Source organism: Lipophrys pholis (assembly GCF_963383615.2).
Source record: "Lipophrys pholis genome assembly, chromosome: 9".
Taxonomy (NCBI): Eukaryota; Metazoa; Chordata; class Actinopteri; order Blenniiformes; family Blenniidae; genus Lipophrys; species Lipophrys pholis.
Genome location: NC_137639.1, coordinates 20,772,791 through 20,906,135, shown reverse-complemented (window position 1 = coordinate 20,906,135; position 133,345 = coordinate 20,772,791). Strand labels below are relative to the sequence as shown.

The following is a 133,345-nucleotide window of genomic DNA, read 5'->3' as shown; positions in this document are numbered from 1 at the left end:
GTCCCCCCTTTGACCCCTAAAGCCAGGGATCCCAGAGAAAAGATGGGGCACGTGATTTGATGTGATGTCAGACAGGAGAAGAGAGAGGCTGAAAAAATCATCTAAATGTCTCCCAGCTGAGAGTAAATCAGAGGACAGAGTCCAAGTTGCTGCTCAGTCGGCTAAAGCTTTTATCCCTGCTGCTCGGAAAAATGTTTTATATATTTAATATATTTTATGCAGAACAATAGTCGAAACGTTAAAAATATCAAGGCAGTATCTCGGTTCAAATATTTAAAGGTTGATAGAGTCTATATCTCACCTGTCATTAATGTTGAAGAAATTATTTACATATAACCTTCTGTTCTGTTCAAAGTCTTCCCTGGCTGGACAGTGTGTATCATGAGGCACTAATATTCAGACTAATAATCAGACAATTCAGATTCAAACTTCATCCTGGATTTGTAAGTTTTCTCTGAATAATTCGTTGGTACATCACGATCCATAAAGCCATTTCAGTTATGTTTTTTTGTTTGATTTATCGTCTCATTTGGACCTGAAAACAAAGACAATATGATTTTCTATTGGAAAACAGATTCATGGGATGGAAAGTTTTCAAGTTTGTGACACCAAAATTAAAGAATGATGAAAAAAATAATCTCTTTGAAAAAGGTTTAAAGCATTGTGTATATGTTAGTGTCTCTGTGGAAAGTGTTAATGTTTAAGGCAGCTCATTTTATTTTAAGAGCCACACACATCACCGTTTTGTCTCAAAGTTACAGGCCTAATAATATGGCGGGATAATGATCTATACAGAACAGCAGCTGCAATTTTCCCCCTTTGCTTTAGTGCAAGGCAGCAAGTGTTCATTATGAAAAACTTGACATTCATTTAAATATCTTCTTACAAAACAAGTGCAGTTTGACCATTCTGTCAGCCGTTACTTTCAATGAAACATTAATGTAGGCAGCAGGGTGACTTCACAAAGTCCTCCTAATGGACTTCCTGGTGGGCCGGTTTCAACCTGCAGGCCATATATGGTCCCGGGTTTAAAGCATCCAATTGTTGGTTTGTTATTTTTATAATTGATGTGCTGTGCCGTCTGTCTTTACAAGGCAACAAAAGGCTTAATATTATTTTTTTTACTTTTTTAATGAGACATAAAGACCACCTACTTCATTGAATGTTGGTCTGTTATTAGAATTTGCGAGAACAATAACAGTGAGACACAGCAAAACCTTCCGACCTTTGAGTCGCTGCGTTTGAGGAATTTCCCTCGTCATTGCAGCAGTGCAGATATTTGCACTGGACTGTGTATCGGTATGTGTGTGTGTGTGTGTGTGTGTGTGTGTGTGTGTGTGTGTGTGTGTGTGTGTGTGTGTGTGTGTGTGTGTGTGTGTGTGTGTGTGTGTGTGTGTGTGTGTGTGTGTGTGTGTGTGTGTGTGTGTGTGTGTGTGTGTTCAACACGTGTCTCCCGTATCAATAGGTTAATAGCCGAGATGTCAGTTTCAGTGACTGGCTGATTAGTTGTGTGTTCACTAATCCACACTGGGGCGGGGAACTATTGGCTTTCCCATTGATTTTAGCGTGGTGAGTAGGCAGAAGATAGAGAGAGGGGAGATCTATTGATTGACCCCAAATTAGCCCCCCTACCACCACCCACCAACCCGTTCTGCCGTTCCTGCAGTCAGGCGCAGCTCCCTCATTGGGCACGCGTGCTGACAAACATCCAGAATGATTGGCCGCTCCGACGGGGAGCAAAAAGTCTCCTTTTTTCTTTTTATGTCGTTGATTTGGAAGTGCCAGTTGTTTGTGATTCAGGCTGTCACTTGATTGGCTGTCTGGTGAGGATGAGTGCTGCACTGTACTATGTCAGACAATCGGGAGCAGCTGGTTTGGAAGCCTTTGATGAACCAAATAGCGCCACTTCCAGAGGGAGAGTATTACGTCTGTGTTTCTGATCGCAGACCATGACCTTATTTGTAGCCCTCAGCTCTGTTACATGTTTCTTTTTCTTCTGGAACAAATAGCAGCAATATTCATACAAAAGGACTGGATGGAGGAAAAAAAAAATCCAACCGTGCCCTGTTATCCAAATCCTTCAACTTTTTCTTCTCTCCTCTGTTGTCCTTCATGACTGTCAACTGGCCACATCATATTCCTCCTTTTTACTGTTCTTTATCTTCATTTCTGTCCCTCACTCCCTGCCTCTGTCCGCCCTTCCCTGCGATCACTCTTTTCTTGGTCTAAGCTTTGAGCTTTCTCTCCCGAGCCTTCCCTTCCCATATATCACTCCATCTCATTCCTCTGTGTCTCCCTCTGATATTCCTCTTTAGGCCTCTTTCCCTCCGTCACTTTCTCCCTTCTCCCCCCTGTGTCTATGTAAGCAAGAGGAGGTTGTTAAACATTTTTCTTCCCGCTTAATTGTTTTGACTGGGCCGATTGGCATCCCGATTAGGCCCATTGATTTCCTGGCGCTAAGTGCATTGATTTTTAAATTTCTTATTGATCCCCGCTCTAAATCTCCGGCACACTCACTCACACAGTCTCACCGTGCGCTGGGGCAGAGATGGAGGAAAGAGTCTGGAGTAGAAGAGGAGAGGAAAGGGGAAAATGAGAGCAGAGATTGGTGTTAGGTAAATACACCGACCGCTGACAGTGTAGTGAATTAACAGTGAGAGAAGAAGAGCAGGAGGTGAGCGTAAAAAGCAGTTACGAGCCGTGAGGGGAGGTCGAAGGAGAAAGCTTTGCCACACAGTGTCTGGATGGACTTGCAGCACAGAAACATTCTGAATAAATTCACACTTAAACTGTTTGTTTTTTTGAGGGGGGGGGTTAAACATCAGACCAAATCTGCAGCTTGTTAGGAGGATTATAAACCTATTTATCTCCTGCACTGCTGCCTGTATTGCCAGCCAAAAAAAATCTGTGAACGCAGAGTGAATCAATAATGTTGTAATTATAACAAGCATCAGGAACCACTGGCTGCAAGTTGCCAGCCTGGTAGCTGTCTGGATGGAACATGTTCATCTGTGAAGAATGAGTCACTTTATGGGTGAACAGAGGTTCATGAGGGATAGACAGATATTGGAAATGTCAGAGATGGAATGGAGTGTTTTGTCTTTGCCTTGCTATTTCACATGGTCTGCAGAGCCTACTGGAGACGTGTGTGTGTTATTTCTGGCTTATGACTGTGTTAGGTTTTAGAGGCCCGCTGGACTCCGAATCTTACATGCCCACTGGTGTTTCTCTGAAGGTGGTGGACCTAATTGGCTGTATCCGTGTGTGTGTGTGTGTGTGTGTGTGTGTGTGTGTGTGTGTGTGTGTGTGTGCGCGCGCGCGCCTCCGCGAGATGAGCTGTATGTGAAAGAAACTGAGTTGTTTCAATGCGCACAGAAGCATGTTTGTTTTTACATTTGTTTGTATATTTGTGTGTGTGCGCGTGCGTGCGCGCGTGCCTGCGTGTGTGTGTCTCTGCTCACATGCAATCGGATGTGTGTACGTGTGTGTTTCAGCAGAGTTGTAAGTGAACAAAAGTTAGAGTTGTTTCACTGCGGTAGCACACGTGTGTTTTTACATCAGTTTGGATATTTGTGTGTACCCGTGTTACTGTGTGTTTGACCTTTTCTTGGCTTAAGTGTTGAGGCTCAAATTCAGACATTCACTTGATAGCATTCTTTTTTATATGGCTTTTGTATTAGACCAAATTGTGCTAACCTTTTCTGAAGTCATTTGCTGCTTTTCTCTCTCAGTGTACAGTGAGTGAGTGCCTTGCACAACATACAATATATGGACCATATGTAGCATCACTGTGTTGCAATTACAATTTACTCTCTGTAGATCCACTTAAGATAAGTGCTTTCAAATGGCAAGCAAGAAAAAGCAACTATTGTCAGCAACAGCGAGAGAGAAAAAACTTCAATGCCGTTGTCCGAGATGATGTAATGCTCCTTTGCAGTGGCATTAAACATATGATGTCTTAAAGAGTATGCTTTAATAACTGCAATATTACGACGGAGGCGAAGCTGCCAAGGACAGTGATTATGCTGGCTCTGAGAGGGGAGACTATTTTGCTTAAGCTTTTCGGTGTTTACATTTTTCTGAATGCAGTTTACATCAGCACAAAATTTGAAATAACACATTTCAGATTTGAGCCAGGCGCGTGTTAGCCAGACAATGACAGATGTGACAAAAAGGGTTTAAAATGCATACCCTGGGCAGAGCAGCTGTTTGCTTTGTAGTGATGGGGCCTGTGTTTGCCCTGATGATAGGGATAGGGATTGCCTGAAAACACACACACAAACGCACATGGCGTGCAGACACACACACACACACACACACACACACACACACACACACACACACACACACACACACACACACACACACACACACACACACACACGCACACACACACGCACACAGGAGCTGGTTAACAACACATTTCTAAAATAAGAAGATGTATCTTTGCTCATTTCAGTACACTCACACATGCAGGTGCAGACAATACGGCTCGACCGGCCTGATGGTCACTCTCTCTGACTGCTTTTGTAGATGAGGACCAGTAACCTGCGGACTCAGCACACACACACATCAAATACGCAGACATGTCCCTCCCAGCTCATGCCCATATACACATTTATGATCAAGACAAGCACACACACACACACACACACACACACACACACACACACACACACACACACACACACACACACACACACACACACACACACACACTTGTGCACTCACACACCCACACAGTGTCCTTGGGATTACACACACACACACACACACACACACACACGCACGCACGCACGCACGCACGCACGCACGCACGCACGCACGCACGCACGCACGCACGCACGCACGCACGCACGCACGCACGCACACACACACACGCACACACACACACACACACACACACACACACACACACACACACACACACACACACACACACGCACGCACACACACACTTTGTCCAAAGCACACTCAAAACATAACCTTGACCTGTCGTACTCTCGGTCCGCACTCTCATACATACTTCATCTGTTCACTGTGGGATGTCACACCACCTGAGATACACATATTGATCACATGGGCGTCACAGTATCAATTCAAGTTTTGATAAAAAAAAAAAAAAAAAAAATGTAAACAAATTCACTACAACTTTCAATTTACTTTGTCAAGTAGTTGATATTTAATTAAACATTTCAAACATGCTGGAGTATTTGTATGATTCAGTTGATCATACATTGACTTCATTAGGCAGACCTCGTCTTCTTTGTTGATCCCGCCAGAAAGATAATTGTCAATTTTCATATTTATTACTGGTTTTAATGGATGGTGTTGTGTTTTGATAGTGTGATTTATGTTTAATTGGATTTTTAATATCCTGCTCTTCTTGTGTTATGGCAAAAATAGGCAATTTTAGAGCAGACCAAAGCAATCTCAATTAACAATAAAATGATAGGTTTGTACATCATGAAGTGACCGCTGAGTGTTCTATCATGTGTGAGTTTATGAAATTGTTTTGTTTCACCTATATAGAAAAAGTCTTTAACTCTAATGCTCTTCATGAAATTGAGAAAAGTAAAAGAATATGCACATTTGAGAACTTTGAAGTTTCTTCTTCTCCTCACAGAAAATTAAAAGATGATCATGTAATTATCAAAGCTTTTGCTGGTTAAATTCAGCTTTAATAAACAAACTGATGAGTAAACCAACCACTGCAGCTCTGCTAATGGCACTCAGATGTATTTTTCCTAAACTGGAACCTGAGCTCATCATGCTCATCCAAATGTGTCTCTAAAATTAGAGCCGATTCAGGCCTACCCAGTGATGAATTTCACTGTCAAAGACAAATTCGAAATAAATCTCTCGCCATGGACTTCCAGCGTGTGTCGCACTCTGATAATTTCCACAATATCCTCTGCAACCCCCAGGGGCAGATTTTTTTTCCTGCTATTTCTCCTTCCATCCTCTCCTGTTTGTTTCTATCCCTGTAAAATGCTGGTTGCTTTACTGAAATACTGCAGTGCTTTATCTGCCCTCTTTTTCCTTCCTTTACTCCCCTCTCACTCTTTTTCCTCCCATCTCTGCCACCACCCCCCCGCTCCATCCCACCTTTAGTTGTTGTTGTTGTTGAAGATGGTGTTGGGGGGGTGAGGGTGGGTGTATGGGTGAGGCAAAGAGGGGAGGGGTGGTAGTAGAAGCAGCCGAGACCCAATGACGTGGGTGCGACATGTAACCGTGGCGCAGGAGAGGAAATCAATACATGAAAGGATGAGGAGCACTGGGGTGGATTACCGTCTGGGGCCCTGGCTACTGGAGGGATGGAGGGAGATGGAGGGGGTGTAGATGAGGCCTGGGGGGGTGAGGGGGGGGGGGGGGGGGGGGGTGAAGCGTGTATGTGTGCGTGGAGAAGGAGGGGTGTGGAGGGCGAGAGGCCAGATTGTCCAGTCCCCTCTCTCCTGCATCCCCTCCCCTGAACCAAGCGCTGTTTGAATCTTGACCCCTCCCATCAACCCTCCCTTGGCTTCTAAACACTGCTCAGCACCGGTAGGCTGCCATAGGTGAACCTCCACACACCCGCACTCACATACACACATTCGAGTGCAGTGGACTCTATAATATTGAGTGAATACATAGATGGTTACGGCCACTGTGTGCCAATGCTGCCGATAACCCTACACTATCTGTATGGGGAATAATCGCCTGATATTACCAGTGTAAATTAAAGAGCCCCAGAGAGTCTCCGCGTATCTGTGTGTGCTCGTGTGTGTGTGCTCGTGTGTGTGTGTGTCGTGTGTGTGTCGTGTGTGTGTGTGTGTGTGTGTGTGTGTGTGTGTGTGTGTGTGTGTGTGTGTGTGTGTGTGTGTGTGTGTGTGTGTGTGTGTGTGTGTGTGTGTGTGTGTGTGTGTGTGTGTGTGTGTGTGTGTGTGTGTGTGTGTGTGGTGTGCACGTGTTTATGTGTCTGCATGGCGAGTTTAGCGGGATGTAAGTCTTCAGCAGGGTGCATCCACAGCACTACCACAGACCCAGATAATAAATATCTATAATAAATATCATTATTATTGGGCCAATCTCCCCCAATAACGGAGCCTCAGTGAAAGATGGCACGAGGGACCAAGCTGGATATTGGCAATATATCAGCATTGATTATTGAGAGTGCTGACAGAGAGAGGGGGGCAAAGTTAATAAAAACTAATAAAAAGACAAAGAATACAGAAAGAACAAGGGCTTTAGCTGGATCAGCTGCTTGTTCGCTAAAGAAAAGAGAGATGAGAAAGTCGAGGTTCTGCTAGGAGTCAAAGGATGGAGATAGTGGTGTACAGTCATGGTTTCAGCACGTCTTGGGTGTATTTTATGCCTCGACATGTGTATCTGTGTGTGAGTGTGTTACTGAATTTAAGTTTTATCATTCTTGCTGTGCAAGGGGAACTTTTCTTTTTTGTGCGACTCCGAATCGGCATTGACATCTACATACACACACTTGTGCAAACTTGCACAGCTCAGTCTTTCTTCTCCCGTGTGTGTGTGTGTGTGTGTGTGTGTGTGTGTGTGTGTGTGTGTGTGTGTGTGTGTGTGTGTGTGTGTGTGTGTGTGTGTGTGTGTGTGTGTGTGTGTGTGTGTGTGTGTGTACTTGGATTGATTGACTCTTGGTGGGATCTGAACTCGGCAGTTGGGATCCAAAGCCTGCACAACCTTATGCCTTCCCACACACTGGCACTAACCAAGATGCACAAACAATACTTAGCCACCCACTCACCCCTACACACAAACACACATACACACTCTGACAAAGACACCAACAAACAAACCTCATAAAAGACCATGCATCATATCCATATTATCTTGACAAATCTATACATCATGTCACAGCATGCCTTCATGTGAATATTGCATTTTGCTGCCTGTTACCGGTGTGTGTGTACGGCGAGAGGATATGAGAAGAGTGGTTTTGCGCCTCTTGCTGCCGGGCTGAGACGGGACGGGGCGACAGTGAGAGAGCGTTGTCCATTCTAATAGGCCCTTGTTAGGCCGCTGACAGAGCCAGCATCGCCACTGTTGGCTGCTATTGATTCCCGACCAACGCCTTTATTGATGAGTGAGAATTTAATTCAACTAGCTCGTTTGTCAACATGACATCACTATTTAACTACAACCATGACATGGAAGCGAACACCCGCGGATGAGCTGGGTCACTGGCGCACACACACACACACACACACACACAGACACACACACAGAAATAGTATGAACACACATTTGCGAGAGTGATAATCACACTTTGTTTTTGGGTGAGAACTGAATTTGGCCTTTTCTTGGTCATCTGCAACACCTGCAATAAAAACCATGTACACTATTCAAACACAGTGTTTTCAACCAGTCAAATCAATCATTCAAAATGAATAACAGGCAATTACCAAGAGTGCAATAAACAATATGGCTAATGGATGGCCGGTGTTATGACTAATGTGTAGCCTAAGGATACTGCTGGCTCTTTCTGATTGGATAAATATTTCATGCCACATGCTGACCTACAGCATATGACATAAAAAACATGTTGCAGTGAGAAATTGAACAAATTGCTTCCTATGAATATATTTGTTTGTAACTAGTGAAGGAAAGGAAGATCAGTTTAAAAACACCTATTATCAGGGTAATCCTTTCTTTTTGAGCAAATTAAGGAAAAGTTTACAAGATTAAAGTATTCAAGTGCAACATTAAAGAGAAGTAAACTATCAGAATATGAATCATGGATCTACATTATTGTTTTGGATATTTTATTTACAAACTGCTGCATTAACACTTTCTGTTTTCTGTTAAAATATAATTTTGGAAATGCTGCTTGTAAGAAATACCAAACAAAACAAAGTGCAATATTATCTTTTTCACTTGTATTTTCTGAATTTATTAAGGGGAATAATTGGATGATGCGCTCATAACGAAACAGCTGGTAATGTACAGGATTCCTATACAATTAGACTGATAACCGAGAAGCATTTTTGCATTTCTAAGAATTTCAGAAAGTTCCAACTCTTTAATAAAGTGAAAAGTTGATATTTTAGCATTGACAAATAAATGTTTTCTTCATAAATTTGGTAGGTAAAATGTACCAGTGCCGCTCATATGTACGGTGTGAAATACAGTCTGAAAAATAATAAATAAAAAAAAAGTCATACAAATTGTCTAATAAATAACATTGAAAAATTGTCTAATAACTAGTATAAATTCTACAAATAATACACAAAAGTCATCCATAATCCCTGAACATCGCTGCTGGTATCCAGTATCCAATATTACATCCATTACAGTATTTTTCTCTGGAAAAAATAGAGGCAAAACAAGGCAGAAAGAGACAATTTTGGAGAAGCATTTTTCAATACAGCAGGGTGAAGATACAGCCTAGAAAACAATGCAACCAGCTATATATCTCTGTATGGATTGGAAGGCTTGATAGGGAGGGAGGTGGACAATCAGGACCATAGTCCCCCAATGAGAGCGGTCCAGCGGGGGTTATTGGTTGGAGCGGCCCCCCAGGGTTGCTCTCTCTCTCCCTCTTTTTCTTTCCCTCTTTGGGCTTGTGGGCCTGATCAGGTCCCCGGGGACTGAAACTGTAGAGACGAACTCGCTGCAGGGGCCCTATAGGCACCAAGCCAGAAACACACTGGGGGGGGGGGGTCTGCTGAATTTAGGTGGTCAACCTCAGAGAGACAGACCCACAAACAGATGGACAGATTATAAGAGATGGGTGTCATGAGCAGGTATCACTGCCTTTGTAGTCTGTATATCACTTGTCAAAGACTGAAAACCTTTGTTGAACATGACGAGGGAAAATATATTTAATGAGGAGAAAAATCAGGATTCAGCACCTGTGTGCATTTGTGTTGGGGAAAAAAGAACATTCAGAAAGAGAGATTAAGAGTTTGTTTCTCCCTTAAAAGTTTTTCGGTGTGCTGTAGGATGCAGAGATCTGAGCATCCGCTGCTTGTTTGTGAACACCTGAAATACATGCAGGTGTTTGGACAATGGTGTGTTTCTACATGTGAGAATTGGGAGCTGATCGTTCCTCCACGTTGTTTCTTTGTGGCCATGCCAGATGGGAGAGTTTGGTCGGAAGAGTGTGTGGAGGACAAACGGGTGGATGCTGTACGTGTGAGCATCCCCTCCTCCTCGTCCTCCTCACCTCCTCATCTTCCTCACCCCTCCAACACCATCTTATTTTCCCCTCCTTCAATCTTACACACCCTCCCTCCATCCCTCTCTTCCACAGACGCGCACAACCACACTACATTCTACAAGAAATAATTGCTTTTGTCTGGAAGGAGTGTAGGGAGGAGGGAAAGGGGGCGCGCATGGCTCCCTTTGTGGAGAGAAGGGGGGTCTTTGAAGGACAACTAGTCACTTCTCCCTTCTCTCCTTCTTCATCCTCTCCCCTTTCCTTACCTCACCTCCCTTCTCTTTCTCTTCCACTTCTCCACAGCCTCACTCTTTTCTCCTCTTCTCTCTTCCCCTTCCTCCTTTCTTTAAGCACCTTCTATGTCTTCACTCGTTTTCCTCCCTTCCCCTCCTCGCCCTCATTGGACCTGCGGATGTCATCTGTCATACGTGAAGCGGAGGGAGAAGGACAATAAAACCTGGATGTCTACTACAGAGGATGACACATTTTTCATAATTAAGAATATGCCAGTTTAGTGTGCAGCGCACATTTTTTTGACAATATGGCTGTCTATCCATGATTGAGTAAATGACAAGTCTGATGATGAGAGGGAAATAATTTATTGTATGAGCAATTTCCATTAAAACAGGCCTAATCACCCTCGGCGTTAAGTGTGGAGATATAAACAGTCCTCCGCGATGTGGGGCTCTGAGGCCCGACAGTAGCAAGAGCCCGTTCATTCCTATTGATTTGCCCGTATTGACTGCCATGTTTAAGGTATAGATTTTTCTATTTAAAAATCTATATCGACAATAATCTGGTGTGTAAGCGCCCAGTGTTGACTGATGCTAGCCTGTAATTGACAGCGTGTAACATGTCGGTACTGGGGAGGGAGAGGTCACAAGGCGAGGAGAGGCATGCTGGGGAGGCTGGCATGCGTGGCTGGGACAGAGGGAGCGGGATCTGGGAGCAGGAGGTAGAGAAGGACTGGAGAGGAGGAGGAGGGTGGTGATCACCTCTGTGATGCAGGAACTCATCTTCTGACAGCAAGGATTCTTCAAAAGAACAAAACAAACCTGTTTGTGCACAATTGGTCATGCAAATGTTGCATATGTCAAATTTAATTGATGCACTTACTTTAAAAAAAAAAAAATTTACAAGCTGTATTTTCAACGTGCACACCAGCTTCACATTTCTCATCCCTGGAACAGCAGTGGTCGCTCTTGTCTTCCTGTATCTATCTGAATAACCTAATGATCCTCCCTCTCCCGCTCAGGAGGGCTTATTAAAAGCAGCTCTGATGAGATAACTTAATTGTGTGCATACTGGGTATCCTGGTAGGTATTAGAGCTAAGCGCCTATAGGTATCCATGGATTCTCTTATCGGATCTCCATCCTTTCCCAAGGAGGCCGACAGTAATGCACTGATCACCATTGGCATCATTATAGCCGGTATTATTAAGAGGGGGGAAAAAAATCCAGAAATCAATACAGGATACCTTTTGCAGCGGTAGTGAAAACGAGGGAGCTGGGGGGTGGGTGGTTGGTCGGGTGGGAGGCAGGAGGGAGGGATTGAGGGATGGAGGGAGGTGCGGGGGTGGGGTGGTGATGTGTGAGTAGTAGCGGGTCCTCTCTCGCCTCAATGTTGCGGCCAGCCTAGTGGCAGATCGCTACAATCCTGGAGGGAGCCGGGTCGAATGAGCTATTGGGGTTCCCAAATAATAACGGGGGACAAACAGACAGACACAAAAAGACACACAGACGGATGGACGGAGATAGGCAAGTGTTCCGATAAAACGCGACACCACAGTCGGATTCTATAGCTGCGCTTTCCTATTTCCGTTGTTTTGTGGTTATTTTTTTTTTGTTATTATTATTTTGAAATATTTATTTATTTATTCCGAGCATTTATTTATTTATTTATCTATCGATTGATTGCGTTTTAATTACTGCCTTGTGACAGAGCGCGAGGGAGGAGGAGCGTCAGGGCCAAGCGCGCTCGTTGTGTTTGTGTGTGTGTGTGTGTGTGTGTGTGTGTCTGTGTGTGTGTGCGCGCGCGCGTTATCTGCGTGTGTGTATGTGCGCCTCCGCGAAGTCTCTCTCTCTCTCCCCCCTCTCTCACCCCCTTCCTCTCCTTGTTTATTTATTCGCCTTTAATGAAGCTGTTTAGAATAACGCGATCGGCAGCTTTCCGCGAGTGGATGAACGTCTTCTCCATGTAGCCTTCATGCAAAGCAACGAGGAGCCGGAGCGGCGTGCAGCTAGAGACCAAATACAATAGATCAAACCAAATACTACAGAACCCCCCCCCCCTCCCCCCTCCTCCTCCTCCTCCTCCTCCTCCCCTCCCCATAAAATACTTCGTAACTTCTGCAGGTCTTGTCTGTTTGCTATGTGTCATAGTTTTAAATTGCAAAGCGAAAACCAAAGCGAAGCCCGGCTGATGCTCCAGGAATAGGCAAGCGACTGTTCTCATGCCTTCTCACACCTTACAGGAAACATTACTTGGTTCAGGAGTGAGAGGATAAAATAAGCTCCCGGGCCTCTATGTTTACTCAAGGAGAGCGCTCCAGCGGTGCAGAGGAAAGCGGAGAGGTGCAGGTGCCTCCACCACAGACTGCTGTCCTCAGAAAGAGACCACAATAGGCCTGCAAACACAACTTTTTTTTTTTTTTTCTGGTAGCCTGCAGAGAAGTGAAGGTCCGATCTCCTCTCTATCCGTCTGTGTGTGTTCGTCTGGACTGTGAGCTTATACTGCTGCACTCAAGGGACCATCCTATATATGTTCTATGCACATTTACACCAAAACTGACGCCGGCCAACAGTCCACACGTGTAAATAAAAGTGCGCAGCTGGGGCTACATGTGCACACACCTAAACGGCGAATGTTGTGAGCTCTCCATACCAAATATTCCCAGCACACTGTCTACGAGAGAAGCGGACGAAGACGCCGAAGCTTCTTCAGCGGAGGACAGAGATCATTATACTTCTGTCACGTCAAAACAAGAAGCCGGAGGAAGATCATGTTTGTTCCCTTGCCGGTGCCGTTCGTGTTTCAGAGAACTGCCCCTGACCTCAACGCCTGGCGTCTCAAATCCCCTCTGGCTCTCCGCTCCAACTCCGGTAAGACATTTTTTCCTCCTCTCCCTGCTCACGTCTCCTCCTCCTGCTCCATCTCCGTGCATATCGGCCCGGCCGCGGCGCGCAGAGCCGCCCCTCCTCGCTCGGTGCCGAGGCGCAGGCAGCTGGCACACACACACACACACACTTACACACACACACACTCCCTCTGAAAGGTTTGGAGTCCTTCACACTTTGTTGAAATTTAAAGAAGCGTCTTTCCCCCCGCACTGGTGCGATCAGACTGATTAAAAAAAGAAGAAGAAAAAAAGATGATTGTAAAATGTCCGGATTTTTTGCTGTCCATACGTGGAAACGGTGCGACGCGCGTCCAGCGGCGTGCTGCTCAATGTCCACGCCGCCCGTGTGCTCCTTTCTCCGCGTATTTTGTCTCTCCTGCCGCCGTCCCCGTCCTTCCCCTCTCCTCCACTGCCTGCGCCTGAGCCTCAGCCTCCGACTCTCCCCAACTAGACTCTCGGCAGGCAGGGAATATTCATGCCAACTTATCGATCCTGCGGAGATCGATTCCTGGGCCGGTGGAAGCAGAGAGAGGGGGAGATAGAAGGAGAGAGTAGGAGCACGGAGGACTACGATTATTAGAGAGAAGGGAACAAACTGTGTTCCCTCTTATTTTATTTCGGGCTGTTTTGTGCTTTATTCACACACACAACTTGTCAGTGACTCGCTGCGCGCTCACCGAGCCTCTCCGCTTTTTGCGCATGCAGGTTACAGCTGACATGGCTCGCACCTTTGTGGAGCCCACTGTAAATAGACTTAGGGCGACTCCATCTCTCTGTCCCATTGCTTGCTCGGCTTCAGCACGGTTGAGCGAAGGAGCAGAAGGAGTGTGGAGATGGGGAGGGGGGAGGGCTGAAGCCGGGGCGCCGTCTGCGTTTCATCTGCGCTCAAGTGGAAGAAAAGGACGCATGGTGGGAGCAGCCAGACCGGCTTCCGCCTGACACGGACTGTGAGAGAGCTTCAGCTCAGTCTCCAATGTTTGTCAGGCGTGCAACAGCTGCTTGACTTACTTAGCAACTTCTTTGTGCACACTTTGGCTAAAGTGTGCATATTGGAAACCTTAATTTTGTTCCTTTATTTGCCACGCATTTTGAAAGTTTGTCACTCAACTAATCAACACACAATGTGTGTCATGGTTAAATGTGTGTGGCATGCACCTTGGCCGGTGGATGGGCTCTTAAAGGGCCAGCCTTACCACCCACCCCACTGCATAGCTCCCCTCTCATTTCCAGATCAGTTCAAGCCCATTTGATTTCAGAGCAGCTGAGCTTCACCCTTACTCCACATACTCAGTCAACAGTGCAGAATATCTGACAGTGAAGGGATAGGTGATAGAGGGGCAGAGGGAAAAAAGAGTGAGGGGAATGAAAGGGACCTGTTACCCGCCATATCTCTAGAGATGTACACAGAGAGGAAGAGGGAAGGGTTGTTGGAGGGAGGATGAGGCAAAGGAGCAGGGACTGGGGAGGAGGAGTTTTCGTGCTCCACACGTTGAAAAATGGTGAATGTCAGAATGAGATAAAAAAAAAATGTGGAAAGAGAGAGCAAGAGAGAGAGAGAGAAGCAAGTGAAAGTAGGAGCAGATGACAGAGTGAAAAACGAGGAGGGAGAGGAAAACCCAGTTTGAGCTCGAGAGGTGAGAGTAAACCATGGATGAGCCATTATGTTGCAGTGTCTCAGGCCAGGGCCAGCATCTGAATAAGCAGGCAAAGTGATGGGATGTGTACACCGGCTGCTGAATTCCTTAGATGGCAGGATAACGGTGATTCACAATGCTATGCTGATTTTATTCTTTTGATAACACAGTACAGGGTGCTGTCCTTTTCAGACTTTGAGGATTTGCCGCTAAAAGAGTGTGCAGGGTCAGCCGAGCATCTCAGGAACAAACCAGCGCTGCACTGTGTTTTCTTCAAGATTAAGACATCAGGAAACTTCAAAGATCAGTGTCACCTGAAAGTTTCTGGACAAAAACAGACCCACCACTGAGGTGTTTTTCAGTTACTTGATGTCTCGCATCAAGTTGTGCCCCTGAGTTCTTTTCTGCACTTTACCAGCTCTCGCTTGTAATTCATAAAAAACTTTTCATTACCAACGCACTGCCATGGATTTTGGGGGGTTTGTAGTGCTCCAGACTGAGATCTCCGTTAACTTGCCTCTTTGACTCCTGGCAGCTCCTTGACTCCTCTGCATTAAAGCTGCGTGCGAGGTCAAAGGTCAGAGCAGGAGTGTTTGACTCAGCCCCACCTGACCTGTCTGTGGCCCCTGTGTGTTCATTCTCTTTCATGTTACAACAGGCCTCGAGCGCTCATGCACAACCCCTGTGGGGGGGCACACACACACACACACATACACACACACACACACACACACACACACACACGTGCACTGTCATGAAACACACGTACCATCATATACGACGGCAGCATAAAGCGTGTTAGATCGTTTTCCACCTGGATAGCACGCTGCTCTAACTGATCCCGGTTTTGTTCTATTTTTAATGGCATTGTGTCTGTGAAGGTACAGGTCAGGGCTCGTGTGAACTCCTCGTGTGTGCGTGTAGTAAAGTGGTTTGTGAAGCCATCAGCATTAACTGGTGTATGAAAGTTTAATGGGACATAGAGGAGAAACCGCAGGTTTCCCACACAGTGCAGGACTTGATATGATATGATATGATGAGACATCAAGGAGACTGGAGACTACTTTTCTCTTTCTCCCTCTTTTCCCTCTTACTTTCTCTCTCTCTCTCTCACACACTTACACAGTCACCTACATTCACTTCATCTCAGCTATGCACCTTCTGTCACACACCATTAACCACCATCATCTACCATATACTGTCTAATGCAGGCTCTTTCATACACACGTACACTCACATTCAAACACACACACACACACACACACACACACACACACACACACACACACACACACACACACACACACACACACACACACACACACACACACCTCAGATTTCAGAGATCCTCATAAGGTGCTTTGTGCATGTCAGATAGAGGAAAATTTAACCATACAGTTATTGATATTTGTGGTCCGAATAACATTTCCGAGAGCTCATCTGGTCTTTTCATTTCTGTGCAATGTCTTCCAATAAAATGCTCTGTCTTATCCATTAATCAGCATGTCTTCAGCTCTACGTCTGTGCTTCTTGGCTACTTTTAGGGCATCGCGACATGCATACGGGCCACGAGAACATGATGTAAAACCATGCATGCGCTCACTCATTTGCTCTGTGTGTGTGTGTGTGTGTGTGTGTGTGTGTGTGTGTGTGTGTGCGCGCGCACAACCATGAACAACGTGCAAACTAGTGTGTGTAGGTATAGATCGGTTTGTGGAGGGGAACGTGCAAGTCGCAGTGTTAACATGATTGCAAATGACAAAATGTCAACCTGGGTTTGTTAGCAACATAATGGGGAATCAATAGACACGAGAAAGATGTCAATACTACATGCTTTATTGCATTAAGCTACCTCTCTCCTTCTCTGTGGCCCTCTCTCTCTCTCCTCTTCTTTCCCTTTCCCTCCCACTCTCTGCTCTGTCACTACTCTCTCTCTCTCTCTCTCTCTCTCTCTCTCTCTCTCTCTCTCTCTCTCTCTCTCTCCCCGTCTCCCTCTCTCCCTCTCTCCCTCTCTCCCTCTCCTCCCCTCTCTCTGTGGTAGTAGAATTAGATTGCAGTATATGAGGCAGCCAGAGGGTTCTGAATGCAGCAGGCTGATGGCACAATGCTTCAGGAGCTAATGGGCTATCTGTTCGTCTATTTACGTATATTAGGCTCACGTAGATGCCTACTACACAGTTTGGCAATGTAACGAGGACCAGGGGAGACGCACTTGTGACGTCTTACGTTTAATTGAAACATTTTTGCAATGGGACAAACATCGTCATCACAGGGAGTTACTAAAATTACTGATCAACATAAAAGTCCATTGAGTGGCTCTATAATTATGTCCTTCAGGTAACAGCTTTGTTTTAACATACGGTGTGTAGTATTGGGAATTCAGCGCTTCGTGTGGTTTTGGACTAATCCAAACAAATCCATCCTGTGATGATGACATTAGTAATGCTGTATTATATTATTTGTGTTCAGAGAGGGTTTTGAAAATTCCTTATAATCCTATTACCTTTTACTGGATTTTCACAGGTGTGCATACGTGTCAGTAGGTTGTATTTATATATAGAAAGCGGATGTGTTTGTGTACGCTGATGTGTGTGTGTGTGTGTGTGTGTGTGTGTGTGTGTGTGTGTGTGTGTTGGTGGGGACTAATGTAGTATTAATGCTGATGCGGTCCCACGGCTCATTAGCAGTAGTGAGTGGTATTGAGTTTCTCCTGGGGAACAGGAGAGCTGAGGACACACACATACAGTATATCCTCATCAACCTTTAGCATATTAATAACCACACACACACCCACACACACACACACTGATCGCAGCACATTTGTGCACACACTGTGTCACCTGACAATGACCTTTTCAAACTTGCATTTAAACATGCATATTCAGGCTCAGACACTGGGAGCCACATACACAGGAGAAAATTATACAAACATGTTGACTGAAAGACCTTCATTAGAAGCTTATGTAGTCCATCTATCTTTCTCGAATGTGTTCAGTAGATAGGCATCAGAATAAGGTCCATTGTTAAAAATGGGCGCAGCCACGCTCGTCTCATTGTTCTTGATGAATGTAAAAAATTGTTTATATAGATAATTCTTGTGGAGCGTGATATGATATTTTATTTTTTAATTACATTGCCATATCAAGGGTGGCAATGTTTCATATTAAAACCGTTCATCATCCCACATATCTATGAGAATTCCTCAGCTAATAAGGAGGACAGACCCAGCATTTTTTTCATACTGTAGTAGGAACAACACAAAGCCGACAGCAAAGCTGGAGACCAGCCCAAAGAGCACCAAACAGAAAAATGTGGTAGTAACGAGTCTCCGTTTCTTGCACAGTTTTCACGTTACCCTCACACACTTGTCCTTTTACTCAACAAATGAGAAGTACAGTCCGTGGACAGCTGCCTCTCCTATCACCTGGATGAGGCCTTGCCAAAGTTGTGTGAAAAGAGGTCAGAAGAGTTTTGTGCAAACACGCCTGAACAATTAGACGGTGCATTCTACAGATAAAGTGAATGTGATTACAGAAATGTTACATTTTACAAGCACTAATTGGCACTCGCACAAACACAGACTCACACCTGGAGGAATCAGTTTGTCCAGCTGGTCACTGCGTATCCTGAAATACAACCCACCATTAGTCCACACGGCCTGAGTGAGAAGGTCACTTAATCAGGCCAAGAGACCTTAATCACCCAGCAAACACACACAGCGATGGCTGGATGAAGTGTGTGTGCGTGGGCAGTTAATCAACACATCAGCAGGAAATAAAAACATACAAATCAGCTGGCCCCAACCTAGATATTGATTTATACTTCTTTCTGTGAGTCTCGTTGCCTCTCCTTATCTTTCCTCCAATAACACACACATGATGTTTATACAAAAAGCTCCACAACACTTGACCCCAGCACGGGGGGACATCTCCGTCTTGAGTGTGTGCAGTGGTGGCCTGGCGTTGATCAGGGCTGGAGTGGGCATCGCCGCATGTTGCCAATCACCCGCACCAAAGCAGGCCGCCAAGACAAGCTCTGGATCTCCTGCTGACTATATTGAACACTTGATTAACCGATTTCACATGATTTCTCACCCAAGACTGGCTGATTTATTCAAACATCCGGGTGAAGTGTCGGTGACAGGCTCCCCGCATTCCCCTGACCAGTGGGACAACACATTCATGCCTTCTCTGGTGGCAAAATATGCAGGATGTGTGCAGGCTATTTGCTGACAGCATTGTGCTCTCATTTACAGACCAACAATATGTTTTCACAAGCCGCTGTCGTTTTTTTGTTGTTCATTGCTGCAGGCTGTCACCTCTGCCACCCTGCTCATGTGCTAGTACATTTAGATAATAAAAAAGACCAATAAAAACCAGGGGTTTGATTGGGTGTCTCCCCTTAGCCCAGCGGAGCGGACAACTAAATCAGGGGTCCTTCTCTCCATTTCATTTAGCTGATAAGATTTATGGTAATGAAGGGGTCCTATTAACCTTTGGGGTTCCACTGCTGTCCTTCAGACTGAGGGTGGATGAGAGTGCTTACCGATCAGGTTTTGAGGCCGAGGCAGTCAACATATCTACTTTAAGCAATGTCACATCATGGCAAATGCATCCTCTGGAGTACAACACACACACACACACACACACACACACACACACACACACACACACACACACACACACACACACACACACACACACACACACACACACACACACACACACACACGCACACACACCAAAGTCTCTCTCTTCTTTAGCGAGTGGAATGCATGTTTAATCTCTGTTCTCTCTTTTTCTGCCTTTTCCCTTTTCTTCATCCCTCTATCCTCCCCGCACTCCATTGTTCTTTCTACAGCAGTATTTTCTTCTGAAATTAATCTGTTGTACTCCACCACCTCTTCTCCCTCTTGTCTTGTACAGTCTCTCTCACTCGGCCTTACTCTTAGAGGTACGTAGTCACAATCTTTTTCTCCTTGGCGCCAGGATACATAAACACAGCACAGTTACTATATATATATATATATATATATATATATATATATATATATATATATATATATATGTGTGTGTGTGTGTGTGTAAAACTTTCATTTGTAATGAGTTACTTCGTATTGGTTTTTCTTTCTACCTCCATCAACGCCAATTATAATAACTAGGTGTCTTTAAACATTATGGAGCAGAAATAAACGGGGGGTGACAGAGGGGTAAACCCCTCCTTCCTCTGTACATGGGCTGCACCCCTCCATCCCTTTGTCTGCTTGTAAAGGGGACAAGGGAGGAGGTTCAGAGCAGGGGGTGCCGAAGGACTGACTAAGTGACCTCTCTCTCCCCTCTCTTTTGACGCGCCCATGTTCTGTCCATTTTGTCGTGCACGTCCCTCTCCCTCCCTCCTCTTTCATACTCTTTAGTTCCCCCTTTTTTCAGCCTGGTTAAGTCGCCATGGCTGTTGGCCTCATATGTCCTGTTTTTTCTGCTCTCTCTCTCTCTCTCTCTCTCTCTCTCTCTCTCTCTCTCTCTCTTCCTCTGTTCTCACGTCTTTGGCAACAGCAGCCTGGTTGCCAAAGTGTCTGTAGGACGCATTAAGGCCCATAAAAGCCTAGTCTGCGGTCGCACTCTTAACCACCAGTCAGAGGTAGTGTACAAAAGTGACTTTAAATGAGTCTGTGATTACCCTAGAACATGAAGAGATACTGAAGTGGCCAAGAGAGTGTGAGACAAGGCCAGAGCGATGGATAGAGGGCAAGAAAAGCGCGGCTCTTTGGTGTTTCTTGAGTCTCCTAAGGAAAATTGAATAGAGATGAATATTTGTTTCTCCCACAGCTAAGAGCTAAAAAGCATATCTGAGTGGAACCACTGATGACAAGTTCTAATCCAAATTTCCTGGCGCCCTCCCCCTATGCCATAACCTGCTCATCCCTCCTCTCCCCGTCACCCCTCGTCCTAATTGGCCACATGCTGCCATGAGTGACAAGTGTAATCATCAGTCAAATTATGATGGGGGAATAAGGTGGAGGCGGGGGGGAGGTGGAGGAGGAGGAGGAAGAGAAGAACAGCAGAAGGTGGTGATGGGGGGGGGGGGGGGGGGGGGGGTTGAAAGGACATGCTTTGATCAGAGATAGAGAGGGGGTGCGTGGGCAAACAGACAGAACTACATGGAAACCTGCTGTCCACACACCTGCTGCTTCAGAGATGGGCAACATTAGCACCCTTAGACCTCTGTGTTTCACAAAAACATCACAGCCCCACTTTCAAGCCCCGTGTGGCCACAGTCAATGCAAAAGTGTTCATTGTCTGACTTTATATCACAAATAGTGTTACAGTTTACAGTTACAGTTACAGTTCAACTTGAATCTCCATCTTTGCCTTGTTTACAATTGCTACTCACAAGAGAACAATGAAATCACAGGGTGCAGTGTAGCTGCACACGGTTTAATTCCCTCTCAGACGCACCAGCCAGGTCCACGTTATATTTGGATACACTCTACCACTGAGAGCAGATGTTAGCTTTCCAGCCAGCTAATGAGGTTTACAGTAATTAGGAGTGCTGATGAAGCGCTTTGATTCCCCGGCTGTGGCGGCCCGCTCATTAGCGGCTAGCTAGCTAGCGCTGCAGCAGGCGCGCCAGTCACATCCTATTAGGCGGCTCAATGTACACTCTGAATTAAGAGCAGGAGATTAAGTGGAGATGAAAACTGTCTGCGTACACACACACACACACAAATACACGCACACACACACATACACACATGCACATATGCACATACGCATGCACATAAACACACACACATAAAAGTTTACACTGTTTTAAAAAAAAAAAACGGCAAGTAAATCCACATATACTCACTCTGATAATGAGCTTGTTAAAAAGAGTCTCATTCTTAAGCACAAAAAAAATAAAAAATTGAAACGGTACTAATTGGAGACACATTCAACATCCCTCAAACTTAGGTATGGGCCAAGAGGTTTTGTGAAATAAATCTAGATTGAAAGGTGGCTCCTGAAAAATAACAATGTTTTTGATTGCTGTTAGATGAAAGGACACATGCAACAAAGAGGAGAGAAAAACTATCAATTTTCTTTTTAGCATTAAGACGTGTGTGTGTGTGTGTGTGTGTGTGTGTGTGTGTGTGTGTGTGTGTGTGTGTGTGTGTGTGTGTGTGTGTGTGTGTGTGTGTGTGTGTGTGTGTGTGTGTGTGTGTGTGTGTGTGTGTGTGTGTGTGTGTGTGTGTGTAAGAAGCAGCCAGTGAACCATTTCCTTATGTTTCCTGCAAATTAACAAAGACGAAAAGACTACCTTGGAAATACTCCTACACAATTTCTTCCTTCTGGTCTTCTCACTATTCATCAATACTCTCTACATGCTCCTCTCTGCTCTCTCTCTCTCTCTCTCTCTCTCTCTCTCTCTCTCTCTCTCTCTCTCTCTCTCTCTGCTCCTCGTCTTTTGTGTGATGGAGTGATTATTGAGGACGTGGCTCCTGTGTTTAACACTGGTTGATGAAGTCTGCCTTTGTCTGTCTGCGCTAACCTGTCGCAACCGGGACACCGCTTATAGCAAAATCAATACACAGAGTAGAAGAGAGAGGCTGGGCGAGGGAGGTAGAGAAATGACTGGTGAGGGAGGGGAAGCGGTGGTGGTGTTTGAATGTAGATAAATGCAACGAGACAGACAAGTGAGAGCGAGAAGCAGGAAGTCATCAAAAAGAATTCGGAAAGAAGAAAAATGGAAGTGAATTTAAATACTCGAGTCCGTCGCTGCTGAAAGGCAGTGAGGGTGAATGATGGTGTTGCTTACAGCGTCTGTGTGTGTATTTATGCCCGTGTAAAACAGGGCATTTATATGTATATGTTTGTCTTGCTTGTGCGTGGCCTTGACCGAGGGACGAGTTGTATCGCCCGCTGTGTGTGTGTGTGTGTGTGTGTGTGTGTGTGTGAGAGAGAGAGAGCGAGAGAGAGAGAGCTTCATTTGCTTCCACTCCCTAGAGTGGAAGCCAGTGTGAAGAGAACAGGGGGAACAACAGAGGGACGAGGAGAAGGACAGAGCAGGAGAGAAGGATGAGATGGGGAGAAGGAGAGGTGTAGGGGGTGAGGAGGGAGGAAGAGGAGGGTATTGGGGGGGCAGTTGTGTGAGAGAGGCACAGCTGGGAAATGAGAAATGCATCCCCCCACCTATCCACCCACCCTCCCTCCTCGTACCACCACCTTACACTCACACATACGGCGCACACATACATGCACACACGATCCCCATCTCTTTATCCTCCCCTCAGGAAAGAGGGGTGGAGGTGGAGGTGGTGGTGGTGGTGTTGGCGAGGGTGAAGAGAAGGGAAGGGAGAGGCAGGGGGGATAGGAAGAGATGGAGAAGGGGACAGATAGGGGCATTAAAATTCATGGCTCTTTTTTTTTATTTTCCCTGCTGAAAATCAATAGTGTTTACTATGAATGAGTGGAACAGTGGACAACAGTGGTGCCGGGGGGACAGAGAGACAGAGGAGGAGGAGGAGGAAGAAGAAAAGGGAGCAGAGGAGGGAGAGGTAAAGAGGAGGAGGGGTGACTTTATTGCGATAGGCAGAAGCACCAGAGGCCAAGGTTAAAGACCGGCAGGGGCAGCGAGACAGAGCCAGATAGAAGCACAAAGTAAATTCAGTTGTCTTCTAAAACAGACTTACTGCCTTGTAAATGCATATTTATTGTTGGCTATCATAATAATGTAATGTAATGTAAATCTTCCATGCTGTAATATTCCCCCACAGTAACATCAATTGTTGGGCTGCCTTTGCTTTTCTGGTTTTCCATTCCTCACTTAGGATTGCTGTCCCGTTCATAAACTGTGTGTGTGTGTGTGTGTGCGTGCGTGTGTGTGTGTGTGTGTGTGTGTGTGTGTGTGTGTGTGTGTGTGTGTGTGTGTGTGTGTGTGTGTGTGTGTGTGTGTGTGTGTGTGTGTGTGTGTGTGTGTGTGTGTGTGTGTGTGTGTGTGTTAATTGGCAGCCTGAAAACACAACTGCCTTCGGTGGTTCAAACACACACACACACACACACACACACACACACACACACACACACACACACACACACACACACACACACACACACAAACTCCAGACCAGTTCACACTGAGTTGTTCAGCAACCCTGACCCTGTTTCCTGCTGCTGAAAGCCTAGAAGTTCAGGATGGCTTACCACTGTTTTGATTAAGCTCTGCCTCTGTGTCTCACACTACTTGATCAAAGAAGAAGCGCATTGTGTTTTTTTTCTTTTACTGGATGCATCCCCAGCATGTCTCTTTGCAATCAAAGCTTTTAAAACAGGCGTGTCATTATTTTTCTGTGGGCACAATTCAGTCAGTAAATGGACAGCAGCTCATTTACGATAGCCAAACTCTACTTCTACATTACAACAAACTTTTGTTGTCCAATTTCTTCCACAAAATAGCCATATTTGTCTTATGTGTATGTGTTTCTCTTTTTTTTACACGCACATCCTCCTCTCACCATGGAGCCTTTGGGTCGTTTCCTTCAGCCGGGTTGGATTGCACAATAGCGAGCAAGTGTGCTTGTGTCAATGTGGCTATCTTGTGCACATCCAGCCCCCTGTCACTGAGCACACGCTAGTGTGCTTTTGCATTGTTGTACGTGTGTGTGTGTGTGAGAGAGAGAGAGAGCGAGAGAGAGAGAGAGAGAGAGAGAGAGAGAGAGAGAGAGAGAGAGAGAGAGAGAGAGAGAGAGAGAGAGAGAGAGAGAGAGAGAGCCGTGCAGGGGGTGATATATATTCAGGCAGCTCATGCATTATGGAGGGTGCAGGTGAGATCGTCTAAATGTGAACTGCTGGTATGTGGAAGGTTCACGGCCAATCTCGCCAAAGCCTTTTGCATTAGCATAGCATCTCCATTTCAAATCGGCCTGTCAAAAAACAGCGGCATGTTTTATTTAGCAACAGATATTGATCACGTATTATGCATACATCCCAAATCTATATTGAATACCAAATCTCAGCCTTCGGTATGTATGTGGTGCTGCCTTGTAAATATGCTCCATGAAGATGAAAGTGTTTCTCATGCACATAAACTTAACCATGCCTTGGTAGTGATGCAAAATATATTTTTGTTGTTTTTGGAGCTGCTGTTATTTGGTGTGGTGATATTATGCAGTCATGTTGATCAGGCGTTGAAGCAGCAAGCAGAGAATTACTTATTTGACTGGTCAGAAGAGAAGACAGAGGCAGTCAGAGTGAATCTCCAAGAGTTGCTCTGTGTGTGTGTGTGTGTGTGTGTGTGTGTGTGTGTGTGTGTGTGTGTGTGTGTGTGTGTGTGTGTGTGTGTGTGTGTGTGTGTGTGTGTGTGTGTGTGTGTGTGTGTGTGACTGCGGTGACTCAACATTGTCCGTGGAGATGTGAGAGAGCTTGCCGAGGTCAGGATGGCACCGTGGGTCTTTCCTTTGGACGTGGGCATGTGTTTGTCTCTGCGACGCCTCAAAAGACCAAAGTGGATGTTGTGTGCTAACTTCAATCTCTCAATCCACTTACCGAGCTTCTAGCCTCTTGGCCAAAATGACCTCTGAGCACCCATATACATTAACAGACAGCATTTCACTACACCTGCTTCTCTTTGTCCATCAACATGTTTTTCCATCAATATTTCCACACGTGTTAAACTGGAGACCTGAGGCCATCGCTGCCTCTTTATCATGTGTCGGTTTTTACCATGGCGCTGCACTAAATCTCCCTTCTCTAAATGACTGGAGTGGATGAGAGGTCACAGTATATGGGGGAGGAGGACAATGCAGGCTTTAGCTGTGATGGAGCTTCCTTTTTCACCCTTTATTAGCAGAGGTGGCCCATTTGCTGAATGGGACCAAGGAAGGTGAACGCTGGTTGGACAGGAAAAGTCTTTTTTTTTTAAGACCATGTGACTTTCCCTGTTGTCTTATTGTGGTTATATTTAGTGTTTCATTAGCTGTCCATCGTCTTGTACCTCTTGAATTTTTTCAACTGTCTTGTCCACCACTCTCCTTCCCCCCCCCCCCCCCCCCCCCCCCCCCCCCACCCCCCCGACTCAGTACTCTGTTCCCTTAGCGACCGTTTCCACGGTGCCCATTCCCAAGGGCTGGAGGAGGGGTCCGGTGATGTCATGCATGCATAACTCTACACCTGTAATTCATATCCTGCTCTTCCTCGCTCTCTGTCATTGTCACTTTCTTGTTTCCATCTCGGTCACTTTTCTTTTCTTTAATTTCGTGCTTTTTATATTCATCGATAATAAATGTTTCTGTCCATTGTTCTTCTTTCTCCTCTTCCGGAACGGGGACGTCAAACATGCGACCCACAAGATGATCTATTCCAGCCCACCTGGCCAAGCCTACAAATTTCCATTTAACGTTGTAATAAAAGCAACGACTGTTGATAATGTTGGATACTAGTTGAGAGATTAGTGATGCAGCTATGAAAGTGTATTGTTAGCCAAGTAGCATGAGTATCTAAACGTTACAGCAGAACATCTTGTCTGAGCAGATCGACCTTCATCAGTGTGTGTTTGTTGTGACTGTGGCAGATTGGATTTCAGATCTTCAGCAAATTATGGCAAAAAGTATTGTAATTTTGGATGTAACGGAAGCCAGAAGAAATACGGAGAGCAAATTCGGAACATGGTTTTTGAAAATGTTCACTGTGCTTTGCTCCTGGGGATATTTTTTTTTTAAATAGCACAATGTTACATTTGCATTCGTTCTTTAATAACTTCTTTGTTTTGTAAAAAACAAATGCACGAAAATGAAAAATACAGAAATATTTTTCTTATATATTTTTGTGGTTTCACATGTTATGCTAACAGTTAGCAAATGGCTATAACACACATAATGTGCAATATAATTACTTTAAGAAAAAAAACATCCCTGTATTTGACCTCTTAAGAACATCATGTGTAATCAAAAAAATTACTACGTTTTTTGCCTATGAAATGTTTCAAAATACAGTTTGGTTGCCAACCATTCATCGTACATCACTTTAAAGCACAAATAATTGATTTGCAGGCAACCCTGTTTAGCAAAACAACTTAAAGATGAGAACCTAACATAGAAGATAACTACTGAAATGCACCACAATAGTTTTTTTTACTATTTTCAATGGTAAATCTTATTCCAGCATAAACAACAAAAACATTCATTTCTGCTCATCATTTTACAACCCGAGATATATAGCTTTCTATGCAAAGAAGTTAGATTTCAATGAAATCTAAAGAGGATACGAACCTGAAAAATTGCAAGGAATGGAGGTGAAGCACAGACTGGGACGTGTCCATCATAGTGAGGAATGAACAGCGCATGCGCACTTGGCCACTCTTACAAGAATCACTGCCACCTACTGTTTGGATAGTGCTTTAACATACTGATTGAATTGTTCCGTCGAGAATACAAAAAAAAATACATCATTTCATTTCCTCTGAACTTACTAGAGACAATAGAAAGAAATGTAACTCACACAAAGGCAGCCACACAAACAAGTTGTCTACCACCTGAATAAACTCCACTTTTGATTTACAATGTTTTTGTAAGTTTGCAGTGAGTGTTTTATTTTAACAATATGGAACAGTGACACTTATCTTTTCACTAGCCGTTAAGAGACAGACAGTTGAGCTGCCCTCTGTCCACAGTGTACATGACTCTCTACATCTGCTCCATGTTTAAAAGGTCATTTGTCAAACCTGACATTTTCTGCCCTTACCAAAGGTTTCCTCAATATCCAGCCTGGCTCCCCCTATTCAGAGTTTATGTTTTTTCATCTATTTGTTTGCTTGTGTATAAACCTTTTCTGACAATACGTTCCTCCTCGGTGTCAAAAAATATCAAGAGAGTGGGAGGCTGAATTCTATCATCTTGTAATGTTCAATAAACTAAGGTATGACAGATGTGGTCCCGTGTGTGTGTGTGTGTGTGTGTGTGTGTGTGTGTGTGTGTGTGTGTGTGTGTGTGTGTGTGTGTGTGTGTGTGTGTGTGTGTGTGTGTGTGTGCGCGCGTTGCCTGGGTAATGGGGCCAAGGATTCCAAGAAATGCAAGTTGCAATGGGAAGCATAGTGAGTTGGTCGACACACACTGATTAGGGATTAATTCATGTTCCTGTGTGTGTGTGTGTGTGTGTGTGTGCGTGTGTGTGTGTGTGTGTGTGTGTGTGTGTGAGTGTGTGTGTGTGTGTGTGTGTGTGTGTGTGTGTGTGCGTGCGCGCATATGCCAGCAGGATGTTTTTAGTCAGCACAGGTTGTCACTCTCTTGTTCCCCCCAGCGTGCCTTTTGTTCCACCCCTCTTCCACCATTTTGGTTTTTGTCCAGGACAAAAAGAGGCCCCACAGCAAGACCCCCTACCTGAACACTGACTCCCTCCTGACGTTTTTCAAAGCTCCCTCTACAGCACGCCCTCTCCCCCTTGCTTTATTCAAAACCGTTCTCTCATCACATCTTTTTTCTGCTTTTCAAATTAGAATTTTTGCCTAATTTGATCAAAATCTGGTTGTACATACTCTGAGAAATTATAAGGTGGATTAAAAAATCTAAAAGACAATAAAACTCATTTTCCTCAACATTGAAAAAGACATATTGACTTCACATATATAAGGAAACCTTGAATTTGAGTTCACTGATCTTAGATTAAACAATCCTTTTCATTACAGGAAGTATTTTTATGAGCATTTTTAAAGAACAAATTCGTCACTACAGACAGAAAAAAAGACAATGTCCAATAAAACATTGACTACATCAATGGCGTTACGGTTCCTAATGAAACCTGCACTTACATACACAGTCATACGGTTATACTGCACTACAATTCACTACACTTAATTTTACTGTCTTAACAATTGTGTCCCTGCCACATCCAACCTGTCAAAGAAGAGGAAGCACATCCAGAGCAGACTCTTGGTGTGAAGCAGGTATGCTGACCACGACACATTATATGACACCTGAAATCTCTTTGAACTATGTTACATCAGCATTAACAAAAGTAAACCTTTTAGTATGGTACATAAAGTTTTTTTTTATACTTTACATAATGCTTGTAATTTCACTGTGAATTCACACTTGCTTTCAGAAATGATCCATTCATTGCAGTTAAAGGAAACTGCTTCCAACACTTGTCACACTGTTTCTGGTTTGTTTGGATATCAATAGAACTATACTAGAGTTTGAACTGAACTGATGGTATGTCCTTTAATAATATCTCTCCACTTCTTGGGTCCTGTTCCACTTGCTTGGCAGTTTCAGGTTTTCACCAAAGTTCTGTATCAACACCACCCAAGTTCAGTTTTCCAGGTCAAACCAGCCAAAGTATGAACACAGAGTACAACCTCTACCTGTTGCCTTTGGCAAGAGAAACACCATCAGACTTCCAGATGGACGGGCTGTGGTCTCTCACCGTGTATTTAGTTAATGTCTTTCTCTGTCCTCTCTCTCTCTTCAGCTGTGTGCAGTGGTGATGCGAGGCCGCTGGATGGCTTGTTGAATGAACTCTGTGGTTGTGCTGACAAATCAATGATAAAGAGTAATGACATCAACAATGTAATGTATCTCCCTGTGCTTTCATTGACTCTCCCTGTCTCCCCCCTTCCAACTCCCCCTTAACGTTTATGCCACCTTGGGTCTTTGACTCCGCTTTGCACCATAAACGATGTTTCTATCTCTTAATGTTTCTCATTATATGTATCTTTTATCTCTTGTCGTTTGTTTCTCTTTGTTGGTCTGTCTATCCTCTGACTCCCTCTCCCTCCCTCCCTCTCCCCCTTTTCTCTCTCTCTCTCTCTCTCTCTCTCTCTCTCTCTCTCTCTCTCTCTCTCTCTCGCTCGCTCTCTCTCTCTATTGATCCAGTCATAGTTTTCTCAGTCTTCACAGTACTGGGCCGCTCTAATCAATACAGATAATTGTCTGCTCTCTCACGATGCCAAACATAGTCTCCCCTTCTCTCCTCTCTCCCTTTTTATCAATGAACCCCAGTCCTCCCTCACCCCTCCTCACCCGCCCAGCCCTCTCCCCCTCCAGACGGGGATTCCCCCTCCCCTAATGACGGGAGATAACCTGCTTTCTTTACCGATTTTCTACCACCCGCCCTCCCCCTCACGCACACACATCCCCGCCTTGCCCGCTACCTCCCTTTCCTCCCTTGTTCATCGATTACCGTGAGAGTCGGGGCCCGGCCAGCCCGCCCTACAGATGTAAACACACACGGCGCTCATGTTGTGGTTTAGTTGCCATTCAGCTGTTCCTCGTGTGTGGGCCGTTTGGTTAATCGGAGGGATCCACTTGTTTTGGCCCAGTTTACTGCAGCTCCCCGTGACTTTGACTTGTGATTGTCGGCACGGCCACATTCTGAATATATGCTTTCCCCCTGTGGTCTGCTATTGGTATAATCTGATCTCACAGTCCCCTGATTTCTCACATCAAGGCAGGTGAAGGTCACTATTCCTGTTCCATCTAAATTTGTCTGTTTCACTGTAAGCAAAGTTCCACCAACAGACCCGGCCGCCTCTATAGGGCTTTTATGAGCCAGTAAAAGTGCTTGAATGAGTGCCACGGCGGATCAGAGATTAGTGTAAGGACGGTGTACGATTTCTGCACAGACCCTCGCCATGTAGAGTTTGCATGTTCTCCCATTGCTTGTGTGAGTTTTCTTCAAGTTCTCACATTTTAATCACGCTACCTAAAGACATTCTTCTTCAAAAAGGAAATTGGTGACACTCAGTTTTCACAGTTTACAGTGAGTGCAAACATGACTGTCTCTCATTGTCAGTGCTATGGTGGACTGGTGGTGGCTTTAGCCCAATGTTAGCTATGGTGGGGTGCGGCCACCTGTTCTCCTAACCCAGCAAAGATGTGCATGGATGATGAATGGAAATAGAAAATTGTATACAGCATGTATCATGTGCACTATATTCTGCAAGTACAGTTTTGGGGTTTTTTTGTCACTATAATCCGAAATTTGTCCCAAGGGGCTTTATAATCTGTACATCATCAAAGATTACACACATAAGAACATTAGATAGAGAGACATTCAGCTTCTGTATATAGACAGCAACAGTAAACAGCAGCAAAATGTCATTATTTGTTTAAAAATAAAAAAGCATAAAATGATGGATCACATGATTTTAATACTCCATTATTTATCTGGCAGTCTAAATGTTATAATATTAGGTGATAAGTTAAAGAGTGTCAACAAAAACATGAAAGAGTGAAAACAGCAGTGAACAGGTGAATTCTCACCACAGGACCCAGTGCAGCATTCATATTCTGTCTCTACATATGAAATCCTGTGTGTTTAATAATGCATCCAGCCATCCTGCCAACAAGGCAGGTTATAGGCCTGCAGGTTATTGTACTGTGTGTGTGCGTGTGTGTGTGTATGTATGTGTGTGTGTGTATGTGTTTGTGTGTGCACGCTTGTGTGCATGTGCTTGTATCTGAATCTGTGCAGTTGCATACATGTGTGTCTATCTTCTCAAGAATCAGAAGTGTAGTATCCAGCACCAGTCTCTGATGTATACTCTATCACTGAACTCAATCTGGAGCTGCACATAAACCACACAAGCAATATCAATGACAATATATACAGTATATGTATCCAATGTTTACACAAATATGTCATACCTACTCACATCTGCTGCGCCTGATAGCTAAGGCTGAACAGTATTTCTGTCTGTTTGGTCTTTTCCGCTAGAGGTGTAAGTGAGATGGAGATGAAAAAGACAGAGACAGTTTCAATCATGATGTAGGCTGAAAATCAAGTGATTTGTTGTAATGTGGGAAAACAGAAGATAGCGAGTGCAAATCATTCGGATTTCAATTGTAAGGGTATACTGGAGTTTTATGAATATGTTTGTGCTTCCATGAGCTATGAGTTTGTGTGTGCGTCTGTATGTTTGTTTATGGGAAGACCAGTGTGTGTGTGTGTGTGTGTGTGTGTGTGTGTGTGTGTGTGTGTGTGTGTGTGTGTGTGTGTGTGTGTGTGTGTGTGTGTGTGTGTGTGTGTGTGTGTGTGTGTGTGTGTACATCTGAGACAGAGTGAGCCCCGAGGGCCAGGCTCCCGTTTACATGCGTGCGATCAGACTAAGCAGAGCTTAAAAGGCCAGCAGTGGAATAGAGAAAAGAGGGGCGGAGTGATACTGTCCTGGAGGTTTTGGTGGGTGAAGGGGGGCTGTGGGGACAGTCGAAGACGGGAGACAGCAGGGATCCTTCTCGCCCCATGGGAGTTGGACCTCGAACCCCTAACCTTCCTCAAGCCCTCTGGTCATGGACTTGAACCCTGTAACCCCCTGATAGACAATCTGTTCCTCTGCCCAGCCTCGCCACAGTCCTCTGCATGCCATTAAGGGATAAGCAGTCGGTCTGTGCGTGTGTGGACACCACCATGAGGGTGTCAAGTGTTTGGTCAGTTGACTTTGACGTGGGGTCTTGCCCCCTTTGTATTCAATGCTTGTCAAACTGAAGTAGTGAAGAAAGGAGTCCACGAGGTGATGTGTTAATTTCACCTTGCCAGTTTGAGCTTTGTGTGGTACCACCTTCAGCAGCAGCATTTTAATTTTTTTTTTATACTTTTTAATTCAGCATTGTTTAAAAATTTTATGGCACATGATCCATGTGGACCTTTTCCCACTGCTCAGTCTGTTTCTTGCAGTGTAGTGTCCCTGTAACGAGGACAGACACGGTGAGGTCTGCGCTTGCTCGGACCCAGCTCATTCTTTACCTGTCAACAAAATCATTCTCACCTCGGGAAAAAAAATGGAGATACAGTAGGGAGGAAAACGGGGGCAGGGTTGGAGTGGGGTGGGGGGGTTGAGGAAGAAAGAAAGAGAACAAAGCTGATGTATTCCTCTTTTTTGCAATACTTTGTTTCTCTATTTATTCCCTTGTTTGTGTTTGTGGGCTCAGCTTATCAGATCCAAGCCTCATTCATGGCCTCAGTCTGGGGAAGAAGCCAGACGCCTCTGTTTCTCTTCCATTCAATCTCTCCGTGTTTCTTCCTCTCCCGTTTTCCCGTGCTCTCCCTCTCCTAACCTTTGAGAGTAAGAGCCTTGAATTTGAATTTCAGAGCGAGCTGGCGAGCAAAGAGGAGGGTTTGGAAGGAGGGAAGTAGAGGGAGGGAGGAGGAGGTTGTGAGGAGTGAGAAGGGAGGGTGGTGATGGTGGAGGAGGGGGCTGTGGGGCTCTGGTCGTTGAGAAAGGGCCTGCTCAGTGCGTCCCTCGGCCTCCCCCCTCAGAGAGGCCCCGATCGATACAAACTCGGAGCAATAAAGCTTTCCCCCTGTCATCTCTGCAGAATACAAAGCAGAATAGAGAGAGGGAGAGAGAACGAGAGAGAGAGAGAGAGAGAGAGAGAGAGAGAGGTGAAAAGCTGTTCCGCTAGCCAGACCAATTTCCTAGCCCCCCTTCCCTTGTTCGCTTCACCACCACCTCCCCAACACACCATCACCATCACCACCACCTCTATCACCCCCCTTCCTTACCTCCTTCTTCTTTATCTATCACTCTTTCACCTCTTTCCCCTCATTGCACAATATATTCCCCCTGACTGTATCGCCAAACAGCTATCTCTCCATAATATATACAGCATGAATTAAGTATACAATAGATTCCCTGTTTCCCCAACTATGGCAGAGAAAGGTAGAAAGGCTGACATGAGGGAGGAAAAGTGGCAAAAAATGGTTCTATGTAATGGGAAGGAGCAGCTAGGGATTTGGATGGATGGAAAACAGGAAGGAAGAGATAGTTATTGTGGGGGATAAAGTGCGTGTGTGTGTGTGCGTGTGTGTGTGTGTGTGTGTGTGTGTGTGTGTGTGTGTGTGTGTGTGTGTGTGTGTGTGTGTGTGTGTGTGTGTGTGCGTGAAGGGAGGGGGGAGAGAATGGGGGCAAAGTAGAAGAACAGAGTGAGGGAGGGTGGGGGGAGTGGGATTGCACCCAGAGAAAGATGGATGTAGCGATACAGGTAGAAAGGAGGCGGAGGAATATTGATGAGGGGGGGTAGAGGAAGAGACAAAATGAGTGGGGATGGGTGAGGGAGTGAGCGAGCGAGGGAGAGAAAGAGGGAAGATAGAGAGGTGAAGGGGTCAAACAGCAATCCCTTGAATTGAGAGCCAATTACTATAATTGTAATCTGGATTCAAAGCATAGAGACACAGCAGTGACAGGCTCATGCAGGCAGTCGCCAGCGCACACAGCCACAATACAATATAGACCGTGTGTGTGTGTACGTGTGTGTACGTCTTTACGCTGTGTTGATTGCTCAGTGAAACTGCAGATGTGTATGCATTGTGTGTGTGTGTGTGTGTGTGTGTGTGTGTGTGTGTGTGTGTGTGTGTGTGTGTGTGTGTGTGTGTGTGTGTGTGTGTGTGTGTGTGTGTGTGTGTGTGTGTGTGTGTGTGTGTGTGTGTGTGTGTGTGTGTGTGTGTGTGTGTGTGTCCTGTCTCCATTCTCCTCCACTGAATGGCAGCGCAGGAGTCAGCCTGCCAATCAACTATTGTACTCTTGTCAATTTAATAATATTTCTGAGCGCTGACCTCCACGGCGCTACAGCCATTGCTTCATGTGGGTGTGTGTGAGTGTGAGTGTGTGTGTTTCTATATATTTCTCTGTCTCTCCTTCTTTCACCTCAGCCTAACCCCCCACCCCCGTCACCCCACCCACCCTTACCTCCCTCTCTGCCTCCCTCCCTCGGTCCCTGTCTCTTATTCTCTCCTTTATTAGAAGAAGATAGTGCGAATCCTTCATCTCTCCTCCACTAATTCTCTCTGTTATTGTCCCACCATTCAGCCCCCTGTCTCTCTGTACTCCTTCACTTGTGTCCTCCTTTCTTTTCTCACCGTGATCTATATTGCTTGGATGTTTTTTTTTCTTAAGCCATGCACAGGCCTCCATCCTGCTCTCCTGTTATGCTTTCTCATTCTCTCTATCACCTCACATCCCTATCTTTCCTCCTGTATTTTTCCCCTCAGACCTCATCCCTCCATCACCTTATCTCAACTTCCTCCCTCTTACCCTCTCTCTCTCTCCTTCTCAATCCGTCTCTTTTTCCACCCTGCTGCTGTCCCCTTTCCAGGCCAGCTCCTCCTGTCTCATTTTCATCATTGTCCCTTTTTTGCTTTTTCATCATCAGTGGCTCATTTTGTCAAGTCCATGCCCCCCCCCCCCATCATTCCCCGCCCTCCCTCGCACCATCCTTCCTTCCTTCCTCATCCCTCTCTCCCTCCCTCCACCCTATTCGTTCCCTGGGGAGGTCAGTAATAATGGTAGTGATGGAGTGAGAGAGGGAGGTGCGATTATTGTCTTGTCGGGAGTCAGAGGAATCGATCGGCCCAGAAATATGAGGCGCGAGAAAGAGCCGCTGTGTCAGATACAATAACCACCCGCTCCCGGGGGCTTACACACATACACTCACGCACACACACACACACACACATACAACATACAGGCACATACCCGTATTCGACACGAACATACACATTTATTTGGCTCGACGCAAGTGCAGACACTGACACGCACGCACACTTGTACCATCTTTCTTTTTCATTAACGCAATGCACACACATCCCTCTTCTTCTGTGGTGGAGGAGAGTGGCGAGGCTGCAGCCCAATCATCTGCATGCTTTGATCTGAGATAAAGCATAGAAGTAGATCTGTTGTGATTATTCTTCATGCACAGATAAAGGGCAGGGCGAGGAAAATCGCTCACACACCTTTCACTCACGTAGCTATAAACAGACATAAACACACACATATCACGCGCACGCCACACACACGCTCGCGCTGAGACCTTTCACTGCTGTTGCCTGGCAACGTGGCCGAGTGTCCAATCCGAGCAGAGAACAGTGGCCAGTGATGTCACAGCTGCTGCTGACCAGCAGGTCTGAGAGAGAGGAAGAGAGACAGAGGTGGAGGAGAGAAAGTTTGAATTGGTGAAGAGATAAGAAGGAAGGTTGTATAAAAGACAAAGTGGGATGATGATGATCACGATGATGAGAGGATTTGAAGGATGTCAGGTGCTCCAGGTGAAGAAGAGGCCGAGGTGAGGGAGGGGGCAGCGGAGCAGAAAAAAAGTACACCCCCCCCCAAAAAAAGAAAAAATGGTTTCCCTAAGTAAAATGCCTCCATCTGTAGTCTAATAGGGGGAAGCTGAAGGCTAATTCTATCAGAACAGCGTGCTTTGTCAGCGTGAGTGAGCAGTTTGCTGTAAAGTGGCCTCAGAGCTCCTTGAGCCGGTGATGAAGTCCGCCGGTCCCTCCCTGCAGACCCTTCAGTCTGTGCCAAAAGAAGAAGAAGTGGAAGACAAGAGGGTGAGAGGAGCGAAGATAAAGATTTTGAGCTTCAACCTTGGTAGCGCCGTGGGAGAGAACGGTGTCTGTCTAGACAAACCTGGCTCCCTATGGGCTGCAGGGATGATATAGAGAGGAGGGGAATGGTGTGAAAGAAGGATGGAGGGGCAGAGGGGCCAGAGGAAAAGGAGCAATTGAGAGGTATTAGGACAGGAGAGGAATAGGTGTTGTAAAGGTGTAGGCGGCTGAGATGGCGCCGGTCCCAAGGTAGCCAACAGTGAGAGTGTGTTTTAGCCCCTGCTGCTTCTCATACAAAACCTCAACCTCTGTAGTCTCAACACTTCTGGACCTACTGTTTATAATCCTGCTACTCCTCACGGGGCTGGACCTGCTCTCTCTCGCTCTCTCTCTCTCTCTCTCTCTCTCTCTCTCTCTCTCTCTCTCTCTCTCTCTCTCTCTCTCTCACACACACCTTTACACCGGACTGGATTTTAAATCTCGCACCTTGTATAATAGAGTCTTGCTGCTGGACTGCGTTGCAGGACTTGGTGGCTCCGTCACTGAGCCCTGCTCCGTCCCCGTCTATAAGAAGAGGAATATGATGGATTATATGAATTAGAGCCCGTGTGTGCTCCAGGCCTGAGGCTGCACTAGATATAGGAGGGCCGAGCCATAGAGGGATACTGAACAGGTTTGAAGACCTCAGAATTGTCCCTGCAATGACCCATTATACACACCGTCTCCTCCCACCTTCCTCACCCACAGCGTATTGTCCGTTCGCCAATCTTTTTATTCCTCTCCCGCAATCGCTCACCTTCATTTCTGTCACTCTTCCTCAGCTCCTTCATTCCCTTACTTTTTCGTTTTTTATTTTACTATTCCTCCGTTTCTCTTTTTCGCTCTCTTAGTAACCCCTCAGTCCTTCTCCCCTCCCTCCCTGCCTCTCCCTCCTTCTCTGACAGTGGAGTGATTGATGGCACTCTAGAGGCCTCAGCCTCCCCCATCCTCCTCCCTTGGGTCCCACTATCAGATTGTGTTCATGTATGTGTGTGTGTGTTTATTGTCTACAAACATAACTTCTAGTGGAGACCGCAACGCATACTTAACCTCTTATACATCTGATCAAAAGAATTCTCAGTAATTAATGAAACTTTATAATGTGATGTTGTTTGTTGAAAACAAAAGGACTTCTGTTATTTCTCACTTTTTGCCATATTCTCCTGGCCCAATATCATCTAAACAGCTTGAGTGACCTCCGTCGGGCAGGAAGGCTCCCCATGGCCGTGAACCGCACATCGAACACACACAGCCTCACCAGCCACCGACTGGGCCAGCTCAAACAGTTACGCCTTCTCACACGTTCGCGCACAAAGACACACACTCGGGTAGTTACGTGGTTAGATTGGAGTTTGAACAAAGGTCACGGCCAAAGCCAGGCTGCCCGGATGACCTCCGACCCAGAGCGCCGACCCCTCCCCCGATGTGCAGTCTGTCACTCTCCTCGGACAGGGCTGGCCAACCGGTTCGCCCATAAAAAGCGCTTCCACCAACCTGCTCACCCGGCCCCCTCCCCTGATTACTTACAGATAGACAAACAAATGTGCTGCTCATGCCCTAACGACGGCAGGAACATCAGCTCGTAAACAAGCCGGTGGGATCGAGGATTCATCTCAGGCCTCACGCCCATTTGAAGTCCAGCCCGCACTTAAAATGTTCGGCTGTGTGTTGAGGAGTTTGATAAGAAGTGGAAAGGCTGGTATTGTTATGTTCAATCAATCAATTTTTATTCCTATACCACTTTTCAGAAAATAAAATGTAGCTCAGACCGCTTCAAAGGAGAGAAAAACACACTAAGAGGAAAAATAATTTAAGATGTACACACCAGCACATTCATTGGTATTCACACACACACACACACACACACACACACACACACACACACACACACACACACACACACGAACATGAAGACTAAGTCACGTCTGAGGCAGTTGAAAAAATATAAAATATAAAGTGCATAAAATAGTAAGTGATGTGTGATAATGAGCCATATTATAATACAACTAATAAAATCAGCGATAGGGAGGGGAATAGCGTGTATTAAAATATACAAGCATATCGAGTTATATAGCGTAAAAGATGATGCTGTTAAGGATATAAATGGTTAATAATAGTTTATTAAATTGTGCTTAAGATGAAAATTGTGAATTCATCTGTGTAATATTGATCAAAATATGAATACATTAAACATAAATGTTTTCTCAATAACAGATTAGGCCTCTGGAGTGGTAATTATATTTCAGGCCAAACCATCAAGACAATAAAGACGTGCAGGATTTCTACATTTTCACTTGAAAATTTTCCAGAAAGGCAATTTAATTATCCTCTGGGTTTTTTTGCCAGATATTTTCCATTGCTCATCAGCAATACACAATAAATCACATCATCATTTCAACTAAAATTCCACTTATTATTAAACTGACTTCTGTATTTCTGAGCGTGCAGAAGAGCTGTTCACCCATCTGACGTGAGTTATCATGCTGATATTGTCCCCATGTCCTCTGTGTTTTGTAGGTGTTTGAGGAAAAGATTTATGAAACAACCTTTTGTATAACTAAAACAACTTTCTGTATAAGTGAGCGCCTCCAGTGCAGAGCTGTGTGCTGAGCGTGGATCCGGCTGTACATTGGGCTGTTGTAAATCACCACATAAAGTATTTATAAGGTTAAACTTGGGAACTCTGCTGCCGTTAGCTTTTGAATTAGTGAACTTGGACCAGGGGAGAAGGACAGGGAGGCAGGCAGGGGTGCAGTGAGTGGTCTGCCTTCATTTCTCTCTGCTGGATGGACCCTCAGTTCTTCATCAGGTTGAGAGAATCAAGAGTGCCACCTTGTGGTCTGTTCGCTTTACTGTCAGAGCAACTCAATGACACATTCAGACCTGCGAAAGGAGGCTTTTTCTTTTTTTCCTTCTTCTGCTTCTCTTTCCTCGGCATGATTCTTTGACTTCAGGGTTTCACTTGTTTATCTCTCAGGTTTTTTTTTTTTCAATTTTGATAATGTCTCACATGTGGCGTATGTTCCACTTTAAAGTCACATCTCCCCGTCACGTGTGTGGGTTCAGAGTGTGGGTTTTCTGTGGTGTGTGTCACAGTGTGCAGGCAGGCAGCCAGCCCACAGACTGGCGTGGTCAGTGGTACAGTGACTGAGTTTTTTCCTTCCGCTCGGCTTCAGATGGAGCTGCGGCCGAGGATGTCTCACATCTTCTCCTGGTGGTGCCGACCCCCTCCTCCTGACAGACCACCTATCTGCTGGGGAGAGCGACGAACCCACAGTCATGCATAAACACCGACACGACTGAGGAAGGATGATGAAACAGGCTACAAGAATTTGGTGTTCAGCTTAAGGAAGATATCTTAAGTTTAGAGAAGTTTTGCAAGTATGGCAGGCCTTGTGTGATATAGATCTTTAATGCCTTCTTTGGTCAGGGTGTAAAGCCGTCTATTTTCTGATTGCGTGCAAGTTAGGTTTGTGTGTGATTGTGTGTTTCCAGCCACACCATCACTTTCCGTCATCCCCCTCTCTTTCACCTCATCTATCTGCTCGATCTGTGAGCTCACTCACACTCTCCCACTCTCTAACATCTCATGTGTCCCCCTTTTCTTTTTTGTTTTCTCAGTGTTTTCTCTCTCTCTCCTCTGAACCTGGTTCCTACTCTTTTGAGGCTTACTTCCTGTGTTTGTTGCAGGATGTGGGGGAGTAGGTGGGGCTTGGAGGTGTGGACTGTCATGTGCACGAGAGAGAGAGAGACAGAGAGAGACAGACAGACAGAGAGAGAGAGAGTAATTCTCTCAACCATATGATTTAATACACTCCCCCTTTTGGTTAGTGAGCGGCAGAGTGAGGGAGAGTGAGAGTTTTTCTTTAGGTAGCACACACGCGCATACACATACACATACACATGCGCATACACACAATCTCTTCCACAGATATGACCAAGACAGCAGCAATAGCAGCAAAGGACTTCTCCAGTATGTGGTTGCCAGGTGAGTAACTGTCTGTGCAGCCCTCTCTCTTTGGTGGCCTTCATTTGCCAGGACCAATTAGGCTCGGTGTGTAGAAAGTCAGGCTGTGTGTGTGCGTGTGTGCGTGTGTGCGTGTGTTTGTGTGTGAGTGAGTGAGAAAGAACTGTGTCTGTGTTGTTGATTAATGCCACTGGGTCTAACAAGCTCAACTAATTAGAGCACATCAAAGGGTGAGGAACGAAGCTAAAGATGGAGAGGCATGATAGATGGATGGATGGATGGATGGATGGATGAGTGGACGCCTGTCGCAGGAAGAGGGAAAGGTCAGTGTCAGCCCCAGCCCAGAGCGTGCCTCTGTCTGAGCTTAACGTGATTAGTGAATACTTAAACAAGCTGCTTCAGGAAAACTGTGTATGGCTTTTCACAACATAATGTCACTTAACGCGTTGCTGAAGAAGTTTCTTCCCGTGTGTGTGTGTGTGTGTGTGTGTGTGTGTGTGTGTGTGTGTGTGTGTGTGTGTGTTCACATCATAACCTCGTTTTAAAAATGTTTTTTTTTATGCAATTTGCAGAACTCGCATTCGGAGATAACCGTTCGAAAAAAAAGGGGGGGAAATGTCTAAAATGATAGTGAGTATTTAGAATTAATATCTTGAAAAAGCAGAATAAAGTGACCTGGCCTGGTTTCGGTGGTCAGCTCCGCCCGGGAGAAGTGGTCGAAACGGCCTTGAATGATCGAGAATGACCTCTGTGAAAAGAGCACAGCCGGTGCTGAGTGACTCACAAATTACCAGAAGTCTTAATTCTTAAAAGTCAATTAACGCATACATCTAATCTTGCTGATGTGGTTTGATAATTTTAAAACTGACTCAGATCAATCACACCCTTTATGTGATTGTTAACATGATGTGGCCTCTGGTGAGTTTCTTTGACCAGAGTGACACATCCTGCTCTCGACCTGTGACAAATGATGCACACAGGATCACTATGTAAATAAATCAGACACTCATAATGGTGCAATAGTTTCAAATGATATCGGAAGAAATTATATAGCTAGAATAAAAAACAACTTATGCAACTTATTGGGTATTTTGTTTTTTAACTGTTTATTTATGCTGTTAACCCATGGAATTAAAATAATCATATTCCACAATGTGATTAAATTATTTTATTTCAGCATTTTGAAGTGTGAATATAAACCTTTATGTCTCATTCCTATCTGATAAAATCTGTTGATTAGAATTAAACTCACCAAAATGATAAATAATGGCATAAAAGACTGAAAAATTTGATTCTGGATTTCTGTAGGAAAGTGTCGACACACAATCTGGTTCCATATAATTCATTACGTGCACACAATAATTATAAACATCACATCCTAGAAACAGTGGGCCTATCTTTGAAAAGAGACACTAGTCTTCACAAGCTCAAGCACATTGTTTTTTCTTTTAAAATTCAAGGTGATGTTATCAGTCGAGTCCTCTGGCAGGAAGTCGTGCTTGACCAAAGAGGGAAAAACATAACAGTATCACAAATATCAGTATTGAGCTCAACTTTTTATTTGTGTTTTTATCATTGTCATTCAATTACTGTTATTGATGAGCAAGTTGCCAAAAGGGTGATTAGACAGAATTGAAAGAGAATAAAGGAGGAGTAATAAAGGTCGACGTTCGCCACACGGTGATAAGTCTTTTTGAGGGTCAGATCCTCTTTCAGTTGATGAGAGTGCATTAATATTAACGTGACACTGAAGCATCTTTCTCTTTTTCTAACAGGGACACAGATTTTGCTCTGTCTTTATTATCTGATCACAGTGGCATTTGTTTGATTTGTATTGTTTTAATGAATATTAGACAAGGATTTTCAATCAAAATTAGCTGCACAGATCATAATGAAGCTTCAAGCAAACCAATGTAACTTTCTCTTTTTTTGCGGGGGGGGGGGGGGGGGGGGGGGGGGCTCTCCTTTCTATTTAATGTTTTTCTTCATTTCCAAATTCTGCCTCCAGTTCTTTTTTAGATTTCTTGAGACAGATATTTGATTATAATCATTTTGTATGAAGAATGTATCACTTCATCCTCATGCATGTGCATTGTACGTGTTCAGTTTGATAGTTGACTCTTCATCATGTTGTTCTAATATCAGTAGCTTTACAGCTGTGCTTCATCTTTACATCCACAGTTGATGAATCTGTGTTCTTGACACCCCCTCCTCGGCGTCGGTTTTGTTCTCCTGAATGAGAAAGCCGGGTGAGAGGATGGCGCTGTTGGTTCTGGGTGGTTGCAGAAGAGTTTCATTGTTGGCCAAAAATACCCCGAGGAGAATAACAGATACAGTTCAGATGCAGGCAGTTGTCTTTGTCCTCTGTGTTGCATCTTATCTTCATGATGACACAGGATTATACTGCATTATATGTTGTAGGTTACGTACAGCCAGGGTGTTTCTCTCAGAGGAAACCCTAAACTTTGCTGTGAGGTAAGCAAGGAGCTGTCTGCGCTCTCTGCTTTTTTTAAAAAAAAAAAAATCATCATACCTGCAGGGAATTAGTTTGAAGGCCACCTGCACGAACAAAATGGTGAACCCTTTAATTTCACTGTATTTTTAGTCACAAGTTTACAGAGTCATGAACTGTAATACTGCTGAGTGTCATGTGAAATTAGCTGGGAGTTAGTGCGTGCAGCTGAGTGTCGGAAAAGAGAGGAACGTATGAAAAGACAGAGTGAAAGAGAGAGTGAGAGAGCAAGCTAATATTAATAGCTCCACTGACAGTAAGTGTTGGGTTTAGCACTCCGTGTTCAACCCGGTACAAGGGGAAGTCGGGAGGGGAAGTGAGAGAAAGACGCAGCATCTTGATATACTGTCCCACCACTGTATTACTGACCACATTATCCAGCATGCTACTGTCTGTAGGCCATTTTGAACCATGAATCAACACACACACACACACACACACACACACACACACACACACACACACACACACACACACACACACACACACACACACACACACACCTTCCCCGTATGTCCTGTAACTAGGCGGCATAGAAGCTGTAATAGGCGGCACTTTGTGAGCTTCACATTATGGCTGTTTTATGAGCTGCACAATCTTTTTATATGGTGGTTTGGGCTTCAGTAATGTCCACTCTGTAAGCTGAAGATCATAACATGGCTTCATGTTTCATTCATCTTATTGTGTGTTGCAGTATTTGTGGACGCAAAGAGGAAGATGTTATTTTAGCGTAGATTCAGTGGTTTTTCCGGCAACAATTGAGCAACACTGGACACATTGCTGGTTTCATTAATAGCTCCTGCATACAGCAGGTGCTACATGTGTAAAATCTGGAATTGCCCACGAATAAACTGTAATAATAGATTAACCAGATATTTGCATCCACTTCAGCTGTGACCAATATTAGCTTGTTGAGGGAAACCCTGCCGTGTGTGTGCGTGTGTGTGTGTGTGTGTGTGTGTGTGTGTGTGTGTGTGTGTGTGTGTGTGTGTGTGTGTGTGTGTGTGTGTGTGTGTGTGTGTGTGTGTGTGTGTGTGTGTGTGTGTGTGTGTGTGTGTGTGTGTGTGTGTGCAATCACTTCCCCCTTCCCCTAAAGACCTCGCGTGCATGTGTCAAAGTCCACCGTTGTCACTCTTCTCACATCTGCCTCACTGAAACTGGTGTGTGTGTGTGTGTGTGTGTGTGTGTGTGTGTGTGTGTGTGTGTGTGTGTACAGCTGATGAGATCAGTCATTGTAACGAGAGCACTCTTAATGATTTGGCATCAGGTCAGTGTTGGTCAGTGGAGCAGGTTTCTCATCTGCTCTATGTGTCACTACTGCCCCCCAATGGTGAACAACGTGCTTGACCATTTTTCTTATAGCATGAGAAGAAATTATTTATGTACTTTCTCATATTGCTTAAAACACAGAGATCCCCCACAGGAAGATTACAGTCTTTGATGACGCCTGTGCATGTGTTATCTGCAGAATGAGAAACTGCAGAAGAGAGAGAGGGGGAGAGAAAAAGTGAAAAAGGACTGCAAAAAAAGAGGGAGACAGAGTTTATTATGCAGGTGGCAGATATAATTAGTTGGTCGTTGGGCAGATTTGCATGTTTTCACAAAAGGGAAGTTGGTGTGTGCGTGCGTGCGTGCGTTTAGAAGAGAGGAAGAAGAAGAGAGGTAAAAAAGGTTTCAGACGAACACAGCAAAATGTTGTTTTGCTGGCTGTGGATTCAGACGAATAAACAAGCCTCTGTTGGATCATAATTGTTCCACTGGATGTCACATAGAGTTTCACTTACACATGCATTCATTTTCTCTCCTCCAACCACCATCTTTTCTTTCTTTTCTAAACTCACCGCTGCCAATATGCTGCTCTGTTTTTGGGATGAACAGCATTTAATCATACATTTCTTGCCTCATTTAATCCATTGCTGTTGCCCTGTGGGGGAAACGTCCCCACACAATATCAACCAGGAAGTGATGTGGTCTTGTAATGAATGACACATGAGGTGAGACATTTTTAGATGCTCCCACGTAAACACCTTGGGTTAAATTTAGAACAAGCAAACCTACTCTCATTGTAAACCACTGATTGGAAAGAATGAATGAATGTGGGCCGAACTCCTCTCATGAATGATTCAAAGCCATTGTTGTTGATGTACAGTGTGTGGGCCCAGTCTGTGACCTGAAAACCTTCAACCCTAACACATCCGAGGCCGACGCGCTGGCTGGCCATCCTCTTTCCCCGACTGTCATGGAGAATCTAATCAACCGCTTTGCAGACGTCTTGTTATTCTGCCTCCGTGAGCACTTTTACCATCTGACGTACGTTTACAAATCAGCGGCGCTGACTTGTTTGTCTTTGACTCTTCCTGTTTCAGATATCAGGATGTCAAAGCCAGTAGAGGTTGAGAAAGTTGGGGCTGACTCGCCGTTGGAGGGCACAGGTAAGCTATGGCGGCCAGTTGAAACGCACAGTGTCCACACACAGAGTGTGTTCTATGTTGTGCGTGGCATCGGAAATTACAGCTGTGAACTCATGTGCAGTGCTGAAGTGATTTATCAGTTTTTCCTTCGCCTCCCACACAGATTCAGAGCGGAATGGATCTGAATCAAATCACCAGGTAGGTACAAGTGACTCCTCTGATTGTTGCACTGATCTCCCACCTCTTTCACCCACACGCAGTAAATAATCCAACTAAAGAGACTTTTCTCAGGCTGTAAACATTTCCCCCCCATCTTCAGTCAACATTGGTTATCCAGAAAACAACGTCAGAACTCAGAGGTGACGTCCGCGTTCACAGACGAGCTCAATCTGTCACATGCTTTGACCTTTCCAGGAGCAGAATTTAAAAAGAAGACAGCAAATTTTTTATAAAAGTAATTGCTGATCACAATTTGTCCACATGGCAATGGTTCAACAGTAAGAATTGAGGTCATAATAACAAAAAAGGCACAAGAAGTATAGATGGTAGAAATATTATGAGCCGAAAGATTAAATCTGGAGAGGGTGGTTTTGTGAGAACTGGTTTGATAAGACTTTAAATGGTTCATTTTAGATTTAGGGAAAGTTTACAATAAATGTGATCATGATATCTATATTTATTTTCCGCAGGAGTTGTCGATAATTACACGTAGTCATGGAGCCAATGAAGTAAAAATAGCTGGACTCCCTGATTCTCTAACCTGAAGGTTTCTGGTTGGGAAACAGAGAGACACACAACTTCACCATTTAAGTTCATGTTTTTGAAGTATTGGATGAAAACAAGAGTACCCCCCCCCCCCCCCCCCCCCCCCCACACACACACACACACACACACACATACACACAGGGAGAACATGCCAAACCTCACACAGAAATGCCCCCGAGCTTCACTTTTTCACAGGTGAAAACTTTCACAATGAGGTGAGAGTGTTAACCACCACACAGTAAACCCGTCATGATAAAATACCTGTTACTATTTCCTCCAGTCTCAAACAAAAAACCAAACAAACACACACACACACACACACACACACACACACACACACACACACACACACACACACACACACACACACACACACACACACACACACACACACACACACACACACACACACACACACACCCAACTAAAAGAAGCAGAAAAATAAATTGTAAACTATATTAATAAACTGTTATAATTTCAAAGTATGTTAATGCCAACAAACTAACAATGGGCCCTGAAGTATATTCGCTTAATTTTCTATAGATGATCTTCAATAAAAGAGAGGATTTCTTGATTTCTCTCTCTCTCTCTCTCTAGTGTGTGTGGGCAGCCTGGGGCAACATGCGACTGCCTCGAAGAGGCGGGGTTTAATTGCGGTTTCACCAATCATTGATCGACACTATGACTGACTGACAATAAATTAAACCAATCAGCGTCATTCAATTTTTGGGGGCGACTTTTAAATCGCTCCTTGCTCGGTGATTGGCTTAAAGTCAGTTCTGGTTGGTTCTCGCGTGTTTTTACGAGACTTTGACATGAAGCTCACAAGCGGTGAGTCTGATTATTATTAACTCTGTCACATCTCTTCTAATTTAACGTTTGAAAGAAGAAATGTGTCTGAAAAGCTGCAGTTCAGGTTCAACTTTCTCCATCATTTTTAAATGCACACAAAGATAAATGTCTTTGGAATTTTGTACAGGTTTGTTCATGTTTATAAATGTTCGATATCTTCATAATAATTATTGACTGAAGAGTTTAAAAAAAGCACAGTTTATTTTGCAATCCAATTGTGCAAAATTAAGTTAACATGAGCTGAAAAGGAATAATAATGAAGAGCCCCACCTAAGAAATTCATCACTAGCCGCCACTGCTGATCCACAGCTGATTTAATAATATTCAGTTTATCAACAAATAAACAAATTCAATCTGTGTCGCTTCAACTGTCATTTCTGAGGTGTTTGTTTTCTTATCCTCTTCTTTTCCAGGCTCAGTCCATGAAAGTCAGTCCCTTTCCTCTGTCGCCAAACCTGGGCAGCAGCAAGGTGAGTCCCTGCCCGTGCATGCCCGTGCGTGCGCCTGCGCCTCTTGTTTGTGCATCCTTTGTGTCCCAACGTCACATACCAGGCCTCATTCACGGGATTTCTATGCACTGAATTGGCCTTTTGTCACGTTCGACGTTGAGGTTGAATATGTGTGTCCTCCATGTAAACGCAGCCAAGCCAGAAGTCAAATATGCATCTAATAGTATTTCCTAAACTTGGGAATTTTTTTCCTGATTTGCATAGCGCAGAGGATATGCAAATGAGTGAGCTGGAAGAAGGTTTTCTGCCAGTTTAAACATGCCTGGTGCCAGGAGGGGGGGGGAAAGGAAAAGAGATAAGACAAAACACACATATATCTCAGATCTAACTCACTTGTCTTAACAATATGACACAGGCAGCATAGACTACAGAGATTTCACATCATTTAGTGGGTGAAATTCAAACTATATATAAATCTAAATTCTTTAGCTATATTAGTATCCAGGTCACGTGACTTGGCTCAGTGTCTGCTATTGTTTAGTCAGCCTGAACAGATCTTACCATGGCCTTTGGTGGTGCCCAGCATGCTGATCAGGAGGTAAGAAATTATAGATCATTTACACATTTTCAATTAAAATTCTCTTAATAATCCAGAAAACTAACAACACCTTTAAATTGCTGACAACCTGTTTGGGTTGTTAAATAAAACAAAACTCTTAAATTGAGGTATGTTGACAATCAAAGAGGTAAAAATCTGGTTGTTTTTAATTCAATCAAATTTAAAATGGGATTTGAAAGTGGAGGAAATGTTGATATTCTCCTGGAAAAAAACAGATGCTACCATGAACTGGCACCAATGATGACAGTTGAACCTGAGAAGGAAGGAGAAAAACCCTGCAGAGCCTGAATGAGTTCATTGGAATCAGGCGAGTCACATCAGAGATGAAGCGCTGTTAATCCCACCTCAGCTGAGTGCCTCTGGCTCTTCATTTGCATACACTTTGTTCTTTACCAACTAGAAAGAGGATTTTACAGGTGAGATTGGTTTCGTGTTTGCTTTAACAATGTGTGTGTATTTAACACACATCATGCAAAGGAAAAGTCCCCCCTTGAGGTCCATCAGGTTACATATTGATCTTGAGTGTAGGGAAACTGGGTTTGGAATCCCAGTTGCACTATTAAGGTGATCGTGTGTAAAAACAAGTCTGCAAGTTACAGTGACTTTTTTCGACGATTCTCGTGAAAAGGACCGCCCAAAAAACCTAAACACTGTTTTCATATACTGCATGAAAAGTACAAATTATAATACAACCCAAAAAACAAAACTGTCTGTCTTGTTTCGTTGCAAATAAAGCAAACGGTGCAATTCAATTCTTTATGCAGTTCATTTCGCACTTCTTTCTGAAAGGTTAAACGTGGCTGTACTGGAGTCGTATAAACTGACAGTGACCCGCCTCTATTCCGCCCTCCAGGATTAACGCTGTAAATCAACAGCACAGGGAGCACAAGTGGGCTGGGAGGAATACATTATAACAAAGTTTAGCAACAGCTAAATCTGGTACAAAGCATCTTTTCTTTAAGATGAAAGTATTTATTACATGGTCCCTGACAAATAAACATCAAGTAAAGAGCTTTAGCTGGAACATGTACAAAAAAAAGGAGAAGAAAACATCATTTATATCAAACTGTTATACAATTATTTCCCATGAATTTAAATATCCCAAGTGTATTTTGTTACTCCATTTATTTTAGCCTAGAAACTGACTAGGCTCTTTGTTTTTGTGATTTGCTGTATTGTAAAAGACGAGCCCTCTGTATTTACTCTGTTTCAGAATAAGATGGAGGAGTGTGCTGACATGTCCCCGGCCCTCCCTCACTCTCACGGCCCGACTCCTTCCCAGACGGCTCTGCAACACACGCAGCTCATGCTGACCGGCTCCCAGCTCGCAGGGGTAAGAGCAACACACACCGACGTGCCCTTTGCTTTGCTTGTTCCTGCAATTCTTGTGCTGCTTTTTAACCACTTCCTGCTTGGTGTCCTCGCTGCAATTTTCTTAATACTCTTCTCCTCTTCATCCTGTCCCCTCCTCCTCCTCCTCCTCCTGCTTCGCCAGTTGACAGCCCTTTTGCCTGCACAGCAACAGTTATTGCTGCAGCAAGCTCAGGCGCAGCTTCTGGCTGCAGCTGTGCAGCAGTCCAGTGCAGCCCATGCAGCTCATGCTGCGCATGCAGCCGCCCAAGCCAATCAGCAAGCTCAGGCAGCTGCAGCAGCAAATCAGCAAGCCCAGCAGCAGCAGCAAGCGGGACAGCAGGCTCAGTCCCAGGGACAGGGGCAGAGCACACAGGAACAGACCACCCAAAGTGTCCCTGTCCCTCCTCCTCCGCCCCAGCTCACCCTCTCCCAGCCAATCCAGCTCACCGCCCAGGTACCGACTGCCAATCAAACCCCGAGAGCGGCTTGATTGAGGAACCGCTGTCCGTCCTTGGAACCCGTCCTTTTGCGCACGTTGCGTTCATTTAATGAGTCACAGTTTCCACCGTGTGTGAACGTACACGTTTTCCTTTTCTTTTTGTTTTTTTGCCATTTTTAATAGTTGCAAATTTTTTCCTCCTCCTTCTTCATGTTTTCTCCATCCAGTTGGCATATACAGATATACAGACGCATCTCAAACAAACTGATTATTATTAGAAAGTAAATTCCTTTGTCTATTTCTACACTTCGAAACTAAAAAGGTTTAAACTTTCTTTTAACATTTCAGCTGTGATAAATCTGGTTTCACTTAAAAAAAAAAAAAAAAGTGTAAATATCTTAGATTTTTTTTAACCTAATTGAAATTATAATAAGAGAGCCTGAAATGTTTATTGAAAAAAATATTGTCTTCTATTCACGATTTCCTGTGTGCATATACGACACAAGCCTTCTAGGAAACTTAAGAAAAACCCTGTTATTTCTCTGACCCGTCTGTTTTGTCTTGATTTTCCAGGACATTCAGCAGCTACTGCAGCTCCAGCAGCTGGTGTTGGTGCCCGGTCACCCGCTCCAGTCTCCTGCCCAGTTTCTCCTGCCACAGGCACAGCAGGGCCAGCAAGGTGGCCGCACATCCATTTTAACACGGAGAGAGAAAATCTTTTTTTTTTTTAAATATTCAAATCTGATACTATGCTGCTTTTTTTTTTTTACTTCTCAGGACTCCTATCGACACCAAATCTTTTATCGCTACCTCAGCAAAACCAGGGGAGCCTGCTCTCTGCTCCGACTCGAATGGGACTCCAGACTCAGGTAGGAGGAAACTGTGACGCATCAGTCAGTGGAAAAGAATATCTCGCCTTGTGCAGCGGCGATGAGAAAACACTTCTGTTTCTCAGTTTCTGTCTATAAATCTCACTTTCATTCTGCTCCTGTTGCACCTGCTGCAGCGAGATAAGTGTGCGGAGGTGAGCGGTGGCGGAGGGGTGACCACGGTCCCCTCGGGGGCCCCTCATCCGGAGGAGCCCAGCGACCTGGAGGAGCTGGAACAGTTCGCCCGCACTTTCAAACAAAGACGCATCAAACTGGGCTTCACACAGGTAGAAATTATATTCAGTAGTTTAGCTTAGTTATTGCCATATTTTATTTTTATTTTTTTTATTGCTTTAAAATCAATTAAAGTTCTTTCTTTTGTCTCGTCACAGAGCTCTTGGTGTGGCTGCATTTAATGTGCTTTCATTGGTGTGTCTCTTTTTGATCTAATCTCTCCACCAGGGTGATGTGGGCCTGGCCATGGGGAAACTGTACGGCAACGACTTCAGTCAGACCACCATCTCTCGCTTCGAAGCGCTCAACCTCAGCTTTAAAAACATGTGCAAGCTGAAGCCACTGCTGGAGAAGTGGCTCAACGATGCAGGTGGGCCAGGAAACAATATCCGACCTGTTTTGTGATTAAAAGAAATACAACTGACCAAAATTCTATAGATTTTCTATTCTCCTTAATCACATAGATTACCTGCTCGGTACTTCAACATGGGTGCCCTTGTGAACGTGTTTGAATGTCTCCCATAGAGACCATGTCCATCGACAGCACCCTGCCCAGCCCCAGCTCCCTGTCCTCTCCCTCCATGGGCTTCGACGGGGTTCCTGGTCGCCGCAGGAAGAAGAGAACCAGCATTGAAACGAATGTACGCGTGGCCCTGGAGCGCTCATTTTTGACGGTAAGAAAGTAATCTCACGGTCTGATCATGTTTACGTGTCGCTTTGGCTTATTGTACGTCTTATCCATTAAAAATAAGACCTATTTTGTGGCATTTTATTTTTTCAAAAGAAACAGCTGATTTTAATTAAGAATGGAAAGACAAATCTGAGGCAAATATTAATACCTGTCTCCATCTCCTCGTGGCTTTATTGGCAATATAATTTCACAAAAGAACGAATGTGTCTGAACAAAATTAAATAAAAGGAAAAGTCCATTTTAACAATAATTTAATTGAAATTGTGAAACTTCAACGTACTTTACATGTATTACAAATACATTTGAATATTTCAAGCCCTTTTTAAAATCATTTCATTGAGAAAATATCTCAGAATATTAGATGATTCCATAAAATATAATTTCTGTTCTTATTTTCTAACTGCACCTTTGAATGCGACAGGCTAAATTGTGCCATCTTAATTTGCGTCAATGAAATCTTCGTATTGTTTTTGTATTTCTGACTAAAATCCTCCATGTTGTATTTTGTTTTTCTCTCCCTTCCTGCAGAACCAGAAGCCTACCTCAGAGGAGATCCTGTTGATCGCAGAGCAGCTCAACATGGAGAAGGAGGTGATCCGGGTCTGGTTCTGCAACCGCCGGCAGAAAGAGAAGCGCATCAATCCCAGCAGTGCCACCCCTCCCCTGCCCAGCCAGCCCCCCACTGCCCCACCGACGCACAAAGCTCCCTGCTACAGCCCTCACATGGTGAGCACCGCGCCTCCCACACCTGTCAATCCTCACCGACACAAACACAAAACATTTCATTTTCTTTCATAACTGGCGAGCGACACATTGTTGTCAGTCGTTCAGATAATTTGAGCCTGCCGTTGTCGTTGTTCCCTCTGACAGATGTCCAGCCAGCTGTCACAGGCCGTGACCAGTCTCAGCAGCACAACGGTGACCACCATGTCCCCCATCTGCCCCCTGACCTCCAGCCTCACCTCCACCCACCCTTCTCTCAGCTCAACCCACCCCGCCCTCGGCTCCGCGGCCTCCCCGGCGACTCCTCCACCTCCTCCCCGTAGCACAGCCAGCCCAGCCACTCCCAGCCACAGCACACTCAACCTCACCGCAGGGTAAGATTGCAACTAAATCACTTTTTCTCCGCAGTTTAAAAACCTTCTTCCGGTGGCATCCAGCCATGCAGCCTCTTTCATATGCAACCATGACAATGAAAAGAAGCATGCAAAACATGTTTAACCTTCAATACGACACTGGCACAGCTCATAAACTTTGGCATACGTATGAAAACAAAAGTTTAAGTTTCTTCTTTTTTTTATTCCATTTCTTTTCATCCTTGTTACAAGAGGAAATGTCAAACTCTTAATAAGAGCAATTACTCTGCTTTGAAAGGGATTAGGATTGGGGTTAACAACATCTCCAATAAATCAATAAATGCGAAGGCGAAACATGACTTCAGATGGCCGCGGTCAGAGTCGACATTAATTCTCAGCAGTGAAAGGCACCGTGAAGGTGACGGCAGATGATGTGAGCTGTGTTTTAGTTGGTGTAAAATTGAGATTTGATTTAATTGTTTGTCAAATACTGAGTCCATTTGAAAGATTCTGTTAAAGTAGACATTTTGTCCGTCAGTTGTGTGTGAAGAATTGCACACAATATATGATACATCATGTCTGTGAGACTTTTCTTTTTTATATATATATATATCTTCTCGATCCCAACAGCCATTATTATTTTATAATGTCAAATTGATCTGGGAAATCCTGTATGTAACCACAAATTAATACAAATCAGAGGTGAATGGGGGCAGTTTGGTTATGCCCTCTATGAGGAACCATCCTCCTCACACTATCGACAACCTCTGATCTTATCTCTTAAGTAATAAAATAATAACACGCTTGAGTAAAACCTAGTTAATTTTCAAGCGTATACCCGATGCTTTCAGTAAGAAATGCTTGGGGTACTTTCTTGCCACAAATGGTGAGACACTGGTGCTCATTGGTAAATTGATTTTGATCACATGCATTTAAGTTTGTTCAAAGTATTGAAAACATTTTGGGAGTATTTTAATTTCAAGTTTGAACCATTTAAATGGCTACAGACCATCATGTGAGTATCAACTGAGACACACACACTTATTAACAATCATAACAAGAGTTATGGAATCATTAAGCTGTATTCACAGTTTCTTTGTCTTTATTGATCGCCACAGCAGGTATAAATTGAGTCCAGATATTCAACATGACCTCACACGCTGCCCTGCGCCACACTCCGTTCACCTGCAGTTTGTAGTTAAATGCTTTAAACTTGTACTCACACACACACACACACACACACACACACACACACACACACAAAATTATGTTCTGGCGTGCGGCTTGGCGGCACCGGCTCCTCCGTGCAGCAGTGCAATCTAACCCCCGTGTGTGTATGTGTGTGGTTCTTGTGTTCACAGCTTGTGGCGTATGGGTAAAAAGAACGGTGACGTGTCAAACTACATCACCGATTTTGCTGCAAACTTGAGGTGAATACGACTTTCCACGTTGCGCGCACGGGACATCTTTCAAGATTAAGCAAATGTGTTCATGTTGTCTACTCTTACACCGTAACTAATCTTTCGAGCAAGCTTTTATCTGTAACATTTTTCTTGATGAACTTCTTCTTTCCAACCTCTTGTTCAGGAGCGTGCAGCCAAACTGTCAGCGACCTGCTTCTCTTTTTTTTTTTTTTATAAGTGCAGGAATGGATTTACCCTCTGTCTGTCCTTGCTGCTAAACCTGCTTTTTTCCCCCCCCTCACCTTTTCCTCTTCTGCCCGTTTGTGGTCGTGTGTGTGTGTGTGTGTGTGCGTGCACGTGTGTGTCACAACAGGAACACTGTGATGGGAGTTAACACAGGGATGAACCAAGCCCTCCTCGGTAACAATCCCCTGGCCACAATCCAAGGTGTGTGCGCGAGAGCAGGAGACGCATTGAAAGGCAAATGGGTTTAGGAGAGAAAAGAGACGGCGAGCTCAGCCTCTGCACCGCCGATAAACAGAATATAATTTAGAGGTCAAGGCTAGGGTGCAGGTGTAATATTATTTCATTCCTAGAAAAATCACAGGGTCACAGACTACATTAAAACACCTCGAAAAGAGACACCCCACCCCACCCCCGCCCCATTTTACTGCACAGGCAATACAATTTTCTTTTCTTAAACACTTATAGAGGCATTTCTCTCACACACCCCCACACACACGCATAAATACTGAAACTCTGGCACATACTGCACATGGTACAGCCGCTCACACACCTTCCTACACAATGCAAGAATAGCACAAACACTTTCTTTCCTGCAGAAATGACCAACAAACAGTCCAGCCCAGTGTCCCCTCAGCAGAGGTCATTTTGAATCATCTCTGCGGGGAGAGGATGAGGTAGAAGAACAGAGATGATGTATTATATAGAAAGTGTGATGATGAGTAATCTGGTTAAACGTGACGGCTGAGCAGGCAGCCAGGGGTGTTTTTGCGAAGCAGCCGAGGTGTGGAGAGCAGAGGAGTGACTTCATTCTCACACTTTATCGTCCACATCCATGAATCCATGAATCCATCCCATCAAGTGTCTGCGTGTGAGTGACGTTGGTTCATGTGTGGGCCTGTGTTGTTGCTTTTGTTTGTGCGTATGTGCTGTCACACTCATCTTCAGCCTTTTCATCTCTTCATCGTTTGTCAAATCTGTTGAAGGAGAAACGTCACCAAAAACCTTTTAAGTGGGGGTGTGTGTGTCGGGGAGGGGGAGGGGGGGTTGCAGAATCAACCAAAGTTGCATTTTGGATTCACTGTTAAAACACTTAAAAACCAGGAGATGAATCATTGACAAGTCGGGGAAAAAAAGTGGCTTTGCAGATTATTATGCGCTGCAGCCAGCAGACGTGCTGCATTTCGAGCCACGGTGTACCAATTGCTTGTTTTTCCAAGAAAAATAGCCTCTTATCCTGTTGCTATTCAATCACTCACACAATTAGGCTGCATTCACATGTAGTTCGCCGTGTCTCAACGAAGAGCGGCAAGAAACCATAAAGAGAGAAGCGGCCAATCACACGCCTTGTTTCCATAACAACAGACCTCTCATGTCAGCTCACCTCTTGCAGCATCGATTAGATCTCTGAAGATATTGTTTATTTCTTACAAGACTTTATCGCTATTGAACTGAGGACTCGGTAAATGTGATTTGTGCATGTGGCACGTTGTTACTGCTGCCAACATGGCTTGTTTGAAAAAGGTGGCGACAATAACTCTCCCATCGACGGAGTTAAGACTCAGGATGGGTTCTGTAGTTTTGAAAGGAAATTATTAACTCCCGCAGATGAAGAAGCCAAACACAAAGTCGCTATATTCTTCTTCCTGTTTCGACTGCGCCCTTCAGGGATCGCCACAGGAGATCATCTGACTCTGTTTCAACCGTCTCCACGTTCGCTAGGAGCTCTTCCGCATCCTTAGTTGAACATATCCTGACCTCTCCATCCTCTGCCTCGACAGATTAAAATAGATTCACTAAAGCGATTCACTCAAAAAGCTGCTCACTTCAAAATGTCTGTGTCGTACTGGCTGGGTACACTCTTTTCTAGCACGCAATTAGAAGAAGAAGAAAAAAAGTATAATGAAACTTTGATTTTATCCAAACATGTATTTTTAGGAATACATGCATGTAAATGTTGTGAAGTTGAATTAAAATGATATAATGAGCCGAGCTGTGAAATCAACAGCGTGACAAGCCTGACGTCCCCATTCGGATAACTGACAAGCCTGCAACAATGTTGTTTGTGTCAATAGAGCCCAACAGCTGTTGTCAGCAGGATATATCGATGTGGAATATTTGAGGAAATTAGAATGTGCAACTCACCATGAGGATATATGTGCACATGCAAATTTTGAGTTACTTTTACTCTGGATATTTTGGGAGTTCTGCTTTGCTTGAATTTTGAAATAAAGTAGTCAAAGCCACATTAGAGTCTCAACGTCGCCGATTAAAATTGATGCTGATTCCACCTCAGAGATAAAATACTGAAACGCGTCCAATGTTTTACTTCATTTCAACTCAACTTTATTTATATAGCACCACATACAACAATCATTCAACGACACAACAAATCATTTACTTTTTAACCTTCTCGTCTTCCCTCCCTCTCTCTCTCTCTCTCTCACCCTCCCCTCAGCCCTAGCAGCCAGTGGTGGCCAGCTTCCTCTTTCAACTCTTGAGGGGGGCAGCAAAGTGATGCTGGGGGCCTCCGGGGGCCAAGGAGGAGGCCTCCACTCCTCCCTCTTCCTCAACCACCCCGCCCTCCTCCACATGGGCCAGAACCCCGGCGCTGGACTGATCAGCGCCGCCGTAGCCAAAGTCTCCCAGGCCTCACCCTTCCCCATGGCCAGCAGCCCCTGCTCCCCCTCTCCTTGCTCCAGCCCCGCCTCTTCCTGCTCCTCCAGCGAAATGGCACACAGCCCGCCATCTCTGAGCGGGGCCAAGATCGAGTGACCACGCCAAGGGCCAATCAGAGAGGAGGAAGGAGGAAGAAACGGAAACCTCGCCTTTCACACCAAAGCTATCTCTTTCTCTCTCTTGTGCTCTTCTTCCGTTATTTCTCTCGCAATGGCTCTCTCTCTCTTTCTCTCCCAGCCTTTCGATGCCAAAAATACACAGAATGAAAGAGGAGAGAGAGAGGGAGAGAAGTGAACGAGGGGCGAAGGGAGGAAAGGGGAAGATTGAAACCAAAAATCTTTATCTATCCAAACTGATGGAAAAGAGGCAACGTGGGACCTTTTTGTCAATAACATGATATCGACGTGGCATCTCTGCACTCTTTCTCTCTGAAGGAAAACAAACCAATGACTCTTTAACGCGGGAAGAGATGGAAGAGATGCAAGTCGAAGTGCATAAACCAAAAATTACAAAAGATGACTCTACTATATGACAAAGGAATGGCGGCAAGGACAACAAACTGAAGAGGAGGACTGTGCTTAAGCGTTCTTTTTTTATCATTGTTTCGAAAAAGCTGCGGGTCTGAAGGAAGTGGGGTGGATACGTTTAAACCAAAAATTTACCTGAGGAGGAGGCGAAAGAGGAATACACAAAGACAAAAAAAGAAAAAAAATGACAACCATACCAAAATCCCAAATACCAAAAACCAAAAATACGGAGAGAAAAGCTTTATTCAAAGGACGTGTAAATACTGAAGCTATCCAGGACCAGGACTCTACTGCTACACACACACACACACACACACACACACACACACTCACCCATCAACTACCAACCCATCCAGCCATCAATTCATTCCATCCTTGTCTATTCATGCATCTGCTGTCGGGTGTCATATTGCATATTTTTAAATAGTTTTTGTAAAGTATTACCTGTTTGAATGATTGTCAAAACTGCTGTAACTTCACATTTTTAGTCTCTTTACCTACCTCTGGTTTGAAGAGCATATAATAGTTATTAAATCCCTCTTTTGGCTTTTTGTTTTTCCCTTTTTTTACACTCTGAATATAGTTGTTTTTTTTCCCTTGTATTTATTAGTCATTATGCCTTCAGTTCTTATTTATTCTATCTGTGGTAGTGTTAGCTCTGGGGTTTGAATCATTCTCTTTGTTGTCATCTTTGTCATAAGTTTGTTCCATCGACATGCATAGTTTTAAGTGACTTTTCTGCAAAAACACCGATGACGAAGGTGGAGGGGGGAGGGGGGGGGGGGGGGGCGTGTCAGTCCTCACCAAGTGCCAGTAGATCTGAGACAGAGTTGGCACGCTGCAAGATGATTTCAAGGTGCGAGAGAATTTATTAAGACCAGCGTTTGACATTTTCTACTCCTAATCGGACCACTCTTTCCTCTCGAAGACGGCATGTACCACTGAGTCCGTGGCTAAATGAACATGCCCTGGAAAGTTGTCAGGAGTGTCTCCCACTTTGAAAGTATGAAATTTGGTCCTGATTGGAGATTATTAAGTAATTGTTAGAACTGAAGGCAACTCAAGTCAATAAAGCCAAGGTTAGTCACAGCTGCCTCTCATTTCTGCCTCGGGGATGAGCGGCGCCGCCCTGACACTTGTATGTCTAGACATGTTTACTCATGTTTGTTTCCATCCGTCGCATTTCACTGTCATTTTCCATCTCACTCTGCCATTAATTTGCAAATGGAAACCAAAGCATTCTCAAGGCCCGGGGCTCTTCTTCCAGACCCTTCGCCATGACATGAACAGAATAAAGAGGTAGTGAAGGCAGGAGAGGGGTAAAGACACGGGACGCTCCCACTGAAGGTCTCCCACCACCCCTCTCTGCCGTAACCACCTCCACCCTGGCCAGCCCCCACAAAACAACAAACCAACCAGCCCATGGGGGGAGCTTTATTTAGGGAACTGATCCTTTCCTCCGAACCCCCAGAGCGAAGGGTACACTGGGACACACTGTAGTGAAGGGAGCAGGCGTCACACTTTTTGTAAGAGGATACCAAAAAGAAACCCAAACCAAAAAGAAACACAACCCAAGGAACGACAGAAGCAAACCAAAAAGAACCCAAACCAAATGAGGCTGGAGGGAGGAGGGGAGGAAGACGGAGTGCAGGTGCTGTGAGAGGCGGTGAATCTCTGTCCGTGTGTTAGCTTTAGGGCTGCAGCAATGGCCCCACTCTGAAACTTGTAGCATGGATGAATAGACGAAGGACAGACGGTGAGTCCCCTCCTCTGCCTCTCTCCCCCTCTCTCCAGCTCAGCACGCTGGTCCTGGATGGAGCTTAACGCAAATGACCTCACTGAACTGAAATCTTATAAAAAAAAAAAAATCTGTTTTTATTTTTCTGTTGGTTGGTTCTGATTGTTTTATCTCTGCTGTGTCTCTTGATGCCGTTTTCTGTACTGTACTTTAGTGCTTATTACTTATTTGGAATAACGTACTCGCTTACTTACTACAAGAGCTCCTTATTTTTTTCGTAGTCGTGCTAGAGATTTTTATCAGGTGGTTGGAAAAAAATACTGTGAAAATTTAGCTTCCAGATTTTTATTAGATAAAGAAACAGACTGTCTTGGCAGAAGAAAAGAAAAAAAAAGACACTCACAAAAAGCCAAAAGCAAAACCTTGAAAATGCCAAACCAAATATTGAACCAAACCAAACACAGGAAGAGGAACGGCCTTCTCTGCAGGAGGGCAACGAGATCAGCTGGTGTCGGTTAGTCTGAGGCGTAACTCTGCGTTTTTCTGTCTAAGTGTCAACAAGAGGCCAAATGTTTGAGAAGAGAAAAAAAAAAAAAAGCCTCTTTAGCAAGTCTGACCCTCACAGATTGGCACTTTGAGCTCCAGAATAATACGCACCGTGAAGGCCTCAGTGAATCTGACGGGTTGATAGCTGGACGCATCCAAAGAACATTTGGTTTGATCCACACCAGACAAAAAAAAAAAAAAACCCAACAAAAAAAAGAAAACAGTCGACACGCGAGAATCGTCTCACAAACCAAACTTGAGATGTGGAGGGCTTGCACCTCAAAGGTGGAGCTCAGCCTCCACATCGACTCTTAGACGGAATGTATCTGTTAGTGCTTCTATAGATTTTGTAGAAAAAAGATCTATGTTCTACTGCTTACTTATCGCTAATGTATGAAAAAGAAAAAACTTACAAAAAGACTTTGAGAAAAAAAAAAGATCCTTAAAAAAAAAAACCATTGATGATAACTTGATTTTAGACCAAAAATTTTCACTATCTCTCTTTGGGCTTTTTATTTCTCCTCGTTAATCATGATTTAGACTTTTGATTGTACTATTTATTCAGGGTAGGGTTGATTTATTTGCTTGTTACCCTTTTTTTTCTTTTTTTTTTTTCTTGCTATTTATTTTTTTATTTATTTCTAGAGGTGCTTTTTTTTCATATTCAAGGATGTATTTGTGATGTTTTTGCCCCCCTGATGAAGTTCTTTTTCTACTTCTTTAAACCAAATACTACCAGAAATGGAACCACGGGTCCTGCCAGGACTTAATAGGCGAATAATGTCTGACTAATGGAGATCTCCTCCTCCTCCTCACTGAGGTGACTTTCCTCCTAAAGGGAAATGAAGGCTCGCAGTAGTTAGAGGCAGCACTGTGTGGACAAACACTTCATGATTCACAGGAGGAAAGCTGAGCTTATTTCCCCTTTGTGTCTCGTTGTAATTAGACCGAAGAAAGCCAAGCCAAAACTCCATTTCAGTGCAGATAACATAAACATTATTTGTGCCTGAGCATCAGCGTGAGGTGTGCTGCGAGGCACAGTGCTGCTTCTGTTCTCTGTGTTTTCTCCGCAGGGAGGAACGCACTGAAAGCTTTACAGCTACACAACCAAAAACACAAAAGAAGATCAACTGGGGCAAAGGCTAAAGCCTTTTTACATGACAGAGGAGGGGGGGAGGCAAAAGAGCAGGAGGGTGATCTCAAATTCCCAACTGTAAATTGCCCTCTAACTTTTTGTCTCTTATTTTTTTAATGTTTCTTTTTCTCTTTCCACTTTTCTGTAGGTTGGTTTTAATTCCTTCATCCAATGTAGGATGTGAAAGAGAGATAGTTCATCATATACCTCATATTCTTTGATGATAAACCAAATAGATGAATGCTTTAAAATGCGGGGTTCATGTGCGGCTCGGGGTGGGGTGGGTGCGTGTGGACCGTGTGTGCCTGTGTCGGCTGCGATCAGACACAGTGAGGTCAAAGGTCGAGGTCTTAATGGAGGTAAACACAGAGGGATCGATGTGGGAAGTCACAGATCATTGATTAGATTGTAGTTTGACTCCATTAGGTTCATATGGTGCCATTTGAAGTCAAAAGGTCTCACTGGTCCATGCTCCCATCCGCACACACATCCACACACCCCGTCCCACGGAAAACCACCCCCGCTGTCTGTGTTGAGCTTTGAACACAGCCCCTCCTCACATCCGACCCTCACTTGCAGCCTCCCTGTCAAACATGGACTGTGGGCTTAAAGCGGCTCTTTGGTACAAATCTGACATCAAATCTGGATCCTTTCTTTTTCTTTTCTTCTTCTTCTTTTCTGCTTAAAAAGACTTCAACGTTTGTGCCTCAGAGCAACTTTATCACCAAGGTCATCGAGCCCTCTTGTGCCTTTAGGTCTTTGTTGCCTGATGAGGGGGCATGTTGACCAACCGACGTCCGCGTTAGTCAGGCAGCGCCGCGGGGCGAGGGTGGCGAGGGCGGCGAGGAGAGGCTGATGCCGGGGTTGCTAGGTGACGCATCCAGACACTGTGTGTGTGTGTGTTGAGATAGTGGACACTGAAGGGAGAGGCGTGCACGCCGTCTTGTTTGCCTCTCTTCGTCTCTCACTCCGGAGGAAGTGGAAGTAGCGGACAAGTCTCCCGTGCAGGTCAGGCCCCGGGGGACCGGCTGTAATGTGCAGGTCTCGGTGGCGGGGATACCCCCTTAGTGAATGATACCAAAGTCAATGCCCCGCCACGGGACGCCGCGCGACACGCACGCTCCCTAAAGTCCTGATCTCCACCGGAGTCCTCGAAACTCTCCTCTCCTCCGGGTGACTCATGAAAGATTCACCGTGACCCTTTTTATACACCCAGAAACAGAATGTAGCTTTAAAGGAACCGTCCATCTCTGAGATAACGTTCACTTTCTCACAAACAGGTTCATATTTCGCCAAACATTAACTCAGCATTAAGACTGAACGCAACGTACACCAAAACACTCTGGAGGGAATTATTCCTGCACTACCTGCTCTTTCCAGACTGGTCACTCTGAGCCACCACTGTTTTATGTTAAACATGATTTACAAAACATGACATCACAGTCATTTGTGATTTCAAGCTCTTTTGTTTACAAGAACCTCTGAGCTCTTTGACTTTATGACAAGTAATGCAAATCTAACAACGCAAAGGCTCGACCTTAACTGTCTGTTGCCTGTTTAGTCACCTGAGAGCAAACTCAGTCAAATGAAGCGAAAAAGCCACGTCAACATTTGCGATGTGAAGTGAATGAGTTGTTGTTGTTGTTTTGAACTGAAAGAAGCAGCTCGTGAGCGAAAATGCAGTCAATGAGCGCGTGTCTTTCCAACCAACGAAATCATTTGAATCACCAGTGATTCATGAATTCCACGTGATTCAGCCAGAGCAAAATCTTCCCCTTCTGTTTCCAGTCTTAATGCTAAGCTAAGCTAAACTGTCTCACTTATTTTGACTCTCAGAGCGAACAAGTGAATTCCTCCGCTTTTAAAATCTCTATTTAAAATCACAGAAAGGAGGAGCTGAATCTGGATCTCTGGGTGAAAGCTTATTGGCGTAACAAGCAACAGCGACAGCACAGTTGCTGCTTCTTCCTCTGCCCACTCTCATCCACGCACACACACAAACACACTCAACTCTTCCTCTCCTTCATCCCTCTCTCCTCTCTCCTTCTTTCCTAAACAATACAGCTTTAGTCCAAAGGTTCTCCAGCAACACAGCAAAGTGAGTCAGATGTTAAAGAATAAAACCAAAGAGTTCGAACTTGACCTTCTCCTCAACACAAAGCCTCCACTGCACCACCCCTCTATCTCTTTATTCCCCCTCTTTCTTTCTCTCCGCTCTCCTCTGTCACCTAGTGAGCCGGTCTTTGAAGCATTAACCTCAGCTATCCAAAGGGAAATAATAATAATAATAATGATGATGATAATTAAGATGATGATGAAATGTATATTTTTAAGTATTTGTCATTGGAAAAATAATCTTAAGCCTCTCATAATTATGATGATCATGATGATGACGACGACAACGGTGATGATGATGATGATGATTGATGATGATGATAATGAAGTTTCTCTTGGTATCTTTGTAGCTGTTCTGATCCTTCTTAAGTTTGTGTCCTTTCTGCTCGTGCTGCCAGAGTACTGCTTAACTCCCATCACCCCCTCCCCTCCCCTCCCCTCCCCACCACCCCACCCCACGCCCTTCCTCCCCCACCCCACTTTTATTTTCATTTTTTATATTTGTTTCACCCCTGATGTGTGACCCTAACCTGCGTGACCTTTAACCCCTTCCATGTGCTGGTCTGTTTGTGAGAGAGAGAGAGAGAGAGAGAGAGAGAGAGAGAGAGAGAGAGAGAGAGAGCTGTAAAACAAAGAAGGGGGGGTCGTTCACTGTTGAATAAGGGAGGGCTGTTAGTTGTCCACCTGCCAGTGAGCCTGTGTGAACATGTGTGTGTCAATGTGTGTGCGTGTGCGTGTGTGGGTGGGTACATGAGAAGTGGGCCGGGCGTGGTGGACAAAAAGATTACCAGTTGTTTGGACAACAATGAAGCCAGATCGTTACCGTCAACTGCAACGCACCGTTTGCAAACTTCCTCCTACATGTAGCTTTAATTCCTCCCTGTCACAACAGTCAGCTCGTTTCCTCATTGTGTGTGTGTGTGTGTGTGTGTGTGTGTGTGTGTGTGTGTGTGTGTGTGTGTGTGTGTATACGTGTGCGTGTGTGTGCAGGTATGCTTGTCCTCCTGCTCCCTTTGTGTATTCCATCCCTGTGTGTCTACCCCCCCCCCCCCCCCCCCCATCCCATCCCTCTCTTCCCCTTGCTTTCCGTCTCCCACCCCCGCCTCTCGCCTCTTCTTCTCCCTTGTGGTAGCCAGTTAGCCTTTTAGTGTATTTATCTTGAAAACCAAAAAAAAAGAAGAAAAATAACTGCTTGTTCATTGTACAGTGTTGTTCATTTTAAGTCATTTTTGTAACTGAAAGTGTTTCATTCATCCAAATAAAAACAGGAGACAAAAACTGTACAGACGACCCCCGCCCCCTCCCCGCCGCCTCCTCTTGTGCCTTTTCTACCCAGCACTGACCTTTGACCTCCCGTTCAGGTTCCACCACAAGTTGCACTTGGTTTGGAGAGAACTCCTCACCCAAACAGGTAAACTTACACCAGCTTGTCATGTAGGTTTCTATCCAGAGGAGGGCGCTGTTGGATTTCATATGTATGGTGAATAGAGCGCAGATCCTCTGTGGTTGAAGCAGTTTTAACTCCTAACATAAAGGACCACGTGTTATCGGTCATCTCCATGATAATCACAATTTAGTTCTAAGAATTGATAGAAGTAGAAAAAGTACTGGAAATGGTTTTAAAGCAAATATTAGTTCAAATTAAGGCGTACTCAGTGATGACACTCTGTCTTTCAATCGAAAAGTAGATTACATGTGGTAAACTGTATTTGAAATTACATATTTTATACAAATAACTATTTAAAACAAAAGCGTGTGTAGTTTCACTTTCACTCCAAATACGTGTAACTACGAAATTTGTCTATGCAGTAATTCAGACATTTCTCTCCATGTGCAGGTTTAAATTCTGCTTGTGCTTTATGTGGACTTCTCTTGTTCCTCCATGTAAAAAGAAAAAAAGAGATAGAAAGGATTGTATCTAAATTACGCACTTCAAAGAAGAAGAGAAAAATGCTTTACACATCAGTTGAAACAAAATCTAAAAAGAATTTTTGCCAGTAAAACTTGAGAACCAAACACAGTGACAAATACAAAGTAGACAATGTGACAGTGCAACGGAAAATGAAAAAGATGTGCGTATCCTGAGTCTGGATGGATATCGGGGATGTAATTGATGGATGTTTCTCCAGACTTCTTGTTTTGATAAGAAAAGTTCTGTTGACTCAAGGAAGCAGCCTTTTTAGTTTACGTTCAAATGACACCGAATAGGATTTCATGGTTGATATCAAGCAAAGAAGAAGACCGGGGTTGGAGTTCAGGCCCTGGGTGTGTCCAGGTTGCATCTTCTCTCTGCTTCTGTTTCGTGTTTTCGAGTGGTTGCTTCTTCGCCCTCTGACAACCCAAATACAGGTATGTTGGTTTGATAGACAAGTCTAAAATGGTTGTACGTGTGAAGACGTGTCTTCTCTCTGTATATCAGTCCTGTGGTGATGGATGGATGGATGGATGGATGGATGGATGGATGAGAGCAGTGCACTGTGTGGAGTTGTTCATATTCAATTAGAGAACAAGCAGTGTGTGACTGTGGATCTTTCCTCTCAGACCTTTGCAGTGAGAAGAGCTCATTAGTGGAAGTGTGCAGAGTCTCATCCTGTGTCCCCACACCCTCAAGATAAGTTCTCACTCTGACGACTCGGTGGTGGATTGCAGACGAGAAGTCGTTCCATCTTCATCCCTCCATTGAGTTTCTCTCAGCTGAGTCAGGGGACATCTGCTAACTGATGAGCAGCGCTGCATATGTTTGACCTTCCCCCGTCCTCCTCCTTCCTCATCCACAAGTGCGTGTGATTGTCTCCTCATCTAACTGTTTTGTTGTTTCTCTCCACATTCTCCTCCTCCTCCTCCTCCTCCTCCTCCTCCTCCTCCTCCTCCTCCTCGCTGACTGCCTCTCCTCCGGTCTGTCTCCCTCCCTCCTGCTCCCCCCTGCTGTGTGGCACAGTAGGTGGATGATTAGGTAGGATGCTGGAGTGTGTAAGTGTGACAGCTTTCAGACACCCACCTCCGAGTTGAGTCACGGACGGCGGTGGTGAGCATGTGATCCTATCACCAGGGTGACTCGGGTAGATCTGCGTTGCTGTGTTGTCGCATTCGAGATGCAACATTTGTTCTTTTTTTTTTTTCTTTTTTTTTCCTCATAAAGTCTTTGTGATAAATGATAAATGGTCCTTCTATTGATGCCTCTTCAACACAAACTTGTTTCTGATCATTTACGTTTGTACCTGTTTATTTGCATGTTTTGTCATTTTCAGCTTCTATTAAATGATTTCATATGTGTTTCATTCATATTGTGTCTGCAAACACAGTTCTAAGTCTGTTTAAGGTATTTTTCAATATCTCTTGGTTAATTTTGTTTATTTAAGCTCTTTTTCTGTCATCTACAGTGGTTTTCTGCTTGTTGCGTCTCTTGTTGTCTTTCTGCATTGATTTGGAGTCATGTCGCGTCTCTGTGGTTATGTCAGGTTTCGTGTGAGGTAGTTCAACTCTCTCAGAGATCATATTGTTTGTTTTTAATCTCATTGTAGTCTTTTAAATATTTTTGTTTTGTGTGTCTTTGCAGTCATTGTGTCTCCAGAAGATTACTTTACTTGAGTTTATTTTTATGCATCTCGGCGGTAGTGATTGCTGTCATTGTTTATGGTTTGTTTTTCATTTTGTCTATCATTTAGATCATTTGCACATTTTTGTAGTTGTCTATCAGGACATTAAATTCAGTTTTTTGTTCGGGAGGTTTCTATTTTTTATATCTATTTGTGTTTTTCATCAGTTTTTTTGTCTTTTCAAAGACATGTTGTATCTCTTTGTGGGTTTTTGTGCCACATTCTGGTCATTAAAAGTCACTTTTAGAATATTTCATTTCTTTTTAAGTCATAAAATCTCTCTGAGTTTATCGTGTGGGCAGTTCATGATTGTTTCTGCTCATTTTGTGCCTCGTCAAGGTCATTTAGCATCTCTCTGTGGTTAATTTGTGTCATTTTGGAGTAATTTTGGGGCCTTTTTTTGTTGCTTTCTCATTGTGGTCATGTATGTCTAAAGTTTCATCCTGTCACTTTTCATTTTGTCCCTTTAGGATCATTCAGTGTCTCTTCTGTGTTATTTTGGAACTCTTGTGTTTATTTAGTGTCTCATTGTGATAGATTTCTTTTTCTATGTTGTCGATCACACTGTCATGTCAGAGCCCGTGGAGCTCACATCTTTAAATATCCATACATTTTCAAATTCTTCACATTTCAGCCTGAGATATTCTACTTCGTAGATTTATTTAGCGACTACGTCACGTCAGAAATGTTATTTACGTTTTCCTTCAGGCTGTGAGAGGATTTACAATAAACTTTTATGTTTTACGGACTTATTAATATTCGGGTCCATTTTAATCTGGAGCAGATGCTTTTTTTTTTCTTAGTTGTTTTATTTCAAAAGGTACAATAGTCAAAGAGACACTGTCCTTGAGGACAATAAGATATGAACTTAGATCCTTTAAGTACACTTGTTGCAGAGCTTTAAGCCACTTACTGTTTGCTCCTCGACTACATCTTTTAAGTAAAATGCGTCTTTTGTGTTGGGTTGTTTCCCTCTGAAAGCACTTTTCTTGGCTCAAATGTTGTTGCTATGTAACAGTACTGAATCAAAATGTCACAGTATCTCTAGATAGTCATTACAGAGGGGAGCAAATTACATTGCAGCAGCACTGATGAGCATCATAACTTTGTGCGCGCCGTTGTCAGAGCACTAAATGTTTGACATCATGTTAGAAACGATGCCTGTAAAGTCACTCTCTGTGACTGTAAAAGCACACTGTGGCATGAAGCGTGTAACCGGAGAGCCAGCTATCTGGTTAGGTGAGGAGTCGGTTAACACAGTTGTAATTTCACTGGGCTTGGATGAATCCCAGTAAAGGTGGAACTGGCTACAAATAAGGCCTCAGTGTGTCAGTGGTACGCAGAGACAGAGCACCAGCTGTCAGTTTGACCAGGAACACTGCCAGGGCGTGTGTGTGTGTGTTTGTGTGTTTGTGTGTGTGTGTGTGTGTGTGTGTGTGTGTGTGTGTGTGTGTGTGTGTGTGTGTGTGTGTGTGTGTGTGTGTGTGTGTGTGTGTGTGTGTGTGTGTGTGTGTGTGTGTGTGTGTGTGTGTGTGTGTGTGTGTGTGTGTTTACTAATGCTGTGGGGACCATTTTTGTGGACTATATTTAGGATTAGGTTAAGGTTAATGTAGCTGTTAGGGTTATGCTAAGGTCATCGTCAGGGTCAGGCAAATGTGTGGGGGCTGAACCTGTCTCACAGTGCTTAAATCACTTTATTCTCTCTACAAATCATCGGCTGTTGAGAATTATTATTATTTATTAAAAAAAAAAAAAAAAAAGCCTTAATCTTCTCTGTCTTGTTGAAGGTTTTTAATTTCAAATCTGGTTGGTCTTCTGATATAGTCTTGCATATGTGATTTTGCATGAAATCTTATCATTTAATTTAAAATTCTCTCCATTACTTATATACGTAGATAAATGTGTCTTTTGATCAAATAAATCATCTTTTTAGCATCAATCTTTTTCTTTTAATGCTGATTTCTAATAGAAAGGAATTATAGACCATTTACTCATATGTTGATAATAATATTGATATAAGAAAATATATTAATTGCAGTAATATTAACATTTTCAACAACAACAACCAAAGTAATTTGATATAAATACAAATCACAAATAAAACATCTTTAAAACTGATCTAAAATTCAGGAAACATATTCAGAACATAATTAAAATGCAATTTGGTGATGACAAGTTTCATCCTTTAATAAACTAGACTTTAATGTGAGTTTTTGTTACATCTCTTGTTTCAGTTTATGTAGCGACACACTTGACATCAGTCGCTTCCACCCTGACACACTCCCACGGATCTCAAGGCAGACAAATGGATCAAACTATTGTGAGAGGAATGGAGAGGGGCGGGTGGTATACCCGTAGGGTGGTTCAGTAGTTAGTGCTCACACCTCATGGGGAAAATGTCATGGGTTCAATCACTGGTCAGGTATTTGTAGTATGTGTAGTTTGCTTGTTCTCCCTCCAACAATCCCTATAACTTAGTTACCCTAGATTGCCCTCGGTATGAGTGTGTGTGGTTATCTGTCTCTGTTTGCCCTGTGATGGACTGGTGACCTGTCCAGAGTGTATCCTGCCCTTGCCCACAGTAAGCGACCCGGAAACAGATAAGCGGGAGAAGATGGATGGATGGATGGAGTTTATATTCCCTTGTTTGCAGTAGTTAAATTATTTCATAGGACAGAACTAGACTAGACTAGACATAAAAGCCTCTGCCCATTGGCCACAATGTGAAGTGGTTTGTACTCCTGCCTCACAGTGAGTGTGTCTCCAGCTTGTGTCTGAGCCTGTTTGTGTGGAGAGTGCATGGTCTCCCTGTGCAGGCATGTGTTTTCATCAGTTTGCTCTCACAGTTCGAAAACAGGCAGGTCACTTTAATTGGCGTCTCCAAATTACCTGCAGGTGTGACTGTGAGTGTGTATGTGGTTGTGTTTCTCTCTGTGATGACCTGGTAACCGGACCATTGTGACTCTGCATTCATCTCCAGACCTCTATTGAATGATACGGGAGTGAAGATAGATGAACCTCTGCTGGTAAGCGTGGTGGTTTTTCTTTAATAGTCCTGGTTTTCAAAGAAAAACATGTACTTAAACTCACATGAGAGTAAATTGAATGACGTGCCAATGTATAGTATATTATATAAAGTGTCACCCAAGTAAATACACCTCTGCCAGTTTTTCGAGTAGGTACGACAAGGGCAACGCCATTGTTTCAAGTCATTTGGTTTCATTTGCTTTTGTAAGAACGGTGAACAATCATTGTTACATCCTTCTTTCAACCAGGCACAAGAAAAAAAATGGATTCAGCTCTAATTGCTTTAAGAGATTTCGCCCTTTGAAAGACTTGAAATAAATTAATTTCCTTTCATTCATCGCACACTTTTCTTTGAATAGACCTCAGTTTGACTTGGCCTTGTCTTATCGGTACTTTTACTAAGTCAAATCAAGGTGTGTGTACGAAGAGAAAAGAAACACGTCTTAAGCAAACATTGCTTCCTCAATCTGTGTGACGAACGCTTTTTTCGCTTTATTTTCCTCCTGTCATCTTTTTCATTCAACACGGTGTTTACAGTTTGTTTCTCCGGGGTAAATGTAGAACAATGGTGTAATCGGCCTGACGTAAATATGCCATGGTGAGACCACGGATGTGATCATGCCGTGTTATCCTCCTCCTCCTATCTTTCCCGTCATTCTCTCTGCCTCCGTCACCTTGTCAATAAAATGCAGAATGTCTGAATGAAGGCAGGATGCTGCCACTCCATGGAAATTAACAGAGCACTCTGGGAGAGATAAGGACGTGGCAGCCATTAGTGCTTCCTCTGAATCATCATCACAACACTCTTGTGAATTATCTGCACACACATGAACACACTAATGGAGGACACAACAAGGAAGCCACCCACCCCGGTGAATGACACATCACCCCGAGCTCCACCCGCCCCGTGAAGAGCTCACTCCTCCTCTCGCCCCGCGATTCCCCACATCCAGAAAGACGCTCACATTCTTCACTCGTTTACGAAGCCCCTCTGTCGATGTTCAGACTCATGAAACTATGAAGTTCTTGATGTCTCGGGTCAATGTTGGGTCAATGTTCAAGCACTTCTGACAATTTCAGCTTCTGAGGGAGAAGTGAAAAGGCTTTTAGAATACATAGTTGAGTGGACCTTCAGTTCAGATTTCTTCTGTCAGACTGTTCAGAAATCAAGTGAACTTCCACATTCAGCTGTGACACAGTCGAGTTTGTGTCTATGAGTAATGCTGCGACAGACATAGTAGAGGAAAGAGCAGAATTTGAGCCAGATGAAGATCATAATGTGTCAGAAAATCAGACACAGGGTAGTTGTGACATTCTTGTATCCAGTCATGTCAGTGTTGATCGTTATGAAGAAGATTTCCACACTTGATGTGCGTGAGCTCCACCGACAATCTCAAATTGTGCGAGAAAAGACACAACTTGTCTTTTAAGGCTTTTATTACCTGGCCAGTCAAAAGGAGCAAAAATCACACGGAGAGCAATAAAACAGACGTAGACAACGCTCTGCTGTGACCACCTACACCTTCCCCGCTGAGGCAGAACAATTACAGATTCTATCATGAGGCAGGAAAGCTGTGCATAGTACAGACACATACTTTCTCATGCAGTACTTTTGCAATACAGAGCACTGTTACATCCATGGAGAAGAGATGAACATCGGTACAAACCCAGAAACCCACACACTCGCAGGGAGAACATGCAAACGCCACACAGAACAGCGTGTCTAATATGAGCATTCATTTGTTGGTCGCAATTTGGAAGCAGGAACAGGCTCTTCCTCTGCAGTCCAACAAAGTCCACATTGAATACTGCTACACGCGAGCGTTTCATACTGCCTGGTCTCCCAGTTAATTGATGTGCTCCACCCACTACCAGGCAGCTACGAAGAAAGAAGGAGAGTTAGTAACGTGAGGGTAAACAATGTGAGCAGTGTGCTGGACAACAACTGAAGATTGATTGGAAACTGAGGTCCTTATTTTTTATATATTTCACTGAAATTACAAAGGAGGATGGGTGTGATATTAAAGGATTGGTCATTTTTAATATTGTGGATCATCTCTCTGGAACCTAAAAGTGATGAAAACAAAGGCCGTCACTAAAGTTGTTTGTTAACATTGCGATGACTGAGTGGAAAGAAACATTCTTAAGTTATTCAACAGAATCCAAAGCTACTTCAGTGATGCAAAGCAAACACTATTTTAGTGTCAAAGGGAAATTAAATACAGAAGTATCTTCAATGTGGAATCCCTCCATCCATCCATCCATTCATTCATATAGACGAAAGGTTAGACTACACCCCGGGCAGGTTTGCTACTCCATCATAGGTCAAGAAGAGAGAAAGACATTCATACACTCACTTTCACCAATATGGTAAATGTTATCAGCAATAAACCTTAAATGCAGGATTTGGACCAGGAGGAGGAAGCCCACGTATGCACGGGGAGAAAGACTTGAACAAGGTTGATTCTCACTGTAAAGCAACAGAGCAAACCACCATATCACTGTGTCTTCTTAAAGTGGAAGCAACAACATAACTGCTAAAGAGTTTTCTATCTGGTTTCTGCTGTTGACTGTGCCCTCTCATGTGGAATAGTTGGACTTGGAAAAAAAGTGAATTGAGTTTAATTAAAATCTTGTCATTCATTTTTGGTTCAAATTACTATTAGGTTTGAGTTTGTGTTTTAGTGCTATGGGAGTCGCAACTTTACAAAATGACTGACATCACTTATAGCCAATGATAAAGATCACAGAGTGTCGCCATGAGAAGCAGCTGAGTAAACATTAAACAGTCTGTGAGTTGTGATTTGTTCCTTCCTTATAATGCGCTTCATCACATCTCTTCTCTCAAATGAAATGCAAAACTTACAGATCAGACACCCCAGCAGCAGGGAGGGCGAGCATAATTAGTTGAGGACTTGCATGATGTAAAACATGAGCCGTCACACCGCTGCGGTACACAACGGCACTCACAGGTCAGAAAAAATGAATCAGTGCCACTGTATAACAGCAGCTCCCACACTGTGAATGAGCCCACTGCGCAGCACCTCCACAAAAGGACCTACAGCACAGCAAAAACAATCCCTCACATACACAGGCACGCACATACGAGGAGAAATCCGACAAAGCAAAGGATGATGGTGATTATGACACATAGCTATGCCACCCACAGTGGTGCCTGTGCGAGGGCAGAGCACATCAAACTGAGCAAGTGTAACACATGCTCTGTGTCAGTCCTCCTCCCCTGCACTGGCATGTAATGTATGACACATAGCTGAACCGCCTACAGGCCTGCTGTCTCCAAGCCCAGCTGATGACGATGGAAGGAGGAAGAGGTGTGGGGTGGGGTGGAGGGTGTCGAGGGTAACCGGCCGAACAGACAGATCCTACAGGACTGTCCTCCGGGTGAAAGAGCAGATAGTGTTTATAACATGATGCAACTGCTGAGGATGTGTCAGGGAGAAGGTGTGAAGTATTTTGTTTTTAACTTTGAAAATACCCACAAATATCACTTGTTGGCCATCTGCAACGACGCACTGTTGGATGTCATCTGCAGTCGCATTCAGTCAAAACATGTTTGTTGGATCTATGTGACTCTGGCTTCAGGAGGATCTGTCCTCGGGTCATGACTATTCTCTGTATGAGGTGAGCATGTGGTAACCAGGGGCGCAGGGGGGAAAGGGGGGGGGGGGTGTGGTGACGGGTGGCTGAGCGCCTCTGGGTGATCCAATCTGAATGACCCTGACTTAGCCCAGTGTGAGGACGACTAATTGAGGGCGAGAGAGACGAGGCTGTTACTGGATCTGACCCTGGCGTCTGAAAAAAATACACAACATGCGACAAACACACACACACGCATGCAGGCACGCACACACGCACGCACAGTTTTTAATTATTTTAGTTAAGCATCAGCACAGTCTTTGTCAGCTCTGATATCCTCTCATCTTTTCTTATATTCACTAACAGTTTGCATGAAAAGAGTTAGTTACAGTTAGTGAACACAAGTGGATAAAACTTTCAAAATACAGTGACTGACCACATGTATGCTCCAAATGATGATTGGTGTAACAGCTACTTTTTTCTGTTTTATTTTACAATGATGTTTTTATTGTGTTTCAATTCACCTCTCAAGGTTTTGCTCTTGCTACTGGTAGACGTTTGTTAATGTAAAACACTTTCAGTCGCATTCTTGCCGGAATGTGCAATACAAACAACCACACTCAAGGCACCCATCCACCATTGGGAGCAATTGCTTCTCAGCATCTTCCCCGAACACACTTCATCACTATATAAAAACTCAGGATCACAGGGCAAACAGTCAATCACACAAATGCACATTCACACCCACGGACTATTTACAGTCGCCAATTCACCTCAAATGTGTGTTTGTGGACGGTGGGGAAGAAACCAGAGTGTCCAGAAAAACACTCACATGAACGTACAGGGAGGAAAATACAGAAAGGGCCACAAACTCAACCCAGACTTGAACCATGAGGCAAAAGTACTAATCTTTTCACTGTGTGGCATGAGTGAAATGATACAAAACAGAGGGAAAATGTAGGAATACACACTTTAGAAAGTGGAACCATAAGATGTTGAGCAGGTTGTTTCTTGATAGATGGGATGAATTGCAGCCAGTCATTACTCATATTAATACTGTATATGTGGCAGATCTATTGACACGGAACATTTAATTGGATTGATCTTAAAACACAGACGGATGAATCAAAGTCCAGTCTTCACGTTGTTTCTAGATCTATTCTTGGATATGTGTTGCTTCAGTAGTGGCTAACAGCTCCGTTGAATTCACCTGCAAACATTAACAGCTTTTTTGTTTGGTGTTGAGCAGGTGTCGGTTAGTATTTTCCCGGTTGTTGCAGCAGCAAACGTGGCTGATTAGAACAGAGGGAACACAAATAGTCATGTTGCATTCAGAACAAAACAATGAGTGTAAAGTCATTACAATGAGTGGAGACTTTGAGGAAATCTAATGAGGTGAATAATAATTCTGTCATATATAGGTAGGTTCAAATCTCTTTAATTACTATTTCAGCATTCTGTCAATTTGCTTCATAATTCATTGCTTTTCTAATCAATGCAAACTGTCAGCAACACTGAATTAGCAGAAGTAGCCTCACCTGCAATTTGTGCTGTAGAGAGTGTTTCGTTGTTGCTCTAATGATAACAGCTACCTCTCAAACATGCAAATAATGCGCAACTGAATTCAAGTGACACAGATAGAGGAAGAAGACAGAGATGCACACAGAGCTGAAGAGTGACAAGCGATCGTGCTGAGTGGAAACAGGTGTTAGTAAGGCAAAATGCAGCGGGGAGACAAAGAATAAATCCATTTCAAAGATAAGCAGATAAAATCTAGGGCTCGCACTTTGGTCACTGCGAAGTGGAGAGGAGTTAAGAGAGGAAGAGGAAGTTCTGCACGGTGCCAATAGGAAGGGTTTGTTCCTCGGTGAGATGCAGGAGACAGTGTCAACACACACGCTGTGCTCAATATAGCTACTGTCACACGGCCAGGCATACCTCTCTCTCCTTTCCAGCCTGACACCTGCACCTTCCTTAACACCCCTCCTGCCTCACTCACGTTCCTCCGTCTCCCCCTCACATGAGCAGGTTACATTCTTCCTTTCCCTTCCCTCAGTCCTCCCCCACCACCGCGTCCATCAATGTCACGTCTCTGGAGCTAAATTAACTGATCTCCCTTCCTTTGCTCTTTCTACCCTTCCCTCTCCTCTCCCTCTCTGTATATATTACAGACTTGACACCCTGCCAGACATTGGTTTAATATAACACACATTCTCTGTGCCTTCCAACCGCTCTCACATTACCCTCTCTTTCCAACTCCCACCACCCCGCTTTCATATGGGCACCGGCCGCTCGCTTTTTCCATACTTTACCCGCCGCAAAAGGAGCTTTTTGTTCTTGAATAGCTCCCTCATTGCCATGGTAATCCAACAAAAAGAGAGTGCGGTTTTTCTGTCTCGGGCCTCGCGGATGAAAATAGTAAGTCACGATGGGTTTCTTTGAATGGCCCTGAATCTTAAACATCAGGCAATTCAACTCTGATGCTGTCAAAAAAAAAAAAAAAGTCTGACATGTATATGTGTGTTTACGTTGTTTTTCATGCACTTGTGTCCTCGTTCACCATCATCAAGCCGTTTCCCCTCAGTTGTCTGCTCCTTCTCCAGGTGAACCACTTCCTGCTCCATCGACCCTCCTGTTGATCCCCATCTTCCTCTGTCTCACTCGTCCTCCAACATCATGCTCCCCCGACCATCCCTCCTCCACCACCACCACCACCACCACCACCTCGCCACTCGCTGTGGTAATCCCATTACTCATGTGTGAATACCAGCTGGGGGGGAGAGGCAGCGAGGGCAAGAGGGAGGGAGAATGCGCACACAGAGGATAACTGTGTGGAGGCCTCGCATCTCATCTAGACGGTTGGACACTGGGTGTTTTTTTTGTTTTTGTTTTTTGTAGAGGAGGATGTGTGAATAAATATTGACTGACATTGAAGATCATTTCCATACTAATTTGTGCCAAGTTTCAAAAGTACGTCTTTGGGGCATCATACCTTCAGCACCTATGATTCAACTCCCAGCTGACTCAATTTCTGTTGCATCTATCGAATGAAAGTAAAAGTTCCTCAACAAAACCCGAGATTAAGGAAAACATTTCAAATATTAAAAGCAAAATACCAACAGATCTAGAAACAGAGGAACATGATTCACACAGAAAAAAAAAGGCTTTGCTGTTAGAAGTGTTGAGTTGGATTTGGTGGCTAGCTTGAAGTATCAAAGATGAGCAACAGAACCGAACGGGCATGCACAAGTACTTATAATTAGGCTGCTTAATGCAAACGGTGGCCATCACTCCCTCCAGCATCCCAAAGAACTTCCACAGGGTAGCAATCTCTTTTTGTGGCAGTTTTTCTCTCTGCATGTGTTTTTTGTCAGACTTTTGATATTTGTGGCATGGTGCACTCATACTAATGATTCTGTTGAGGGGTGTGAGGAGGGAAAAACAGAGACAGAGGGAGTGATAGGCTATCTGGCTGTGTCTCATGACTGTTGGACTGGCAAGCTTGAAAATAAACAAGTTCTTTGATGACAAAGAACCCATTGACTCTCTTATTCCGTCTCTCTCACCCACTCCTTATTCTCCGCTGCTGTGCTCTCTTTTCCTCTCTCTCCCTCTCTGTCTTTTTGGACTCTTGCTGTTTTACAGGGATGAGGTTGGAGGGTGTGTGTGTGTGTGTGTGTGTGTGTGTGTGTGTGTGTGTGTGTGTGTGTGTGTGTGTGTCAGGGGCAGGGGGGGCATTAACCGCCACCCTGCTGCACTTGTTGTCGCCTCAGCTGCCGGCTTTTCTCTTTCATCCGGTCTGCTCTCGCCCTCCCTGCCTCTTAGTCTGGTAACCCATCTTCCGTTTGCTTTTCACTGGCACACACAGAAAGTTAAACCTTTTTCTCTTCCGTTCATGTTCTCCACATGAAGAATTAAAGCTGAACAAGGCTTTATCTCTGCTACAGCCTTTTCACACAATGCTGTCTGAGGTTGATAATTACAGATAACGGATAATCGTACCACGGAGAATGAATGATCGCCATTAAGGCGATGTGAGGGAAGAAACTTAATGTGTCCTCATGCACCTCTAGTTGTTCTTCACCATGTTCATAGGTATGAATCATTAAAAAAAAAAAAATGCACATATAGTGTTACACCTCAGCCGATTGTCCAGGAATTATAATCCTGCCGGGTTTCTATTGGTTTCTGAAATCAGGTTGTTCATACAAAGTGTGTGTGTGTGTGTGTGTGTGCACTGCCTGTGGTGGCACTGGTTAGTGGGCTACCACACCCATTGTCCACGGTAATTACACTGACTCAAGCCATCTGTGTTGCAAAGGCACAGGCCAGAAGAAGCCCGTGTGTGTGTGTGTGTGTGTGTGTGTGTGTGTGTGTGTGTGTGTGTGTGTGTGTGTGTGTGTGTGTGTGTGTGTGTGTGTGTGTGCGTGTGCGCGCACGCATGCATGCACTCCTGCTCCATGCACTGACAAACTTTTTTTTTTTTTTTTTTTTAAAGTGTGCAGTTTTTTGTATTTTTCTTGGCTAACTCAAAAGTAACTTGGGTATAAGTTTCAATTGCTCAGTGAGAATCTCTGTCATGCCATCCACGTTTACATTGGATGTCACCTCACTGGAGGAGGAGAGGAGAGGATTGGGGGTGGGTAAGAGTTTGAATCTCGAGGGAAGATGTCTGGGGACGTTCTCACCCACCCAACTGTGAGCATTCACACACACACAAACACGCCAATGACAAAATCTCGGCTCTCCCTTTCATTCTGCCCGTCTTTCTCTGCGCAGCGTCTGTCTGTCATTCTGATTAGGGACGGGCAGAGTCACAGAGAGCTCAGAGGGGATGAAAAAGGGCGGGATGGGAGATAGAAGGAGTTACGGATGATGTGGAACCAATAGGACAAGGCTCCTCTGTGATACTCTCTGTTCGTCAAACAAATCATCAGCTCCACTTGCCAACTTGTAGCTGCGTCAAATTTCCTGTCAAGATACTGGAAAATGAGTCAAAGTCACAATATGTGACAATTTCATTGCAGATGTGTGAAGTTTATCTACAGAACAAAATAAATGCTTTGAACTTGCAGGGTTTCAGCTGTATGATCAATATGGCAGCCTGTGTTTCCATGGGCTGGACACATAGGAGTTGAGAAAGCTGACATTTTTTTTTAGGTTTTCTAAGTGCACATTATGTTGATGGGCAATGAAAGGAATGAGAATAAAAATTACTTGGAATAAAAGTCTTTGTTGGCAGTACAAATAGCACCTTGTAAGACAAGGCTGGTAGACATTTATTTCAGTTTTTTAATGCATTGAAATATTCAAAGATATTTAATATTAGTGATTCACTGAGGGGTGAAAAGGACATTTGGTTTCTTTGAAGACTTCGAAGGTAAAAGTTGATTTTTGTAGTGGGGTTTTATTGGGTAATGGCTGCACGGGGGTGTACTTAGTCCGAGGCTCAGAGTTCTCTCTGTGTGAAGGGTTTTCTCAAGGTCATTTGAAATGCCCCCACAGCCCCAAAACACACGTTTTAACGTGGTGACCTTCAGTCACTGTAAGTGTGTGTGTGAACATCTGTCTCTCCACGTTTGTCCTGTGATGTGGTGGTGAACTGCCCATCGCATACCCCGGGTGGAAGAATTGATCTGATTATGAATTGAGGATTTTCCTTCTTCTCCTGCCCATTCTGGTAAAATACACTGCCGTTTTATTATTTTGTTCAAATATATTAGACAGAAAATATCATTTACGTTAGAACATGGGTGCAACAGGTTGACTTCTACCTAAAGTCTTTGAGTTTGTGTGTTTGCTTGCTTGTGGCGGAGAGGTACATTTTAGTGTTGCCAAGCTGCACAGCAACACCCAAAGACTAACACATTAAGAGTGGAGATGCTCGCAGAGTCTGATGACAGTTAAGAGGGGAAAATGAGCTGTAACCATGTCAGTTAGCTCTTGTCAAGCGCTGTCTGTCATCAGGACACAGCTGCAAATAGATTCTACATGTAAAATGCTATTAATTCTCTGCTAATTGATCTTGTCATCATAATTATCCATGGATGACTGCACTGCCGTCATCTGTGAAGAAAAAGTTGGACAGAAGTGAAAGAAAAACATGAAATATGGCGAGGACAAATAGGTTTGAGACAAACATACCGTCAACTTACATATTACCCTTATTCCATTTAATAGCATTTTATTAAGGGACGATTTGCAGTGGATAAAACAGAAGATGTTCACTTATTCAGTTCAAGTGGTAGATGAACCTACCTGTGGAAAGAAATGTAGGAGATCGTGTGAGGGAGGCAAAGCGTTACAGTCATGGAGAGGTGGCAGAGGATGGAGCAGAAGGAGGTACCGAGGAGGTGTGAGTGAGGGAGGAGAGGTGGACGTATGGATGGTTAGATGAGTGGTAAAAGACGACTGGACAATGTGCACATGGAGTGGAGGAGAGAAAACAGGAGAGGTGGTTACGGCAAAGGGAGGAGGGGGTGAGGAGGAGGAGGAAGAAGAGGAGGAGGAGGACATGGGTGGTAGAGAGGCAGGGTGTTGAGTGAAGTGCAGTGTTTATCAGCGTTCAGGATGTACTGTTCTGTAGATTTGTCTGTAAATGTCATCTCCCGTGCTTGAGTTACAATAGAGAGAGCACACACACACACACACACACACACACACACACACACACACACACACACACACGCACACACACACACACACACACACACACACACACACACACACACACACACACACACACACACACACACACACACACACAGAAATATCAAACAGCAGAAGCCATTTGTCCACACAGCACTAAATCACTCCCATTTGACTGTCATGGTTTTTTTTCCCCCCTCTCCTCTCTCTCTGTACCTTCTCTTACTCTCATCTCTTTGATATCACTCTCTCTTATCTCGCCCTCTGTGTAAAGAGATTCTGACGAGCTCCTCGCCTGAACCAGAAATACAGACATCAAAAATACAGAAAATGGGAAAATGATAGATATGTGTCGGATACGTGCCAAAACAGATTGCAGCCCACCAGAGATACGAGTAAACATAAGGACGAGGGAAAAGAGCAACGCTTTCGTTCCCAGCCGTGTGCCCTATTGTCACTTTCTGTGTGAGACAATGTCATGTGGGCCCGTGCGAGTGAAGAAGACAAGACAGGAAAACAGTTCCTTGAACCGGGAGGTTTCAGCGTCCACTTTTAATGGCTTTCTTTTAGTCCTGTTTCTTATCGGGCAGAGCAGAGTTTGTTTCCCGAGCCTATCAGAGAATGGTCAATGAAGGGAGAAGAAATCCTGTTAGTAAATCACACTGCGGGGACTTTGCAGCTGTCAGGGGACGTTGTTTACTTTGTTTTACTACCACTGTGTCATCCTGTTGACAAGGCAGGGCAGCGGTGTGTATCGCTGATGTAACAGAGCGGTCAATGAGGCGCACACACAAGCACTGAGCCTCCGTCCTGTGAGCCAGGTGCCAGAGTACAGGAAGGCAAGAGCAAAAGGGGATTCTCTTCATTTCTCATGTATGACGCCTCACCCATTCAAATGGAACTCACAGATAGCTTCATATCGGCCCGAGAGGAAGCAGAAAGTCCGTATTTGAGGTGAGAGAAAATTTGGGCAGGTCACACTGAGCAATGATCGGGTGAAAGAGTTTTTTACATGACATGACGGGATGTCATTGCTCACAGGTGCTCTGTATGTGCACTGAAAAGCAACAGGCATCATGCGCTAATGCACTCTAAGTCACTGGACAATGAGTGTGTTTGATTGTGAGTTAAACAGTTTGTCGACCGCAGCTTAACAAGAGGAAAAGAAGGTTTGAGTTGCATGAGAAAATACAAACAAAAGAGGATGTAGGCTCTTTTTTCAGTTTACGCCCAAGTTGTTTCTTAAGATAATTTGATTGTTTTCTTTGAATGTGCTTTTTATAAACGGACAAAGCTGCCAGAATGGTTTGTGGTGTGTACACCAATTAAAAAAAAAGAAAAAGAAAAGTGAAATAAGAAAGTGCATTCTTCTGTAGTTCAGTGAAGTTTCCCAGTTGGACGTTTCTGATCATTTCTGAAGCGAAATGACTGGTGTTGTCAGATAATCTGAATGAATTAAAGATGGTGACTGATTCTCAATCTATAAATATACACACTTGTTACTGTTTTCAAAGGTCTAACTGATGAATAAACATCTTACAATGGCTTCCAAATTTTTTTGTAGCAAAACAATCAAGTTCACAATCGACTCAGCTTCAGAGTGCGCACAGTGACACATTTTCATTTCATCCGATGCACGTGAAGATCTTCTGCTTGTGTCTAAATCTGCACAAGCAGAATTTCACACAAAACAAAGATGAAACTTCCAAACAGTCAAAACAAAAACCCCACACTGAACAATTTTGAATTCCAAACTTTTATTCTGGCTTGTGATGGGGATCCCTGGTGTCTTGCTACAAATACAGAATATATCATTAGAAAAGATGAAATTAACTGGATGAAAATAAGATGTGAGTTAGCGTCACCAGAAGTGTATAATGCCTGCAAAGAAAATAGAATCAAACAACATAAAAACAGAATGAGTGAGACTCTGGACCTGTGGAAAACAAATACTATAAATCTCAACAAAATAAACACCAACAACAAACCAACAACCTCCAAACAACTTGTAAGACACTTGAGACAATTAAATAGTTCCATAAAAAACTAATTACCACAAACCCTTTTGTGGTGATGAATGTAATAAATTATATGAGCCACAGGAAACAAATCCCAAAACGATGCAAAACAACAAGGATGCAGTAACAACCAAGCCTCATTTGCATACGTTTATCCTTGTTACAGCTTACAAGAATACAAGTAATGCAAATTTGGCAAAACATCGGCACGATACACTAATGAAGATGGGAACAACAAACAAATGAAACAAGCTGACCAAAGGAAACACAAATAACCACAAACACACGTAAAATGTCGTCCACGGGGGACAGAAACTCACAAGAAAAAGGTGTAAAACAATCAAGACGATCCACAAAAGTGACAGAGTTGTGCAAACAAACCAAAGTTGTGATATAAACTCAGCCCAACCAAAAGAAGATCTAAAACGACTAGATAATAACAGCAATATTCTGGCCGAAATAAGATCGCTCAAGATCAGACAAAGACAGCATACACATCATGGTGTTTTTTTGTAGTTTTTTTTGGTTATTTGTTTTCCCAGAAATTTAATAGAATTCCCCTAAAACAGACAAAACAAAAATAACCACATAAAACAAAAGATATTCACTAAATTGAAGGCTGATGCTCCTCTATGGAGGAAATTTTATAGCATAGTTTTCAGTCAAAATTGAGTCTTCTGATCACTTTTCCTGTCATCCAATAGATGTGTCTGTTTTCCAAGTAATGTTATTTCTTCAAATAAAAAAAATGCAATGTCAAACATTTAAAGAAACACGTTTTTTTAGAGACACAGAACAAAGAGTAAGTGCCGTCTGTGATGTATTTTACTTTGGTAGAACAGATTTGAACGATCAGGAGCCATTTATCTCATGACTAAATTCAAACTGTGAGGCGCTTACTCAACGAAACACACTCCGATGATGTGTTTATATGTTCTGTTTCCAGAACTAATCGCAAACTGACGCCTTTGTGCAACTTCGCTGGCTTAATCAGTGTAATTATCTTGAGATGAAGCGGTTTAATTAATACTCTAACCCAGATTGACGTAACTCTCCACATTTTTGCTGCGCGCGGGGCTGGTTTCTCGCGCCTCTCCCGATTCGTAGAATTCGGATGTGACGTCACCACGGCAGCGCGCTCTGTAACGGTCTCCAGGGCAACGCCGCGTGCTGCAGTGACGCCAGCCCGGGCCCCAGCTCGTGGTGAGTGGGCGTGACTCGCCACGTTAGCCCCCCCTCCTCCCTCCTCCCTCCTCCCTCCTCCCTCCTCCTCCTCCTCCCTCCTCCCTCCTCCTCCTCCCCACCCGCGTCTCCCGTCAGTGTGGGCGGGCCCCACTCAGAAGAGAGCGAGCGAAACACGACACCCCGAGGACTGAGCGAGGCGCGGGGGGGAGGAGAGAGAGAGAGAGAGAGAGAGAGAGAAAGAGAGAGAGCGAGAGAGAGGGGGGCGCACTGAGTGGTGTGAGAGTGAGTGAAGGACTAAAAAAGTCCGTGAAGAAAGAGAGGTTCCTTTCTAACGTTAGTTTCTGTCCGAGAAGTAACACCGCGCCGCGGCGGAGGGATGTCAAACAGCGTGGAAAGATGCCGTTGAGTCGGTGTAAACAGCTCCCGGACAGTTAGTCACGTAACTTGTTAGAAGAAGAGAGAAGCCTTGTTTTCCTCCCAGCTGCTTCCAGTCGGGACGGTTGGCCGCTTCCAGAGCAGATTGCGAGTTTTACGGGACAAAACGAGAGGAGGCAGCGAGGTCTCTTGACCGGAAAGCGAGCGCGTCTTTCGGGTCGTTCGAGAACCGGAGAACAAGGGGGAGAGCGGAGGTGCGCGGCGGCCCCGGGGAGGACGGAGAGCGGCAGTTGTAAAAGTTTTGCCGTGGTGTGTCTCCAGCGACTTTTCCCACATTGAAGCCCGGAGCGGGGGGGAGGAAGAGGCCGACGCACTGACTTTTCTTTCCACCAGCAACTTCGTGGAATTGTTCCAGTTTGGCAAACTTTGCCAAACAGCTACAGCAGAGAGAATGAAAACACCTGGAGATAGTGGTAAGTTTTTCAGATTTCTTCTTTCACCCACCATTGTCTTTTTGTTTAGTTTTTTTTCTGTTTTGTTTACTTATCGTGGCTGCTGTCGGCAGTGCTAACAGTAACAGCATTAGTGATGAATTAACAAGCGGCACAGTGAACTATCAACACGGGTTTCCAGCCGGCGGGCTCGATGAAGACCTGTTGATCTGGAGCTGTTCTCACGACTGTCTGCATGTGAAATCTGGTGCAGGTTAACTACTGTACTTTACAGGAAGTGGTTAGACTTCTGTACTGTACCGTAGTCAAAGTGACATCCTCTGTGTCACCCTGAAAACCCAATTTCACATTCCACTACCTTTCACTACCTGCTTTGTGAGAACCACTGTTTCTCACATGGAGACTCATCTTCTGATGTTGGTGGTGTTTAGGTGATTGTCTCCAGGCAGGTATATATGGATCGAGCTGATATTAACCGAGTAAACTGAGCATACATGTGTCAGGTACTTTGGCATGTCAGCATATTAGACTGAGGAAGAGTGGGGATTCCCAGCAGTCAGCTGAGGTTGTATGTGTAATTCCTGAAATGCTTGCATAAGTTTGTTCTTGCCTTCTTTTGAAGCATTTTTCCCCTCAAAAAGGAGGAAGTGGAACTGCTGTCACGTGTGCCATCTATGCAGTTTATCTGTGTCACCAATAAAATATGTGCCTCTTTGTAAAAGTCACAAAACTGCAAAAGTGATCATCTGGAGCCCAAGATATTCAGTGGGTATAACATCCAAGAGCGTGCTGAGATCATTTAATATTTAAAATTTAAGTTGTGCTGTTCTCTGTAAAACAATATATACATATTTAATAAGTTTATTTTTCCTGCAGGACCAGTGTGATAACTTTCTAAGTAGTTACTGGTAAGCATTTGGCTTGGGGCCATGTGTATGTGTGTGTCACTGAAAGAATAACTGAGCAGGACCCTTTCCACTTGGGATGGTCCCCTCCCTTCCCCCATCGTGTCCCCTCCTGACTCCCGCTACACCCAGCCTTTAGCCCCCTCGGCCCTCCACATTCCTGCACACACACCCACTCCCTGCAGGCATGGAGGAGACTACGATGACATCACGCCACAACCCACCACAAGTAGCCCTTTTATTACAAGGAACTCAGTGTGTGTGGCAGCAAATAGCTCACGTCCTTCTGGGAAGGCACTAAAAATTGATTGTGTTTAGGCTGTGGGTTGGATGTATGCAGTTGAAGGAGTAGTTGACTTTGTGTTTGTTATCTGTTCAGAAGAGAAGGTTAACTGGTCCTGTGTTAAGTTGCGTGTGAGTGCTACCATTCAGACAGTGCTTAACACCGCTGACAGCCATTACTACTTTTTATGCATTTTATTTCAAATCCCCAATTACATCAGTTTATGTGAATATAGAGGTAAATTGTAAAGGTTTACTGGATTGGGAGGATTTGGGAAGTCACAACTAGTAATTTACATTGAACTTTTTGTAAAAACAGTTCATTCACTTCTTTATCAGCTATTATGATCCTCGTTCATTGAAATGTTTCAATATTAAGTTAATGACTTTTGAGCACACACATGTTTGTCATGCGTAGCCATTCAAATTCCTCAAGTAATTACATTTTTATTACTTATGATAATTAACTAATGTATGGGAGATTTTATAGACATAAAAGCTCAGTGTGATTATGTGACCACAAACCTGATTTTATAGCAGCACTAAACAGTTGAATAATCAAACTTGGTGATCTATGTAGCTCTCCTGATCGGTCAGATCTCCTTCTGTTGCTGCATTTCCAATTTGAACACATGCTTTAACCTTTAACCTGTGTTTATATCCTGAGATTTACACTGAACATATTTATTGAAAGGATATATCTGTAGGATAAAAATGTAATCAAACATACTTGGATGTTTGGTGTGGGATTATGTCTTATATGTTGGGATGCTGCTGCTGTGACGCTTACATCCCTATTCTCCTTTATCACTTTACAGTTTCCTTGCAGTTGTCTTTTCCACTGCCACCTTATTAGACTGAATAGACGACAGGATTTTTGCTGAGGAAGAGATGGGTGTGATGAAGCAGGAAATGACAGAGCAATATCTATTGTTGTTGGTGGAAGGGTGTTGGTTTGGTGATGTTGGAAAGCATCCAAATCACTTTCTGTCCATAACCAACCACTGCCGTTTACCTGTGCTTTGTCATTGTTTTGATGTTGTCAGGTTTACTAGTGAGAGGCTGGATATTCCACAGGTTGCATTAGTCAAGCTATGGGTGGTGTATATAATCTCAAATACACTTTAAACAGTCGCACCTCAAGGGCTTTGCTAATGATTGATTGAGCTCCGGTGATAAGGACTTACAGAAACACAGTCTTAACTGCCCCACGGTGAGTCTCTCCCTTCCTAATGTGTTATCTACACGCCCCCACACACACTCTCTCTGCACTCCTGCTTTTGTATTTTAACCGTTTTCCTCTGTGCCTCCCTGAGGGTTACAGTTTTCTCTCCTGCCACCTCCGTCATTCTTTTCTCTCTCTGACGGGATAAGGACTGGTGTGTGTCTTTGTGTGATGGAATTGCATAGTGGGACCCCTGGCTCTGGAGTGGCCCATTGTGAGTGTGTGTGCGTGGAGTGCGGGACAATGGTGGGAGTGGGGCAGGGCCTGGGACTGATTGTGTGTGGACTTGTGGGGCCAGGGACCTCTCATTGTGGTAATAATGGCATGGAGTAGCTCATGGGTTGGTAGTGCTTTTGACACATGAAGAGACTGCACTTCTGAAAATGTGTGAAATCCATGTGTGTGAGAGTGATAGAGGTACATTTGGCCATCTGAGTCAGTTTTTCATCTTTCACTAACGTGTGCAGTGTCATTGATAATTGCTTTGTGTTACTCTCTGTCGCTCATTAGTTGTAGAGTTGCCACAACTATCGATTACTATTTATTCTGAATGCACACACACACGCACACACAATATCCTACTTTATGATAAGACAGGGACCGGGAAGGAAACAAAAGGGTGGCTTATGAATAATGAATTGAGAGGGACTATTTCACCTTTTCCCTGTGTGGGTTTATGTGTGTGATTGTGAGCATATATATGCTTTTCAATCTCAACCACCGCTGTGATGATAAGCACCGCGATTAGCCTTATCTGTGACAACTCCCTTACAATGCTGACCACAGCAAAACCTCTACCTCTCACCATCCTAGTACAGTTTTACAGCCTGGTTTATGGGGCAGTATGATGAAACAGATGATGTTCTAAACAAAACGGGTTATCTTTCATCTGAAAAAAAAGTGTAAAACTTTTGCTGGGTGCTAAGAATTGACTTTGATTGCTGGTATGAATATATCAGCTGTTAGGGAATACTATGAGCACTATTATGACAGTTTTCCTGATTAAACTGAGGGCTTAAATCATATGCAGTCCTTTGCCTGAATACAGTGAAAAGCTTTACGTTGTAGTAAAACGTTCAATTTGGGCTCTCAATATCTTGAAGACTGACTGAGACTGATGTTACAGCAGAGAGAGTTGAGTCTTTCCAGTGCAGCGTCAGCATGCCCCACTTTTCCTTGTCACAACAGTGCCTCATAAAAGTTTTGATATGGTCTTCAGTGACATTAAGTTGACAAATGACTTCTGGTAGAGGGGGGCTTCAGTTGTGGAAATGTCTGTATTTAGCCAGGAATGTGACCAAAGGGAACAATGTGCTCAGCCATTCGACACTAATGGACCTCCCCACCATTAGTCCTGTGCCGCCCTTGACCAGGGGGGCAAGCGAGACCACAGCCAGTGAGGCCGTGTTACCCTTGACAGCCTAGGGTGCTGCTGCCCGGCCGTCCAGCACTCCTCTCGGGCCAATCACCCCCACCCACCCCACCCCCCTCCTGACCCAGAGAACTTTACATTAACCTCAGCTCAGACCAGTGGGCCTTATAGATTATTAGGGTCTCAGTTGTGTTTTTATCAGCTATGTGCCTGTGAGATTGGAACTCCATTTAAAATTCACATTTTACTCCGATAATCAAGCTGCAGAACTAAATGTGTCCTCGGGCCATGCATCTATGTCTGTAAACCTAGTTTTACTGTGATGGCATTGGTCATATCCTCAGTCTGACCTCGTATTAACTGTATTGGTTATTGGATAGAGTTGGTAATGGGTTGAGTCTGTATGTCTGAGCATGTAGAGCTGTCGACAAATAACTACCACTTTTGATGAGCATATGTGCGTGTATATACACACTCGCACATACTGCTGCTTTATATTGGAATTCTTGGACCTCCCACATTCCTGCTTCGAAGGTTAATAGTTGCCGGCTGTGTTGCATTACACATGAGGGGGAAAGCACAACAGTTACTATCTATTTAAACCTCTCATGAACACAGTCACTGTCATATGCATTCATCCAGACATATATTTTTATTTCCTCCCAAGGATGACATGCATGTTTTGCATCGGGACATAAGTAATATACTTTTGTAACACTAGTAGCATCTAAATGCTTGCATGCTCCATCATACACACTCACACATACACACAAACACAAGGGTCTCTTTTCAGATGGGTATCAGAATTCATGTTGAGAATGCAGCAGGGTGTGTTCGTGTGCATGGATTGACCTGCACTATTCAGCAGCTGCTTGTGTTGTGGGCATGCATGTGTATTGAAATGTAATATGGGGAGTTTACAGAGCCACAGTGTTGTAGAGGTGACTCGGTGTGAGGAGTTGAATGGCATGCCGTGGTGAAAGAATATCGAGTGTGTATATGAAGGAGGCAGGTTTTTCTGGGTGAGCAGAAGTGTAAAGGTATTACTTGTGAACAAAGCTTGTACATCGAAGCTCGTTGGTGTATGTAACAGCTTTTTGGTGACAGCGGTGCCACTGAAACTGATCTCAGTCTAGACACACACACACACACACACACACACACTGAAGATCAGGTAACTAAATATATCTGATCCTTCGAGATGAGAGGTTTTTATTTTGGATCCTCTTCACAACACAATCATCTGTCCCTCAGGTTAGGCTCTGGACTCCCAGCACACTGCTGGTTGGAGCACAATCCGGGTGTAAGCTGTCAGGACCATGACAACATTGAGGCACGAAGCTACCACCTCCTTCATTCCTCCTCCAAACAGTTGCACCGCCTTTGACCACACCTCAGCAGATACACACAGACACAGTAGTTTGGTATAATCCTCTGTTGATGGCGCTGCACCCAACGGCTTCTGTTTTTGTCAGCCGCCTGGCTTGGCCTCAGCGGTGTTGTAATCTATACTCCTAATCTTCTTAGATTAACCCCAATAATACTGGTCATGCTGAGGGCATCTTTACAGTGAGGGATCAGCACCTAGTGTGGCTGCTAATGTACATACCAGAACATCACTACGTGACTGGATCCACTGCGTGCTTTAGGCAGAAAAAACAAGTATGATAGGGCCTTCGTGGAATCTGTAGGGGTTGCAAGTAGGTGGGTTGTCCCTGTTATAAAAACAAGAAGTTTAAGAAAAATCAAGTGTTTCTACAATTTTGTTAGTCATACTTGCGAAGCATACGGTATTTCGTCAGAACTATATTTGATTTGTCTTCTGCAGCTCACTTCAATGTTTTGTTGCACACAAGCTTAAAGGCAATGTGATCCTAAATCACAGTTATTCTTTATCAGTTCTATGTTATGTGGTCTTTACAACAAATGTAGCACATGTGTGTATGTTTGTTTTAAAGTGTGATGATAGTGACTGAAGTGTCCCACTGTCTCAAGTGCTCCGATTCAGGAAGGTGGTGAGTGGTGCTCCTAACCCCTCTCTAACCCCTTAAGTCCAGCGCAGGCAGCAGACACTCCCTGCGGAAAGGCAGCAGTGTTTGAATAGTTCCTCTCGCTATTTTTATCTGGGAATCTGCCTCTGTGCTGGACCCAGGGAGTAGGGGTGGAGGGCAAATATCTAAATCTAATTTTGGACGATGGGAAGTCACCAAAAGGACTTCTGTGTGTGTGTGTGTGTGTGTGTGTGTGTGTGTGTGTGTGTGTGTGTGTGTGTGTGTGTGTGTGTGTGTGTGTGTGTGTGTGTGTGTGTGTGTGTGTGTGTGTGTGTGTGTGTGTGTGTGTGTGTGTGTGTGTGTGTGTGTGTGTGTGTGTGTGTGTGTGTGTGTGTGTGTGTGTGTGTGTGTGTGTGTGTGTGTGTGTGTGTGTGTGTGTGTGTGTGCGTGTGTGCGTGTGTGTGTGTGCGTGCGCGCGGTTGGCTGTCAGGTTTTGAAACGCTGTCTGGCGCCAAGTTAAACTTTCTCTCTTGTCACCCCTCCTCGCCTCACTCCCTTCCCCCACTCCTCCCTCTCTTTTCCTCCCCTCTCTCTCGTTCCCCTCACCTCATACAAGGAAAGACGATAACGCTCAAAGTTTTCTTTTCAACCAGTCTTTCCTCTTTTTCTGCTTGTCTGTCACCATGCCGGCACTTTCTCCCCTCCTTACCTCTCTCTCTCTCTCTCTCTCTCTCTCTCTCTCTCTCTCTCTCTCTCTCTCTCTCTCTCTCCGTGTTCAGACCTGTTCTCTTTTTTGTACGTCATAGCTCATTTTGAACTTTGAGCCTATTCATCCAGGCTTATGTGTGAAAGTTATGTACATTTAGAAGGCAGGAATTTAGACTGAATTGCATTGTCGTAGGCAACAAACAGAGGATTCAAACCTTTCAGCGATGTTACTTTAGTAAACATTGCCCGATGTTCATGAGCTGTTATTCAGACTAATAATGAAATAGCAGTTTTTTGTACATGAACGGAAGAAAAAAAAAGACATCCTCACTCTTTTATGAGATATGCTTGTTTGATATAATTTCAGCTTTCAAGACGACCCCGGTTGTGGCCACTGGCTATATTACACAAGATTTAGCTGCACAAACCCACAGGCTCTGACAAAATTTGTCCAATAATTGGTATTGTATCTTATGCTTGAATCAAAGGTCTGTTGCTGTGTGTGTGCGTGCGTGTGTGCGTGCGTGCGTGCGTGCGTGCGTGCGTGCGTGCGTGCGTGCGTGCGTGTGTGCTCACGGATAGTGTTTTCATTTTCAAACAGACTTATGTGTGTGTTTGTGCGCACACAGATGCACACGCCCCTGTAGTGGAGTGAAACCTTTTTAAGCATCGATTGACCCCCCCCCCCCCCCCCCCCCCCTTATCCCACCATCGTCTCCTCCCTCTCTCTATCATTTCTGTGTCACCAATCCATGGACTAATACCCCAGTGGCAGCTCTTCTTCCATTAGCCTTCTCCTCCTCTTTCCCCGGCTCTCTCCTGCTTCATGTCACCCTACCCCGTCTCTTTTTCTTTCACCGGACACCCTGATTTATCAGCCAGCAGAACTCGTTGACTAGATACAACATGGATGTCTGCTGGCATCAAATGGTATGAAAAAAAAAAACCATCAGTCACTGTCAAAATGTGTCAGGAAAAGGTGACCTGCCAAAGTCATAGAAACTCAAAGGAAGGCTCCAAGTCAGGTGTTGGCCTCCAGCTGTTTGAACATATGTCTAACAAGACGTGCACAAATCCTTCAGCCTCTTCCAAAATATGTGGACATTGGCAGAATAAAGTGTGGCGAATTTCCCATCTCACCCGGACAAACATCTGACTTTATTTTTGCCCGCTGGCCATCATCTTTTTAAATCTTCATAAGACTTTTTTCCTTTCTGAACTCTTGCTTTTTTCTTGACTTTCCAGGTGCGTGGTATGTGTGTGTGTGTGTGTGTGTGTGTGTGTGTGTGTGTGTGTACTTGTGCTTTGTGTATCTGTGTGTATGCCGGCCTAAGAGAAACTGAATAATGCATTTGATCATTGGAAAGGTATTTATAGGGAAGCAAAGTGATTAAACATTAATGACAGAGATGGCCATAAGTGCTGCACATCATATAGCATATCCTCTGACACACACACACACACACACACACACACACACTGGGGAGGAAACCCGTTCATTTCATCAGTGTGATGGCCAGTCTTGTATAGCATATCGCTCTTCACTTCTTAAGTGTTTGACCCAGAGATACACTCTTACCTTTGAAGATGGTGATGCTGTTGGTCATTTGTTGACGTTTGAGTCAATTATTAATGCCAGGGAAGTGATACACTTACTTAAAAGCAGTGATTTTTAGGTTTGTGTGTGTAGTCTGCAGTTCTTTATCCAAACGGCTTTTATGATTTTTTGCTTTTGGCAGATGCTGGATTGCAGTGGATTGCTTCACCCTTTATTTGGCTTAAACTTTTATTAACATATAGATGAATCCTACACTGCACACTGAACAGCGTCACATTTTAAAAATGAACAGAAAGGTGAAGTTATCTTGCCGGGGGAAAAAGGGCAGAAACATTCCCATTGCACATTTTTCTGACAAGGCTACAGCCTCATGAAATCCAGGCAACCTGAATATGACTATTGTTAAAAGGGTCCAACTAATTATGACAACAATAACTATGACAACAAAATTGCCATGACATCCCATAGGAACAGCTTGTGACTTCCTCTTCGTCCATGTCTTAAGCTTTTAGTTCGCTAGTGATTTTGAGGGGGAAAGGGTTTGGGTTTTCACTGGGCTTGTGGTTTGGCGTGAACGCCTCATTTCATTCAAATTGCACCTGGTGTGATTCCGAATTGTGGAAAATATGTGGAAAACACTTAGGTTAAACTGTTCATTGATGCACAAATGGAATATGTTTCAGTCTTATAAGACTTTTAATCTTTAGTTAAATCCAGGAAATACCTCAACGTTATGATTTCTAGTTCAGAGCAACTAGTCCCACCTCCTCCCATCTGTATGTACATGTGTTCTACGTGTACGAGGGTGCAGCTCTTCGTCTGTACAGTAGCCCTGCCCTCGGTCACAATAGTTTTATCCATGTCCATTTTTAGCATCAGATGTGGCCTAGTGAAATTATGTAACAACCAAGCAGTTTCATGCGGGTGGGCGAACACACACACACACACACACACACACACACACACACACACACACACACACACACACACACACACACACACACACACACACACACACACACACACACACACACACACACACACACACACACAAACACACATGCCTACTGTACATATGCACACAGTGATTGTTGTTTTAGGAGATTAAAGTGTGTTAGATCCCCTGACCAGTCACAGGGTGAGAGGGAAAACGAAAGCCAAGAAGAAAGGATCAACTGCTACAGAAGGGATTTCTCTGAGCCTCAGGGAAAGGAGGGGAAGACAGCGAGCTAAACGGGGCCGCATGTTTGGTGGTAAAAGGAAAAAACATGCTTGGTCACAGTGCCTGATAGGAGGCCATTAGGCCAGTGTATTTTCTCTTAAAACCACTTTGTTGAAGCTTCTTTGGGGTATTCATTGAAGCTGTTACATGATTAAAAGCACATCTACACTGAAGGATTAACTGGCATATGGCACATCAAGTCAGTCAGATTAGTCAAGAAGAAACTTCTATGACAAAACAAATCTTGAGTTAAGTTGAATATATATGGTGAATTCAGTGAGACATGTTTCATTTGCATATTTTCTGTTACTTGTTTGGCATTCAGCTTTCAGCATGTGCATTTGTGGTAAACACTGTTACTTTGTATATACGTTACCGTGGAAACAAGACGTAAGTGCGGCATCTACATCCCACCAAACTATACTAATCCAAATATTACACCCTTGACTTCAGGCTACAGAAAGAGTGCAGAAAATGAATTAAGAGTGTTGTAACCATAATTTTAGTGAATTGCTTTTGCCCATACACACGCAGACATACACTAAGGTCTTTGTAGTCATTCATACACACTCTCCAGCTGCCCCCCAGCAAGTATCCTCACCGCGAGAGTGTGGGTGTTGTGTTAGTAGGGTTATTGTGATCGTCTGGCCCAGGAATTAGCCAGGTTCTGTGCAAAGGTACACTCGTTCCCTTAGGTTAGTTGTGAGTGGAGGCAGAGTGCAGAGGTGTGTGTGGGAACGTGGGATCTGTGCGTGCGCGCTTGTGTGACTCATTGATGTTCATCTTATGAATGTGTAAACGTGTTTCTCTGTGTGATTCAGGGTTGAGCAGCATGCCACAAATTTTTGCCATGTATAATTCTGGCATGTCAATATTAGGTTCAGTGCAGCGAGAATTGTACATCCATATTGTTGACTGAAGCCCCCAGCCCACGTTTCCTGTGCGCCGATTAGTGGCAACCGCGTGTTCTGGCTGGCATATGACATTCTTAGATGCAAAACTAAATACTCAAAATAAGAAATATCTTCTGGCTTTAACCCATGTGTTCAGTCTAATACTGTTGACCTGTACCTCTTCAAAATCCAATGATTTTTGTAATGGATATTTTCATTAAGATCACAAATATTTATTTATATTATTTGTTATTGATTTAGATTTTTGACAGCCTTTCACACTACAAATGAAGTGATCAAGTTGTGTGGAACAAAAGTCTCTCCGCAATGGTAACTATGGACCTGTTGATCATGTGCGCGTCTGTCCTATCCGATGCAGTGCTTACACCCACAGCACGCATTCTAACTACTGCAGAGACGCCGTGAAAAACACACTGAACCAACTTTGCTGCTTTCTCTATCAATTTAATCTTCATGCATGCATTTGCTTGACGCTTGTAAGAATGGATTTGAAGAAAAATCAACACGATTGCCGACTATGAATGATCATGTGAGGGAGAAACCTTTATGGTTGTTGTGTTTTCATAATTGTGAATAACACCATTGCCACAGCATATCACTCAGAGGACCGTTGATATAAATTAGTTTCACAGAAAAATAAAGAACTAGTACAGGAACATTGTTCTTTGTCTTATTTTCATGGATTAATAATTTTTTTAATGTTGTGCATCTGCCATCCCCGGCATTCTCCGTGGCCTCGGCAACCTTTGTGGTTTGTACACAGATGTACTGTACAGACAGCGCAGCTACAAGGACTTCACAGATTGATTCAAATCTGTTTCCACATTGTTGCTACAAATCAAGTGCAATAATATTGTTTTTTTTCATGATTGGAATCACTTCAGTTAGCAAGATCTGATTTACTATCTGTAATAAGAGTGTGTGAATGCGATGGCGTTAATCTGTTGTATGTGGCAAAGGTATTGTGGCGGCGTGATTGTGAGCTTGTGCAGCTGTCACTCCACGGGGAACCCCCTGCTATCTTATACTTCAGATCATCAGATGGATGATCCAAGATGCTCAGGACAATACTTTGTGTCCGCACTGTACAATAAGTGTGTTCAGGGTTTTGTTTCTGAGATGTAACTGAGCTGTATCACTGTTCTCAGACATGTAGACACACACACACACACACACACACACACACACACACACACACACACACACACACACACACACACACACACACACACACACACACACTGAGTTTGCGCATCATATTATGAGTTCCACCGAGCGGAGGTAATCAGTGTGTGTACACTCGGCTCTTACATAACACCATCCATGCAGTATACTGATAGAGGGGAGAAAGTTCATTGCTCTTTCCCTCTGCCAGTCACTCTTTTTTTTTTTTTTTTAATCTCCGTGAATTTAGTTCCTTCCCCATTGACCATTCTTTTCTCTCTCGTTTTACTTCCTTCCTCAATTTAATTTTCTCCTTCTGTCCCTCCTGACAGCAATTATTATTGTCTTGAAATTCTTGTTTGGTTAAAAACGTCATCCAAAAAAGTGATGCCTCCTTCTATAAAAATCGTAAGAACCGACTATGCGTAGCAGTAGCTAGAATGAATAAATCTTTCTTTATCAGCATCAGTAGTGAAGTAATAAGGTTAGAAGAGGACAGGTTTGTGTAACTCTGAATCTCACACATCATAATAACATCATAATAAGAAGAAATGTTTCCTCATATGACTTTTCTGCTGTAGAGGTAACACTAATGTCATTAATAGAGAACCTGCTCCCTCACTGCATGATAAACGTCTTGGTTGCTATGATAAAGTGGTGGTCAACCAGCCCTACAGATAAGCACCACTGTCTCCATTTGTGAAGCAGAATCCAAATAATATTGACGCCGAACCTTAATACTTGGTGTAGTAGTATCTTTATTTGTTCATCTCAGGTTTGCGGTTGTTGTTTTTTTTCACCAATACATTACCAAAAGAGAAAAAGTATTGGGTGATTTTCTGGGAAGGCACCAGAGCGTGTAGGAAATCAGGCTGATGGCACATTTTGCACTGTGGACAAATCCACATGTTCAGTCAACTCATTGCTCATCAAATTGTCATTGTTCCACTGTTACAAAGTGAAGAGACATCCCTTATAAATCCCAGTGGTATGACCACAACCTATAACATTTACAGCTCTTTAGTGATCATCAAGCACTTATAGTCAGTTTTACGGTTTAAGTGCAGCATTTATTGCTCCTGTCTGCCTTTCTTGGTCAGACTGGCCAGTCAGAAGTTGAACACAACATAACACAACCTCATATACGTCACTCAGGGAGGCTGTAATGAAAGGAAGCGTAACACTGAGATTGACCTTACATGATGCGATCTGGTTTTACGTTTAGCAGGGGCAGAGAAGTGAGAGTCTGAAGAGGACCGGCCTCCGTCAGAGCATCAGACCAGGGCAGCTGTGTGTTTACAGCTGAGCTCATTGCCCAGTAGTGCGGATGGGCTGCCATTGTTTAGATGGGTGGCTGGCACCATATAGTACTGCAAGGTGTGTGTGTGTGTGTGTGTGTGTGTGTGGGGGGGGGGGGGGGGGGGGGGGTTGTCCTGTCCTGTCCTGTCCTGTCCTGTCCTGTCCTGTCTCACACATTTGTGACTCTTCCTCGTCATCTGGTTGGCTCTTCATCTCTATATTTTGCTCTTCCCTCAAGTTACATCATCATCTTCATCATCAGTCTCTTTCTCTCTCTCTCTCTGTCTGTCGCTCTCTCTCTGGCTCTTGCATAACGTCCAGCTTTATTTGCTCCAGCTGAGGATTCTAATCTTTCCCCCGAGGCAAAGCGCAACAGCAAACCAGGAGATGAGAGAAGCGGAGAGCCGTTCAGGCCAGCCTTTCCAACCTGCTTGTGTGCGCCGCCTCGTTAACTCAACCACTCCTTTAATTAATCTGGTGCAGGGTTTTCCCTACAGGCAGCTCCAGCATAGCCACTTAATGGATGTATGTCCTTATCACTGTAAATGGATCTGATGACTAGGGCTTATAAAGTACACTTGATAAACTATCACAAAATCTGGGGGTAGCCCAACAACAACAGTATCCTATATGATAAAATGTTGTCTTTTCCTTGTCTCTCATCTTTTTGTTTCATTGTCACCATGTTGGCCTTCCTTGTAGCACTTTGAATTGTATCACTGCAGGAGAAAACCTATCAAAGTGAAGATTGACTGATGGATTAATTTATTTATTTTTTGGAGGGGGGATTTCTTTGGATTCTGTTCGAGCATATTTTATTATCCTGTGTTGTTGCCTGCTGATATTATACAATAACAGCTCTTTAATCAGAAAATCACAAAATGAAAAGTTGTCTGAGTCTTTATGCTCTGCTTTAAATTTAGCAAAGCATTTTTCTTGTAGTGTGATAGTTTAAATACAGCTTTAAACATCTATGGAGCTGAAAACTTGCTGATTAGGCGACACAAGATACCAAAACACAGCTGAAACTCTAAGCACAGGGATTTATTCACACTCAATCAGATGAGATGCTGGTTAGAAAAAAATGTCATGATTTGAAAGATTGTGTAATGATATAACTTCAGTGGAATCGGAGGGGCTTTGTCTTTCATGAAAAATGTTACCATGAGCAGTGAATCTAGTTGTGCGTGTGCTTGCAAGTTAGCGTGTGCCCGACACAACATTTAAGTGTAGGTGCAGAGTCTTATTTGTGTGTGTGCACACGCGTGTGCCTGCGAGAGGGATTCAGAGAAATCAAAAATGGAAACCTCACTTCATTGAACATCGATGTGCAGATAGTATTTGCCAGAGAGACAGTGCTGGCTGGCTCCCTGGCAGTGACGTCTGTGCGAGGTGAGCGTTACGTAAGGCTGATCAACACTACTTAATCAGCTTTAGGAGACATGCTTAACAAGCTGACCAAGTGGGGTGGGAGTTAGAGGAGAAGGAGGCGAAGGGGAACAAGATCGGAGCAAGGGCAAAGGGAGAGGGCTCGATGGAAGGCAGGAGAATGTGAATGAAGGGTGAAAGCAATGAGGGGAAAGTGGTGACAGGCGGCGACACGGCGTGTGTCTCTCGTCCCTGTTTACGACGGGATAAACAAACACACGCACATGCATAAACATGCTGCGCTCTGCCCTCCGTGTCCCCCCTCACATCCCACTGTGACACACTGTAGCGATTGCCAGAACCCTGTGTGTGCAAAGCGCAGTGTGCATGTGTATGCCTGCTTCTGTGTTGGTGCGTGCGAGAGGTTTTATTTCTGCATGCTCGCTTTGTCCACTTGAGGTGACGATGTAGATGACCAAGTTCAGACCACACAAGTCAAGACAATACAGCAGTCTGTTAGGGCTGCTCTTTACAGCAGATACATCTCGCCTCTTGTTGTCGGTCGCTACATATTTTCAAAACGTGTGTTCAACATGGCAACACGATAAATGAGTTGAGTTTACTAATTGGCCAGCATGAATTGTTGCCATTCCAGTGACTCGGCAGTGTAAACACCAAACCTGGCGGGTTCATGTGCCGTAAATGGAGCCTCTTACCTCGTGCACGTACAAAGCTTTCAGGACAAGACAGACAGGACCTGTTTGTTAAAATTAGCAGGTGAACATAAGGTTTATTTAGTTTAATTTAATCTCAGGGTAAGAAATGTTATTGTATACAATCATCTCACTGCTAAGAAAGGATTTTGTGAGCGTTACCTTTAACTCACCAAGGTTTGACATGACTCCTGTGACCTGTCTGTGAAAACTAAAGGCTTTGTGTCCTTAGCCGTTCTCTTGTTTTGGATTACAAATGATTCCCACTTGGATGAATTATGGTCATTAAAGAGAAGATTGTCTCCAAGCACTCTGCATTTACATTTGTCTGTGCTTTTCAGGGCAAATTGAGCTAAATTGTAATGTTTTGTTTATATCAAGTTCTCTTTTTTCATGATGACAGGTTGTTGCTCTTGTGGTTTACCGCGGCCGAGTAAAATGCAGAGCAAAACACTCTGATTCTAAACAGTCATATTCCAGTCATGACGAGCATTTGTTCTGGTTCTGACAGTGACTCTGTCTTTATCCCGGGTGTTTTTCACCTTACCTTTTATTTGCTTTTCATCACTCATTCGTTGCCCTCTCCTTTCTTCTCCCCCTTTTTCCTTTGACCTTTTCCCAGTTTCCCCTTCTGTCTCTTCTCAGCTACACACACACACACACACACACACACACACACACACACACACACACACACACACACACACACACACACACACACACACACACACACACACACACACACACACACACACACACACACACACACACACACACACACACACACAGTGAAGAATGACTAACAGATGTGGACAGAGCTTTTTCCTTCATCTAAAATTAGCCGCAATAGAAGAATGGCAGGAAAGCGCACAGGGTTGGATGCACAAGCTGGAGGGGGGGAGCAGGGGTGTGGATGGAGGACTCTATACTAGAAGTAGAGGAAGGAATCAGTTGATGGGACCTGGTGAAGTAGTGTGTATTTTGGGTGCAGTTTACACACATTGCTGACGCACAGGAACCACTGAGGGCACAAAGTCGAATTGCGTCAGAAGACTTAGAAGGTGCATGCATTGCTATGCAAGGCACTGTTAAATATCACCGTGGGTGTGTGAAAAACACATTTAATTTTACACTAATGTTGCCTTATATTACTTCCTTTGTTTGAGTACTTAGTTCTGCTAAGTTTACTTTGTGAATACAAGGACTTTCAGTTGCATCGACCAACTGTCAATATTTCTTTGCCATGTAGGTTAGAGCTGGGCATTGTAGGACTCGTGTGCTATTTACGACCCTCTGATTGTCACTGACTGGCTCTGGAAGAAAACTGTAGGCTCCTTGTGATGAACGGAAAATTGATGCTATATGGCATATTATTAACGCAGCTTGGACATTCAATTGAAGGCATAAATACACTTGTTTGCTTATTTGAGGGACAATAAGATTCAAGCATGACACGGTGTCCTGTTTTGGCTTGTAAACACTAGGGTGCTTATGTTTTTGAGAATTTTTTTTTCTTTTGTTGCAACCTTAAAGACACTAAAAAACTTATAAATCTAGTCAGTTGTATTTGGAATATTTTGTACAAGCGTGTTTGACAACAGCAAGGTTGTAAAGGCTGAGTCACTCCAACTGTGGCATGATGACATCAAGTCTGGTTAGTTTCCGTGTTTTTTAGCACATGTCGAATTTTGAAATTACAAGTGAGATGGATCTAGGTGTCATTTCAGGCATGTCACCTATAGTCTATTAACTTTTAGGGAACACAGGACCTGAAGTGCTAAATTTCAAGCTCATTGTCACATTTTAGGACTGGGCTGTGTAGCACAAGTAAAGTTGCCCCAATTTTGATAAAGACCTGCTTTACTTGTAAAAAGCTAAGTGGTCCGATTAGCCCCAGTCTTCCCTAATGACCTGTCTATTAGCGCCTAGGAAGCTGGATGTTGTACTCAACTCTTAATTCTTCTCTCTCCAAGCAGCAGGAAGGTGTTAAGAGCAACAGTGCTGGTTGGCAAGCCGCCAGCGTCCCCTGTTCAGGCAGCACCCAAGGGTCCGTTTAGAATACCAGGCCACCAACGCTCTGCTTCACCCTTAAGTTAGTCTGAAGTCTCCCCCGATGATTCCACAGTGTACAGGGAAGTGGGCTTCTTTGCACATGTATAAAATGTTAATTTACTTGAACAAGTTATACTTTGATAGTCAATCCATACTCTGTCAGACACCCTCTGGGATATCAGTGCAGCGAAGTACTTCTGTACGTATTTGTGCGTGTTTATGTGTTACTACTTACAGCGAATGCCTCGCCATTGCAAGCCAGTGACAGCAGCGGGGAGAAAAACACGATTCCCCAGGGCCAGTCACCTATTCCTCTCTCACCTCTAGTCTGAACAACAGCTCGTAACAAACAGTTGCACATATATAGTACATCCCCAGGCTTCCCATTTGAGACTTAGAAGATGAGTGTGAAAATGTTTTTTTTTTTTGTTTTTTTATGGCTATTGTGTCATCAGAGTTTCATGGGTTGAATTGGTTAAAAAAAAGTATTCGCACATGAATGAGAGCTTTGTGCTGCTGCAGCAGAGTAAAAGAGCTTCTTGTCACAGTTAACAACAGCAACAAGAAATTATTTGTGCTAAACATAGCTTCATGTGGGACCCTACACAGCTAAAAGATCATGATAGAAGAAGCAGCGATCGTGTGTAGAAATTGAAGGTGTGATTTACTGACATTATTGAAACAATTAAACTCCATCTTTTTCTCGACAAGACGATGTTGACATGAGCTAGCCATTATTAATGTGTGTTTGCCATGTACTACAGGCAGAAAATCATACTTGGGCCAGCAAAGTGCCTATATCTTTTCCAGACTGACACCAGCATTAAGAATGCATGTCAGGGGTTAACAATGAAACTGAGTGCATGAGCTTTCTGTGTGTAAGGTCCATTAGTGTATCATCATCATCATCAGAACTATTTACAGTATGTCTCACACAGATATATATCTATGAAATTAAAAGGGAAAGAAAAACATACAAGTAGTGTACATTTCATCCTACACAAATGGAAATGTGCATTGTTGGTATATACAGTTGTCTGTATTTGTGTTCATTACCGAATTTTTAATATGTTCCATTTAAAGACCCACGCAATTAAAAAATCCTGTTATACAGTAGGATGGGTGATAGAAAACAAATTAATCAGCCTTTAACATCTCCATTTTCTTAATCTAAATCCACATTTGGCTAGTTTACCTTTATCTTAATTTTGTTAGTTTTTATCCAGACCTGGTCGGACGTCATCTCATTGATGGGGAAATAACATAAAATGTGTATTCATTTGTATTCCCACAAGCCTTATACCGTGTTTTAGACTGTTTGTTTCAGGCCTCTTCTTTGATGAAGTGCTCATTTACCACATGTAAATGTGTTCCAGATAGGCTTGGTCTCCGAGTAAGAAAAAAAAAACGGGTTTCAGAAATCTGAGAGTGGGTATTAAGCAGGCTTTAAGTGAGACACGTTCACATTCTGTCCCAATAAATCAGCAGATCTGAAACAAAAGAGTGCAAGACTTGCTGCACTTGTTCTGTGGATTTATTCTGTCTCTTCGTGTGATGCCTGACTGACTCAGCGATTAGGAGTTCAGGGCTCTGCGGAGCTTAGTCAATCTGCTGCTGGACTCCTTGTTTTTCTTGTGGATGAAGATGGTTTATCTGTTATGTGTTCAAACATAAAGCCTTATGAGCAATATGCCGCCGAATAAAAGTGTGCCTTATTCAGAAAACAGTTATTGAGTCACACTGCGATCGGGTCATATGGCTTTTTAAGCTCCAAGAATAACGGTAGATCAATCCCATAATGCTTTGCACTATGACGTTGGCTGTTTGTGACACGTGCACAAGCTCCCACATCAGTCTTTTAAGCACAGCATTGTCTCTTGCATCAACCAGCTGTGTTTGCTTTTCAGAATTTTGCACAAAGCAACAACAGCAGGAAGCAAACCGATGTGCCATTCACATGGAATTTGACTCTGATCGGATAGAAATGTTTACATGACAGTTTTATTCGGATCAGATTACTATTTGTCTATGGAACTAGAGCTAATGTATTTATGATTCAAGAGAGATAGTCCAAGGATATCGTTCGTCTATTATACCACTGCTTTTTACTCCTGCTGTAGCTCCAGTTTAGCCCCAAGGAACAAACTTGACTTCAGTCAACATGTTAAAAACACCCTCCATAATAAACCTTACTTGTAACAGTCAAAATAAGCGAAACAATGTTGGCCAAATTCATAAGCTCCAAAGAGGCGCCGTGAATCTAAATGTTTGAAGGGAAGTGCATGAAAACTATTGACCTCATTAGCTTCGTTCATCTGTAGTTGACTTATTTGACGGATGACAGCATTGTTTTTCATTTCTGTGTTGATTGTATGGGGGCGTGCTCATTGGCCGTTTCTTGTTGTCATGCCTGTTCTCCCAACTTGAAGAGAATCTTCAGAGAGTCTGCGGCCAGACAAACCATTGGAAACAAATGTAGTCTGAAAAGAAAACAACAGTTTAATTCAAAAGGAATTAGTTTTCAACCTTCAATGCAAAGTATTCTCACAAACCAACACTAAATATATTGCGTATTGTTGCTTTTCTGCAAAAGGTCAACAAAGCTGCACACGCAGTATCTAAAGCTAGAACTTTGGAAATGTCTAGTCGCTGTTGGGAGGATAAATTACAAATGTCTCCATCAAGTATAATTAATCACTGACTGACTGGCGGTTTTACCACTTAGCAGATTTTAATGGTAACCTAGAAAAGCGTGAACTTTCGAGGCTCAATGAGTCAAACTTGGCACTCCGTTGTGTTAGATGTTGAAAGTATTCTCAACATAACTTCCTCAGAAACCCAGCTTGCTTATTGTTTGTCAATTTTATGTTGACAACTATTGTATCTCCAGGTCAGGTTCAGAGTCATGAAAGTTAAGATGAATTAATGTGCTTTTGCTGAAGGGCCACTCAAAGTTTTAACTTGCGCTGAAACAATGAGAGAAATAATTAATGAGTTGAGTGATGAAAAATTAATTAAAAACAATTGTAAAATTGATTAATTGTGAAAGGGACCGAGTAAACAACATCGAAACAATTCTGATTACAGTTGAGGGGTATTTTCTTGTGATATTTGCCATATTAATGGCAGATTTGGGGTTTGAACTGATATTTAAGCAAAAAAAATTTATAAATAAAAGTTAAAGTACTCTTATCAAACTCCTATCTATCAATACTTTGCAGCCTAATCAATTATTAGATTGATTCATCTACAATCGGTCCTAGTGACTGTTCAAAATCAGATGTTCACAGACTAAGGAACAACTCCTCAAACATGGGAAGCGTCAGCTGCTATAATGTCTTTGTAATGTTGGGGAGAAAAAAACCCACCATAACATTCTTGTTGCCGATTTAAAAAAAGACAAGAACAGCTTCTCCTGGACTGACATCTGGTGCAAAGATCAGGTGTCTCACACTTTTGTCTCTCGCTTGCTATCACACATCCAGAATGTTAATCCAACGTCAGCCTCAGACGCTAGACAGCAGGCCTCGGTGTATGCGTGTGTTCATGACTCAGTCGTCTTTTACTTTATTTCATAACACTGTTTATTTCCTGCTGTAGAACGAGGAGGGAAAATCACAATACACGTGTTCTTCGTCAAAGACGGGGAGAGCGAGGCCGCTCTGAGACTTTTGACGTGCTCAGCAACACACACACACACACACACACACACACACACACACACACACGCACAGACGATCGTTGTGTGATGCACGTCAGAACACCCACACCCCATTGCTTTGTTCACAGGTCTGCACACTAGTAGCAAATTGATGCACTTCAGCATGGGATGACGGGATATGCAATGGTCATGTTTTTCCGGTGTCATCACAAACAAAGAAACAAGGTTCTGTGTACTTGGCTAAACAGCACGGTCACTTTGCCGTCATCATGTAAATATAATAGGACACCTTTGTAATTTATGGAATAACAAAGCATGCAGGGAAACTTGTATGTTTTAAAACAAGATGTAGTCAAAGCTGTGGAGCCCGTAATCCCATCTATAGTTTGGATACAGAGATTGATGATGTATCGTGCCTCTCGCCTCATTATAGTAAATCAAAGCTATCTTGATCAGGAGAGCTACCTTCTTGCATTGTTGACATAATTTGCAAATAAATTGTTTGCAATAGTGACCAGCTGCCTGAGGCCCAATCTGGAGCAAGAGACATACATTACTGTGTGTGTGTGTGTGTGTGTGTGTGTGTGTGTGTGTGTGTGTGTGTGTGTGTGTGTGTGTGTGTGTGTGTGTGTGTGTGTGTGTGTGTGTGTGTGTGTGTGTGTGTGTGTGTGTGTGTTAAAACCAAATTAACAGAGAAATAATGACGCAAGCAGCATTTAGGGTTGTGCAAAACAATAAAATAAAATGACTGAGATTATAGTACATTAGGGTTATGTCACAGATGCTTACATAGAGAGGAATATGTTGTACAATCCACATTGTGGACTGCCATCAAGTGGTATACTGCGATGTTTTTGCTTCAGGTTAGAGGCACGAGAGCAGTGAGCGACCCTGACGTAGAAATTACAGTATATCAAGAACTGATATAGCTTTTCCAAGGTGAGAGCTGTTGAATATAATGAACATATATCAGGGTAAATGTGCAGATAGATAAGCTAGTTATATGATTCTGTGGTGTATACAGAGGCTGCTCATAAAGTTGTACAAATATGATTAAAAAATGAACAGCAGAAGTCTGGATTAAGTTTTATTTGTCATTTCACTGTCATTTCTCAACTTGAATGACACTCATTTTTCATGGTTGTTTCACTTCAGGGTCTGTGATGTTCATTTTGTAGTTCGCTGGACAATTTCCTATAATATTGACAATGCTTTTCATTCTTTAAAGCAAAAATGGACAATGTTCCCTTCCCTTCTTCTGAGGTTGCTTTAAATTTGATGTGTGAAACCACCATGAACCTACTCTTGTGCTTATCACCAGAGATTGTGACCAGCGTTCTATGATACAGAGCTTTTTTCACTGCTTCAGCAGCCCCATGGTGCTTTAGGTGGCTTATATCAGGACCTGTATTGGCCTTGAGTGGCCCAAAGCCTTTTCAACAAGTGGAAAAGTTCTGTCTGCCATTCGTAGCTGGTGAACCCACATGTGCTCCCACAGACATACACTCGCACACAGACATACACACTTGTGTTGTGCAAAACTCAGTCTCCTGACGACTACCTGTTGCTGGCAGATTCAGCCTCCCACTCCTTTTCTCTTCATCTCCCTCTTGCTCGCCTGCCCCTGCCCTGCTCTTTCCTTTCTAATACCTGCTCTATTTGAGTCCTTGTTCCAGGCTTGAAAGGATTAATTGCCGTTTATGCTTTATTTTTTTGTTCTGTTCGTTTCTGGGGGGTTATTTTTAGGCCTTAAGTGTCTGGTTGCTAGGAGACAGAGAGAGAGAAAGAGAGAGAGAGAGAGAGAGAGAGAGAGAGAGAGAGAGAGAGAGAGAGAGAGGAGACTGGAGGAGAGTTTGCGTTGTGAAGGCTGAATTGCAAACACATTCATGCACTGAGTCAGCACTGATGCACACACACACACACACACACACACACACACACACACACACACACACACACACACACACACACACACACACACACACACACACACACACACACACACACACACACACACACAGTTTTGATCTATAGTTGTTGTGGACTTGTTTTTCTGGTTCTGTGTATCTTTTCAGCTGGTTGGACTTCTGTGTGTCACCGTCATGACTGGATGCTCGGCACGACCTATTGTCACGTGCACTCATTACTGTGTCAACGTAAATGAAGTGTTCGCAGGCACATCGTCAACACTCATTTGTCTGAAAGACATCCAAAGAAACTCCTCAGCAGCAGTACATTCCTGCTAATATTTTAAAATTATCTCATCATTATCCCTGGAGTTGCTCTTTTTTCCCCCTCATTTCAAAGAGCTGAAGTTATCAGTGTTATTGTCATGGTTATGGTGCAATTTTTGTTCTTCCTGTAAGGGCTTTGATTGTAGCCAGATTTCAGTGTGTATCACATTTGACTCTTGTATGCACACAGGAAACACATCTGCTGTTGTGGCGCACGTAACAGTTGCTGACATCCTGTCCCGCTCTGCTGGCATATTCCAGGAAAGCACCTCCCGGAAGTGCCACCTATCACTTAAACACACATGGACCCATTTCCACCCGACAGGCAGGCAGGCGAAGCCTCCAGCTGACCCGCTGACCTCACAAATAAACTGTGACAGTCCTGTTGCTGAGCAATGGAATATTTTTTTGGGGAATATTGAAATGATCAGACAGCTGATTAACATAAAATTAATCAAGTGATTTTTTTAAAAACACATCTTTGTAAATGTACTTTAAAAAAAAAAGAAATTCCGACCAGTTTTCATTGTGTTTATATTGACTGTTACAGTATTTTGGCAGCTTCTTAACCCTCCTATCTCCTTATCTATCGACTTTACCTTAACCCCGTAGATGATGTCACACGGTTAAGAAAAGGTATTAGAATGCTTCCTAAAGGAGTTGGTGAAAGGCGATCACGGTGGTGTGGCAGTCGGACCGCACTTTCACTTAGTGACGTCATAATAATGCGACGGCGGCGCAAGTTAGTCACGTCCACCATGGTGGGGGAAAGAACTACAAGTTTCCGAAAATGGACTACAAAAAGCGCATTTGGGTTTTATATGATTTAAAGTTGTTCATGGCAGATTGTTGCTTTGGTAACTTACATGATCTGCTCCCTTTTTCCGACATCGTGAGTTTCCCTGAACGCTCAGATGAGCGGATCCCTTTAAATGTTGTCGTTGCAAGGAATTGTGGGGCAGCATGAGCTCGCCTCCTTTTGATAAAGGATGCATCAGTGGTTCCTAAGCTAAAGGAGGCTCTAAAGGAAGCAACAAGCCTCCTTTACTTTGCTTATTGAGAATTCGGACAGTCCTTATCATGGCCGCTACACCAAACACTTCCGGGGTTGAGGAAAAGTCGATAGATAAAGAGATAGGAGGGACTTTTCGGACGTACCCAGAGTTTCAATGTAGAAGAATTTCTCGTGTCATCTCAATGTTTGGGAAAGACCGATTAAAAGTTTCTTCACATTTTAATGGCCAGTTAAAATCTATGAAGTTGAAATACATGTGAGAGTGACTATAGATTCACAGTTCCCAAATTTAAATTGAAAATTAAACAGAAACATTTTTAACCTGAAGTTGGACAAGGATGACAGAATTCCTCTAACAGAAGTGTTTTTTTCCCTTTCTTTTTTAATCAAAGGTGGTTACATGTATAAAAGAGGGGCTTGGTCATGTAGTGTTAAGTACTCTCATGAGAAGGTCCCTGATTCACGTTCGAGCTCGGCTTCAGGGCATTTCTATGTACAGTCTGTTCTACCTGCGTACATGGTTTTTGTCTGGGTATTCCGGTTTCTTTCCACCTAAAAAAACCAAAAAACATCTGTTTGATTTTGATTGGTGACTCTAAAATTTCCTGTATGTGTGAATTTGAATGTTTCTGGTAGTGTTTCCTCGGTGTGTTTGCTCTGTGATGAACTGCCAACCTGTCCAGGGTGTACTCTCCATCTCCCAAAGTCTGCTGGGATCAGCTTCAGCACCTTGCAGCCCCACGTAGGATAAAGCAGTCAATAAAGTGCATGGAAGGATGTTTTGTTTGATATTGCCAATTTGATAAAACCAAGTAAAAAAAACAACATACAAAAACATTAAATACCCATTGAGAATGATGATTGCATTATTAGAACATTTGATTCCTGAAAGACAAGCGTAAAATATTGCACGTTTGAATAAAGGACTTGGTCTATAAATACTGTGGTAATGCTGTAATAATAAGTCGATATTAATCAGTGACCTCCTCGTGCGCTCCCACACACAGAGGTGCACTCACAGATTTACAGGCAGCAGTGAGTGTAGGCAGTGTGTTGTTGAACCAGAGGTGAAGTGTCAACTGGCAGCTCTCTGCCAAGCTGTTGGCTGGAGAAGTGCATTAACACCAGGCTGTGAGGTAGAGAGACAGAGTGAAGGAGAAGAGAGGCGCCTGTGGCCTGCAACATGCTGGTGTTAGGGCGTAACAACGTTCCCCTCAAGTTACTTTGAAGCAAATTATTAGCTTAAGATGGTAGACGTACAATGTCTTTCACTTTAGATTCTAATTCACGTATTCTCTCGTCAATCACATGACTGCAGTGCAGCCTCTGCTACCAAACCACATGTGAACCACTTCCTTACTATTGTAATGAAGCGGTTACATAAAGCTCCGTACTGTTTATTGTAAAGGAGGAAATTCAATGGTGTTTGCCCTGCCAAAGACCTTAACACATCTCCCACACAGCAGTAACCAAATTGTTGTCAACATTTTATCATAAATATACAAAAGAAGTAGTGAAATCTTTGCCAAAAGTCAGAGGACACGTGAAGATTGGAAAATGTTGTATAACTGTTACTCGTTCTTAACTTCTATTATTATCTCCAGCTTTCGCGTACTCTGATGAAGGTACAGTCAACGCAAACATGTGACTTTTTCTGATAATTTTTTGATTCATGTCGAAATAATCCTGCTTTCATTCATCTTCACATAAACAGCGTGACAAACATTTTTCAAAGGATTTATGTTGGAAAATGTCTTTAACATAGAGTTCCAGATTGGTTAAATTACCCAAAACCTCAGCTATTGAAACTTTAAAGAAATCCTTGCACTCACAAAGTATGCAGTTGCAAATTTTCAAAATGTTGTGTTCTAAAGCTTTAGTAGAATTGTAAACCTGTTCCAGTCCAACATGTACATTACGTGTGTGTGTGTGTGTGTGTGTGTGTGTGTGTGTGTGTGTGTGTGTGTGTGTGTGTGTGTGTGTGTGTGTGTGTGTGTGTGTGTGTGTGTGTGTGTGTGTGTGTGTGTGTGTGTGTGTGTGTGTGTGTGTGTGTGTGTGTGTGTGTGTGTGTGTGTGTGTGTGTGTGTGTGTGTGTGTGTGTGTGTGTGTGTGTGTGTGTGTGTGTGTGTGTGTGTGTGTGTGTGTGTGTGTGTGTGTGTGTGTGTGTGTGTGTGTGTGTGTGTGTGTGTGTGTGTGTGTGTGTGTGTGTGTGTGTGTGTGTGTGTGTGTGTGTGTGTGTGTGTGTGTGTGTGTGTGTGTGTGTGTGTGTGTGTGTGTGTGTGTGTGTGTGTGTGTGTGTGTGTGTGTGTGTGTGTGTGTGTGTGTGTGTGTGTGTGTGTGTGTGTGTGTGTGTGTGTGTGTGTGTGTGTGTGTGTGTGTGTGTGTGTGTGTGTGTGTGTGTGTGTGTGTGTGTGTGTGTGTGTGTGTGTGTGTGTGTGTGTGTGTGTGTGTGTGTGTGTGTGTGTGTGTGTGTGTGTGTGTGTGTGTGTGTGTGTGTGTGTGTGTGTGTGTGTGTGTGTGTGTGTGTGTGTGTGTGTGTGTGTGTGTGTGTGTGTGTGTGTGTGTGTGTGTCTGTCTGAGGAGAGAGGATGATGTCCTGGGAGCAGCATGTCACTTTGGTGAGAGTAAATATACCTAAGAGCGCCCTGAGACCAACGGGACTCTTCTCTCGTCGACAATATTATTTTGCTCTTCTTAACACACTCTGGGGAACACACACGAACACACACCCCCTCCCACCAGGCTTGTTTATGAGTGTGATTACACTGAGAGGAGTCCAGTTGTCCAGCCCACCTGAGAGCGCTGTCAGGTGTACCGCCTCAGGGCTGTGTGTGTGTGTGTGTGTGTCTGACATTTCATGTGTGAAATGGCTGGAAAGTTGTTGTTTTGGGGGAGCTTCTATGTTCTGTGTGTTTGTGTTACTAGTGATCTGTGGTGTGTTTAGACGTCCCCTGGTTTGGTGCCCATGTGCTGCACAGCCTCAACGTGAGCTTCCACCAACACGCAAAGCCTCTTTAGAAATCAAAGGACAGCTCGAAGATGATCAAATAATCACTTAATTAAGTACCATTGTTTTAAAAGTTCTAGTCTCCTAGCAGCAGATCATGCAACTTTTGGACCACTTATATTGCCTGATTTACCCACATTTTAGAAAAATTGTTTGATTGGCTAAACTCTTCACAACCACACTGGGACAATGGTTTAATAAAGGGTTTTAACCTGAAAATGAACACTGACAATCAGTCCCTTGATCCATGGTACAGGTGCAGCTCACAAATTTGAAACAAATTGAAAAGAATAGATATTTTTATAAGATCTTGTGTTGTTTGTATTGTACTTTTTAAATCATAACCTATACTTATCACAATAATGATTTAAAGAATCATTTTAAGTCATACAGTGCAGATATGTGTGTGACTAAATCATGAGCTTATGCTCTCTTTTCTGTCAATCTGATTGAATTCTCAGATTGTTCCTTTTACATGCATACTTAATGAAGTGATTAATTTGCACCAAGAATATCATCTCATTCAGTCAGTGGATCAATTCCATCATGTTTTCACAGTGATGTTTGTGACGTGCACACATGATCCCGCATCCAGATTTAACCAGAAGCCTGTCAGTATTTCTCAAACCCCAGCATTCTTTTTAAAGACACCTCACGTAAAGCGTCACAGAGTGACATACGTAACCGATACGTCCGCAAAGTGCTGACCGTTGGAAGCAATCTGATGTGCCGTTTGCTTGGACTGATTGGATCAACAACAAGGTCACACACTTCCTTTCAATCGGATAGGGCCAATTTAATCAGAGAGAATTGTCAACATTTGGTCAGATTACCTAGTGTTTTCTCCTGGAAACAACCAAATCAATCAGTTGATTTATAACAATGCGTCGTCGGTTCATGAGCCACAGTATTGTTCTCATCATGGCTGTTTGAACCATGTTGAGCAGTTGCTCATGTAAACTAGATGAGGAGGGCTGCAGGATAGGGGCTTGTTCTGGAGGAAAGGATCGCTGTGGAGACACACTTCTTTTTTCTCTCTCTCTCGTTCGCTCACTCTCACCCACTCGCTCCTCCCCTCAATTTCCAGGAAGAGACGTCGGGTCTGTTCACTGGAAGACGCCCGATACTGCACTGAACCGAGAGACCAAGTTGTTCATCTTGCATCACGTCCTCCTCATTCTTTGTCTCACTTGTGCCCTCCTTCAGTACTTCTGTGCTTCACCTCTTCTTCCCATCTTTGTTGTGTGTGTTTGTTCTGCCCTCTCTCACTCCCTTTACTGCCCTCCTACTGTTGAACAATAACCCCAGTGTGTGTAACTGTGTTTGGCGCTATTTTTGGCCACTCCAAGGCCACAAAGCACTCTCTTCTCTCTTGCTCTTTCTCTCTCTTTCTCTGTCACTTCTGTCTGCGGCTATATGGCAGCAAGTAAAAGCCTATAGAAATAGTAAACTGCATTGACCTCCAAGAATAGTTGAGCAGCCTTCCAGGCTTACATGTTTTTGTGTGTGATGCGTGTTTAACCCCTTGTGGCACCCAGGTGAAGCGCAGGTCATGAATGCTCTTGACTCAGCCGAGACCTCCAGCAAGAGCCTTCAAGGAAAATTAGCCTCTATCTCGAGTCTCCACAACAAGCTGCAATTCTCTGGAAGATTATTTCCCGACAAGGGAATCTTCTCTGCATGTTACCGCAAAACCGCGCCGATCTCCAGCTCGTACACGAGCAAAAGCAAATCCTGCTGTAGGAAAAGAATAAGGCCTGTGAAATTGAATGGAAGTGTTCTGCACGTGTCTCCACCACAGCTTTTCACATAAATTTCTTTCTACTGCCGGAAAGACCGCGAGCAGCAGCAATGTGACAAATGAAATCTGTCATATAGTTTACTTACAAATCAATGTTGAATCAAGCAGTTCTTAACTTACGATGGATTCGGAGAATTGGGTGGATTTGCAGGAAGTGGATCAAGTTATTTAGCTAAATATACAGATAAATCATTTTTCTACCAAAATCCAGGTATTTCCAGTCTGTCAAATGTCAATATTTGCTGACTTTCCAACCTTTCTGTGAGAAATGCTTGTGGACTTGTTAATCAAACAGTTTGTAAATGTTGTTTGTAATTGTGGGGAGAATGTGATAGACGTTTCCTTGAAGCGCACACTTCAGGCGTTACATCTGTTTATTGTTAGGAAAGTATTTGTCCTGTCGATCAATGATTCCTGGAGCCCTACTTGTTTTTCCCTCACACGTCAAGGAGCCTACATTCAGGTGTATGTGTCAACAACATGCTGCGGCTTGTAATTCTTGAACTCTTTTTTTTTTTTTTTTTTTTTTCCCCCAGACGCTCATGTGTTGAAAAACCTGTAAAGAAATAGCAGGATTTAATCATTTTTACATTAAGCCACCTTGCCTGTTCGTTTCCCATCAATGTACTTTCTCTTTCTTTACTTTTTTGTCACTTTGCCGTGCCCCTGTCTTTCTCTCCGTGTGTCTCGCTCTCCAGTCTTCCTCTCCTATTGGCCTAATGAATTTTTAATGGACTTGGTGGGAAGAGTCCAGACACTTTGGGATTCAGGCATATGGGCTCTGATTACCCTCCTCCTCCTCCTCCTGTGGAGCCCACCCTCCTCTTTCACTCTTACTTTCTGTGTCTCACCCTCCAGCCTTTTATTATCCCTCCATCCCACCCGTCCACCTCTTGTCTTGTGTTTCTGTCGTCTCTGTTCCCCCCGCTCAGCGCTTCAGGCTGTTTCTCTCATCCGAGCAGCTGTGACAAAGACAAGGCTATGTATACTTGCGTATGAATATACCATGGACAAATACTGACTGTCATTTCAGTTTTTAGTGCTTTTACAGACTCTTTGAGCCGACTGTGGACCCCCCCCCCCCCCCCCCCCAAGTCTAAGCGCACACCTACACACTTAGACACATAGACACACACTCTTACACTACTTTCCCACATCCACGTTAAAGCTGAGTTGGGTTAAAGTAGTACGGTGCCAGCCAGCTGCCGCTAATGGCTGTTCAGAGGCCCTGGACCTGTATAAAAACCCTGAGTTTGCAACTTGGCTGTTAGTTTGGCACGGACCTGTCAGTTGATTTGCTGCTGAGTAGTACTCGCAGCTCTGGGATTCTCTCCTCATCTTTTTTTTCTCACTCTGCTACTTTGTCTGACTGCCCGTCTGTCTCTGCCTCCTTCCCATCAGCCCTTGCCCTCCATGGCACTTCAGTTCAAGGCCGTTTATCCAGCTACTCATTTTTTTCGGCCGCTGTAGTCATCAAATATTAATCGGGAGATGATTTCCTCAATTAATTGATTATGCAGTTGTCAGATTCTAAGAGGAAAGAAAACATCTTAAAATTTCTATTCACCAACTGGTAAAAGTATCTGGTGGAGTTTGTTTGTTTGTTTGTTTTACTGATTTGTTGTGCTTGTTTGCAGCACTCGGTTATTTTCTACTCCTTTATACAGTGTTATGTACAGCACACTACCTTTGTGAAAAAGAATGATGCACACCACAGGAACATGGTTCATGTGTGCATCCCTTTGTTCAAGCATATTTCTGCTCACAACATCCACAGGGTACTTTCAAACAGCCATAATTCAAGAAAAACAGCACATTGTGACACCTGAGAGCCTGAAGGTGGAAAGGGTTTTGTATTTTTTTTTCTGAGGAAGCTGCTAAATGGCTGATTTACTTCCTGTTTCAGCTTTCAAGTAAAGTTGTGTCTGTTAATGACAGTCAGTAGCAGTGTTGTCTTAGATGAAAAAAGAGACAATCTAAACCTGCAATGAATAATGAACTACTAAGTTGCAGCGTCCATAAACTCAGAGCAATATCGACCTCGAAGTTTGTCTCTCCTTTCACTCCATCTCGGCTCGTTCATCTGCTGGAGCCTTTTGTCATTTCTCTCTCTCTCTCTCTCTCTCTCTCTCTCTCTCTCTCTCTCTCTCTCTCTCTCTCTCTCTCTCTCTCTCTCTCTCTCTCTCTCTCCTCTCTCATTCGATTGCTTTCATCTCCTCAGGCCCTCCACTTTTTTTGCCATGTGTGTGAGAGAGTGGAGGTCATTGTTGGCCTGGTGAGCCGCACAGATAGCTGGAATAACAGTTGTGTTAGAAGTCTGCTAGTGGCCTGCCACCAAGATCACACAGAGGAAAAGAGGCATCCGCACTCTGTGAGTGGAGGAGGGGGAGGAGGAGCAGGAGGAGAGTGAAGAAGGAGGAGATGTGGGGGGGGATAAGCAATCTGACCTGGATGACAACAGACTACCAGACGAGCTATGATCTCATCGCTCCCTTAATCCCCCTCCTCCTGCTCCTTCCCTCCATCCATCCTCCCCCTCTCTCTTCTCCCACTCTAAGCCATTGTCTCTCTTTCTCTGTCTTCCCACTCTTGTTTCCAGATCTCCCTCCCCGGTTTCTTTTTCACCTACTTTCTTTTCTCTGTTCTCCGCTTGTCCTAGAGCTCACCCCATCTCGTCTTCCCTTCTTGTCTTTCACTCCCTCTCTCCCTCCACCCCTCCTCCTCTTCATCCCCTTTGCATCACTTTCTACCACCTGCCCCTCACTTGTCCCAACACACATACACACACACTCTTCTTGACGCACTTGCACTCACCCTCTCTCTCTCTCTCTCTCTCTCTCTCTCTCTCTCTCTCTCTCTCTCTCTCTCTCTCTCTCTCTCTCTCTCTCTCTCTCTCTCTCTCTCTCTCTCTCTCTCTCTCTCTCTCTCTCTCTCTCTCTCTCTCTCTCTCTCTCTCTCTCTCTCTCTCTCTCTCTCTCTCTCTCTCTCTCGTGTCCCAGGGCAGAGATTAGGCGCACCCCTATCGTCAGCCCTCCACACCAGTTTCTACATTATTTATGCAGTGCAAGTGTGTGTGTGTGTGTGTGTGTGTGTGTCTGTGCGTAAGTGCGTGCGTGCGCATGGCTTGTGCATGCATGCTGTAATGGCTATCTGGTGTCTCCCCAGGGAGGGAGGAGGGGGGTAAGGGTGGAAAGGAGCCAAACGGGGAGAGTCGAGGTCAGAGAGGTTAAGTGTGGTGGTGGGGGTTAGGTCACACTTTGCGAGGCTTCCCGCAGCCGCTCACTCTGCGTTCTTCATCCAGGCATGCAGCTTCCCACACTTTGAATCCTCAACACACTTACAGATTCCAAAAATTCCTCGCTGAAATGCTCCTATCGGGTATACAGGTCTGATGAAACAGATCAGTGCGCTTGTGTCTGATAGCTGATCCAACGTGAGTCAGGACAGCTCCGCCTGGCCTGCGCTCTGGTTGGATAGAAGGACAAAGACACCTGTTCTTGCTCTCAGCATTCCTCTAAACATAATCCTCACTGTGTCTGGCACACACACACATGCACGCACACACCATGCATGCACACGGTCAAATAAAAGAAGTCACTTTTGTTCCGTCTCTAAACAGGAAAGTATACATATCATGTGAGCTTTTCATGTACAGGTTTTGACAGATTTATGCAGAGTAAAGAACACTCTGGCACGTCAATGTACTTTGTACCTGTACTGTAAATATACACCTGACCATTGCACTTAGTGATGCTGCTGATGACGGAGGATAGCCGGGCCTAACTGAATGTTAGATGCACCGATGCCCATTAAAAAGAAAATATGAGGCATGTATAAATAGTACAAACATAGTTATAATAACCCATTCATTTATCTACTCATACACTATCCAGCTTCCCCTTAGGGTGAAAGGAAGGGTGTGCCCTGGGCAGGAAAGACTAGAACACTATTCAGATACACCAAAGTTTCGAATGTGGGAGAAAACTGGAGATGCACAGAGGAACCATGCAAACTCCAACTAAAAAGTGCCCTCACCCTGCAATCAGAACAGAGATATTCACGAGAATATTGTGGTACCGTGCAGCACCACAGCAATACCATTGATGTATTTTTGTTCCACAGTTCATACTAACACTTTACTTACATTACCTGATCCACTATTGGAACCTAATGAAACCATTAACACCTCACAGTCAGCAACAGAATACAGAGCACAACAGTGAGACGACAGTGTATTTTGTACTCTTGTGAGAATACTAATCCTCCACAGTGATGCTTCATAATAATCAGAAAAAGTCCTTGGTGGGAAAAAGGATCTTGACAAAGAAACGTAGACTGAACTCAGCCTGAGTCAGTATTGGAAGTGGATCCCCTGATAGTTTTGTATGTGGGGTTTGCTAATGAGAGCGTCAGAACTCGAGACATTTGCAATGGAGCACTGAAATAATTTTTCACAGTCGCACACTATAAATTCCTCTGACATGTTTGTGTAACACTCGTGCTGCAGACTGCAGATCAGGTGTCATTTCCGGTATTTTGAAAAGATTACTTTCACTTGGTGAATTAATATGTGCTGCATTAGTATAGTAACTTTCTTCCTCAGTGAAATTAATGTATGCATCTTCACAGACACTGACCTGACAAATCCGCCCTAAATGAGTTGTGACTTTATTTGGTTTTACTTCATACTATTTACAAAGAGTTACGCAGCCGGTACAAACAAGCCTTTACTGTACCCCTCTGAGTAGCTTCACTGGAGCTTTTCTCCTTTTGACAGCAGCACTCCAGGATGAGTAGTTAAGATACAGTCAACAACACGCGTTTATTCATTTTAGCCTGCTTGGGGATTTGACCAACCACCTCTCAGCATGGCTTGTTTTGACACTCAAAAGTAATTTTCTCTTATCTGGAAAGACTGTGCCGTTGTCTGGTGGAGGAGTGCGTATGGGTGACTCTTATTTATTTCTTATTTTTTTGTAATTATTGCACGCTCAAGCATGCTCTGGAGGTTTCTGTGTTCATGATAGCCCCCAGTCTGCTCCCCTGTGGCCGTGGTTCATTTAAGGTTAGATCTGCCACAAGTGTTTGTTTGAATGTTTGACAGGGGAAGAGGAGGAGGGTGGGAAAAGAGGAAGGAAATAAAATGGTAGTGACATTTGCATGTTAACTGCTACCTACATATGCAGGCCTGGAAAGTCTGAGAAAAATACAGACGCAGATGAGACAGTTTGCAGTTTTTACACCCATGGTTATTTCACACATTGCCATGTTTGTTATAAGGAACAATAATCTTTAGTTTAAAGAAAAGTGGCTGCCTGCACAGCTGCTGTCGGCCACCTGCTATGTGCATAATGTTCGGCGCTAATAAGATCCTGTCTGGAGTTTGGGGATGGAAATTGTGTAGGCATCTCCTACATAGTTTGAGGTATCTATAAATCTTTATTTTCTATCACAACATGACTCTTGAGTAGGTGGGACTACTGAGTGATTCATTGACCATGCCTGGCAGATACATCGCTGTGGAGGAAAACAACCGAAAAAAGGTGCTGAGAAATGGCTGGTAGCCTACATTCGATGAGTAAGAAGACACATAGACAGATTAGTTTTCCTGCCACGCTATTTTTAAACCTGAAGACACTTGTTAGGTACTTGCTTAAGTTAATGAAAAGTTTCAGCCGCCACAACACATATAGATTTGTAGATGCTTCACAGACGTTATTTACTGTTACACAACACTGACTGGGTAGTGCGAGCGGGCTAGTGCGGAAGGGATTATCAGGCTATCTATCTTTGCCTCGGGCGGTCATCCAGCAAATCCATTGACAGGCCTGCACATCATAATCTCATGATTTGCGCTGTTTGTTAACCAACCTCCCGCCCAGCTTGTCTCATTTCCTCTGCTGCCACTTGCATGCTGTGCATTTGCACATGGCAAACACGGGCTCCATGCTGGCGTTATATGTCTTTCCATGCTGTTTCGGAGCAGAAATAAAATGAGCTGAGTGTGTTTAAAAACAGAGCCTCCTGTCCCTTGTAAAACAATATACCTGGAATGAATAGCCCCGAAACTCATTAGTGTCAGAAACCTGGCGATTTGACTCTTTATTGATTTCAAAGAGGGTTTTTTTTATATTGCTATGTTGCATTTTAGAACAGTCCTATAGTTCTAAATGGAAAAAAAAATCTAATTGCGGATGATGTAATGTTAACAAAATACCTAATGCACCATCAATTTAGTTCAATATGAGTCACATTACATAGATTTCAGTTTCCACACAATTTTATGTATGAGACTTTCTACATTAACTGCAGCAAAAATATCTAAATGCAGGATGAATTGGGCATTAAGTGACACTTGAGCTGAGTGGATGCTCCATCTCTGTTGAGACAACCTCCTCACTCGTGCATCTGTCGGAACGATGAGAATGATTCTTGGTGAAGTAACATCCAGTCCAAGTGATATGTGACTAAATATTACAGCGATAGTCTGTTTTGCTCAATCGTGTCAAATTTTCCTGACCACCCAGGCTAACAGAATGTTAGTGGGAGACTTGCACAAACATTTTCAAACACGCACACAAAACTCTTCTCCAACTTGTACATTTGGGCGCACACATGCTCATGCAAACAGTCATATACCCGCGCCCACGTTCTCATTCTGCGTCTCTTTGCTGTGCGTTTCCTTCGAGCAGCGGGCGGCGAGAGATGAAGGGATAGACAGGAGACATGTTGTTTTCCTCCGCTTGGAGGAAAGAATGACTGCATGAGAGGAAAGAGGTGGAGGAGAGGTGGAAAGGTTTTTGGTTTTTTCACTACAACCTTTGGTGTGGTAGTTCCACTGGTGATCCAAAACCTCCCCCGACTTTATTAGTCTAATTGATTCGAGAAGCTCGCCCTGCAGACTGAGGCATGTCGAGGTGCTTTTAATGTGGTTGTCTTTGACATCTCTTGCCTTAGCGTCTCTTCTCTCTGTTCTTTTCGCTGCCCTTCCTCCTGCACTTCAGTAATGTCCGTAAGATAGAGTGGTCGAGAGTAAGCTGAGCAACTAGTTTAATTCAGGCTGGGAAATTTTAAGGAAATGCAGCAAAAACAAACAAACTGGGAGAGTCATTAAAGTAGCTCTCTGCCACGTGAAGATTGAAAGGGGACAGTCCGCTTCGTGTACTGAGCTGTACTGCTGTAATTGATCTATACTTGGCCAGACACCTATAATCCTCTTTTCTCTTTTAGAACAGTCACCTGAAGCAAATGCCGTCTGCTAAATGTAATCATATCCCAGTCTTTTTCTTTTCTTCCTTCAAACAAGTTTTTATAGTCTGAGTTTCTCCACAGAGATAAAAGAGTTTACTCTGTGAGCTTGAGTTACATTTACATGCCCCCCCCCCCAAAAAAAAAGATTTGACTTTTATTGTTTTCTACAGGATTATTTACTGTTCCTGGCAGAACTCAAACATCTCGTCCTAACCCTCTGCTTTTCTTATCTTTACATTACAGGGTTCGCTTTCCCAGAATGGGCCTACAAACCAGAGTCGAGTCCCGGGTCCAGACAGATCCAGCTGTGGCACTTCATCCTGGAGCTGCTCAGAAAAGAAGAATATCATGACGTCATTGCCTGGCAGGGGGACTACGGCGAGTTTGTCATCAAGGACCCAGATGAGGTGGCCCGCCTCTGGGGGGCCAGAAAGTGTAAACCCCAGATGAACTACGACAAGCTGAGCAGAGCATTGAGGTATGCAGACGGAGAAACTTGGCTGAATTGGATGTCTGTGAGAATGTGTGTTCACTGGACAGCTGTGACTCAGTTGGAAGGTTACAGGTCCAATCCCCCATCTGTCCATATGTTGAAGTGTTCTTCAGCAAAACACTGAACCCCAAACTGCTCCCAGTGGATGGACTGAGCGTCTTTCATGGCAGGTGCCACCTTTTTTGTGTGAATGAGGGAATATAAGTGAAATCAATTTACCGTTCATGGTTATTAGCCCATTATTAACATTTAACTCCAAACATATCTTTATTGCAACTGCTCAAATCTGAACATATTAAGCATCTCTTTATCCTCATCAACATTTACCATGTAAACCAAACTGTAAACGCTCCATCAGAATGACGAATTCACTGAGATTCCACCATCATATCACACAAATTAGTTTTGTTTGCTCACTATTTCCACTTTCAACTTAGGAGTTACGCTGTTGTGTGGAGAGAGAGGGCAACTCCCTTTTGTTTATTCTTGATTGTATCATTAGGAAATATGATTAATGGAACGTTCAGGTGTGTGTATGTACTGCGTGGATCATAAAGTCCAAGAGAGATTTAGAATGTTATGCTTCCCATAGTTGCTGCGAGTTAACAAGGTGGCAGCTTGAAGTTTTGCCTTAAAAGTGAGAGTTCCCTGGCGCTTTAAAAAACAGGTCACTAATGGAAAAGGAAATCCTTTTTTTAAACTTATTTGTGATGAGTCACTTCACACCCAAAAGAACTCTTGGGTGTGGGTTGAATTTGGGGTATTTCTGTGATTTAACACTTCCAACATCCCTCAGATGAGTTTTTGAATCTGTGAAATGACTCAGGAAAGGAAAACATGAGCTGGTCCACAGCTGGAGATAATGGGGAACATTTCAAAGGTCTAAACCTGTTTGCGGGGGATGCATTTGTCGTGACTTAAGTTCTCCTGGCCAGTGTGCAAAATACTGTATATAAAAGAGGACGGTGAGATGGAAATAAGGCCGTCTTTTTGTAGCACAACAGCGAGTAGAAATGTGGGTCTGGTGGATAAGTCGTGCATTTACTAGTCTGCACTAATAAACTATTGAAATGCCCTTTTCTTAATACTACAGCAGACACTAAAACCCCTGGAAGCAGTGCATGCGCAAGAACCTTTATGGTTGCGAAAGGTGACCTCATTAACTTCATGTAGTGTTGACCTGGACAAGTTTATTTTCAGATCGTCTCCAAGTGGAGTTACAACACTCACCCAGTTGGCCAGTTACACCTTGACACCGCATGGTTAAAGTTATGTCCAAAGCCCATTACAACATTATGATGGTGACACAGTTAGGCGGCGAGCCTCGTTCAAAGCCCATAAAACTGTGATTTTTAGAATGTTTTTCATTCATTGTCATGGTAACGTAAATGCTCATCATTTTTTGTGTTTACATGAATATTTTTGAGGTTATTATCATAAGTTTAGTTTATTAATTGATTAATTTAGTGAGCTGAAACTCACCAAAACTGTCATTTTAATGTTGGAAATGTCATGACAGCTTCATGTTAATATGATATGATTTGGGGAAAAATTTAAAACGCAAAGACCAACCAGTTAAAGACCAACAAACAAACTCAACAAATCAAAACAATTTTAAACTAAACAAATCTGCATCTTGGTTTTCGATTGGCTTTCATAGGAACAAAGTTGAAAGTATTTCTTATAGGAGGTTGTTATTGAATTGGTTTTTTTTTTGTCTGGATTATTTATATCAAACTCCTCAATGTCCATGTTACAGGGATCACAGTTCCCGTTTGAGTTCCCCTGGACACACGCGCATCTCAGTTCATTAGCTGCGTTGAGTCCCCACCTCATTGTAAACCAACAAACAGAGCCAAGATTAGGCTAAGCACTTTAAAGAAAGTCGCACAGGCCATCAAAGGAGGAAAATACATTGAGTGACTTAATTTAGCGCTGGAAGGGATTGTGTACCCTCATTATACACTGGTGAGATTAAGATCACCTATGTTACACATGGGGTTTTGTGCGGACAGAGGGAATTATCGCGGACTACAACGTAACGCACACAAACATTCGGACTGGCAATCTGGATTTAGGATTCCTGAATTAGAGAGGAAAAAAATGCGGATCGGGATACTTGTGGTCAGCCTGTTTATTTATAGGACCTCCATCCTCTGGAGCTGTAACAGATTTGGAGCTTAAGCTGCAGTAAGTGCTTATACTGTATATAGCAGGCCTTAGTGGCTGATCAACAGGTTTTCTCATGACTTTCTCCATCCACTTTCTGTGACATTTTTAGCCATCCTCCTTACAGCCAGCTTGTCTCACTTTGAGGGTTTGAAGTGAGTAGAGGTGCGTCACACTTCGAAGTGAGAAGGCCAGTCAATGAAATGGTGCACAAACATGCACACAACCAGGTCCAGGTTGTCATTTGATTTGACACCTGAGCTGTTTTCAATGTTTCATCCGTACAGGCGCTGGAAATGAAGCCTATCGACACGCGCATCAATAGTAATGTGAGGAGAGGATTAATAGCACTAATGACTTATGAAGTTGTAAAAGAGGCACACAACCACACATGTGCATGGTAACAGTTCACATATGGAGTAAACTGCTGGGGAGCAGGAAAACCTTGTGCCCTTCATATGAAGAAAAGCTGGAGTCTGCTAATAATGGAGACCACACTTGGCATGTGGCAATTAGACTACATGCACATGCACACATACTTGAAAAGGCACGCTTTGTTTTGAAGTGTTCTTTTTATCACTTGGCCTTTGTAATTATTATTTTTACCTCAGTGATCTTATCCTTTCCTGTCTGCCATGCACATGGTGGAAATTCCCTTAATCAGGACTGCTGCATTGTGTGCAGACATGTGCGTATGTGCCGGCTTTCCGTTGAGGGGACGCAGCCTCGGCCCATGCGTCATCCTGGCCTCCCGCTCCCACGACTGCTGTGAAATTCCCACTCCTGTTGAGAGGATTACACTCACACTGTGCAAGTGTCTTTATGTGCAAGAGTGTGCATGTAAAGTGTGTGTGTGGACATCAAGAGGTTAGAATGTCTTGCTGTTTAATTATTATTATTATCATTGTACCTTTTTGGGTTTGCAGCGTTGTGGTGGTTGGTACTGTCGTCTCACTCTGAGTGTGTGAGTAAGGTGGTGTGTGTCGGTTGTTACCTGTTACTCACACAGTCCAAAAACATGCATCTCAGGCTAATTGATGATTCTTGTCAATGAGTATGTCTTTCTGTGTTTACTCTGTGATGGATGTGTCTACTCTACCTTTGCCCCTACTCTTCCCCGCAACCCTGAAGTGGAGAAAGCAGAAGGCAAGATGGATGAATGAATGAAGTTCTTTGAGCAGAAGCAGGGTACACCCTGCTCAAGTCGCCAGTCCAACACTTATTGGAATGACCACTGGGAAGCTTGTGTCAACAAGAATGGGCAACTTTCTGATTTGCACAGAAATTCACCAATCACAATAAAATGCCCTAAGTCTTGTTCGCACATTTGAAAGACTGCCAAATTAATCATAATCAGGTATTTACAAAATATCTGACACAAAGAGGCCCCTGCAGCCTGTCTGCCACCAGGTGTAAGATCCTTCATGATCAATGCATCTGATAGTTGAGGTCAGTACTAGTCGGCATTCTGTTTCAGGTGATGAATGCAAACATGGAGACACTTTGTGAGTGTCTGCAGCAGTTTTATTGCATGGAAGGATGACAAAATAAAAATGCCCACTAATGAATAATGTTGCACCTCTGCCTTGATCTCGTGAAATAGAGTCGTACCGATCTACACAGGAGAGCCGGGGAAATGAGGCCTGTTGCCAATCATCTATTGCACAGTGCTGGCTTAATGAGTATAATCACGCTAAGAGGTTCCGGCACCTGGAGACCTCCAGGCACCCCCCTCCCTCCCTCCCCCCGTCTGCCAGGGTTGGTTGGCTCAAAACATGGTGGTCAGAGGTCAGGGGGGACTGCCACACACAGCTGGCAAAGATTAACAACACCGCACATGTGCACATTCACATACACAAATGTACTATTGTGCAGGCCCCTTGCCCTAGCATGCTTGCTTGCACATATGTTTGGAGTGTTTGCTTCATTTCCAATGTTCATGTAATTGTGATGGGCCAGCACAGCTGGAAAATTGCCACAAGAGAAAAACACATAAATAATACAATTGTGTTATTGTGAGACTACACAAGAATGTGCATCTGATACAGACTTGTCATGAATTGATGTTGATAGAGGAACACGATGGGGTAATGTCTCTTTTACCCAGTGATCATTGGAAACTGAAAGTAACCCAACTGATCTCCAAAACATGCTGCATGTGCACCCACTACAACTCACTTCGTTGGCCGGGCATGTTTATGGGTGAGAGGGTCTCTCTGGACAGCGGCGCATTGTATGGAAACACCCAGGGCCCGTTAGAAAGTGCAGAGGGAGCACTCAGGGACAGGGCCACTGCCGGACTCGATGTTCACCATACGCTTGTGCGCATTGTCTCTCCTTTGTCTGTATGTGCAGCACGTATGTGTTCATTATACATGAGTACTGTCTGTAAGTCTTTGTCCCGCACTGAATGAGGCCTCTATTTTCTATGAGGGGCAGAAAACACACAACTTGTGCGCACATAAACGCACACGCCAGAGTGTGCTCGACTACATACTCGCGCCCACAGAGCATGTGACCGGCCTAATCGGAGCCTGACCAGATCCCCCTCTTTATACACTCTACATGCTTCCTCACACACACATACATAGAACATTAGCATGTGATGCGTCAGTTGTCAGACCCATTCAATTTCTTTTTGGAGTCACTAAACCCTCATCACACCCTCTACAAAAAGGGCTTTTATCATGTGCACGAGCGCACACACCTGAGTGTGAGCAGCTGGTGTGTGCGCAGATGAGTAGGGGAAGATCATTCTGCGATGTGTGTGTAACAACCATCGCTGACGAAAGAGGCAGAAAATAAACACGGGACGCATGGGGAGTATTGTAATCCCAACTTCCTGTCACAGTCAGCTCCTATTTAAAGCCCGACAATAGGCGACGCACAGGCTGTACACACACATGCACGGGGGCTGCTTCAACACGTTTCCACTGCACACCCTGTGAGAGCAGGGACATTGGCAAAGATTATTAATATCATAGATATGTCATCTTATATGGGGATACAAAGGGTTGTCTATAGTGGACAGAACCTTCAGCCTGAGTTGTGGTTATCTTTGAGGTTAAGATCATATCTTAATGCTCCTAACTGGCTAAAGTGTGTTTGTATGTATCAGAAGCTTCGTCTGTTTTGATATACATCTAGAAAAAGTCTCTCAAGGCACCAAAAGTCACAGGTCAGGTTGCAAATGTCCCCCACTTTAATGAAATGAATCAAAACCCTAAATTATCATTATTTTGTTTGTTCTTGTTGCCCTGTTCGATCTTTTTTTAGCAGTGTTGTAGAGACTTAAAACATGTGTCGTCACTTAAACAATGTTGTCATATCCCATTGGACGGGCTGCGAGAGAACCATTTTTAAAATTAAAGTTCTCTCTTTTTTTTTTTTTTGTCTTGAGTCATAACCTTTCCAATTTTATACCCCTTTTTTAAAATATTTTTGTAAGATTTAATATGTGACTTGAGACTCACTAGAAGTTTTTGTTGTTGTTAACGCTCGAATAATGCACCGCTAAACAAAAGTATTGTGTTATTTCCCATGTAGAAGCTTCAAAACATACTCAAAGTGTAGTTTTTAATTGTCCATTGATTAGTTCTGCACTGTGTGTGGGTGTGTGGGTCTCTCTGCTTTGATGGGGATGTTTTGGACCTCAGCACGTCTGTGTGGTCGCAACCTTAATCCCTGGCCTAAAATCAGTCACAGTATCGACTGAGCTGATAAAGAGAGTCCTCTGCTTCTCTCGAAGCTTCACTCTAAATCCAGACTGATTGTTCAAGGAGCGGGATGAAGCTGCTGTTACATTTTGGGGGCACACGAGCAGGCGTGTGTTAAAGTGAGCCTGAACAACATGGCACAGGACAGAGTGCTGGTGGTGCGTGTGTGCATGTGTTTGTGCACACTTGTGCGTGTAAAGTGAGTGCGGTAGGCAGCTAAACACAGGCACTCAAAGAATCTCTTTCTTCTCTTTTGATGTGAGTTCAAATGCTCTTCAAAGACCGTCTGACTGTATGACTGCGCAGGAGGGGGGGTGAGGTGGGGGGAGAGAGAAAGAATGGGCGACCATGTGCTCCGAACAGCTTCAGTGGCCACAAATTTGATGTCTGCTTCCAACTATGAGGATCACACTCGGTGCATTAGCAGCGGGTGTGTTTGTGTGCGTTCATGCTTCCAGACACACAAAACTTTAGTTGGCAACTCTCCCCGCAAGCCGACTGCCATCGGCCTCAAACAGATGTGTCAGCACAGTGATATTATTGGCTTTTGGGATCTGCCTGTGTGTTTACGCCATTTTCACACTCAGCAACCCCGTTAATAGGAACCTAAAGGAGTTGAAATAACTTGTGGCTATCCTACCTAGGAGGTACAATGTTACAGTATTGTGCAAACATTTTAACTAGATGCGAAAATGCTGCAAAAAAACCACAACAATGCCATGAAAAAAAGGCCAGCGGCTTTTATTTTTCTGTCGAAAAAACAAAATGCACAGTTTTGGTTCAGTTTTTAAAGGATCAGCTGTGATTGATAGAAATGCTGTGTGGCAGTGGGCAGACGAGATGAGGCTTAACCTGCTGTGGACGAACGTCTGTGGAAAAGTTTGTGCTTTTACATCGCGTTACCCTGCTCGCGATCTCACAGATTGAAGTGCTGCTTGGCACAAAGGCCTATTTACAGCATTTGTTATTTGTGTGTTTCACACTAGCAACGAGCAGGAAGTTGTGGAGGCAGTGTCACTCGGTTTGTTCTGTGATAGTGCTGGTTCAGTTAGATGTACCTAATAAACTGACAGCAAGGTGGCATCTTTAGTAAGTGGCGTGGTTGAAGGAAGGGGGGTGGGGGCTCTTGAGTAACAGAAATGTGTGTTTTCACATGACTTTCTACTCTCATTTATTTTTGCACCCTCATGCAGGCTGCAGCACAGCTTGTTGACTTTTTATCGTCGGCTAATTCGATCACAATCCTGCTGTGGTTTTTAATTCTGCTCGACTTCCTGCCTGCCTGCCTGTCTCTGTCCGTCCCCTCGCTCCCAACTGCCTCTCTCCCCTCCTCTCCTGGCCCTTGTGAGTGTCTCCCCTAGAGCAGAAATTACATGCTGCTTTGTGCCTGGCGTAAACAATGTTTTCAACAGTGCAGGCCTGTCCTGTCTCTCCCTCTCTCTCCCTCTCTCACCCCCCTGCCATTGCCTCAGGGGACGAGTGGAGAGAGTCAGGATAAAGAGGGGGAGGTGGATTGATGAGAGGGAGAGGGAGACAGGGGGGTATCAGTGGGATAAAGGCGGGGGGGGGGGGGGGGTTTAGGAGAACAAGCGAAAAAAGAGCAACAGTCTGTTCCCAGAGTAAAAACGGTCCAACAAGTCTGTGTAATAAGCATAATAAGAGAGGGTGAAGGGCGACACCTCCCCACACACACACACACACACACACACACACACACACACACACACACACACACACACACACACCGCCGTCTAGATAACTACCATTCAGTGTAATGATAGTCAATGGGCTCTGATTAACTCAACATTACCTACATACCCTGAAGCCCCTATCTTTGCCAGCACTCATCACTTAACTTGTGCCAGCAGACACATGTTGGAGGAAGGGAAAGCAGCATCTAGCGCGATAAAAGCAGGTAGGCATGCAGACATGAGGAGAAAAGTGCCGTCTGGGTAAGTCCCGTGTTTAACAGCCAGGGGTGGTGTTGAAAGGATAGGTGGTAGTTTGTGTGAGTATGGCGCACACCAGCCCGTTCCCTCCCTGATGGACAAACATTTATTTTTTTTTGTTCTTTCCTCACTCTTCATCTCCTTCTCTTTCTTTGCTCGGTCTGCCTCGGTGTATGAGGGCTGGCAGTCAGAGATCTAGAGGTTACATAAAGTGGATGTGGATCTGGGGAAGAAAGCAGAGATGTTACATAAAGAGCTGTAGCTGGACAAAGGTTAATAAAAATGGAGCCTTGTAATGTAGGCAGGAGCCATGGGAGAGAGAAAGCGTAGAAAAAAAAAAAGGAAAAAAAAGGAGAGAATGGCCATTACATAAACAGATAAAGATGGGCTGAATTATTGGTGGCTTTGCTTTGCGGTTACATAAAGAGATAGGCCCATCAAGCAAAATGAAAGACTAAATATGTCTCCATGTGTCACACTTGTCTGACATCAGAACTGAAAGACACTTTTTTTCCTTGATGCCATCCTTCTAAAATTCACACGTTAAGTTTTCTCACCACCGTCAAAGAAATAAACTCCTCACACACCCCGCTGCTTCCACCGTCCACTTGGGCTCAAAATAACATCACGTCTGACCGCCGTGTTAAGAGTCGCCTATGATCTCTTCATTTGCTTTATCTCCACACATAACATCCCCGTGCTGCTCAGTCCATCCTCTCTTTCTCATTTATCTATTTTCTTTCCCTGTCTCACCCTCCTCCTCCTCCTCCTCCTCCTCCTCCCCCACCCTTCCCCTTTCTGTGTCTGCTTTGTGCAAATGTCATACAACACTTTCTAATATCTATTATGATGGGTGGAGGCATGAAAGACTCGTGCTTATTAGAATGTGTGCTTCTGTGTGCGAGCTGTAATAACATCGGGAACGAAACGTGAAGTCCTCGTTTTAAATTGGAAGTTTCAGTGATGTAAACATCCCTGTGCTTATATTTCTCGATGGTGTACAAAATAAACAACAACTAATGCAGCGTCTTTTTAATCACTGGTATGTCCATACTGAAAGTGACCATGTAGCATTTGGTTCAGATTCTTTATAAAGTTTTTAGTTGTTCCTTAAAGCAAAACAAAAACTTTTTGCTGGTCTGAGACCAGCTGGTAATGTTTACATTTTTAAATGGAAATTTGAAACTGGCCTTTTTATTCTGGCTTTGCGGTTTATAATATCACAGCATTATGCCTGAATGTTTGCCTACTTACATTATCTCCTATATGTTTTTACGTTTCTTTCAGCTTTGTTTCATTTTTTTCATCTTCCCCAACTTTTAAGTAGCTTTAAGCTTTGTATTCTTAAGTGTTTTAATTATTTTCACCATATTTTACTTGTGTTACTCTTTTATGGGTTTAGTCATGTCTGGTTGTTTTAGAAATACTTTTAGCAACTGTTTGACATGTGTATTGGTCTCCCCATTTTAATCTCATTCAATTTTATTGTAATCTGTGTATTTGTAAATATGTTTCGTATGTGTCAGCGTTTGCAAATATTTTTCATTTACATGTTTTTCCAAATTGTATTTTACAGATTGATTTGTCACATGGTGTTAAACACTCCTTAGGTATTTTTGTGTCTGACATTAATAGTACAAAAGTCAATGTTCAGTTGAGAAATGAATAATTGTGTCAGCACTGTGCCTGTTTTACTGCCATATTTACACCGGTCGCATCTGTTTTCTGCTGCTTTTCAGATACTACTACAACAAGAGGATCCTCCATAAGACCAAAGGCAAGAGGTTCACGTACAAGTTCAATTTCAACAAACTGGTTCTGGTCAACTACCCCTTCATCGACATGGGCTCCACTGGTAAGCCTGGTCAGTCTATTCTCTTTCTGTGTGTCTGTGCATGTCTCAATATCTCTTAATCGCCCAGTGGGTGAGCATGATTACACCGGATTATACAGGAAAACAGTTTAAGTTCTCATTGTTCTCCCTCTCTTCTTTCTCTTCCCCCTCTCATGACATCGACAGGGAGCAGCGTTCCTCAGAGCGCCCCTCCCGTCCCCACCGGCGCAGACACCCATTTTCGCTTCCCTCCTTCCACCCCCTCTGAGGTCCTGTCCCCCAACGAGGACCTGCGCAGCCCCGGCGGGATGTTCAGCTCCGTGGCCCGGCGGATGGCACGAGGCTCCGTCAGCGACTGCAGCGACGGCACCTCGGTCAACTCTGAGATCGAGGACGGCAACACGGGAGCAGGAGAGGAGAGGGGGGAGAGGGGTGTGAGCGGGGGAGGAGGAGGAGGCTACAGGAGTATCATCCATCCCCGCCTGTCCCATGAAACGCTCTTTCGTATGTACGGAGGGCCAGGTAACCCTGCGGGCCACCCGGGCTCCCGCGGCCCCACAGGACACCGAATCCACCCGGAGCCTCTGTCCCCCTTCCCCGTGTCCCCCTTGCCGGGGCCGGGAGGAGCCAGCCTATTAGCCCCCCCTCTGTCCCCAGCCCTCTCCATGACTCCCACGTCTCACCTCCCCTACACCCCCTCCCCCACTCTGTCGCCCATGTTAGGCTCCCACTTCTCCTTCAACCCAGAGGACATGAAGCGCTACCTGCAGGCACACACCCAGTCGGTGTACAACTACGGCCTCAGCCCCAGAGCCTTCCTCCAGTACCCCAACATCGTCATCCCCCAGCCCCACCGGCTGGCCGCGGACAAGGCCGGGCTGGCCTCAGAGAGGGGGGAGAGAGTGGAGCGCGCTGCTGGAGGAGGAGAGAGGGGAGGGGACCGGCACCACCATCCATCCTTGGCTCACTCTGCCCACCACCATCCACACCCTCCTCACTCTGCCCACCCTCACCCTCACCCCCATTCCCACCCCATGCATCACCCCCTCCACCTTGGCGAAGAGCCCCCGCACATGTCTCCCTTCAAGTTCAAGCTGCAGCCGCCCCCCCTGGGTAGGAAGCAGAGGGAGGGACAGAGCCAGAGCAAACTCAGGCAGAGCTCGCTGTCTTCAGGCTCGGGGTCCGGGTCCATGTCCTCCACCTCGGGTTTCGGCTCTTCGCTGTCCTTTGGCAGTGACCTGAGTTCAGCCGGCGGCTCGGGCGTCATCTCTGCATCGTCGTCGACCCAGTCCCTCAACAGCGCAGGACTTCCCAAGATAAAGGTAAACAGGCACATATATAATCTACCACAGTGGCTCTCAAACTTACTTTTTGAATGTATCACTTTTAGAAAATAAATAAAACCCTGTGAAGAATTTTCACCTGGGAATAAGCCCCATTGAGCAGATCCAATATTTATACTCATGTTGTTTAAAAAAAACAAGCACCTTCCAGAGGATTTCTCTAAATTAGGTGTTGTGGGAACTGGGTCCAATCACAGCACAGATTACAGATTGAGTCCAACCTGGACAGGATGACAACCTTTGACAGGGAAAATACAGAAAAACAATCACAGACACTAAAACATTAAACAAGAATGTCTCTTATTGGAGAGATTCACACAGTCACAGGAAAAACATGCAAACTCCACTCTACTACTGTTGTTCTGCACTGAATGATCATGGTACCAGAATACAGTTAAAATATATCGCTTCATGTATGGCTTCTTTGTCTGGAAGTTATTTTAAGATACTTTCATTACATAAAATATCTCAATAAAGATTGGACAGTAACTTATAGAACTAACAGCAATTCTTCAAGTTGTTTTCATTGGCTCAGCGTTTAAATCCAAATACTTTTAAAATCATCTAAAAGGTTTCAACTGTATTCCCACCTTCTGTCTGCAGTACTCAGAAGTGTCTCATGTTGTTGATTGGTTAAAGATTTCAGTAGTTCACAGTCGATGACGTGTTCCTCGTGTCTCTGCCGTGTGTCCAGGTGGAGCCCATCTCCGATATCGAGTCAGAGGAAGAGGTGGAGGTGACTGACATCAGTGACGAAGATCCAGACGAAAGAGATGAGTTTGCGCTCTTTTCCCCTCGGCACTCCAGAGCGTCTGACCATCATCACCACCACCACCGTCATCATCATCATCGCCACCACCACATTGCAAACGGCACGGCCTCGGGCCAACATCAGGCCCACCCCGATGAGGACCTGGATGAAGACGTCTTCAAGGCGCCTGCTCCTCCTCCTCCCGGCCTGATGCCCTTCTTCACCTCGCAGCACATACACTCCAACGCTCACCGGGTGCTGCCCACCCTCAAAACTGAACCCATCGAGCCCGGAGAGAGCCACACCCCCCCAGCTCAGACCACCTCGGCAGGGGCTCCCCAGACCAAGTGTATCCCTCTCAAGCTGCGCTTCAAGAGGCGCTGGAGCGAAGACCAGCGCATGGAGGCTTCGCAGGAGGAGTCTGACGACAAAAAGGTGCGTCCACAAGAGGGGAGGGAAAGCAACGGACGGATGGAGATGGATGAAGACGGGACCGGCAGCGGAGAGGGAGAAAGTCCTCCACCGCTGGCTTATGAAGGCTCCTTAACGACGCCGCTGGCCTCACACCGGAAGGTGAGCGCCGAGCTCCACCGTGCCACGGCACAGCTCTCTCTGGAGAATAAAGATTGCTGATTAGAACTTCAGCTCCTACACTACTGCTGCAGCAGCACAGGAAGCTGTACGGGAGTATGTACATGGTTCCTCTGTAATCCCTCTCCCGCACTGACAAACCAGACTTCCCAAGACCTTCAGTGACCCGAGAGCACAGTCCAACACGCATACACACAAAACTAACACCTCAAAGACAGCTCAACTCATCAGCAGTCCTCTCTCTGGATCAGGCCTCCCACAGACTCACCCTCACCAGGCACAGTGACTGCAGCAGGGCTGAAAGCACCGACCCGACACTCCCCTCCCACCTGGCCAGTGAAGCTCTGGACGACCCGTCCCAGTAGCACCTCTCCCACCTTCAGGCCCACCATCAGCAGCCAGTCAGCACTCTCCTCAGGGGACACGCCGGGGACGATGACCTGCACGCCCACTTTTCCTCCAAGAAGACGGGACTTTAAGTGCCTGTACTGAAACCCACGCAGCGAGCAACGGGAGGAGAGCCGCTCTGAGTGAAGCCTGTATCCCATGAATCCCTTGTGAAAAAAGGAAACCTTGTCTTGGACTGAACAGTGGGGCAGTTGGGTGTTTAACTGACTGACTCTTAAACCTGGCCCACTCCACTCAGGGAAGCCTATTGCTGTATGTTTATTGGATTCATGCACACGGACACAAACGTAAGAACTGAAAAAAAATTATTAAAAAAAACAGTGAATGGGACTAAAGCACTGCAACTCAAGACTGTACACACTCGCTCATACACAGACTCTCTGACTCTCTGGTGCACTGTCCTCTCAGAGCCTTTGACTTTCACACACCCTTCAGTCTGTCTCTCTTCTGTCCTTCCCCTCTCTTTCTTGCGGACCACCTGTTGAAATATCAACACACTGAAATTATTTTTACCCCAGGGAGATGTGAGGAGAGGAAACGAGGATGAAGAAGACGAGTTTCTGAGGGGACCACGA

The 133,345-nt window shown here is 44.1% G+C and overlaps 2 protein-coding genes across 3 annotated transcripts; both read left to right on the top strand.

The window, feature by feature from the left end:
* The first annotated feature begins 40,001 nt into the window (after positions 1-40,001).
* pou2f2b (POU class 2 homeobox 2b) lies at positions 40,002-58,044 on the top strand. The gene is made up of 14 exons (XM_080470711.1): positions 40,002-40,241; positions 45,099-45,164; positions 45,307-45,341; positions 47,174-47,230; positions 49,042-49,161; positions 50,194-50,299; positions 50,398-50,489; positions 50,627-50,776; positions 50,952-51,093; positions 51,249-51,397; positions 51,943-52,140; positions 52,285-52,511; positions 53,852-53,920; positions 56,595-58,044. The coding sequence occupies exons 1-14, from the start codon at positions 40,157-40,159 to the stop codon at positions 56,635-56,637; spliced, it is 1,539 nt and encodes a 512-aa protein (XP_080326837.1). The 5' UTR covers positions 40,002-40,156; the 3' UTR covers positions 56,638-58,044.
* A 25,115-nt stretch (positions 58,045-83,159) lies between these two features.
* erfl3 (Ets2 repressor factor like 3) lies at positions 83,160-133,067 on the top strand. 2 transcript variants are annotated; one of them, XM_080471680.1, is made up of 5 exons: positions 83,160-83,795; positions 119,760-119,994; positions 129,583-129,698; positions 129,864-130,999; positions 131,715-133,067. In XM_080471680.1, exons 1-5 carry the CDS (start codon positions 83,774-83,776, stop codon positions 132,402-132,404), a joined length of 2,199 nt encoding a protein of 732 aa, XP_080327806.1. In that variant the 5' UTR covers positions 83,160-83,773; the 3' UTR covers positions 132,405-133,067. The 2 variants fall into 2 exon arrangements, with proteins under 2 accessions (XP_080327806.1, XP_080327805.1); XM_080471679.1 differs by having other exon boundaries at positions 83,209-83,795; positions 129,583-129,707.
* Positions 133,068-133,345: the final 278 nt, after the last annotated feature.

Bases quoted from the DNA above. Each gene is read 5' to 3' on its own strand.
- pou2f2b (XM_080470711.1), top strand. From the start codon at position 40,157: ATGCGCATACACACAATCTCTTCCACAGATATGACCAAGACAGCAGCA. The intron at 49,162-50,193 runs GTAAGAGCAACA...TTGATTTTCCAG, and splicing joins CCGGCTCCCAGCTCGCAGGG to GACATTCAGCAGCTACTGCA. The intron at 50,490-50,626 runs GTAGGAGGAAAC...CACCTGCTGCAG, and splicing joins GAATGGGACTCCAGACTCAG to CGAGATAAGTGTGCGGAGGT.
- erfl3 (XM_080471679.1), top strand. From the start codon at position 83,774: ATGAAAACACCTGGAGATAGTG. The intron at 129,708-129,863 runs GTCAGTCTATTC...TGACATCGACAG, and splicing joins GGGCTCCACTGGTAAGCCTG to GGAGCAGCGTTCCTCAGAGC. The intron at 131,000-131,714 runs GTAAACAGGCAC...CCGTGTGTCCAG, and splicing joins CAGGACTTCCCAAGATAAAG to GTGGAGCCCATCTCCGATAT.